The sequence below is a fragment of the Somniosus microcephalus genome, chromosome 31 (assembly GCF_052327205.1).
Source record: "Somniosus microcephalus isolate GS21.2 chromosome 31, FLI_Smic_1.0, whole genome shotgun sequence".
NCBI classification, from domain to species: domain Eukaryota; kingdom Metazoa; phylum Chordata; class Chondrichthyes; order Squaliformes; family Somniosidae; genus Somniosus; species Somniosus microcephalus.
In genome coordinates, this window is record NC_141017.1 from 41,462,306 (window position 1) to 41,606,484 (window position 144,179).

At 47.3% G+C, this 144,179-nt stretch overlaps 3 protein-coding genes and 1 long non-coding RNA gene across 11 annotated transcripts in view; 3 read left to right on the forward strand and 1 right to left on the reverse strand.

Moving 5' to 3' along the window:
* The first annotated feature begins 33,306 nt into the window (after positions 1 to 33,306).
* On the forward strand, positions 33,307 to 53,957 carry LOC147097807 (heme-binding protein 2-like). Of its 2 annotated transcripts, none has more exons than XM_085971934.1 (7): positions 33,307 to 33,491; positions 41,243 to 41,299; positions 42,751 to 42,829; positions 43,529 to 43,649; positions 50,635 to 50,774; positions 51,781 to 51,944; positions 52,624 to 53,957. In XM_085971934.1, coding segments are annotated over exons 1-7 (645 nt in total). In that variant the 5' UTR covers positions 33,307 to 33,489; the 3' UTR covers positions 52,706 to 53,957. The 2 variants fall into 2 exon arrangements, with proteins under 2 accessions (XP_085828060.1, XP_085828061.1); XM_085971935.1 differs by lacking the exon at positions 33,307 to 33,491 and adding an exon at positions 37,985 to 38,101.
* On the reverse strand, positions 53,915 to 55,784 carry LOC147097808 (uncharacterized). Its single transcript, XR_015074337.1, has 2 exons — positions 55,423 to 55,784; positions 53,915 to 54,104 (listed from the first exon to the last, which is right to left on the reverse strand). It is a non-coding gene; the product is annotated as an uncharacterized LOC147097808 (long non-coding RNA).
* Positions 55,785 to 55,820: 36 nt separating this feature from the next.
* Positions 55,821 to 103,986, forward strand: LOC147097809 (uncharacterized). 7 transcript variants are annotated; one of them, XM_085971926.1, is made up of 10 exons: positions 55,821 to 55,966; positions 58,988 to 59,116; positions 61,388 to 61,483; positions 62,356 to 62,463; positions 72,261 to 72,359; positions 83,045 to 83,152; positions 94,217 to 94,378; positions 97,807 to 97,888; positions 99,568 to 99,597; positions 103,854 to 103,986. In XM_085971926.1, the coding sequence occupies exons 1-9, from the start codon at positions 55,909 to 55,911 to the stop codon at positions 99,581 to 99,583; spliced, it is 858 nt and encodes a 285-aa protein (XP_085828052.1). In that variant the 5' UTR covers positions 55,821 to 55,908; the 3' UTR covers positions 99,584 to 99,597; positions 103,854 to 103,986. The 7 variants fall into 7 exon arrangements, with proteins under 7 accessions (XP_085828052.1, XP_085828053.1, XP_085828056.1 ...); XM_085971927.1 differs by having other exon boundaries at positions 59,003 to 59,116; XM_085971930.1 differs by lacking the exon at positions 83,045 to 83,152.
* Positions 103,987 to 130,158: 26,172 nt separating this feature from the next.
* The window catches only part of slc44a2 (solute carrier family 44 member 2 (CTL2 blood group)), a 116,206-nt gene continuing 102,185 nt past the window's right edge, over positions 130,159 to 144,179 (forward strand). Inside the window, 1 exon segment of the mRNA XM_085971950.1 lies at positions 130,159 to 130,309. Within this exon segment, the coding sequence (XP_085828076.1) occupies positions 130,282 to 130,309 (28 nt within the window). The 5' untranslated portion in view covers positions 130,159 to 130,281.

The following is a 144,179-nucleotide window of genomic DNA, read 5'->3' on the forward strand; positions in this document are numbered from 1 at the left end:
TGAAATCAAGACTTGCATGGCTATAGGATGCCTGATCTTGTCTCTCAGAAATGTCTCAAAGCACTTCACGTTCAATGAATTACTTTGAAGTGCAGTGACTATTACTATATACAGAAAACGCAGCGGCCATTTTTTGCACAGCTAGGTTCCACAAGCAGCTGTTTTTGGTGGTGTTGGTTTAGGGAGGATGTTGGTCAGGCTATTATTACTCCTTGCTCTTCACACTGCAATTTTAGCCGATACTGTGCCCTACCTTTCAACATCGCTGTCATCACACCCTCCTCAAAAACACACCATCATCCTTTCTGTCCTCGCTAACTAACATTCCATCTCCAACCTCCCATTCCACTCTAAAGGTCCTTGAACATTTATCAACTCCCACTTCTGTTCCCGCCTCTCCTGCAATTCCTTGTTTGAATCTCTCCAATCAGATTTCTACTCCTCCCACAGCACTGAAACAGCCCTAACCAAGGTCACAAACAACATTCTCAATAACCATGACCGTGGTGAATTATCCCGACTTGACCTCTCCCACGCTTTCGACACCGTCAATCACACAATTCTTCTTCACCACCTCTTTTCCAAGGTCCACCTCTATGGCACTGGACTCGCTTCTGGTTCAATTCTTACCTCTCTGTTCTTAGCAATGGCATGTCTTCCCACCCCCACATCCATCTTTGGCCCCTTCCTCTTGGGCATCTACATGCTACCCCTTGGTGACATCATTCAAAGACACGGGGTCAGTTTCCACATGAATGTCGTTGACACACAGTTCTACCCGTTCACCACCTCCCTCAGCCTCTCCACTGCCTCGGTGTTGTCAGATTGCTTGTCCAACATCCAGTCTTGGATGAGCCGCACCTTCCTCCAGATGAACCGTGGGAAAACAATTATTGACCTGGTCCATAAACACAGTACCCATGTCACTATTTTCTCCAGTTTACCTTCCTTAGCTCTATCCTCATTCCCACAGAGCTGTCTTTTTACCAATCTATTACTATCCATATCTCCCACAATCATCATCCTAAGCCTTATTATTGAGATTGTTCCCTTTCCTTGCTTAGGTACACTGAGGCCAGTTGTAGCCTCCTATTGCTGTTCCAGATGAGATCAGCTAGCTCAGCACCAATGAAAGACTGCACCTTGAGCCTTCTGGCTTGTATGGCTCAGTCAGTCACACTCTGCATTTATTATCTGAGCCACGAAGATCAGCATCTTTTATGCTGTGTACTCTGCACTCAGGAGTTGAAAGACTTTGTGAGAGCATAACGGTTCAGGTGCTGAGATAAAATGGACAGATCAGCTCAGATGCTGCTGTAGTACAATTCGTTTTTCACTGGAGGCTACTACAGAGCTAAATAAATTCTCTATTTCCCCCATGTGGCAGGAATCAGACACTGTAACCTCCACATATCACTTGCTTTCCAATGGTTCTTTAGATAATAACCACATTTTTTCAGCAACTTCTGGCATAAATGGATATTTCAACTACTTTAACAGCACAACAGGAATTAAATTTCAATTGCATCCTTATGCCCCGCCTGATTTTTTTAATTTACTTTAATGTGGTGCAACAAGTTTTTATTCTATGGGTGTTCTGTGTGGAGTCTCTGTTAGCTGAACACAGCCAGGGTGTCACTATGGGTGTTGTGTGGAGTCTCGGTTAGCTGAACTCAGCCAGGGTGTCACTATGGGTGTTCTGTGTGGAGTCTCGGTTAGCTGAACTCAGCCAGGGTGTCACTATGGGTGTTGTGTGGAGTCTCGGTTAGCTGAACTCAGCCAGGGTGTCACTATGAGTGTGCTGTGTGGAGTCTCTGTTAGCTGAACTCAGCCAGGGTGTCACTATGGGTGTGCTGTGTGGACTCTCGGTTAGCTGAACTCAGCCAGGGTGTCACTATGGGTGTGCTGTGTGGAGTCTCTGTTAGCTGAACTCAGCCAGGGTGTCACTATGGGTGTGCTGTGTGGAGTCTCTGTTAGCTGAACTCAGCCAGGGTGTCACTATGGGTGTGCTGTGTGGTGTCTCGGTTAGCTGAACTCAGCCAGGGTGTCACTATGGGTGTTCTGTGTGGAGTCTCTGTTAGCTGAACTCAGCCAGGGTGTCACTATGAGTGTGCTGTGTGGAGTCTGTTAGCTGAACTCAGCCAGGGTGTCACTATGGGTGTTCTGTGTGGAGTCTCTGTTAGCTGAACTCAGCCAGGGTGTCACTATGGGTGTGCTGTGTGGAGTCTCTGTTAGCTGAACACAGCCAGGGTGTCACTATGGGTGCGCTGTGTGGAGTCTCGGTTAGCTGAACTCAGCCAGGGTGTCACTATGGGTGTGCTGTGTGGAGTCTCGGTTAGCTGAACTCAGCCAGGGTGTCACTATGGGTGTGCTGTGTGGAGTCTCGGTTAGCTGAACTCAGCCAGGGTGTCACTATGGGTGCGCTGTGTGGAGTCTCTGTTAGCTGAACTCAGCCAGGGTGTCACTATGGGTGTGCTGTGTGGAGTCTCTGTTAGCTGAACTCAGCCAGGGTGTCACTATGGGTGTTCTGTGTGGAGTCTCTGTTAGCTGAACTCAGCCAGGGTGTCACTATGGGTGTGCTGTGTGGAGTCTCGGTTAGCTGAACTCAGCCAGGGTGTCACTATGGGTGCGCTGTGTGGAGTCTCTGTTAGCTGAACACAGCCAGGGTGTCACTATGGGTGTGCTGTGTGGAGTCTCTGTTAGCTGAACTCAGCCAGGGTGTCACTATGGGTGTGCTGTGTGGAGTCTCTGTTAGCTGAACTCAGCCAGGGTGTCACTATGGGTGTTCTGTGTGGAGTCTCGGTTAGCTGAACTCAGCCAGGGTGTCACTATGGGTGCGCTGTGTGGAGTCTCGGTTAGCTGAACTCAGCCAGGGTGTCACTATGGGTGTGCTGTGTGGAGTCTCTGTTAGCTGAACTCAGCCAGGGTGTCACTATGGGTGTGCTGTGTGGAGTCTCTGTTAGCTGAACTCAGCCAGGGTGTCACTATGGGTGCGCTGTGTGGAGTCTCGGTTAGCTGAACTCAGCCAGGGTGTCACTATGGGTGTGCTGTGTGGAGTCTCTGTTAGCTGAACTCAGCCAGGGTGTCACTATGGGTGTTCTGTGTGGAGTCTCTGTTAGCTGAACTCAGCCAGGGTGTCACTATGGGTGTTCTGTGTGGAGTCTCTGTTAGCTGAACTCAGCCAGGGTGTCACTATGGGTGCGCTGTGTGGAGTCTGTTAGCTGAACTCAGCCAGGGTGTCACTATGGGTGCTACAACCGACCTCAGAAGCCCTGAGCTATGGGGTGCAAATTAGCCAGAGTTCCTGCTCCTGATCAGTACCCAATGACTCGCTGGAAAAAGTTTACAATTATATAGCATCTTCAACATAGTAATATGCGCCAAGCTGCTTCACAGTTGGAGTTCAGACTTGAGCAGGAGTAGAAGGGAAGTCAGTGAAAAGGGAGGCTTTTGAAATGAGAAAGAATGTAGGAAAGTGGAAAGGTTTAGGAAAAGAGTTGCAGAGTGTGGGGAGAGAAGGCTGAATAATCTGTCACTGATGGCAAGGCAGGGAAATGGGGGAAACACAGTACAGCAGCAGTGGAAAAGTGGAGCTTTTCAGCTAGAGGAGGTTGCAGAGGTAGGGACACCATGGAGGGGTCTGAAAATGAAAACACAGATTTTGAAGTTGATGCCCTAAACAATGGGGAGCCAATGGATGTGAGGAGATAGGTGAGCGGTACTTCGTGCGAAAAGGATACAACCAGCAGCGTTCTGGGTGAGTTGGAGTTTGCGTTGGCTGGTGCTCAGAAGGCCACCAAGGTGGGGTTTGGAAAAGTCTGACAAAGGCTTGCAAGCAGCAGTGGGGGTGAAGTAGGGACAGAGGCAGGTGATGCTTTGGAGGTGAAAAGATCAAATTGTGATCCTTATCCCCCCTCCCCGTGGTAAAAAGCCATGCCAACACTCACTGCCTCGGGTGACGTACCAATGGGCACACAGCATGCACGGTACATACTTCGGTACGAAGAGGCGAATAATGGCAAAACTATTTTTTTTATTTTTTTTAAAAAGGTCTTTCTAACAAGAAATGTTTGGGATTAAAAATTCAGAAATACATACGTCAAGCTGTGTAGTACCAACAGGCTAGGTGCTCCTTTTAAGCACTGGTTCAAAATGTGGTCCATGCGCATTCAAAGTCCTTCTCTTACTGAAAGCAATATAACACTTTCATACACACGTTCATGCTCCCAGAGATTCAAATATCTACCACCCAGGATGGCAAGTCACTTGTCCATGGCACACAATTTAAAAGTTAGGGAAGATAGGAATAAAAAGAGCAGTCCGCTGAAGCAGGCAGTGTTAATGGGTTCGAGACTAGATGAGAGAAGGGATTGAAGGATATGGTAAGAAGTTGGGCCGGTGACCTTCGTCTGTGAAAAAAGGGGCAGATTTGTTGGTCCCAATACCGCCTGTCCTAAACAAACATTCTCACTTTTCCTGCTTTGTGAGGTTTAGCACTGCCTCCCAGAGTATCAAACATCTGTGTGGATTTGCAGATTTACAAACTGGACAACAAATATTGGGTTATTTGTAGTGTTCACCTGCGTATGACCATCATCCTTCTGGTGTGGAGATGCCGGTGTTGGGCTGGGGTGGACAAATGTAAGAAGTCACACAACACCAGGTTATAGTCCAACAGTTTTATTTGAAATCACAAGCTTTTGGAGGAGCTGATGAAGGAGCAGCGCTCCGAAAGCTTGTGATTTCAAATAAAACTGTTGGACTATAACCTGGTGTTGTGTGACTTCTTACATCATCCTTCCATCATGGCTTCCTCCAGAGCTAGAAATGAGCAGCTCCTTTAGCTGGGGAATATTCCTTCTATCAAGTTCAGCATAGATAAACAAATTGAAAGTGAAGATATATTCAATATTTCTGCATAATTTAACTGAATTAGTCAGAAATATTAAAAAGTGCTGGAAAAGCACATCAAATCAACTTGGAAGATTTCGATGTGCGGTGCCATTGAAATGGAACGAGATGACAATTAGCAGCTTTGCAGTGAATAGGCTCTATTTCCGAAGTTCGCTTTCTTTATTTCTCCCTAGTGCCGAGACTGGTGATAATATAATTACAGTTCAGAGGCTTTGGCTCGGTTATCCTGTGAGAAACCTCTCTGACTCTTTCTTTCCATGTGATGACACACTGACTGAATCTGCATAACCTTTCAAGTAGCTAATTACCTCACCTCCACTCCCCCAGTCAAAAACAGCAAGGAGGATTTTTATGGGAAACAAAAACAAAGCTAATCGGCAAATATAGGAAAAGCTATAGGAACAATCTGCATCAGTGACCTTTGGTGTGGTGCCCACTCACAATGAATGTGAGCCTATACTCGACTTAACTCTCCAGCACGCCCTTACTCAAGAAAAGTCAATCTCTGGGCTCTCAGGATATGGCAGAAGTGTTAAATGGCTACTTTGCACCAGTCTTTACTACTAAAAATGATGCTGCCTTACCAATAATACAACATAGGGTTGATGATAAAAAAGAAAGTATCAAAGTGGATGCGGATACATTCCTGGCTACAATAAGAGATCTCAAAACCACTCAGGCTGCTGGCCCTTACAGCTTCTTCTTCTTAGGCAGTCCCTCGGAACCGAGGATGACTTGCTTCCACATTAAAAATGAGCTCGCAGGTGACTGATGAGTCCAATGCGGGACCTACAGTCTCTGTCACAGGTGGGGCAGACGGTGGTTGAAGGGACGGGTGGGTGGGGTGCTTGTGTTGCATTCTCCCGAGGGTGTGCTAAGGAATGGGGGTTGTGCTGTGCAAGCCCCTTGCTCATAAATTTAAGAGCTTACTGGGGTTCCTGATTGTTCCCCTGAACTGGAGAGAGGCTCATGTAGTAAAATGAGCAATACAGGCTCATTCGATTATAGGCAAGTTGGTAAAGGGATTATTAGAGATACACTGTACCATCAGCTTGACTGAGATGGAGTTATTCAAAAGTCTCAACATGGCTTCTGGAAAAAAGATCCTGTCTCACTAACCTGACTGCATTTACTGAAGAAGTTACTAAGTTGGTGGATGTCGGAAATCCTGTCAACACTGTCCATCTTGATTTTCAAAATGCCTTTGAAAAGTGTTGCATGAAAGACTGCTAAATAAGGCAGAGTCCTGTGGGATTGGCAGGCAGGTATTGCGTTGAATAAGGAATTGGCTCCATGCCTATAAACAGAAGATAGTTATTAATGGTAATGGTTCTGTGAGGGGACATGCACTGGTGGAATCCTGCAAGAAACACTGTTGTGGTCATTGCTCTTCAACATCTTTATCAATGAACTGGGTGAAGGTGTTGGTGGAAATGTCCGTAAGTTTGCAGAAGATACAAAGATATGTGCGAGTGTAAGGTCCCTAGATTAGAAAGTAGATTGCAGCAGCTCTAGATGGGATGGGCAAATGGGCCCGTGTCAGGCATAGAAACAGCAGGAGGCCATTCAGCCCCTTGAGCCTATTCCACCATTCAATTAGATCACAGCTGCTCTGTATCTTAACTCCAATTACTGTGCTGTACTGTGATTCTATTCTACTACCCCCTGGTTTTATATCCCTTAATAGCCTTGCATAACAAAATCTATAGGAGAGAAATTCAGTTGTTAGCGCCTTAAGAGGGGATAAGTGGGGCGCGATGCGGCTAGCGCCCGGGCGCGGCGAGACCTGCGCCTCTCGCGAAATTGAGCGGACATTTAGCGGCGGCGCAAAACCGCAACGCCCGCTCAGCTGCGCGCACAGATCCTGACATCATTTCATGGTGCAACGCCCTTGGGGCGCCCCGAACCGGAACTTCAGTGGCGCCCCCCTCCTTTCCACCTGGCGCTCCCAGCGACTGGTTGACTGGAACGGTTCCCAGTCGCTGTGGGGCTGGGGGGGCGCTATTTAAAGGGGGCTCTTCCTGGCTTCTTTGTGGTAGCCATTTTTGGACCACTCCTTCTGTGTGAGAGAGAGAGAGAGAGATTTGCAGAGAGACAAAGGGAGAGAGCTTTCTGCATTGAGTCAGCGCTCGCACAGGTACTTCTGGTTTCGGCCCAGAACTTTGTAGTTGGTTTGCTTTTTCACTGGCATAACCTTGAGTGGCCACATACTATGGGGGCTGCAATGGGTGGAAACATTGGGTTTCTCCATTGCATTGAGAGGGCTCAGAGACGCCGAGAGAGAGTGCCAATCATGGCCAGACGGAGGAGGGCCAACAGGCGTCGGCACAGGAGACCTTACCCTCCCAGTGTATTCCGCCAACAGTTCTCATACCTCAACATGTCTGAGGAGCAGTGTTTTCGGAGGCTTCGATTCAGAAGGGAGGTGGTCACTGAGCTCTGCCACCTTATTCAGCCAGATCTGCAGCCTCAACTGAGGAGCAGGACGTCTCTGTCGGTGGCAGTGAAGGTGACAGTGGCTCTCAACTTCTATGCCACCAGCTCCTTACAATCCGCTACTGGGGACATTGCCAATGTCTCCCAGTTCGCGGTGCATTGCTGCATCCGCAAAGTCACGAATGCCCTCTTTAAAAGGAGACGTCAGTACATTTCCTTCCCCATGACCCTGGACAAGCAGCAAGAGCATGCAATGGGAGTTGCAAGAATAGCGGGCTACCCCATGGTCCAGGGCACCATTGAGTGCACGCATGTGGCTTTGCAGGCGCCGCAAGAGAATGCCGAGGATTACTGCAACCGGAAGGAGTTCCATTCGTTGAATGTCCAGTTGGTGGGTGACCACAGGCAGCTGATACTAGCTGTCAATGCCCGCTTTCCAGGCAACAGCCACGACGCCTTCATCCTGCACCAGACTTCTGTGGCAGACATTTTCGAAGCCCCGGCTCACCCAGGAGGCTGGCTTCTCGGGGACAAGGGCTATCCTCTATGCACCTGGCTGATGACCCCGCTCCATGCACCCAGCACCCCTGCTGAAGAGCGATACAATGAGAGCCATCAAGCGACCAGGAACATCATTGAGCACACAATTGGCGTGCTAAAGCAACGGTTCCGCTGTCTGGACCATTCCGGGGGAGCCCTTCAGTACTCACCTGAGCGAGTCTCCCATTTCGTTGTAGTGTGCTGCATGCTGCATAACCTGGCAATCCTCAGGACTCAGCCACTGCCACCAGACATTGGAGCACCAGCAGGGGAGGAGGAGGAGGAGGAGGAGGCGCACCAGGATGGGAGGGAGGCACAAGGTGCAAAGGCCGTCCGTCAGCAGCTTATTGCAAGTCAGTTCTAGGCCCCCTCTCAGGGAATGGCTTGTGCCACTGAAAGAACATGAATGGAACCGTTCCGCAACCCCTGAGCCGGTCAAGGCAACAAATAGTTCAAAGAGCAAACATGCACAATCTGAATAAAGACACTTCTTTATTTAACAAACTGTGTGCCCTTCCCGCATGACAAAGTAATAGAGAGAAACCCCAAAAAAAGCAGTCAGACACATAACTGGCTCTCACAACCTGGAGACAATGAACAAAAGAGTAAACAAAAAATGACCACGATCCTCGGCCTTCACTAAAAAAATTAACAGCATTTTGCCACACCTCCTACTTTTTGCCCTTCGAGGGTGATCTGCTTCGCTTGCGAGATTGGCCCCTTCCCACCCTGCAGCTCCTCCGCAATGGGACCCCAGTGGCTGCAGCAAGGCTGGGGGGAAGGCTGCTGGAGGGCCCGGCTGCTGACTGCTCCAACGCTGCTTGGGCGGCAGCAGTCTGTCCTACAGGTGGTGGCAGCTGCAGTGGAGAAGTGACAGTGTTGGCAGCAGGAATGCTGCCATCCTGACAGAGGACAGCCACTCCCTGGTCGGACGACACACTGGCACTCCCACAGGGCAGCACTGCAGCATGCGGAGCAATCTGCTGAAGCACAGACTGCTGGCCTGCTGCGGCGCGGCGAGGGCCCCGGCGATTCATGCCCGATCCAGCGAGGGTGGCAGCAGTCAGTGCTCGTGTGGCCTCAATCTGCGTCTGCATCAGACCAGCCACTGACTGCATTGCACCACTAAGCACTTGCGTGGAAGCCACCTGTGCTGCACCGAAGTGCTGCAGACTCCTTGCCTGTGCTGCACCGAAGCCCTGCAGACTCCTTGCCTGTGCTGCACCAAAGTCCTGCAGACTCCTTGCCAGTGCTGCGCCGATGTCCTGGACACTCCTTGCCAGTGACTCAATGGATTCGGGCATCCTTGCCACTGCAGCCATGAGCTCAGTGTGCCTGTGCTCTGCCTGGGCGCCCATTTCAGCGAGGAGCCGCACCTCTTCTGCGCTCACTGTAGCAGGACTGGAGGCCAGACTCTCCCTCCGGGGAGAAGGCCGCCGAGCTTCCCTACCAACCCCGCCCCCACCCCCCGCGTTGCTGCAGCCCGCTGGGCCCCGTAGCTTCACCCTCCTCAGACCTTTCCCTCCCTGCTCCCCTCCAGGGAAGACGTGTCCCCATTATGGCCACGGGCTGCCTCGGCTGAGGGTGGCACTGATGGTCCGGCTTCCGCTTCCTCCTCGCCTTCAGAATCACTCACAGTGGCAGCTTGAGGGCCCGCCTCCTCACCTGGCGAATCAGCTTCTGAAAGCAGGGAGGTACAAGAGTTGCTTTAGCGTGAGGACAGGGCGGCAGCGAGGGAGGCATGAGTGCTGCAATGCACTTTATTGGTTCAATAGTGGCAAAGGATGCTGGTGTGAGGCACAAGTGGAAGGAGAGAGGTCAACAAGGTGATGACCTTACCATTGCTGTCCAGAATGGGGTCGGCATCTCCAGTGGCGACTGGGCCAATCATCCGGCCTGCCATAATCCGCTGGACTCGCTGCTCCAGATCACTGAGGTCTTGAAGGTGAGGCCGGCCTCCCCCGGTCCGTTGCTGCTGCCTCCTGTTATGGGCCAGCTTGCCCTGTGTGGTAAACCACTGTTTGTATTCCACTGTGTACATGCCTGGACATGCCTCGGCTGACTCCTCCCACAAGTCCTAGTATAAAGGTGACTGCTCCCCAGCCCTTTGTATTCTGGACCGGTCGACCACTCGAGGCAGACCTTCATTCTTTTGTTAATAAAAGCCTTTAGTTACTCTCTTAACTCTCAGTCTTTTATGAGTAATTGATAGCGCATCAATTTTATTAACAAAATTTTTATAATGGAGAAGATCCTCACACCAGCATGCCTGGACTTAGATCATCGGGAGGCGGACTCATCCACCAAGTTTACTCACTGGCTTAAGTGTTTCGAAAAATTCCTGACCGCCTCCGCAGCAATCAAATCGGACGAGGACAAACTGGATGTCCTGACCTCCAAAGTGAACCACCGAGTGTACTCGGTCATCCAAGACGCGACCTCGTACGCGGACGCTATCAAGCTCCTCAAGGACCAGTACACGCGCCCAGTGAACGAAGTGTACGCCAGGCACCTTCTGGGGAGTCGTAAACAACAACCTGGGGAATCGACCGTGGAATACCTTCAGGCACTGTCTGTGCTTGGCCGGGCCTGTGGTTGTAAGGATGTAAAGGCCGCCGTGTACACAGAGGAACTTATCCGGGACGCTTTTGTAGCGGGCCACAGATCCAATTACACCCGACAGCGACTGTTGGAGCAGAGTGACCTCGACCTCAACAAGGCCTCTGAACTCGCACTATCATTGGATGCAGCCTACCGGGGCATGGATGCCTACTCCTCTGCACCGTGGACGCCGCGGGGAATGACAGCCTGGGACACGGTAGGACCGCCTCATAGCGCCGTGCCACCCCAGCCACACCCCAGCAACGGCCCAACTACCGCAGCAGTGTCCCAAGGCCAGACAGCAGTGCCCCAAGGCCAGAAATGCTACTTCTGTGGCCAGGCAAAACACCCCAGAGCGCGCTGCCCGGCGAAAAACGCGATCTGCTCGGGCGGCGGGAAGAAGGGACACTACGCTAACGTCTGCAGGGCCAAAGCCACCCCGAACCCCAGCAGCGCCGCGTGTGGGCCATGCGGGCCGCCATCTTGGGCCTCCCCGGCCATGTGCGAACCACCGGTACAGCAGCCATTTTGGACGCCTCCAGCCACATGGGGATCATGGACGCCGCCATCTTGGACGACAGCCGGAACGCAGCAGGCCCCCGACACCACCTCATCTGATACCCGCAGCGACACACCGACCCCTACGCTGGCATCCGTTACACTGGACCAAGCGAGACCGCACCAGCTGGCCAGTTCCACAATGGACAGTAAGGTAAATGGCCACGATACAATCTGCCTTTTTGACTCTGGGAGCATGGAGAGCTTCATCCACCCCGACACGGTGCGGCGTTGCTCTCTCCCAGTCCTGCCTGCGCACCAGCGGATTTCTATGGCCTCCGAGTCCCAGTCGGCGGACATCGGCGGCTACTGCGTAGTGACACTCGTAGTAGACGGGACCGTGTACGATCATTTTAAACTTCTGGTCCTGCCCGACCTCTGCGCTGCCGTCCTGCTGGGGTTAGATTTTCAGTGCCACCTTAAAAGTGTTACGATGGCGTACGGTGGACCCCTACCCCCACTCACAGTCCGCAGCCAGCAGCTCCCAAATTGCCCGCCGCGCACCAGGTGCAACCTCTCCACACTCAGAGTCACCCCCCCCCCCCACTGTTTGCTAACCTCACCCCCGACTGTAAGCCCATCGCCACAAAGAGCAGGCGATACAGTGCCGGGGACAGGGTTTTCATTAAAACCGAAGTGGAGCGGCTCCTGAAGGAAGGGATTATTGAGGGCAGCACCAGCCCCTGGCGAGCCCAGGTTGTGGTCGTTAAGACCGGCGAGAAGCAGCGCCTGGTCATCGACTACAGCCAGACAATAAATCGCTACACCCTGCTGGACGCCTACCCACTCCCCCGCATAGCTGATATGGTCAACCAGATCGCGCAGTACCACGTCTTCTCGACCATTGACCTGAAATCAGCGTACCACCAGCTCCCTATCCGTCCTGAGGACCGCCAGTATGCTGCCTTTGAGGCAAACGGCCACCTCTATCACTTCCTTAGGGTTCCCTTTGGCGTCACCAACGGGGTCTCCGTCTTCCAAAGGGAGATGGACCGGATGGTAGATCAAAATGCGTTGCAGGCCACTTTCCCATAGCTGGACAATGTGACCATCTGCGGCCGTGACTTGCAGGACCATGACGCAAACCTCGAAAAATTCCTCCGCACCGCCCAACTCCTGAACCTGACATATAACAAGGAGAAGTGCATATTCCGCACAAACCGCCTCGCCATCCTTGGCTGTGTTGTGGAACACGGAGTCATCGGCCCCGACCCCGACCGGATGCGTCCCCTTATGGAACTCCCACTGCCCCACTGCCTCAAGGCCCTGAAGAGGTGCCTAGGGTTTTTCTCCTATTATGCCCAGTGGGTCCCCTACTATGCGGACAAGGCCCATCCGCTGATCAAGTCCACCTCTTTTCCCTTGACGGCAGAGGCCCGCTTAGCCTTCCACCGTATCAAGGAAGACATTGCCAAAGCCACCATGCACGCAGTGGACGAATCCATCCCCTTCCAGGTGGAAAGCGACGCGTCCGACTTTGCCCTGGCCGCTACCCTCAATCAGGCGGGGAGACCCGTGGCCTTCTTTTCACGAACCCTCCAAGGCCCGGAGACCAGACACTCCGCTGTTGAGAAGGAGGCCCAGGCGATTGTGGAGGCTGTGCGTCATTGGAGGCACTACCTGGCCGGAAAACGATTTACCCTGCTCACTGACCAACGTTCAGTTGCTTTCATATTTAACAACAAGCAGAGGGGCAAAATCAAAAATGACAAGATCTTGAGGTGGAGAATCGAACTTTCCACCTACAATTACGAGATCTTGTACCGGCCCGGGAAGCTCAATGAACCCCCGGATGCGCTATCGCGTGGCACCTGCGCCAGCGCGCAGATCGATAGACTGCGGGCCCTCCACAATGACCTCTGCCACCCGGGGGTCACCAGGTTCTTCCACTTCATCAAGGCCCGCAACCTGCCTTACTCTATTGAGGAGGTCAGGACCATGACCAGGAACTGCCAAGTCTGCGCTGAGTGCAAACCGCACTTTTATAGACCAGACAGGGCCCACCTGATAAAAGCCACTCGCCCCTTCGAGCGCCTGAGCGTTGATTTTAAAGGGCCTCTCCCCTCCTCCGACCGCAATGTGTACTTCCTCAATATTATTGATGAGTACTCCCGTTTCCCGTTCACCATCCCCTGCCCGGACATGACCAGTGCCACGGTCATTAAATGTCTGAACGACCTCTTCACCCTGTTCGGTTTCCCCAGCTATATCCATAGCGACCGGGGCTCATCGTTTATGAGTGACGAACTCCGTCAGTACCTGCTAACTAGGGGTATTGCCACAAGCAGGACCACCAGTTACAACCCCCGGGGGAACGGACAGGTGGAAAGAGAAAATGCGACAGTTTGGAAGGCCGCCCTGCTAGCCTTAAAGTCTAGGGGCCTTCCAACCTCCCGCTGGCAGGATGTGCTCCCCGATGCGCTCCACTCTATTCGGTCACTGCTCTGCACTGCCACTAACGCCACCCCTCATGAGAAAATGTTTGTCTTCCCAAGGAAGTCCACATCGGGGACATCGCTACCGCCATGGCTGACGTCCCCAGGGCCAGTCCTACTGAGAAGGCACGTGAGGACCCATAAAACGGACCCCCTGGTCGAGAGGGTCGACCTCCTCCACGCCAACCCCCAGTATGCTTACATTGCATACCCGGACGGGCGGGAGGACACAGTCTCCATAAGAGACCTTGCACCCTCGGGGGCCGCAATAACCCACTACTCACTACCACCCCCCCCCACGATCCGATATCCAGCCCCGGCAGACGGCAGGCCTGGGCCCAGCGACCCGCTCGACATCTACGAGGACGACACGCCTGTGCCACAGCCTACGCGGGACTCGACGCCGGAAGCTCCACTACCCCTGCCGTCGCCACGCCGATCACAGCGGCAGACAAGACCTCCGGAGAGACTCCAATACACGAACTTTTAATACACTTCACCCCGCCGGACTCAATTTTAAACAAGGGGTGAATGTGGTAAACCACTGTTTGTATTCCACTGTGTACATGCCTGGACATGCCTCGGCTGACTCCTCCCACAAGTCCTAGTATAAAGGTGACTGCTCCCCAGCCCCTTTGTATTCTGGACCGGTCGACCACTCGAGGCAGACCTTCATTCTTTTGTTAATAAAAGCATTTAGTTACTCTCTTAACTCTCAGTCTTTTATGAGTAATTGATAGCGCATCACCCTGCAAGAGAAAGGACGGGCTCAGAGTATAGTGTGAAGCCCTGATCTTGGCTGCACTGCCTCCCATGATCAATTAGCCCTTACAGTGTGAAGCCCTGATCTTGGCTGCACTGCCTCCCATGGTCGATTAGCCCTTAGTGTGTAAAGTGCTGAATGTGCGTGTGAGTTTCATGAAAGGCCCATAGGTGTTGGATGAGGGCTGGGCATTGGGGCTTTCAGGACCCTTTGGCCATAAAATGAGGTGGACATGCAGGGATGAAGAGGATACTGAAAAGGGTACTCACCCTGACGACCCGAGTGAGGTCGCTGAACTTCTTCCTGCATTGCACAGGGGTCCTAGGCACCATGCTGCTGGAGGTCACTCTGTGAGCCACCTCCCTCCAAGCTTTGCGATAGTCGTTGGGTAGCAGCCTCCTGCCACTGTCCGGGAACAGGATAGATCGCCTGCGCTCCACTGCACCAACCAGAACCTGCAGGGCCCCCTCACTGAACCGCTGCGCTCGCTCCCTGGCCCTCTCCATGGTCCTAGGCGTTAGAATGTGGCAGCAGGTCTGTCCAGGCCGAGAATCAGGGCTCCGATGCGCAGGGTTTGGCTGCAATCCAAGATCGAACCTCCCCTTTAAGAGCTGACCGGCGCCAGCGTGTCTGCGTGCAATCGCTAACTGGCCGCACCTGCGCTGCGCCCGCCCTCAGTGGTAGCGCCTCGCTTCTCCGGCTTAGTGCCTTAAGACAGTCGTGCAGCGCCTGTTTTAGCGCTCCAAGCACCTCCTGGGGCGAAGCAGGTCAATTTAGCAGTAGGTGGCGATAATTTGCACCGGGTGCTAATTTTCGCGCCCGCTCGAGTATAACGCCCCAAACGTGGCGATACTGAATTTCTCCCCCTATGTCTTTTAATATAGATAAATATAGCATTATGCACTTGTTATGGGGCAATACCACCAGTGGAGCCCACATGCACCCTTGAGGAGGCTGGTATGCCATTTCTGCTGTTTTTCCGGGATTTCTGTGGCTCCTCCGCCAGCGGGTGTAATTTGGTCAAGCTGCGGTGTATCTGGTGCAATTTGATCATAACCGTGGAAGACACAGCATTCAGATTTCAGCAGGATGCTGTGAATTGGATTGTAACAAATTCCAATGCGCCACATATTGCATCAACTCCCAAAAACTCAAATTAAGTTAATTGTTTTGTTTTATAATAATTAGTATGACCTCATAGATTCCCAATAATTGTCTGGTAGCTATCTATTACCCTGTCTGGAAGCTCAGGTCCCAGTTTGCCCACTCACTTAAGCAAATCGCTCGCTGAGAAATTGCGAAAGCTCAAGGTGAATTTGCTGCTACCACTGTAATTTATAAATGAGAAAGAGCCCCCCATTAGAGCATTTAGACACACATTTCACTGCCTGGATGTACTCTCAGTCTGATCAGCCTACCCCATACCTCACAGCTCTTCCCATAAAGATGTACAAAACTGATGTTAGGAGCAATATCAGTCTTGCGTTGTTTACACTTACATTTGTCAAATATGGGCACCTTAAGTTCTTTCAGCAATATGCAGATTCTCCTGAAAAGCAGCCAATCACTGCCACAAGCCTGCGGTCACTGGTTGGAATAAGGATTGATTCAGGAACAGAAATGTAGGAAAGCCTGAGGGCTTAACTCTACACATACACGAGTCCCCAGGCCCATCTGTTAATTCCAAAGCACACAGCTGAAAAACAGAAGGACCCTGTCAGCAGCCGCTCTGTATTCTTCTTATGTACTTCACCTCATTCTGGTTTTAAGTCCAGTATTAAAGCAAATCATTACCAAAGAAAAATGACGGCTTCAAAATTGATTGTGTAACTGGGTTTTAGAATCATCACATTTTGCAGTGGAGATCGAATCTTGTGAACTACACATCTAAAGATAAGGGGTAAGCCATTTAGGACTGAGATGAGGAGGAATTTCTTCACCCAGAGAGTGGTGAACCTGTGGAATTCTCTACCACAGAAGGCAGTTGAGGCCAATTCATTAAATATATTCAAGAAGGAGTTGGATATATTTCTTAAGGCTAAAGGGATCAAGGGATATGGGGAGAAAGCAGGGACAGGGTACTGAGTTTGGATGATCAGCCATGATCGCATTGAATGGCGGAGCAGGCTCGAGGGGCCGAATGGCCTCCTCCTGCGCCTATCTTCGATGTTTCTATTTAGTTGCCTAATATCGGCCTGTGCTCCCCTCCCCTATCCCATGACTTTGTCACTATTCGTTAACAGTGATTATACACGTGCAGGGAGGGGCGTGAATCAGCCAGAGTTCACATTCCCAATCAGTAACCAGTGACCGCTGCTGATACTGTCTTGGCTGGGTTACATAAGAAGATTGGCCACTTAGGTGTGGTACGAGAGTGCAGTCAGCTCCTGTGGAACCATAACACATGAGTCACCACTTTCAGGACAGAAAAGGTGAACGTTTTAATTTATCTGTGTATATTTTCTATATTATTTCTTCTTTTCTCCATTGTGCCACACAATGCTCCTCACCTGCGGGCCAGTTAGAGTCAGCTCCTGTGTTGTTTTATAACCACCATTATATGGGCAACATTTTAAATATATACACTTGTGTTGTCATGTCTGATTAAATAGGCCTGAACCCAAATTATATTTAAAGACAGGGTATATGATTAACCTACATGTAACCCATGACACCTCTTATGCCCTGCTAGCAAATTTTTCGGCAGGTATTCTTGAATTTGCTGATGCAATCAACCCCCAAAGTCTCCATTGGCTGCCCATTGCCTACTTTCACCACACTCTGCATAAAGTAGTTAAATCTAAACTATGTTGTAGAACCTGTGACTATGTTAAATGTGTGATGAAATATTCCATTCATCACTGCCTGTGATTGTGGTTGGTTTCAGGTTCCCCCTTACCATTGTATTGCCTGTGACTGTGGTTGGTTTCAGGTTTCTCCTCACCATTGTATTGTGTATTGGAATGTATGGAATGTGTTGTGTGTAGGGCTCCGCCCATACCTGGCCTCTATGTAAGCCAGCTCAGTCTGGCCTCACAGCCAGTACTGCAGACCTCCAGGGAAGATACCTCTCTCCACTGCGTGTTATCTTCTAAGTTAATAAAAGCCTTGTTTTGTTTCGCTAACATCGAGTCTCGGGATTATTGAGGCACATCAATTTTATTAACTTATTTTTCATCACAATGGATCAACTCCTGAAACCCGAACGTTTGGATTTGGATCAGCACGCTTCGGACACTGGTTTATGTGTATGGAATTCTTCCTGGACATTTCCGCAGCCGTCAAAGACGCTACGGACGCTGCGAGTATGAAACTCGGAATTCTGCGGAATTGGGTAAGCCACCGGGTTTACCCCCTCATCCAAGACGCCGACACGTGCCTGGCCGCCGGCGACATCTTAAAGGCACATTACCAGCAGCCTACGAATGAGGTGTATGCTAGGCATCTGCTCGCCACTCGTGCACAGCGACCTGGGGAATCGGTGGAGGAGTTCCTAGGCACCCTGAAAATGCTTGGCAAAGACTGCAAGTGCCGAGATGTAAAAGCCGCAGTGTACACCGACGAGCTTGTTCGCGATGCCTTTATCACAGGCCTCAGCTCCACTTACATCCGGCAAAGACTGCTGGAAAAAACGGGATTGGACCTGAAACAGGCTGCGGACACCGCGCGATCCCTGGATGTGGCCCAGAGAAACTCGGACGCCTACTCTTCAGCCCGCGCCGTCCACGCCGCCACGTGTGCACCAAGGGCGCCGCCATCTTGGAAGGCATCCTCCCCGCCCGGCAGCCCGACACCGTCGGGGCCCCGCTCTCCCCCCAGAAGCCCTACGACAGCCGCGACGCGTCGGGGACCCAACTGCTACTTCTGCGGGCAGCCAAAGCACACCAGAAACCTGTGCCCGGCGAAAGGCACCACCTGCTTTAAGTGCGGTAAGAAGGGGCACTTTGGGAAGGTGTGCAGAGGGAACCCCGCTGGAAAACCAAAACCCGCCACCGCCGCGTGTGCGCCGTGGGAGCGGCCATCTTGGACGCCATCTTGCCCGACCTCGTGGGGTCCGCCATCTTGTGAGCAGACAGCGCGGACGCCATCTTGTCTCGATCAGGGCCCTACAGTGGCATCGGTCACAGTGGACCAGACCAGGCCCCACCCGCTATCCAAATCAATGGTGGACATCGAGGTAAACGGGTGCGGGGTTAAATGTTTAATTGACAGTGGAAGCACGGAGAGTTTTATCCACCCGGAACTGGCACGACAACTCTCCCGAAAGGTGGTCCCTACTCGGGGTACCATCTCTATGGCTGATAAAACCCAGACATCGACCATTCTGGGTTACTGCACGGTACAATTGTCCGTTAGCGGGACTGTATACGATAATTCTAAAGTATTAATCATGAAGAATCTATGCGCGAGCGTGATCTTGGGCCTGGATTTCCAGTGCAACCACCAAAGCATCACGCTCAAGTACGGTGGGTCCCAGCCGCCCCTCACAGTGTGCGGTCTGGCTACCCTGAAAGTAAAGCCGCCTTCGCTATTCGCGAACCTTACCCCTAACTGCCGGCCAATAGCGACCAAAAGCAGGAGGTACAGCTGGGAGGACAGGCGGTTTATCGCAACCGAGGTAGACAGGCTCCTGAAAGAGCGCATTATTGAATGCAGCAATAGCCCGTGGCGCGCCCAAGTGGTGGTGGTAAGGGGTAGCGAGAAGAAACGGATGGTGATCGACTATAGCCAAACGATCAACAGGTACACCCAACTAGACGCCTACCCGCTACCCCGCATATCAGAAATGGTGAACCAAATCGCCCAATACCGGGTGTTCTCCACCATCGACCTCAAGTCAGCGTACCACCAGCTCCCTATCAGACCAGAGGACCGCCCGTACACCGCCTTCGAGGCGAACGGACGCCTCTACCAATTCCTCAGAGTCCCCTTTGGGGTGACGAATGGGGTCTCGGTCTTCCAGAGGGAGATGGATCGCATGGTCGATGACCACCACTTGCAGGCAACCTTCCCCTACCTCGACAACGTCACCATCTGCGGTCACAACCAGCAGGATCACGACTCGAACCTCGAGAGGTTCCTGAAAACCGCACAAAAACTCAACCTCACCTACAACGAGGACAAGTGCGTTTTCAACACCACGCGCCTCTGCATACTAGGCAGCGTGGTGGAGAATGGGGAAATCGGACCAGACCCCGACCGATTGCGCCCCCTACGGGAGCTGCCCCTGCCCAACACTCCCAAAGCCCTGAAAAGGTGCCTGGGGTTATTTTCTTATTATTCCCAATGGGTCCCCAACTACTCCGACAAAGCCCGCCCCCTCTTGAAAGCATCCTCTTTTCCGCTCTCTGCTGAGGCCCACGCCGCCTTCAAAAGCATTAAGCAGGATATTGAGCGGGCCACGCTACAGGCAGTGGACGAGAACACTCCATTTCAAGCGGAAAGTGATGCGTCCGACTTTGCCTTAGCGGCCACCCTCAACCAGGCGGGGCGGCCCGTAGCTTTCTTCTCGAGGATCCTCCAAGGGCCCGAGATCAGACACTCCTCCGTGGAAAAGGAGGCCCAAGCCATCGTGGAGGCAGTGCGCCACTGGCGCCACTACCTAGCCGGCAAACGCTTCACCCTACTTACCGACCAGCGGTCGGTAGCGTTTATGTTCAATAATAAACAGAGGGGGAAGATCAAAAATGATAAGATTCTTAGGTGGCGGATCGAGCTCTCCACCTTCGAGTATGACATCATTTACCGGCCAGGGGCCCTTAACGAATCCCCAGATGCCCTCTCACGAGGGATGTGTGCCAGCGCCACCGGGGATCGGCTACAGACCCTCCACAACGACCTCTGCCACCCAGGGGTCACGCGGCTGTTCCACTTCATAAAGTCCCGTAACTTACCCTACTCGATTGAGGAAGTTCGGTCCCTGACCAGGAACTGCCGCACTTGCGCTGAGTGCAAGCCTCGGTTCTACCACCCTGATAGAGCCCACTTAATCAAAGCTACACGGCCCTTTGAGCGGCTCAGCTTAGATTTCAAGGGCCCCCTCCCGTCCGTCGACCGCAATGTTTACTTCCTGAACATTGTGGACGAATACTCCCGGTTCCCATTCGCCTTCCCCTGCCCAGACATGACCAGCGCCACGGTCATTAAATGCCTCAACAGCCTGTTCTGCCTGTTCGGTATGCCGAGCTACATCCACACGGATAGGGGGGCGTCCTTCATGAGTGAAGAGCTACGCCAGTACATGCTGTCCAGGGGTATCGCCACGAGCCGTACCACCAGCTACAACCCCCGGGGTAACGGTCAAGTGGAGCGAGAGAACGGGACAGTATGGAAAGCAGTCACTCTAGCTCTAAGGACCAAGGGCCTCCCTATCTCCCGCTGGCAGGAAGTCCTCTCAGATGTGCTCCATTCGATACGGTCGCTGTTGTGTACTGCCACTAATGCCACGCCTCATGAACGAATGTTTAGCTTCCCCCGGAAATCCACCTCAGGCGTATCCATGCCGTCATGGCTCTCCACCCCGGGTCCGGTATTCGTGCGAAGGCATGTGAGGGGCCACAAGACGGACCCTCTCGTGAAGCCAGTGCACCTACTCCACGCCAACCCCCAATACGCGTATGTCCGGCACGCCGACGGAAGGGAGGACACCGTGTCAATAAAAGACGTCGCCCCAGCCGGTAACGACAACAACCACGGCAATAGCAGCAACAACGACCACAGCAACTCTTACCCACCCACTACTCTTTCATCACCCCCGGAAGAACATCGACCAACGGCACCCCCACCAACTACCCCTTCAACAACCCTGGCGGCACCCCCGGCAGAGACCCAGGAGGCCACCGGGGACACCCAGCCGACACCCGCGACACCACAACAGCCACGTCGGTCGCAGAGGACTACCAAACCCCCGAACAGACTAAATCTATAGAAGGGGTGAATGTGATGAAATATTCCATTCATCACTGCCTGTGACTGTGGTTGGTTTCAGGTTCCCCCTTACCATTGTATTGCCTGTGACTGTGGTTGGTTTCAGGTTTCTCCTCACCATTGTATTGTGTATTGGAATGTATGGAATGTGTTGTGTGTAGGGCTCCGCCCATACCTGGCCTCTATGTAAGCCAGCTCAGTCTGGCCTCACAGCCAGTACTGCAGACCTCCAGGGAAGATACCTCTCTCCACTGCGTGTTATCTTCTAAGTTAATAAAAGCCTTGTTTTGTTTCGCTAACATCGAGTCTCGGGATTATTGAGGCACATCAAAATGTATCTTGTCAATATCCTTTAACACCTTGAATACTTCAATAAGGCCATCCCTGTGCCTTCTCTTCTCCTCCTCCTCATAACTCAGGTGCTTAATCCCAGCTGTTAATTTAGTTGCCCTGTGCTGTGCCCTCTCCAACGCCTGGGTATCATTCTAATAATATAGTGACCAGAACTGGTGGGGCTGGACCTCTGTTCTGTACAAACTCAGAGTCACTTGCTGAAATTTGTGCTCTACTCCTCTGGTTACAGATCACAGAATACTACTTGTTCCCTTTACTGTTGTTGCACACTGATGGCTTCAATATTCTAACCACCAAACAGCCTCTCTGTGTTGTGACCTTGTGAATCCATATACCAAAGGTCATGGTTCACTCTAAAGTAACATTCACTCTGCCCTTCCCCAAAGATATGTCTATGATTGTGCCAGTTTTCCACATCACACCACTCATGCTGCAGCCTTTCTGAGTACGATTAGCACAGAAATAGGGGAAACCTAACTGCTCAAAATGGAAGATGGCCATCATACTATTCATCAGGGTTAGATTTGAATCCCAGGGGGCGGGGTCACAGACATTAAAGGACAATGTCTAATCCACTGCACCATCTAGACCCCTCACACAAAGAAGGAAGAGGCGGGTTACTAAGCCACTTCACTTCTTTAGGAAATGGTTTGCAGAACTAGAGGGCCCAAAGAAAGGGAAGATAATGATCAGCTGAATTAAGAAACCCAGAAATATGATCACCTGTCCCTCTGCCCAGAACTGTTAGCAACAATTTTGAACGACACAGACAACATTACCTGCCCCTGAAACCAATTCATAAGGTTTGCATGATTCAACTTTATTAACTTTTGAAAAGCACAATTGAGACTATTGTAGCAGTGACCATCTTGACTGTGACTTGAGTAGGACCCAATTCAGGTTTTGAAACTACTCTCTTTGTGCGAGTCTGATAATGGTTTCTTCTTTCTATTCTGAGAAAGGTAGAGTTTCTACTACATGACAAAGGAATAGGCAGGCTTTACAAAATGATTTCTGCCTGTGAAACCCAACCCACACAAAGAGCCCGACAAGGGCCAGCGGCCAATGACGATTGATCCAGGAGCAGGTGACAGGCCACAGTGCCCATGGATGAGTCAAGCATGAGTCAGTGCCTCTAGAGAGGAGGAAAGAAAAATGGGGGGAATAAATGAGCTGTTTCAATGCTATGCATTTTGCAATGCTTTATTTTGTCACTTGGATTGCAGTATATTTTCTCTGCTCATTGAGGCCACATGGTTTCACTGAACCTAGTACTTCCCGTGCCTGCTGTCTAGGACCTCTTTTCCTACTTGAACATTGGGCTGGTGAACAAACTGATATGATGATGCTACCAACGCAGTGTTGACATAAATCAGCTGAATGCGAAAGTTCAGGCGAGAAGTTAAAACTGCAATCATACTGGTGCCAGAAGTGACGTCAAAATGAAGGCACAGCTGATAGAAACTGAGCACAGGTCGCAGGTTCTTCCAGTCTCTGGGAAATGCCTGAAAGTCTGTTATGGCAATGAAATCAGGCAAGATAAAAAATTGTTTCCTTCAAGCTTTTTAATTACAATAGTATAATTTGTGGGCATTTTGGCAACTAGGGACCAAGACTGTCAGCGAGGGATAAAAGTAAAACCTACTGCCGAGCAGTCAGAACAACTGTAGAAGATCGTCAGACAATTCAGCTCAGCAACACATCCAAACAGCACAATGGACAATGCTTCCGGCTTGGTTCAGGCCAGTTAATTACATAAGAACATAAGAAATAGGACCAGGAGTTGGCCATTTGGCCCTCCAAGCCAGCTCCGCCATTCAACACGTTCATGGCTCATCTTCTACCTCAACTCCACCTTCCCGCACTATCCCCATATCCCTTAATACCCTTCGTTCCAAAAAATCTATCTACCTCTGTCTTGAATGTACTCAATAACTGAGCATCCACAGCTCTCTGGGGCAGAGAATTCCAAAGATTCACAACCCCGAGTGAAGAAATTTCTCATCGCAGTCCTAAATGGCCGACCCCTTATTCTGTGACTGTGACCGCGTGTTCTAGATTCCCCAGCCAGGAGAAACATTTTCCCAGCATTAGCCCCGTCAAGCACATTAAGAATTTTATAGTTTCAATGAGATCACCTCTCATTCTTCTAAACTCGAAGGAATATAGGCCTAGTCTACTCAATCTCTCCTCATAGGGCAATCCTCTCATCCCAGGAACCAGTCTAGTAAACCTTCGCTGCACTCCCTCTAAGGCAAGTATGTCTTTCCTTAGGTAAAGGGACCAGAACTGAACACAGTGCTCCAGGTGTGGCCTCACCAATGCCCTGTATAATTGTAGTAAGACTTCTTTACTCTTATACTCTAATCCCTTTGTAACAAAAGCTAACATACCATTTGCTTTCCTAATTGCTTGCTGTACCTGCATGTTAACTTTCTGTGATTCATGTACAGGGACACCCAGGTCCCTCTGAGTGCAAACATTTCCCAGTCTCTCACCATTCAAAAAATATTCTGCTTTTTTGTTTTTCCTACCAAAGTGGATAACTTCACACTTCCCCACATTGTATTCCATTTGCCATGTTCTTGCCCACTCGGTCAACCTGTCTATATCTCTCTGTAGCCTCTTTGCGTCTAACCTCACAACTTACTTTCCCACCTAACTTTGTATCATCAGCAAACTTGGATACGTTACACTCAGTCCCTTCATCTAAGTCATTAATATAGATTGTAAATAGCTGAGGCCCAAGCACTGATCCTTGCGGTACCCCGCTAGTTACAGTCTGCCAACCTGAAAAAGTCCCGTTTATTCCTACTCTTTGTCTTCTGTCCATTAACCAATCCTCAATCCATGCTAATATATTACCCCCAATACCATGAGTCCTAATTTGTTGTAATAACCTCTTGTGTGACACCTTATCGAATGCTTTTCAAAAATCCAAATACACTACATCCACTGGTTCCCCCTTATCCATCCTACTAGTTACATCTTCAAAACACCAAGGCCTAGAAATTGGGTATAGCCCCGCTTGGGGCGTTAGAATTGGCGCAGCGCAAAGTTTATAGCCAGACGCAACTTATCGCCACCTGGCGCGATATTGGGTTGCATCGCCCCTAAAGGCGCGAATTCAGGCGTTACACGGGACTCCTAAGGCGCTAAACTTCCGGCGCAACCCAATATCGGAGCGGACGGGCGCAGCGCAGGTGCTCTCAATTACTGATGACCATGAGAATTCCAGGCGCCGGCCAGCTCTTAAAGGGGTGGGTCAGTCAGCTTCAGCATCCACACTCTGCGCCTTGCAGGCCTCAGAATCGGCGCAGGCCCTGCTCTGGCGCTAAAAACTTGGACCAGATGGAGAAGGTGAGAGAGAGAGCAGAGCGCTTCACCAATGAGGCTCTGGAGCAATTGGTGGCCGCAGTGGAGCGCCGGCAAGATGTTCTCTACCCAGACAATGGCAGGAGACCGAATCATAAGGACTACCGACGAGCTTGGAGGGATGTATGCCAGAGGGTCAACTCCAGCAGCATGGTGACCAGGAGTCCTGTCCAATGCAGAAAGAAATTCAACGACCTCACTCGGGTCGTGAGGGTGAGTGTTGTTTCTGCTAACTTCTGCATCCCTTCATTTGCACCTGACTTTATGGCTACAGGGTGGGCTGTGCCCCATTGGCCATCTGCCAGCAAGCACCCATGGCCCTTTCTGGGCACACACATGCACATTTGACTCAAGGCGTCATGTAAGGGCTCTTGCACCATGGGGGGCATGAGATGATCACTCAGGGCATCATGTAACATAACTTCCCCTCCTTTCCCCTGCAGTCCAAGCTGGCGAGGATTGGCAAAGACCAGCTTCGCACCGGTGGAGGACCTCCACAAGTGGTCACTCTCACGGATCTCGAGGAGAGAGTCCACCAGATTCTCAGAGGACGTCTGAGTGGGCCTGTAACCACTACAGCTGCCGACCCCATTGTCGACAGCGATGGTAAGGTTCTCACCTTTTACAACTGTCTCCTTCCACTTGTTCCCCCCCTCCAGCATGCTTTCTCACTGTGGACCCATGTCATAGCCTTGCCGCAATCTGGCATCCCTTGCTGCCAAGCTGTCCTTTTGCTAAAGCCACTCTTCCACCTCCCTGCTTTCAGATGCTGCATCACCAGCTCGGGAGCCGGGCCCTCAAGCTGCCAGTGCCTCCGAAGGCTCAATGAGAAAATTACTGTCCAACAGGTCAGCAACTCTCTCCAGCAACGATCAGAATGGCCAGCCCAAATGGCTGCAGCTTTTATACTCGTGCTGTCCCCTTTAAATAGCGCCCCCCCGAGTCTGAGAAGGGCCTGGGAACGCTCCATCCAACTGTCACTAATAGCGCCAGGCGAAAAGGTTGCGGGCGCCACCGAATATCCGGTCTGGGGCACCAAAAAGGCGTTGCACACTGAAATGACATCATGATCTGCCTGCGCCCGCGGGCGCGCGCAAAGAGTTAGCGCCGGCGCTAAAAGGATACTCAATATGGGAGGTGGTGCTATATTCACTGCGCCCGCCCGAAAATTGGGTAACGCCCCAATTCTCAGGCTCTTTAGGCGCTAATCGCTGGTGCTACCAACCGAATTTCTAGGCCCAACAGATTTATCAAACACGATTTTCCGTTCATAAAACCATGTTGACTCTGCCTAATCATATTATGATTTTCTAAGTGCCCTGTTACCACGTCCCTAATAATAGATTCTAGCATTTTGCCTACTACTGATGTCAGGCTAACTGGCCGATAGTTCCCCGTTTTTTTCTCTTCCTCCTTTCTTAAATAGCGGGGATATGTTTGCTACCTTCCAATCCTTGGGGACTGTTCTAGAATCTAGGGAATTCTGGAAGATTAATACCAGTGCATCCACTATCTCTGCAGCTACCTCGTTTAAAATCCTAGGATGCAGGTCATCAGGTCCAGGTGATTTGTTGCCACTTAGTCCTATTAATTTCTCCAGTACTATGTCTTTGCTTATACTAATTTCTTTCAGTTCCTCATTCTCTCTAGACCCTTGGTTCCCTATTATTTCCGAAATGTTTTTTGTGTCTTCTACCGTGAAGACAGATACAAAGTACAGTATTTGTTTAATGTCTCTGCCATTTCCTTGTTGCCCATTATAATTTCTCCTGTCTCTGCCTCTAACGGGCCCACGTTTACTTTCACTAATCTCGTCCTATTTACATACCTGTAGAAATGTTTACAATCTGTTTTTATGTCGCTTGCTAATTTACTCCCATATTCTATTTTCTCTTTCCTCATCAATTTCTTGGTCCTCCTTTGCCAAATTCTAAAATCCTCCCAATCCTCAGGCTTACTCCTCTTTTTGGCAACATTGTAAGCCTCTTCCTTTGATTTAATACTATCTTGAACTTCTCGTTAACCACAGTTGGACTACTTTTCCTGTGGGGTTTTTGTGCCTTAAAGGAAGGTATATTTGTTGTAAATATGTATTAATTCTTTAAATGCTAGCCATTGCTTGTCCACCATCATATCTTTTAATGTAGTTTCCCAATCTACCGTAGCCAACTCGCCCCCCATACCCATGTAGTTTGCTTTGTTTAGATTTAAGACCCTAGTTTCGGATTTAACTAAATCACTTTCTGACTGTGCAAGCTCTAAATAAAAAACAGATGGGAGTCCAGGTTTGAATTCCTCTCCAAGGGCAGACAAGTGGGCTGAAGCAAGCTCCTATATATTTCAGCTCAGAAGCAGGAAGCTTTGGGGATTATTTTATTGAACAAGGAAACAAACACTTGAATGTCAGCTGAGCATCCACTTTGTCACTGAGCGACAGGAGGGAATTTGGATTTAAATGGTATAGATTTGGTCCCTCAATGGGATCTCCGTTCTAGCTCCAAAGCATCATGCTGTGCATTAATCTTCATCATTTAGGTCAATTAAAAGGGTTGTCTGGACAACCACATCTGTGGATGTGCCTGCCAAGAACGACATCACTTCAAATTGTTCCCAGTCTGCAGTGTCATTCTGTTGTGCAGTGCATTTCTACATCTAGTTCCATTCTTATCTATCCAGTCATAGCCAGAAAATCATATGTAATGGCTTCTCCTCCTGCTTCTGCATTGGTACCTCTGGAGGCCCCCAAGGATCTATCGTTGAACCCCCTGCTATATCTCATCTACATATTGTCCCTCGGCGATATCATCTGAAAACACAATGTCAGGTTCCACGTGTATGCTGACGACTCCCAGCTCTACCTCCCCACCACCTCTCTCAACCCCTCCACGGTCTTTGATTTGTCACACTGCTTGTTCGACATCCAGTACTGAATGAACAGAAATTTCCTCCAACTAAATACTGGGAAGACCAAAGCCATTGTCTTCAGGCCCTTCCACAAACTCTGTTCCCTAGCCACCAACTCCATCCCTCTCTCCCTGGCAACTGCTTGAGGCTGAACCAGCCCATTCGCAACCTTGGTATTGTATCTGAACCGGAGATGAGCTACCAACCACATATCCGCTCCATCACCAAGGCCGCCTACTTCCGTAACATCGCCCATCTTCGCCCCGCCTCAGCTCATCTGCTGCTGAAACCCTCATCCATGCCTTTGGTATGTCCAGACTTGACCATTCTAATGTTCTCCTGGTCGGACTCCCACCTTCCACCCTCCAAAAACTTGAGCTCATCAAAAACTCTGTTGTCCGTAACCTAACTCGCACCAAGTCCCGTTCACCCATCACCCCTTGTGCTCACTGCCCCGTGTCCTAACTCACACCCAGTCCCGTTCACCCATCACCCCCTGTGCTCACTGCCCCATGTCCTAACTCGCTCCGAGTCCCGTTCACCCATCACCCCGTGCTCACTGCCCCGTGTCCTAACTCACACCGAGTCCCGTTCACCCATCACCCCGTGCTCACTGCCCCGTGTCCTAACTCACACCCAGTCCCGTTCACCCATCACCCCCTGTGCTCACTGCCCCGTGTCCTAACTCGCTCCGAGTCCCGTTCACCCATCACCCCGTGCTCACTGCCCCGTGTCCTAACTCACACCGAGTCCCGTTCACCCATCACCCCGTGCTCACTGCCCCGTGTCCTAACTCACACCAAGTCCCGTTCACCCATCACCCACTGTGCTCACTGCCCCGTGTCCTAACTCACACCAAGTCCCGTTCACCCATCACCCCCTGTGCTCACTGCCCCGTGTCCTAACTCACACCCAGTCCCGTTCACCCATCGCCCCCTGTGCTCGCTGCCCCGTGTCCTAACTCGCACCAAGTCCCGTTCACCCATCACCCCGTGCTCGCTGCCCCGTGTCCTAACTCGCACCAAGTCCCGTTCACCCATCACCCGTGCTCGCTGCCCCGTGTCCTAACTCGCACCAAGTCCCGTTCACCCATCACCCCTGTACTCACTGCCCCGTGTCCTAACTCGCACCAAGTCCCGTTCACCCATCACCCCTGTGCTCACTGCCCCGTGTCCTAACTCGCACCAAGTCCCGTTCACCCATCACCCCTGTGCTCACTGCCCCGTGTCCTAACTCACACCCAGTCCCGTTCACCCATCACCCCCTGTGCTCACTGCCCCGTGTCCTAACTCACACCAAGTCCCGTTCACCCATCACCCCTGTGCTCACTGCCCCGTGTCCTAACTCACACCAAGTCCCGTTCACCCATCACCCCTGTGCTCGCTGCCCCGTGTCCTAACTCGCACCAAGTCCCGTTCACCCATCACCCCTGTACTCGCTGCCCCGTGTCCTAACTCACACCCAGTCCCGTTCACCCATCACCCGTGCTCGCTGCCCCGTGTCCTAACTCGCACCAAGTCCCGTTCACCCATCACCCCTGTACTCACTGCCCCGTGTCCTAACTCGCACCAAGTCCCGTTCACCCATCACCCCTGTGCTCACTGCCCCGTGTCCTAACTCGCACCAAGTCCCGTTCACCCATCACCCCTGTGCTCACTGCCCCGTGTCCTAACTCACACCCAGTCCCGTTCACCCATCACCCCCTGTGCTCACTGCCCCGTGTCCTAACTCACACCAAGTCCCGTTCACCCATCACCCCTGTGCTCACTGCCCCGTGTCCTAACTCACACCAAGTCCCGTTCACCCATCACCCCTGTGCTCGCTGCCCCGTGTCCTAACTCGCACCAAGTCCCGTTCACCCATCACCCCTGTACTCGCTGACATACATTGGCTCCCGGTCCTGCTACACCTCGATTTTGAAATTCTCATCCTCATTTTCAAATCCCTCCATGGCCTCACCCCTCCCTATCTCTGTAAACTCCTCCAGCTGTACAATCCTCCGAGCTCGCTGCGCTCCTCCAATTCTGGCCTTTTGCCCATCCCCGCTTTTAATCGCTCCACCATTGGTGGCCGTGCCTTCAGCTGCCTAGGCACTAAGCTCTGTAATTCCCTCCCTAAACCTCTCCGCCTCTCTACCCTCTTTTAAGACACTCCTTAAAACCTACCTCTTTGACCAAGCTTTTGGTCATCTGCCCTAATATCTCCTTATGTGGCTCGGTGTCAAATTTTGTTTGAAGACGCTATATAAATGCAAGTTGCTGTTGTCTGCATTGCTTGAATCCATGAATCTACACTGTTTAAAAACATACCATCTTTTTTGCACACCCAGCAGAATTATATTTAATCCATTATTTTTAATTTTCTCTATATTATCAATTTTGGATTGTTCCTCTGAACTTTCTTCTCTTGCTCCTTATACTAGTATTTGCACTAAGTAGCTGACAATGCGCCAGAAACAATCACAAGTACTTAAATTGACATCAAACTTTACAACACAAAGCCTTTCCACCATCTACAAGGCACAAGTCAGGAGTGTGATGGAATACTCTCCACTTGCCTGGATGAGTGCAGCTCCAACAACACTCAAGAAGCTCGACACCATCCAGGACAAAGCAGCCCTCTTGATTGGCACCACATCCACCACCTTAAACATCCACTCCCTCCACCACCGGCGCACCGTGGCTGCAGTGTGTACCATCTACAAGATGCACTGCAGCAACTCATCAAGGCTTCTTCGGCAGCACCTCCCAAACCCGCGACCTCTACCACCTAGAAGGACAAGGGCAGCAGGCGCATGGGAACACCACCACCTCCAAGTTCCCCTCCAAGTCACACACCATCCTGACTTGGAAGTATATCGCCATTCCTTCATCGTCGCTGGGTCAAAATCCTGGAACTCCCTCCCTAACAGCACTGTGGGAGCACCTTCACCACACGGACTGCAGCGTTTCAAGGCGGTGGCTCACCACCACCTTCTCGAGGGCAATTAGGGATGGGCAATAAATGCTGGCCTTGCCTGCGACGCCCAGATCCCATGAACGAATAAAAAAAAAGTCTTCTGGACTATGTTAAATGATACGACAGAAGGCAGAAAATCTCATTGATATTGAAGATCCAACAAACAACAAGGGAGTACGCAATGCACATTCTACACAATCCAAAGGACAGTTCAATTAGCGTGGATGAGGTCAGGCATATGGGTTTCGCAGGGATTAGGGCATGCAGAGCAGGAAACACATCTTTGTGGAATTCTTCAGCATATCAACCAAAGATTTTCTCTAATATTCTTCTTCGGCTCCTTCAGACAGCCAGGAGTGACGAATCCTTGCAGAGCCAGGCTTGCATGTTACTGAGCTGCTTTTTGTGTTCTGCCACAAGTTCAGTGAGGTCAATCCTCCAAACCATAAGCATATTTACAAAGCTGGTGCTTTAAATGGGAGCTTCCTTTGCCAAGTCTAGTATCTAAATTCCAGCCACATCTACATTCAAATATTTACCTTGACAAACTAAAGCTTGTGTAAAAGTGCAATTTTGAACACATAGCGTGAATTATAAACTACAATAACAACTAGCATTTGTACAACACCTTGAACATAGAAAAATATCCCAAGGCATTTTATAGAGGCACATTCAGAAAACAAACTGGCAATGAGTCAAAGGCGGCGATATTAGGAGGGGTGGCCAAAAGCTTGGTCAAAGAGTTGGAGAGGCAGTAGGTATTAGGGGCAGAAATCCAGAGCGTGAAGTCGAGGTGGCTAAAGGCACGGCCATCAATGGGGGAGCACTGGGAGGGTGGAAGCACAAGAGGCCGGAGCTGGTAGAAAAGACAGCTCGAGAAGTTGTAGCGCTAGAGAAGGCTACAGAGATAAGGAGGGGCAAGGCCATGAAGAGATTTAAGCACAAGGATAAAACAAATTTTTTTTTGAGGCACTGGGGAGGGAAAACGGGAAGCAATGTATGTCAGCAAGGACGGAGTGATGGGTGAGTGGGATTGGATACAGGCAGCAAAGTTTTGGATGAGCTGAAGGTTAGAGGGTGGAGGATGGCAGGCCAGCCAGGAGAGCAATGGAAGAGTCGGGTCTGAGGGTGACAAAAGCATGGATGAGGGTTGTGTGGAAGATAAGCTTGTGCGGATGGAAGTAGGCGGTCTTTGGATATTGGGCCAGAAGCTCAGCTCAAGATGGAACAGATGAGGTTTAAAACAATCTAGTTCAGTGACCGGGGAAGAGGATGGAATCAGTAGCAAGGGTACAGAATCTGTGGCAGAAGCTGAAGACAATGGCTTTGGTCTTCCCAATGTTTAACTGGAAGAAATTGTAGCTCAGGCAGTTTAAGAACACAGAAGTGGTGGAGGAGTCGAGAGAGGTTGTGGAGAGGTAGAGCTGGGTGTGGTCAGTGTACATGTGCTAGCTGATCCCATGTCTGGCGATGATGTTGCCATGGGGCAATGGATGGATGAATGGTTCAAGGACTGCTTAGTGTAAAGCGGGGGGCGGGGTGGTCCTGGTGGTAGGAGCAGGCTGCAGTATTTCATTTATGTTTCACACTAGGTGAACCTTTGTGATATTAGGGCATCCTTGGCAGCAATGTAAACGGCTGGTCTGTCGATGGGTGCTCCACCTTCATCCTACTCCTCCTCTATGTTCTCCTCATCCAAAGGTGAGTGATGAGCTCCTTCGTCCTCCTCCACCTGCAATCTTCTCTGCTGCACAATGTTGTGCAGGACGCAGCACACTATTATTCATGAAACCCTGACTGACGAGGACTAAAAGGCACATCCAGATCTATCTAGGCACCTGAAGGACAACTTCAACATTCTGATGGCTTGCTCTATGACACACCTGGTGGTCATGGGGCTCTCGTAGCGCTTGTGTGCCTCATTAGTGGGATTCCTCATAGGTGTCTAGAGCCAAGTTTGAAGTGGGTCTCCCTCATCTCCAACGAGCCAGCTATTAAGTCTGCTTCCTTGAACGAAAAAGTTCTTGTTTTGACCAAATGATGTAACATGACCGGCCCCCAGTTGCAGCACCGGCCCATGGAAAACCTGGGGCTAGTACACAGGTGATAGCACACTGACCCCGCTTTCTGTCCCCACTGTGCCCTGCGCCCTAGCACACAAGAGTGTAGTTTCAGCCCCTTAATGCCAAATTAGGGGCGGTTTTGTTTTCTTTAAAAGTCAGAAAACGTCAAGATTTCTGCCTTCATACATTTTGTAATCATCACTGTGGTGTGAGCTCATTTGGTTGTGGTTGATAAAATTAAGAGCAGCTCCTGCCTGCCATAGTTATTAGTCAAGAGATGCACTGTCACATCAGAATCTGACTATAAACAACAGCCCAGTTCTGGTGCCAAGAAGGTTTCATAAGCATTGGGAAATCTTGGCAAAAATTCATGAACACGACATGGTTACAAAACAGGTGCAGGCTATTCTTGCAGTTTCATCGTTGAATAGCCTGTAACGTGACCTACAGTTACTTTACATGCAGTGCATGTGATCTTCTGTAGCTAATCGTTACAGAGCCCTCTCTATCGCTCACTGTTGAATAACCATCATCTTATAATTAAACTTCCCCTCAATATAAAAGTTACATAAAAGGAGAGCTGTTCTTGATTTGCTCAGCACAAAATAAATAGTCATCGACAGACAACAGAAGAGCAGAGAGGAAAACCTAGGCAGCAACAATGTGAGTTTTCTAAAATAGTATTCTCTCGATTTACATAACAGACACTGTACTTTAAAAAAAAGAGTAACTCATTGTATGTGAAGTACTTTGAAATGTTTCTGAAAGATGTAATAAGGAGCTGTATAAATGCAAGTCTTTCTTTTATATAGAAGTGAATAATCTAACACTAAATGTGGTTCAATCACCACAAGTTCTACACAAACTGTTCCAATGCAAAGTTATTTCCAGCTACGTTTTGTGCACTGATCTACGATACACTTAATAAGAATGCATCAAAACTTTACTGCGATACACAAACTAAGTTATTTCAAAACAAGTGATTTTATATTTAAAACTGATAACTCAATGGTGTTATTGTGCCTGCTGAGTGTTTCCAGCATTTTCTGGTGTCATTGTGCCAATGTTCAAACCCATCACAGTGACCTGGTTGCTGCATCATTGAGTGCAGGTTCCTTTTAAAAGTCACATTTACCCCAAGCCTTTTCTGTGGAATTCTGTTGAGCTTGGAGTATATTTAATAAAACTTAATTTCCACATAAGCGTGTAATTTCCAGCCTTATATGAACAATGTGGGTGTTTCAGCAGTGATAATTTGTTAGGAGTCTATCAGAAATGGGTCAGTGTAGTCAGTGCCTTCTTGTTTACTCAGTTCCAGTGTCTCCGCAGTAGAAACTTCACTCTGAACTACCCTAAACTTCATTATTTAAGATTAGTAACTTTAAAAAAAGACATTTTATCCATGTGTTTTTAATGGTCATTATCTCGATGTTGGGAGACTGGGAGTGCAGCGCTCGAAGTGGAAACCTCGCCATCTCCTTTTTTTTGATTTACCAACATGACACCATTTTCTGTTGGGAACACTTGAGGGCAGCACCGCGTTTTGCGCTCTCGGGGGCACTCCCGAGACCCAGGAAAAGCCAGGTCGTGGGCTGCCGGAGCTGCAGAACTTATTGTCACTGATACTGTATCAGTGGCGGACGTAGCACAGCTGTGCTAATGGTACACTAGTGATATAAAAACTGCTTAAAATAAGTACCGAATTACTTCCATTTTTTAAAAGCATTTTTACCGTATCTGTGGTTTTAAGCACTTGAAAGGAGTTAGTCCCAATTTCTTGGCCCAGTATTGGGAAAGTAGCAGGAAACAGGACCGATCAGATGAGAAGTCCAATGGTTTGGGGAGGTTGTAGCACAATGAGCAATAGGCCTGTTATAAATCTCATCATTCATCAAGAAACTACTCGTGAAATAACGCTGGACAGCCAGCTGGTGGCGCCGTCCAGGGAGTATAAATGCTCAGGCGTGGGCCCAGCTTGCCAGGGACATTTTGAAAGACAAGGAGCTAGTGAAGTACAACTAGACCTCCATGTTCTGAAACAAGTTGATTAAAGCCTTGCTTTATACTCAAACCAAGTGCGGAGTGAGCTTTATTACATCAAGGCTCTCTTCCTATTCTCTACATCCTCACTGGTAGCCCCATGCCCTATAAATCCCCTCACGTTGTACCATCTTCACACTCCCCCTGCTCCCTCACAGCCCCTACTGAGCTCCCTCCTTTACTGCTGTTCTTATTTTGACCAAAATAATGTAATCATTTGCCACTGCAAACAATGCTTTAGTTACCTGCTGGGTGCACTGTGTACTGTATACTGGCTTAAATTACAGTTGTTCCCTGGTGACACTTTGAAAGGAAAGCGTAGCATAAAAGTTTAACGCAGTAGTCACATGTACTGCTACAGCAGTGCTCGTCCTGGAGGTGGTTTGGAGAAGTTCTTGCAGGAGCCGACACAGGTCAGCTACTGTTTCCCTGAAGAACCATAACCTTCTGAGACACAGCTCCTCACACATTCCTAGGAATAAGTCTCTTGGAATAAAACACAGTGCACTGCACCCTCCTGTGATGCAGGCATACCTGTCTCTGCTCCTGCTCCTCCACATCCTCCATCCCCTGAAGAGCCAGCAGAATAGCCAATGATATGACCATGATTTGGGTGAATTGGTCTAGTATGAAGTGCAGAAGTTCAAAGAAAAACCCAAATTGATTCTCCATTCAAAATGAAACAGAAGACGACCAATTTCACAGCATATTGCAAGGCAAATTCAACAAACTTAAAACTAAGATTAAGGTGTGGCCATTTAAAGGTGCTTCTGGTGGCTGTACACGGAGGGGACAAATCTTGGCTAAACGTGACCTGCTGCCAGATGCAACACAAGCGGTTGCAACAAAAGGAAAATCCCAAGGTGTTTTATAAGTATATTAACGGCAAGAGGATAACCAATGAAAGAGTAGGGCCCATTAGGGACCAAAGTGGCAATCTGTGTGTAGAGCCGGAAGATGTAGGTGAGGTTTTAATGAATATTTTGCATCTGTGTTCACTATGGAGAAGGACGATGTAGCCATAGAAATCAGGCAGGGGGATTGTGATATACTTGAACGAATTAGCATTGAGAGGGAGGAGGTACCAGCGGATTTAGCGGGCTTAAAAGTGGATAAATCCCCAGGCCCTGACGGGATGTATCCCAGGCTGCTGTGTGAGGCAAGGGAGAGGATTGCAGGGGCTCTGACACAAATTTTCAGAACCTCTCTGGCCACAGGGGAGGTGCCAGAGGACTGGAGGACAGCTAACGTAGTACCATTATTCAAGAAGGGTAGTAAGGATAAACCAGGGAATTACAGGCCAGTAAGTCTAACATCAGTGGTAGGGAAATTATTGGAAAAAATTCTGAGAGACAGAATTAGTATCCACTTGGAGAGGCAGGGATTAATCAAAGATAGTCAGCATGGCTTTGTCTGGGGGAAATCATGTCTAACCAATTTGATTGAATTTTTCGAGGGGGTGACTAGGTGGATGAGGGTAGTGCAGTTGATGTAGTCTACATGGACTTCAGTAAGGCTTTTGACAAAGTCTCGCATGGGAGACTGGTCAAGAAGGTAAGAGTCCATGGGACCCAGGGCAATTTGGCACATTGGATCCAAAATTGGCTTAGTGGCAGGAGGCAGAGGGTGATGGTGGAAGGTTGTTTTTGTGACTGGAAGCCTGTGTCCAGTGGTATACCGCAGGGATTGGTGCTGGGTCCCTTGTGTACATTAATGATTTAGATATGAATGTAGGAGGTATTATCATAAGTTCACAGATGACACGAAAATTGGTGGAGTGGTAAATAGCAAGGAGGGAAGCCTCAGGCTACAGGACGATATAAATGGGTTGGTCAGATGAGCAGAACAGTGGCAAATGGAATTTAACCCTGAAAAGTGTGAGGTGATGCATTTTGGGAGGACTAAGAAGGCAAGGGAATACACAATGAATCGTATGACCCTAGAAAGGACAGAGGATCAGAGGGACCTTGCTGTGCATGTACATAGATCCATGAAGGCAGCAGGACAGGTAGATAAGGTGATTAAGAAGGCATATGGGATACTTATATTCTATGCCTCGGCTAATGAAGGCAAGAGCAGGGAGGTTATGATGGAGCTACACAGAACGCTAGTTAGGCCACTGCTGGAATACTGTGTGCAGTTCTGGTCACCACACTATAGGAAGGATGTAATTGCATTGGAGAGGGTGCAGAGGAGATTCACCAGGATGTTACCTGGGCTGGAGCGTTTCAGCTATGAAGAGAGACTGGACAGGCTGGGGTTGTTTTCCTTAGAGCAGAGAAGGCTGAGGGGGGACCTGATTGAGGTGTACAAAATTATGTGGGCATAGATAGGGTAGATAGAAAGGAACTTTTCCCCTTAGTAGAGGGGTCAATAACCAGGGGGCATAGTTTCAAGATAAGGGGCAGGAGGTTTAGAGGGGATTTGAGGAAAAACTTTTTCACCCAGAGGGTGGTTGGAATCTGGAACTCACTGCCTGAAAGGCTGGTAGAGGCAGGAACCCTCACAACATTCAAGAAGCATTTAGATGAGCACTTGAAACGCCATAGTGTACAAGGCTACGGACCAAGTGCTGGAAAATGGGATTAGAATAGGCAGGGCTTGATGGCCGGCGCAGACACGATGGGCCGAAGGGCCTCTTTCTGTGCTGTATAACTCCATGACTCTATGACAAGCCCATGGAAAACCTGGGGCTAGTACACAGGTGATAGCACACTGACCCCTGCTTTCTGTCCCCACTGTGCCCTGCGCCCTAGCACAAAAGAGTGTAGTTTCAGCCCCTTTGTCAAATTAGGGGTGGTTTTGTTTTCTTTAAAAATCAGAAAACTTCAAGATTTCTGCCTTCATACATTTTGTAATTATCACGGTGGTGTGAGCTCATTTGGTTGTGGTTGATACAATTAAAAGCAGCTCCTGCCTGCCATAGTTATTAGTCAAGAGATGCACTGTCACAGCAGAATCTGACTATAAACAACAGCCCAGTTCTGGTACCAAGACGTTTCATAAGGATTGGGAAATCTTGGCAAAAAATCACGCACACGACATGGTTGCAAAACAGTTGGAGGCTATTCTTGCAGTTTCATCACTGAATAGCCTGAAATGTGACTTATATAGCCCACCCTCAATATAAAAATTACATAAAAGGAGAGCTGTTCTTGATTTGCTCAGCACAAAATAAATATTCATTGACAGACAACAGAAGAGCAGAGAGGAAAACCTAGGACATCAACAATGTGAGTTTTCTAAAATATAGTGTTCTCTCGATTTACATAACAACAGACACTGTACTTTAAAAAAAAGAGTAACTCATTGTATGTGAAGTACTTTGAAATGTTTGAGAGATGTGATAAGCTGTATAAATGCAACTTTTTCTTTCTTTTATATAAAAGTAAATGATCTGTCTTACACTAAATGTGGTTCAATCGCCACAAGTTCTACACAAACTGTTCAAATGCAAAGTTGATTTCCAGCAACATTTTGTGCACTGATCCCCACATCCCCATCTGCCTCACGATCCCTTCCATCCTTTCCACTTACCTTTCCCGCCATCCCACCTCGTCGTCTGACTACGCCCTCGGGTCGCCCTTTATGGGCTCCTAAATCTGTGGATTGCACTGGACCCCGATCCCTCTTCCACACCTTGCTTTTAGAAAGTAAAAATCTGTTTCCGAGCACTGATTCGGGAAAAGGTTTTTAGTTTTTTTAAAACACTTGAAGAGTGAATACTGTATGCAGTGGCTTACCTCGTATGTTCCATCGAGGCATACTGTCCTCCTGATCCCCCGTCGCCTGTGATCTGCACCATCATCTGCGTCTTGAGCGGAGCAGCAATGCCACCTAGGGTTGGGAGGGCTGAAAAGTAAGTATACTAACTTTATAGTCTATTTTTACTTTATAAATTAAAAGTAACACCAAGGAAACAATTAAGTGTGACTCAAAATGGTAACACCAGTGATATGTGAAAAAACTAGTTGGCCCTGAATTTACTCAAGTGTTTACCTGATTCCTGCAGAATCACTGGTCCTAGTTATAAGGGGTGCCCACCGACTCCAGTAACCTCCGCCTGCACTTACAAGGCGAATGATACCAACAGGCCAGGGTCTCCTACCCTGGCTCAGAAGAGGGGAGTAGTCTGGAACCCTGAAGAAAGGAGTACATTTATTTTTAAATTGCGACAGTCCCCTTACTGGTGGGGGGCAAAGTGAAGATGGCTGGGGTTTCGATGGTGCCTTGGGCAAAGCCCCCACCCCCTCCTGTTGCAGCTCACAGACGTTTGGGGCTTTAATAAATTATAGATAGATAATAACAATCACAGGAGGCTTTGTGGTTTACATTTTCTCACCGAAACACTTTCAGTGGCTATGAAAAGCTATTAGTCATAGATAGATTTATACAGCACAGAAAGAGGCCTTTCGGCCCATCGTGTCTGCGCCGGCCATCAAGCCCTGTCTATTCTAATCCCATTTTCCAGCACTTGGTCCGTAGCCTTGTATGCTGTGGCGTTTCAAGTGCTCATCTAAATGCTGTGATGGTTCCTGCCTCTACCACCCTTTCAGGTAGTGAGTTCCAGATTCCAACCTATTCTCAGCAACTTCTCAAATCAAAAAGTATGAACAAAAAGTTAAGCTACTTGTTCTATTTTCTCAAAGAACTGCATTATGAAGAGAAATAAAAGACCTTGTATAGCAGCTACTGTGTAATAATATAACTAGAAAGCACATTAGAGAGTGTGGTGCTTTAGCAACAAAGTGTGTAATCTGAATCAATGTAAAATTAAAGCTCCAGCTGAAAGCATCGAGTGCAAAGGCATGTGGAGTTAAAAGGGTTTGGGGTTCTTCAGTTTTTATTTATAGTGCCGAAGCAGTAACAAAGCTAATTAAAACTGAAAAGGCTGCCAAAAAAAAATCAGGTTATCCCCAGGAGGACTGGGTAAAATGCCTGGAACAAAATATTGATTCATCATAGCTGTGTTTTGGATGACGGTGTCACATCTGCTGACCACACACTGATGATTCTGGCAAAAGGATGCCCAAAGATATCCCAAAATAGGGATTGAAATAAGTGAATAATCAAGGAATTAATAATAGCAATAAAAAATAAGAAGGGTGTAACATGAGAATAAAACCATGCAGAATAAATAAATGCACAGGGTCACAGTCTCAGAATAAGGACTGAGATGAGGAGAAATTTCTTCACTCAAAGGGTTGTGAATCTTTGGAATTCTCTACCCCAGAGAGCTGTAGATGTTCAGTCATTGAGTATATTCAAGACAGAGGTCGATAAATTTTTGGGAACTAAGGGAATTAAGGGATATGGGGATAGTGCGGGAAGGTGGAGCTGAGGTAGAAGATCAGCCATGATCTTGTTGAATGGCGGAGCAGGCTTGAAGGGCTGAATAGCCTACTCCAGCTTCTATTTCTTATGCACTGGCTCTGTTGAGTTATGCAATGTCAAGTGGGTCAGCAGCAGGCGAGCTATAATTGGCCTCAGTGCTATTGCTTAGGGAGGAGAGAATGAGCCAGGATTCCTGCTTCTGATCCCAAATCAGTGACTCCTGCTGCAAATGTCCATGCACGAGGACAGGATCAAACTCAGCTACGATGACCCTCATGATCGAACAGTCTGACAACACCAATTCTCTTGGCTCACACATGTAAAATGGCCACTTGTGCGAGGTACCAGAGGCTGCATGCAGTCATAGAACCAAACACCAGCACGTGCCAGTGCCTTAAGGAAAGTAAAGGGAGAAAATGGGAATTACTTCTCAAAGCAGAAACAATGATAACAACAATTAAACGTTCTTTGCGCCCCAGTTTGCATTTACTGATTTCTTCTAATGCCATCTAGTGACGGGCAATTTGTATTTTCACTTTCACTAAAAAAAAATGATTTAAATCTATGTGGATTTTATACAGTATATATGGCGCTAAGGGAGTGATGTACTCAGAGGGCAGCTTCTAATGTGAATGAGTAGAAAAGATTTTTAAAAACTATAAAATAGCATTTTTATCAAGGTTTTTTGTTTTATTTTGTTTGAATAATAAAACTAAGAAGTAATTTAAGGAGTGATAATATACTTTACATTGGTGAGTTGGAGGAGGCAAGAGTCCATGATCGAATAATCATAGCTGGATTCTGGATGGAGTGGGACTGATGGGTACAATGGCCTTTTAGTCTTCCCCATCGACTTGATTTTTTTTCCAACCAAACATTAGACTTTTAGATTTTTTATTTGATTTCTACTTTTCTCATTTCTGAAGACGGAAACGACTACTGAAAAATTCCAGGAAATGTTTTGGAGAAATGGAAACTGGAATGCAGGACTCTATCTACACTGTTTTAATTAGTTCCATTTGCTTTTTTTCCCCCCTCAGGTACTGGGCTGGACTGATTATCTCTCTGTTCCTGGGTCTGACAGAAGCTGGGATCAGGTCAGAAAGCTGATAATGTACCTACAATGGGAGAGTGAAATTTAGAAAATCTGATGGCATAGTCTGGAACACCAACATACTGCGCGCCAGAGTAGCAGGATGTGTGTTTACATCTGTATTTCTCCTTGTGTTAAATTATTAATAAGCACCTGATCACCATCAACTGACCTCTGCTGCAACATGTTGATGTTGGGTGAGGACAGGATTGGGTTCGGGTATGATGTCCCTACAGTCGAATAGCCTGCCAACACCCCCATTACTCACACTTAAAGAATGGCCACTTGGCAAGGTGCCAGAGGGTGCTAATTACCTCAGAGCCGTACCTCAAGAAAAGTCAGTGCCTTCAGGAGAGGAGGATAGGGAAGAAAATTAACAAAAAAAAGCACAATGCAGTCAAGCTTTTGTCCAGGTACAAGATGGCTCGCTCCACAAAATGAGGCACTCTTGTCTTGTGGATGGTGGAAAACTTGCTGTTACACGAGTAGGCTGTTTTACTACCTCTCCCCAGGACTAATCACAGAGTGGCATTGGTGATAGCCGGGGAATAACCTTCACCCTATGAAACAGAAATAGCCATGAACTAGCAAATAGAGAGGAAGATTTAGGCTGTATTTTCTGCAGTGCAATAGTGTTAACAAATCTATAACACACAAAGGAAAATACTGCGTTTATACAAGTATAACAGCAGTTTTTGGACTTAAAGATCACTTAAAAATGTGCTCAATGGTTCAGTAAGTAGCTCAGCCATACAAGTCAGGAAGGTCCCCGGCCTCGGAGTCAGCTGATCTCAGCCAGGCCAGTGCTACAATTGGCCTCAGTGTCCGAATTAGGGAAGAATAAAAAGCGTCTAGGGCTCCCACTGCTGATCCTTACCCAACAACTCTTGCTGGGTAATGCCCTTGTAGATACTGAATGAGAATAGCAATTGTGTTCTGCTGTGATGTCCCTCACTAAAATTGCCTATTGAAACAAGAAAGACCATTGTGCCCATCAATGCTCATCCTGTCTGTTAGACGGTGCAACCTGGTGAACGACCCTCCCCAACAGCTAATAATGTCAATTCCTGGAGGAGGCAAAACACAGAAAAATACTGTAGCCACACACAGAAAATTCCCCCTAGATCCCGAGAAGCATTCAAGCAGGCTCCAGGGGATCATGGCCACCCATGACGCATCACTAGACATACTTATCTCCCCCCCCCCCCCCCCATCACATCCTTATATGTCCCAATGTCCTTAGGAACATAGGACTGTACAGGACTGAAAAGGGCCATTGCCATGCTGGTTACATCTCAACGGTCAGACTTCCCACCATACTATATCTTTAATAGCGTATCTGCCAAACATGTAACCATCACGTAACGCAGTATATAATATAGACATGGAAACAGTGGTCAATAACGGTTTGGCTAATCTTCACTCCTAATTGTTCTTTTATTTTTCTTTGAGCAGTTATTCTAAACCAGCTCACTGCGGAGAAGGAAAGGAATGTTTCAATTATGATCTTGTTTGTGAAAACCCAGATTATGAGGTGAGAAGCGGAGTGCAGGCCTAATTTTCAATTTTGGAATAAACAGATAAAGTGCCTATCATGTAAGAAGCTGGGATGTTTATACACCCAATCTGGAATAGGGTTTTTTTGCTTGCTGCTCATCTTGGACAAGTAGAAATTGAAAAAGAGTTCTTGGATTCTATCAGTAGTTCTTTCATTAGATCTTCAAGACAAAACAGCACTGTATAATACATCCAACTGCTGGAGAATTTATTTAAACTCTACTAAATAATTAATGACAATTAAAAGATTAAATCATGGTATTAAAATAGCAATTGATTGATACAATGGGTGAGGACACTGTCCTTTCACCACTGGATGGGATTTGGATTTGATCCAGACCAGACAGACAAAACAAATGTTTCCTTCCTCTGCCAGCTGTAAACAACCTACACGGAATGAGATTGGGCAGTCTCAATCTCGCTTCTAGTGGGTATGGATCCAGACAACAACAACAACACTTCCAATTTGGTCCAAACCGACACTCACACTAAGAGAACCAGATAGTTGATGTGGGAAATGGGGGGGGAAATCACAATGGTGTAGTGGAGGTTCTCTTTTGAAGTTGGAGTTAAGAGATGTTTTGCTCGGGTCAAGGAGTTGGAGCTTTAGCTAGTTTGGAGGAGAACTGACTGCTTCGTGTTTAACCACTGCTTTTCTTTGCTGCTTCACATGCAGGTTCGTCATTATAATGCTTCAAAGTGGGTTGCGACCAAGGTGACATCCCTTTTTATGGAATATGCTAGCTATCAAGGATTCACAAGGCTCTTTCAGTACATCCAGGGCAAAAATGAAGAAGGTACAAATAAAAAAACAAAAATTAAATATAACAGTGACAATCAGATTAACTGTAATAATGACTTCCAAAATAAAGTTCTATTTCAAAGCATAAAACATTTCCTCTCAAAATAAATTGCTTAACATTTGAAAAATGCATTCCAACATACGTCTATGTAGTCAGGTGTGCTGCTTTGGGGGGTGATATACCTATCAATTCATTCCATGAAAAGCGACGAGTTAAGATAGTAACTATAGGTTTTTATTGGCTAAATAACAGAGCCCACCCTCGTGGGTGATCGGTTCCAGCAAGGAAGAATACTAGCCAAGCAATCACCTTTATACCTGGGCAAGCAGGCGGAGCCATGAGCGGAGTCAGCTGAGGTATGCCTAGGTATAACAGCGTGCGAGGCAAGAGGTAACCTTGTGTAGTGATAACAACAGTGTAAACAATAACAGCGGTTTACCACATTCACCCCTTGTTTAAAATTGAGTCCGGCGGGGTGAAGTGTACTACTAGTTCGTGTATGTCAGTCTATCAGGAGGCCTCGTAAGCCTTTCTGACCGGCGCAGCAGCGGCGGCGGTGGTGCAGTATCCGATGTTAATGCTGGTGTCTGCGTGGTCGACGAAGGCCCCTGGGGTTCCGGCATGCCGCCTACAGGAGCTGGATTTGGAAGAGTGGTGGGGGATAACGGTGGTGTCTCAGGGGTGCCCGAGGGTGCGAGGTCTCGTAAGGAGACTGTGTCCTTCCGCCCGTCTGGGTATTCCACATAGGCATACTGGGGGTTGGCGTGCAGGAGGTTCACCCTCTCGACCAGGGGGTCCGTTTTATGGGTCCTCACGTGCTTCCGCAGCAGGACGGGCCCCGGAGAAGTCAGCCATGTTGGTAGCGAGGTTCCCATAGTCGACTTCCTGCGGAAAACGAACATTTGCTCATGGGGGGTGGCGTTAATGGCAGTACAAAGCAGTGACCGGATGGAATGGAGTGCTGCCGGGAGGACTTCCTGCCAGCGAGAGGTTGGGAGGCCCTTAGACTTTAGGGCTAAGAGGACGGCCTTCCAAACTGTCGCGTTCTCTCTTTCCACCTGGCCATTCCCCCGGGGCTTGTAGCTGGTGGTCCTGCTCGCAGCAATACCTCTCGCGAGCAGGAACTGGCGAAGTTCCTCGCTCATGAAGGATGAGCCCCGGTTGCTATGTATATAGTTCGGGAACCCGAACAAGGCGAAGAGGTCGTTCAGGCATTTGATGACCGTGGTACTGGTCATGTCTGGGCAGGGGATGGCGAAGGGGAAACGGGAGTACTCGTCAATAATGTTGAGGAAGTACACATTACGGTCAGAGGACGGGAGGGGCCCCTTAAAATCAATGCTCAAGCGCTCGAAGGGGCGGGTGGCCTTGATCAGGCTTGCTCTGTCCGGCCGATAGAAATGCGGTTTGCATTCGGCACAGACTTGGCAGTTCCTGGTCAAGGTCCTGACCTCCTCGATGGAGTAGGGCATGTTGCGGGCCTTAATGAAGTGGTAAAGTCGAGTGACCCCGGGGTGGCAGAGGTCGTTGTGGAGGGTTCGCAGTCTATCAACTTGCGCGTTGGCGCATGTACCTCGTGATAGAGCATCTGGGGGCTCGTTGAGTTTACCAGGCCGGTACAAGATATCGTACTCGTAGGTGGAGAGCTCAATTCTCCACCTCAAGATCTTGTCGTTCTTGATTTTGCCCGTCAGCTTGTTATTAAACATAAAAGCAACCGAACGCTGGTCGGTGAGGAGGGTAAATCGTTTGCCTGCCAGGTAATGCCTCCAGCGTCGTACCGCTTCCACAATCGCCTGGGCCTCCTTCTCGACAGAAGAGTGTCGGATCTCAGGGCCCTGGAGGGTCCTTGAGAAGAAGGCCACAGGTCTCCCCGCCTGGTTAAGGGTTGCAGCTAGGGCGAAGTCGGATGCATCGCTCTCCACTTGGAAAGGGATGGACTCATCCACTGCGTGCATTGTGGCCTTCGCAATGTCTCCTTTTATGAGGGAGAAGGCTGCGCATGCTTCTGCTGTCAGGGGGAAGGAGGTGGACTTCATGAGGGGTCTGGCTTTGTCCGCATAATTGGGCACCCATTGGGCATAGTAAGCGAAGAGCCCCAGGGTTCTCTTCAGTGCCTTTTGACAGTGGGGAAGGGGAAGCTCCATGAGGGGGCGCATTCTTTCGGGGTCGGGGCCGATGACTCCGTTCTCTACTACGCAGCCGAGGATGGCAAGGCGCGAGGTGTTAAACATACATTTCTCCTTATTGTAAGTGAGATTCAGCCGTTGGGCCGTACGGAGGAATTTCTCCAGATTAACATCGTGGTCCTGCTGGTCGTGGCCGCAGATGGTGACGTTATCTAGATAAGGAAACGTGGCCTGCAGCGCGTTCTGGTCAACCATCCGGTCCATCTCCCTTTGGAAGACCGAAACCGCGTTGGTGACGCCGAAGGGAACCCTAAGGAAGTGGTAGAGGCGGCCATTCGCCTCGAAGGCGGTATACTGGCGGTCCTCAGGGCGGATAGGGAGTTGGTGATAGGCCGACTTAAGGTCGATGGTGGAGAATACCCGGTACTGTGCAATCTGGTTGACCATGTCAGATATGCGGGGAAGGGGGTATGCGTCCAGCTGGGTGTACCGGTTTATGGTTTGGCTGTAGTCGATGACCAGGCGGTTTTTATTGCCGGTCTTAACGATTACGACCTGGGCACGCCAGGGGCTGGTGCTCCCCTCGATGATGCCCTCCTTCAGGAGACGCTGCACCTCAGAGCTAATAAAAGCTCTGTCCCCGGCGCTGTACCGCCTGCTCTTGGTAGCGACGGGTTTACAGTCGCAGGTGAGGTTAGCGAACAAGGAAGGGGGCGGGACTTTGAGAGTGGAGAGGCCGCAGGTGGTATGCGGCGGGCGGTTTAAAAACTGCTGGTTGTAGACTGTGAGTGGGGGGAGGTGTCCACCGTATGCCAAAGTGACACTTTGGAGGTGGCATTGGAAATCCAGCCCTAGTAGGACGGCAGCGCAGAGCTGGGGCAGGACGAGAAGTTTAAAGTTTTTATATTCCGTGCCCCTAACCGACAGGGTCACCACACAGTATCCGCTGACGTCTGTTGAATGGGACTTCGACGCCATCGAGATCCAATGGCGCGTTGGCCGGACAGTGAGGGAGTAGCGGCGCACCGTGTCTGGGTGAATAAAACTCTCCGTGCTCCCGCTGTCGAACAGGCAGGTCGTGGCGTGGCCGTTTACCTCGATGTCCATCATGGACCTGGACAGATGATGCGGGAGAGCTTGGTCAAGCGTGACGGAGGCCAGTGTATGGCTGAGTGAGCTGCTGTCGTCGGCAGGTGAGGCGGTGGTCGGGTCTGGAGACAACATGGTGGCCGAGTGCGGCGAACAAAATGGCGGAGAAGATGGCCGCCCCCACGACTCACATGAGGTACTGCTGGCGTCTGTGGCCTTGATCAAAGATGGCCGCCCCCACGATTCACATGAGGCACTGCTGGCGTCTGTGGCCTTGATCAAAGATGGCCGCCCCCACAACTCACATGAGGCACTGCTGGCGTCTATGGCTTTCCCTCTGCAGGCGTTCGCGAAGTGGCCTTTTTTTCTGCAGCCGGAGCAGGTCGCGTTCCTTGCAGGGCAGCGCGCCCTTTGATGTCTCGCCTGGCCACAGAAATAGCAGCTGGCGGCCCGATCGCGGGGCTCCGCTGCCGCAGCAGGTCCCGGGGGTGGCGGTCCCGATCGATTCCGGGACACCGACGCCGTAGTAGGTCCCAGGGGCGGCGGTGCGAGGGGTATTGCGGCCGGAGTCGGGCCCGAGTCCCACGGTCGCGCAGCACTGTACCCGGAGTACGCCTTGCCGAGTGTTAGTAGCGCCCGTAAAAATTCATCTACAGACTCTCCTGGCTGTTGCGAGCGGGATCTTAGGAGATGTCTGGCATACATTGAATTTACTGGGCTCCGGTACTGCTCTTTTAGCAGGTCGAGGGCCTCTTCATATGTAGTAAGGTCCCGGATGAGTGCAAATACTTTAGGGCTCACCTGGGCGGTCAGAACTCTTAGTTTGTCAGCTTCCGATGGCACGCCGGAGGCTACCAGGTAGGATTCAAAGCAGCTCAGCCAGTGATCGAAGTTGAGGGCTGAATTCGCTGCCTGTGGATTTAGATCCAGGTACGGCGGTCGGAGGGCTCGCAGCCAAGTCGGCTGCTGGGGCTGGTCAGTCATTTCAAAATTTAGCCAATAAAATTGATATACCTATCAATTCATTCCATGAAAAGCGACGAGTTAAGATAGTAACTATAGGTTTTTATTGGCTAAATAACAGAGCCCACCCTCGTGGGTGATCGGTTCCAGCAAGGAAGAATACTAGCCAAGCAATCACCTTTATACCTGGGCAAGCAGGCGGAGCCATGGGCGGAGTCAGCTGAGGTATGCCTAGGTATAACAGCGTGCGAGGCAAGAGGTAACCTTGTGTAGTGATAACAACAGTGTAAACAATAACAGTGGTTTACCACAGGGGGAAGAGACTTCCCCACAGAGAGGGAGGAAAAATTAAAGGACACTCATCCAAAGTCATTCTTGCACATTTCCAAGCAACTGCTTACATAGCAGATAAAGCCTGAGAGAAGGCCGTCCATCTACTCATCCTCTCAACCAGGGGCCATGTGTGGCACAAGAGCGCCCAAGCAAGTTGGAGGGGCAATACCATCCTAAAAATAATCAAAACCATTTTTATGGAAAGTAGTTTTTTTTTTGATAGCCCATTAAAAGCACTTTGCACAATTACCTAATACGGCTGTGCCAGGATTCTGCCAATAGCAAAGAGGTGAGTTTTAAGGAGGATCTTAAAGAAGCAGAAAAAGACGAAGAGGCAGATGGGTTTAGGGGAGGGAATTCCAGAGATTGGGACCTAGGAGACTGAAGCCATGACTGCAATAGTTGGGCAACAGGAGAAAGCAATTCACAACTGGCTGGAGTCATAGTAAAAGCTATCTTGGGAGGGGCTGGAGGATCTTCTGGAGGCAAGGCCACAGAGGAATTTAAAGACAATGATTGGAATTTTACATTTGAGATGTAGATGTCAATGGGGAATGGGGTGATCGAGGAGCAGGTAAGGATACAAACAGCGAAGTTTTGAAAGACTTGCAGTTTGTGAGGGAAGGAAGGCTGTTTGGAGCAGTTGAGACAACATATGGTAGGTGGGCTGAGGTAGGGGTGGAGGCAGGAGTTATTACAGAAGTGAAAGTAGGCAGCCTTTGTGGCTGCGAGGATACTGAGCTCAGGATCGAACAGGTCTCCAACGATGCAAATAGTCTGGTTAAGGCTGAAACAGTGGCCAAGGAAGGGAATGGAGCCAGTGGCAAGTGGAAGGAGTCTGCCGTGGGAGCTGAATACAGTGGCTTCAGTCTTCCCAATATTTACCTGGAAGAAGTTACGGTTTATTGAAGACTGCACGTCAGATAAACACTAACAGCACAGAGGCAATGGAGGGATCAAGGAAGGTGGAGAGGTAGAGCTGATTGTTATCGGCATATATGTGAAATCTGATCCCTTCAATGCAGATAATGTAACCAAGGGACAACAGATAGATGAGGAAGAGGTGACCAAGGATGGAACCTTGGGGAATTCTGAAATACATAAATGCTACAACACACAAACAGGAAGCCCTCCACGTGAGCCAAATACTGTAGTTCTATTCACATTTACCCACCCTGTTTCTATGTTGTAACTTCAAAATATTTCTACGTATTTCTATACATAATGTACCATGACTACAGTACCAGAGAATGTACCAGAGATATCGATCCTGGAGGTTGTGAAGATGGGTGAGGGTTTCAGCTGCAGTAAGGTGTAATAGAGAAGACAGACATTGCAGGTGAAAGAAGACAGTCTTGGTAAAGAATCAGACGCGGGGTTGAAAGTTCAGCTCAAGATCAAATAGTTTTGAGAAGGTTTTTTAAAGAGACAGAGGTAGAAAAGTGGAGAGGTTTAAGAAAGAAATTCCAACGAGTAGGAGCGAGGCCGTTGAATGCTCTGTCACCAATGGTGGGCCAAGGGGGAATACACAAAAGTCGGAATCAGAGGAGCAGGGTGGTCGGGGGTAGGAATGTAGAGCTGGAGCAGGTTGCAGAGATAAGGTGGGGCAAGGATGTGGTGAGAGTTAAAGATGAGGACCAAGATTTTAAATGTAAGGCATTAGGGGACACGGAGCCAATATAGGTCAGTGAGCACAAAACTGCCCAACGCATTACCGGCACCCGGCTACCGACCATAGAACATATATATCAGAAACGCTGCCTACGGAGGGCACGGTCCATCATCAAAGACCCTACCCACCCCAGCCACAGTCTGTTCGCCCTCCTACCATCTGGAAGACGCTACAGATGCATTCGCACCCGTACGACCAGATTTAGGAACAGCTTCTTTCCCAGGGCTGTCATCCTACTGAACTCCACAAATAAACACTAAAGCCTGCACATCTGCCGATGCACTTTATTATGGTCATATTTATTTATGCTAATATATATGTACAAATGTATGTTGAAATGTTTAAGTGTCCTAATCCAAATTGTACACTCTCGGGAGCCGCAAGCCTACATTTCGTTGTACTGCACTTGTGCACTAACAATGACAATAAAAGTTGATTTGATTTGATTTGATTTGATTTGATTTGATTTGATGAGCGAGCAATACTTAATGCAGGACACAGTCACCCACCATTACCTGATTAATCTTATCTGGTCTTCTATTCTATTAAACTTCGTAGTGCCTTTCACTACGGGCTTTGCCCATCTAGTTTTGTATATCAACAAGGTATAAAGATTTTTGTCTGGAATATAGGTGGGGTTTCTCCCGGTCTTTCACGGTAACTTCAGCGGTTATGCCGTTTTTCCAGGATTTCTGCCAACCCTCCACCATAGTTACAATGGCAGATTGGGAAGAGTCCCTATGGATATTCCACCCCATTGTGAACAAACACTAACAGTGTTATTTCAACACAGGCAAGCATATCGACATGACGACTCCTGTTCTGCTTAAGGTACCTCAAAATGAAAGAATACTGGAATTCAAGAACTACATCATCCACTTTTTGCTGCCAGCTGATTATCAGCAGAGCCCTCCAGCACCCATTGACACTGATGTAAGTAGCTAGATAGTTCACAACTTCGATAAAGTGTACTTTGGACCAGAGTTTTGCTTACCTCATTTCTTTCATTTCCGACCCCTTTAGTTTCCCCTGTAATATATATCATTCACTGGTTAAAGGGTGGGGCAGCCAACCTGCTCCAAGACTTTGATGATTGCCACTCTTCATACAGCCATGGTGCACAAGTCGACAGGGTGAATCACTCTCCAATTTCCCTCCCTCCATGTGGGAAAAACGCCTGGCCACTCAGAATAACCGCTGATGGTGTGCTGCAAATCAGAGCTCTGCATGTGGGAAATCAAATGAAGGGGAGAGTGATTTCCTACACATTCAACCTTGTCGTCCTAAAGCTGGACTTAATGACCAATGTGCTTTTGAAGCAGAAAAAGAGTGTGTCATTAGATCTGGTTTATTAACTCAGACTGATAACAATCACTTGATTCTTTTCTATTACTTCATGACTCAACACATTGGAACATAAATGCACTGCACCACAATGTCTGTGAACTATTTTCTTATGTAAGTGTCGCTGGGGAGTCACAACCTCAACTATATCAGTCTAGGCAGCCACGCTGTTTGTTATCTCAAACAAGGAAGTTTTGTGTACATTTGTTCCCTATTTAAATGTTTTTCATCTTAACATCTCCCTTCACCATGCACTAGAGGTTAATGATTTCATTTACTCCCAAACATCTAGCAGCATTGCTTGGTAATGTACAGGTTTGGCATAGAGCAACACATTTGTTCTCTGACGTTTCTGCCCTGAGGGGTAACGTCATATCTCTGCTTAGTGCCTGTCAAACTAGACCAGGTGCTTACTACATGCTGAATTAGAGACACAAACCTACAATCTACCAATTTATGGCACCAGACTACTACTAAACAATGACGTTTTAATGCAGGGATTCCTCTTATCACATTAAGCAACCGATTCCTGTTCACTGTCTATTTTTCCAATTTCTACCTACCGACATAATTTTTTTTCTTTTATACTAAACAGGTTTATTTCATTGACTTCCCAGAGAGGTATGCTTATGTGAAATCCTTTGGTGGTTGGTTATTGACATGGAATTCAAAACTCTATTCCTTAAAATTGAAACAACAGCTGAATAATGCTTCCGAGGTCTTTGACTCCAGTTATTACTATGGTGCTGGCTACAACAGGTAAAGATTGTTGCTTTAATTCAATGGTTAGCTGGGTAATGGAGTGAATGGAATACTCAATATGTTGCACTGCAGGGTTGCAATCCTCTATATAGAGTTCACAAATTTAACCATGCTGAAATGGGATACACCAAGTACTCTTTCAACTCCAGGTGGCCAACGTCATCGCAGCAGATATATCTGGGAGCAGGGTGACTGCCTATGCTCTCAGGTGCAGATGATGCGAGTGAGATCCAAGAAAGGTGAAGGGAAGAGAATACCTTTACAATGCTATACTAAACATAGTGACCTCAAGAGCAATGCAGTGGGAGTATGAATTAGTGCTCCAACATAAGGCAATAGCAAGTAGATGTGCATCTGTGATTCCTCATATGAGATTGGAACCTTGGCTATTCCATTGGCAAGAGAAGCCAAGCAAAGACAAGATGTTTCCCATCTGGAAGAAAGGAAAATCAGTCTGTGCATACTCTTAATAGTGGCTAGCTATGGAGGCAGATTGCATCCATCTTGATATTTTTTGTCTCCCCCACAGTCGCTCAGGAGAGGCTGAAGTTGAAGAAAAAGAGCAGGGGCAATGTCCCATTCTGCAATGTGCATTATGTATATTAATAATTTGCAAGTATTCACTTCAATAAAAATGGATTCTATTAAAATCAACCTTTATTTCTTTTCCATGTAGCCCAATGACATTAGTTGATCGACACAATGAAGTATGGTATATCGCAGAAGGAACTCCAGTATGTCTAACCACAGCCCCCTGAACTCACCAAAAAGACCAACTGAAGAACTTTCCACGAGACTTTTTATCCTGGTCCATGGTACAACTCATAATATCTATAACCATAGCTTTTAGATTTTAGCTTCATAGAAAGAAACATGCGATTAATATCTGTCTGGATTGAGGGATCATATCTAAAGACATACTCTTTGTCTGCTTTTAAAATACATTCATCATTAATTCCAGTTTTCGGATGGCATGGTTGGACTGGTAAGGGACCATGATATGGAGCCTCCTCTCCTGAGCTTCAGCATAAGTGTTTTGTTCATTCAGCCAACTACGACCCTACTTCAGGCAATTATTACTCAACTACTAGAGATTTAAAAATTGTCTTCCCTTCTGCAGTTCTGTCCCTTCCTTGCCTATTCAATGCCATAACTCGCAGCTGATAATTGGCTACATGAACAACCCTCAGGCATTGGAAAAACTGATCGATAATCAGCTGCTAGAATGCATGCAAGAACGCCCAACTCATCCTCTCTAAACCTTGGATGATCTGTTCAATGTGTGACAAACTTGTATCCAAACACGTCATTAGTTACTTCACCAATGCACACTCCAACTGCAAGTGAAGGTTAGAATTTTTTCTTTTGGGGTCATTTGGTCCAGAGGCACAGACTGACCATCTAACAGAGGAGCTAAATAAATTATGCTGATTTGGCTTCTGAAGAGTAATATTGACATTAAATAAATTACTTGTTCAAATGTTTCAGTCTAGTACTTTTCCAATACTAAATCTCTGCCACTCATTGATAATGGACCACAAAACTACCCTTGGGGTATCCTGAAACAATAATTGAGTACTGTGGCATTTCAATATAGTACATGTTCATACTTTAATTCCTGGCTTGTCAGGCTTTAATGGATAATTTCTTATGCCTCAAAACCTCAGACCATGGAAATGTTCTACAAATTTCAACCTTGACTGTAGTCTATTCAAGATGCTGTTATGTTGTCCTTTCAGATGTACATCTGAAATGTTGGTAAAGAAAATAGGAGCACCTCACTGACAAATTAATTTCAGTTTTTCCCCATAACCCCATTACTAAGTTTAAAGTTTCATTTCTTTAGTAGGCTCTAGGCAGAATTGTGGGGAAAATGCAAGTTTGCTTTTTATTATATTTTGCATCATTATTGAATCTGGATTTCTATATATCCTAATATATTGAATAGAATATAGAAATGCAAGCAATCATAAAATACTTCAGTTTATTTCAATAAATGAGTTACACGTGTACATTGTTTGTGTGTATTCTGTGACAGGCTTTCCGTTATTGCTTCCTGTTGATATGAAGTACTAGAATGGAAATGCATCTCCAAATCAGACTCTCTAGTCCACAAACTATGTCACATAGAATTCTTCCATGAAGAATGTTTCTTTACTGTGTCAAAATAAACAGAGAGGGGGAAGAAATGAAAGGGTAAATGTTCTGCTTTTTTTTTGCTGCCGGCAGGAAGCCTTATCTGCTGCAAGTAGAAATCGGGACATCACACACTCACATTCATAACATAAGAAATAGGTGCAGGAGTCGGCCATTCGAGCCTGCTCCGCCATTCAATGAGATCATGGCTGATCTTCTGCCTCAACTCCATTCACCAGCCCCATCGCCATATCCCTTGATTCCCTTACTAGTTAAAAACCTATCGACTTCTGTTTTGAATATACCCAATGACTGAGCCTCCACAGCCCTCTGAGGTAGAGAATTCCAAAGATTCACCACCCTCTGTGTGAAGAAATTTCTTCTCATCTCATTCCTGAATGGCCTAGCCTTTATCCTGAGGCTGTGGCCCCTGGTTCTAGACTCCCCAGCCAAGGGAAACATTCTCCCAGCACCCATCCTATCAAACCCTGTAATAATTTTGTATGCTTCAATGAGATCCCCTCATTCTTCTGAATTCAAGAGAATACAGGCCTAGTTTACTCAATCTCTTCTCATACGACAGTCCCGCCCATCCCAGGAATCAATCTCGTGAACCTTCGTTGCACTCCCTCTATGGCAAGTATATCCTTCCTTAGGTAAGGAGACCAAAACTGTACACAGTACTCCAGGTGTGGTCTCACCAAGGCCCTATATAATTGGAGTAAGACTTCTTTACTCCTGTACTCAAATCCTCTTGTAATGAAGGCCAGCATACCATTTGCCTTCCTAATGGCTTGCTGCACTTGCACATTCACTTTCAGTGACTCATGTACAAGGACACCCAGGTCCCTTTGAGCATCTGCATTCCCCAATCTTTCACCATTTAGGAAATACTCTGCCTTTCTGTTTTTTCAAGTGGATAACTTCACATTTATCCACATTATATTCCATCCGCCATATTCTCGCCCACTCACTGAGCCTGTCGAGATCCCCTTGAAGCCTCTTCACATCCTCTTCACAATTGACACTGCCACCTAGCTTTGTATTATCAGCAAATTTGGAAATGTCACATTTAGTCCCCTCATCCAAATCATTGATATTCATTTTAGATGGAAAATCAGGGGTTGCTGGCATGGAATTTCCCAATATCCACTCCCAACTCGTGAGGCAAATTTACCCCAATCTCTCTTCCTGTGGAAAAAATATATAAATTTCTCTACCCCACTGACCACCTGGGTAATCTGGTCCCACACTTCTGCTGGTACTGTTTAGCAAGTAGTTACAGGAAAGATTACAAGAACAATATTTCCTTCTGCTCTTCAGCTACCTTGCTGCTCACCTGGCTTCAGTTTTCAGTGATGTCCAAACTACCTGAATGCTCTCTTCCAGTGGAGCTCAGTGTTGCCCAGAGCTATAACATTGAGATGATAACATGTATGATTAGCATCAGTTATTCATTAGTTAATGGTTTGAACACATTTCCATCAGCAGCAAAGTAAACATCACGAATTCAAGCTGCTGCCCTTGAGAAGATGGTACCGGGTGGGGGGAAGGACAAAGATGTCCTCTTTCGTCCCGAAGGCGCTCAACAGCCCTCGAGCCGCGGGCGGGCTGAGGATCTCCCGCTGGCTGCGCTGTGATTGGCTGGCGCGGGCGGGCTGAGGATCTCCCGCTGGCTGCGCTGTGATTGGCTGGCGCGGGCGGGCTGAGGATCTCCCGCTGGCTGCGCTGTGATGTGATGTGATCGGCTGGCGCGGTGACGCCACAATGCGGCCTGTGTTGGGCGGGAAGCGCGTGGCGGCGCCTCACACCCGGCCGGCACAAGATGGCGGCGTGTGGCTATCTGCTGCTCCTCAGCTGCATCCTGGCCAACTTACCGCTGGGTGAGTAACTCGACACACAATCCGCGGCTTACCTGCTCGAGTCAAAGAGAGAAACTACTGCATTTAAATAAAGAATCCACCGCCAAATGGGCGCAATCATCAGGTCATCAGATATATGGCCATTTACCAATAAATGAAGACCTGTTGCAGTCATACCACTAAAAAGAAAAAGCGCCGTTCACGACCACCGGACGTCCCAAAGCGGTTTACAGCCAATGAAGTACTTTTTGGAGTGTAGTCACTGTTGTGAAGTAGTAAACGCGGCAGCCAATTTGTGCACAGTAAGCTCCCACAAACACCAATATGATAATGACCAGATAATCTGTTTTAGTGATGTTGGTTGAGGGAAAAATATTGGCCCAGGAAACTGGGGGGAACTCAGCTGGACTTCTTTGAAATAGTGCCTTGGGATCTTTTATGTCCACCCGAGCGGGTGGATGTGGCCTCGGTTTAACATCTCATCTGAAAGGTGGCCCCGCCGATAGTGCAGCACTCCCTCAGTACTGCCCCTCCGACAGTGCGGCGCTCCCTCAGTACTGCCCCTCCGACAGTGCGGCGCTCTCTCAGTACTGCCCCGCCGACAGTGCGGCGCTCCCTCAGTACTGCCCCTCCGACAGTGCGGCGCTCCCTCCGTACTGCCCCTCCGACAGTGCGGCGCTCCCTCCGTACTGCCCCTCCGACAGTGCAGTGCTCCCTCAGTACTGCCCCTCCGACAGTGCGGCGCTCCCTCCGTACTACCCCTCCGACAGTGCGGCGCTCCCTCAGTACTGCCCCTCCGACAGTGCGGCACTCTCAGCACTGCCCCTCCAACAGTGCAGCGCTCCCTCAGCACTGCCCCTCCAACAGTGCAGCGCTCCCTCAGTACTGCCCCCTCCGACAGTGCGGCGCTCCCTCAGTACTGCCCCTCCGACAGTGCGGCGCTCCCTCAGTACTGCCCCTCCGACAGTGCGGCGCTCCCTCAGTACTGCCCCTCTGACAGTGCAGCGCTCCCTCAGTACTGCCCCTCCGACAGTGCGGCGTTCCCTCAGTATTGCACTGGAAGTGTCAGTCTAGATTTTTGTGCTCAAGTCTCTGGAATGGGACTTGAACCCACAACCTTCTGACTCGAGGCAAGAATACTACCAACTGAGCCACAGCTGACACTAGGTGAGGTTGTAGGATTTGCCTACTCTGACCGTTAACGTACTGATTTAGATATAGAAAGAAAAAACTTGCATTTTCACCATCTCTGGTCCCAAAGCGCTTCACAGCCAATGAATTACTTTTGATGTATAGTCATTGCTGTTATGTAAGGCAGAGCCAGCCTTAGGGAAAATGCCGCCCTGAGTGAACTTGTACTTTGGCGCCCTTTCTAAGAGTTTAAGCATGTCGTTAGTATTGGCGAAAGTTTCAGAAATAAAGCTGTAATCTCAATAGTTTTTTTATAATTTAAATAATAAACGATATGTCAAAAATAACATGATAGCTAAGTGACAAATAAACTAAACATTAAATTAAACACTAAACTAATAAATGACAATAACAAATAAAAAACTTTGTTCACCAAGATATTTTGAGCCACATCATTCTCGATAGCATGGCCAGCGAACATAGCTTGTCACCTCCCATGGTCAATCGCAAATATGTTTTTAATGAGCTTCAACTTCGCAAAGCTCTGTTCACTGTTTGCCACTGATATGGGAGTGGTTAACAGGATCCTGAGTGCTATCCATTCCCACCAATACGGGCGCCGTTAACAGGATCCTGAGTGCTCTCCATTCCCACCAATACAGGCGCCGTTAACAGGATCCTGAGTGCTCTCCATGTGTTTGGGAACTTGCTCTTGAAACTTGAAGTTTGCTCTTCTTGAGGAGCACCACAGTCCGTTGGAAGCAGACTTTGAAGATAGCCAAGTTCTTTGCAGAGGTCAACGCCGTTAATGTCAGACCCTCTTGACCACGGCACCCTGGGCGATCACCTGCCCATAACGCCGGCCCTGTTTATAGGAAAACTTCTCAACCAATATGCACACAGCAAGATCCCACAACAGCAGTGAGGTAAATGAGCACATTATCTGTGTTGGTTGAGCGATAAATCCTAGCCAGAACTGCCCTGCTCTTCAAATGCTGTCATGGGATCTTTCACATCCATCTGAACAGGCAGCTGGGGCCTCGGTTTAATATCTCATCCAATACACCGCTCCTTCTGCAATGTGAGCTTCCCTCAACACTCAACTGAAGTGTCATCTTAGATTACATGCTCATCCTGGAGTGGGGCTTGAACCTACATTCTTCTGACTCAGAAGCAACAGTGCTACCAGTAAAGAACTTTTCAATGGGGGTGTTATGCACAGCGGCTAACAGTAACCTTTTTCCAAATCCTTGCTCATTCAGTGGGTAAAGACACTAGCGGGTGTTGGCACAAAGTCATATAGACCAGAAGGTCTCTGGTTTGATTCCTGTCCGTGCTGTGTTAGCTGAGCTCAGCTAGGGCAAAAGTGGGATGCTACATTTGGCCACATCACTCCCAGGCAAGGAAAAGGACTATCAGGCAGGGTTCCCACTCCGGACAACTGTCAGTGACTCGGACTGGCCTGTTCATTCGTTGGTGCTGGGTGATTACTAGCTTGGTGTTGGTTGCAATGTCCCTTCAATAATTAAACAGCCTGCCGATACTCATTGCATGGGCTCACACATAAAGATATGAAGAATAGCTACTTTGGCACTCAGAATTGTACCTTAGCATGAGTCAGCAGCTTCAGGATGTACCACACAATTGGCGTTATAACATTAAAGAAACTCCCCATATTTTTTTTTGCCAGTTCTCCCCTGCATTTCTGCAAGTGTTGATTCTTGCAAGGAGGAACAAGAAAATTACAGGCTGGACTTAATTGTTTGATGATGGCTATGTCTTGTTTTGTTGGAGATCATTGTTCAGCTTGATTTATTGAGAAAACAGCAAAGTGATGATAATGGTAGCTGTAAAGTGAGAGAACAAAAGTTTCCCGTCCCACACTTCCATGTTTATAATAATTCCCAATAGTGTGCTTCATTTCAGAGCTTGCTCGTCTACCTGAAGGGAGAGTTATGCATGAAGCGGACTATCAAAGACAACCGAGTCAGGTCTCCATGGTGGAACGTAGAAATGAACACCCTCCCAGATTGCATGGAGGTGAGGAAAACCACTACAGTCAAACAATAGTGAGTGAAACTTTAAATGTGTCACAGATTGGGTACATTGTAAGTTAGCACACTCCTTTCACCTTGGGTGTCAGCTTCAAGGCAGTATAAAGTCCGCATGCACGATATGAGACTCCCAAAACAAGCGCTCTACTCGGAGCTCCGACACAGCAAGAGAAGGTGGGCAGAGGAAACGCTTCAAGGACACCCTCAAAGCTTCCTTGAAAAAGTGCAACATCCCCACCGACACCAAGACTGCACAAAGTGGAGGAGAAGCATCCGGGAAGGCGCCGAACACCTCGAGTATCTTCGCCGGGAGCAAGCGGAAACCAAGCGCAAGCAGTGCAAGGAGCGCACGTCAACCAAGCACCCCACCCACCCGCCCCGTCAACCACCGTCTGCCCCACCTGTGACAGACTGTAGGTCCCGCATTGGACTCATCAGTCACCTGAGAACTCATTTTTAATGTGGAAGCAAGTCATCCTCGGTTCCGAGGGACTGCCTAAGAAAGAGTATAAAGTACTCTGAATTTAACCCATGTTATGCTGAACCCCAGAGAGAAAGAAAGAACTTGCATTTATATAGCGCCTTTCACGACCTCATCCCAATTAAATACTTTTGTTGACGTGTAATCACGGTTGTAATATAGGACATACAGGAGCCAATTTGCGCCCAGCAAGGTCCCACAAACAGCAATGAGATAATGACTGGATAATCTGTTTTAGTGATGTTAGTTGAGGGATAAATATTAGCCAGGACACCAGGGAGAACTCCAATGCTCTTTTTTGATTCATGCCCTGGGAATCTTTTACGTCAACCTGAGAGGGCAGGTGGGGCCTCAGTTTAACGTCATCCGAAAGACGGCACCTCCAACACTGCAGCACTCCCTCAGCACTGTATTAATGTGTCAGCCTAGATTATGTGCTAAAGTCTCTGCAGTGGGACTTGAACCCGCAACCTTCTGACTCGGGAGGCGAGAGAGTGCTACCACTGAACCATGACTGACACCTTGAGAGTGCTTAATGGGGCAGTGTTCCCTCCCACTTTTCCTCCTCGGTCATGAAAGAGCTGATTCTTGCTGGGATTTTGGTTCCTTTAGCCTTCTGGTACTTCATCGAAATTGCAATTCTTCATTCATGAGTCTTGTCTTTCTTATTTATATTTCCTCAAACCAGGCAGAATCCAAGTGAAATAACAACAGAAGACGCTGGGAAAACTCAGTAGGATGTTGTCTGGCCTGCTGAGTTTTTCCAGCGTTTTCTGTTATTTCGGATTTCCAGCATCCGCAATATTTTGCTATCGTAGAATCCAATTGAATCTGCACTCTATCCTTCACGATTTTTATATTCTATACCTCTTGCCATAAAAAACATTATTCCATTAGCTTTTTGATACCTTTATCCACTTGAGGTGCTGCTTTTCATGGCTTCTGAACCCCAAATACCTCTGCTCTTCCACATTACCCAACTTTCCCCCATTCAAAGCATAAATATAACTTTTTTTTAATGAAAATCTATTACCCAGCATTTACTGACATTAACTTTCATCTGCCACTTTCTTGTTCATGCTTATTAATATCCCCTTGCAGATTTCTTTGGTCCTCAGAATGATTTACTTTGTCTCCTCTTTTAGATCATCTGTAAAGTTGAACACCACCCCCCCGAGTCCTATATCTTAATTATTTCTGTACACAGTGAACAGAAGCAGTCACAGAACAGTCCCCTTTCGGACACCGCTACACAATTCCAACCACTCGGAGAAACTTACCTCAACTCCTACTCTCTGTGTCCTCCCTTCTAACCAATGTTTAATCCAATTTGCTATCCTGCCCTTGATGCCTTACTCTTCTCCAATAGTTTCCTCTGTAGTGCCTTGTCAAAGACTCTCTGAAAGTCTATGTACACCACCATATCTGTCACCTCCTCAAAAAACTCTCTTGGGTTTGTCAATCATAATCTGCCTTTCTGAAATCCATGTTGACTGCTAATTATTTTTTCTTTGGCTAGATATTTAGTAATTTCATTCTGATAGAAGAAATGGCTGAAATCTGTGTGCCGTGTTTCCTTTTTCTTTTGTGTTATTGTTAGCTATAAAATGCCATTGGCAAGGCCAAAAGAAACAAAATGTATCTCGTAACTGTCGGCATGGGAAAGTAATGCAAAGAGAAAGGCGGAGTTACCCGCGGTTAGCCGAGTGTCACATCATCTGGTTGTTTCTGCAGGCTTAGTGTTTTTTTTTAAAGCTAACATTTCTCTTATTTCAGGCCACCCAAAGAAAGTACACTCCTTTCCCGAAGCAGTGCAGCAGAAATACAACCCAATGCAGCTCAGGCGTAGACGACGAGGTTCCCGCATTTTACGTGAGTAGCACAGTATCCCAAATGGAGCATTTATCATGTAAAACATAAATTAAACAGAGCGTGCTACCAGTGCATCTTTGAAGAGATCATCCTTTGGTGAGCAATATTGAGGTGGGGTTGTCATGATTTACAAGCGAAGCAGTAGGACTGGGATGCTGAATGATGGTAGAGACAGCATTGGGATTATAAAGACAGTTAACATGGATTATATTAACTGTCACAGATTATAGGTAGAGCGCAGGAGGGACTATGGAGACAGGACAGTGACTGTGGCAAAGAGCAAGACAAACAGATCATAAAGACATAAGGGGGGAATTGGTTATCAGAGGTAGCACAAAATGGGTGTTGGAGAATCAGCAGCCTATTTTACACCCCACTCGATTTTCCTTTCTACTGAAGTCAATGGAGAAGAAAAACAAAACGACCTGCTGAGTCACTATTGCCCATTTTGCACTACTGCCGCAGACCAATTTCACCCCTAACATTGATAACAGGGATTGTAGGGACGGCACGGGGATTGTAGGGACGGCACGGGGATTGTAGGGACGGCACGGGGATTGTAGGGACGGCACGGGGATTGTAGGGACGGCACGGGGATTGTAGCACCATGCCAGCACCTATCTGCTCCTTCTTGATTCACCTCATCTTTTTTAGTATGTTCAACCTTGGTATTTTTCTGCAGTATGGCCACTCACCTTGTATTCTGTACTGTGAATTTGTAGCCCCCTGTTGAATATTTGATTGTTCTGAAATATCAAAATAGATAATAAAATGGATGCAATGAAAAGAGAGAGGAAAAATAACAGTGTAAAACTTCAACTTGCTAAGTTTAGCGCACTCTGATGTTACTGTTTTAAAATATCTCTTTGCAGACCCTGTAGGTGATGAAGAAGTTATAGTAGATGAAGACGCAATGGCTGGACACAAAGAATATTATTTGCCCAGACCTCCATCTAGAATACATCCACATGTTTATCAAGGTGTGAAAAAAGTTACAGGATTTCAGTAATGAAACTTTAAACAAACCGCTGGGTTAAAATGTACAATACAGAGACTTTTATGGTTGTGTATGTGGAGTAATATCTCATTCTCAACCTGTAAGGTGCAGAGGTGGCCTGTTTGTCTAATATAACTAGAAAAGAGAATTGAGGGAGTGACCTGATAGAGGTCTTTAAGATTATGTAAGGGTTTGATAGGGTAGATGTAGAGAAGATGTTTCCACTTGTGGGGGACACCAAAACTGGGGGCCATAAATATAACATCACAGAATAATACAGCACAGAAGGAGGCCATTTGGCCCATCATACTTGTGCTGGCTCTTTGAAAGAGCTGTCCAATTACAGGAAACTTTGTGATATCCGGGACCGGCGTGTTGCCGATCTATCAAAACTGCCGGACATACAAAGTTAATGTTGGAGCATACGGAGGTTTTCATCTCCGTATCTGACAACAAACACTGTTGCTTAGCAACAGCTTCTAAAGAGTCGGCTGCAGCTGCAAGCGTCTCTAGCTGAAGCTGTTGCTATAGCTACAGACCTTGCAGTGGCTGACTGGGGAATAAAAAGAACGAGATCTAAAAAAACTTACAGAAAACGGCTCCTGATTTTTGCCGTTAGATCGAGTATTCCGGACATACAACCTCCCGGATAAACCAAAGTTTCCTGTAGTCCCATTCCTCTACCCTTTTCCCATAGCCCTGCAAAAATTTTCCCCTTCCAGTATTTATCCAATTCCCTTTTGGAAGTTGTTATCGAATCTGCTTCCACCACCCTTTTAGGCAGTGCATTCCAGATCATAACAACTCGCTGCATACAAAAAATTCTTCTCATTTTGCCTCTGGTTCTTTTGCCAATTACCTTAAATCCGTGTCCTCTTGTTACCGACCCTACTGCCACTGGAAACTGTTTCTCCTTATTTACTCTTATCGAAACACTTCATGATTTTTAACACCTCTATTAAATCTCCCCATAACCTTCTCAACTCTAAGGAGAACAACCCCAGCTTCTCTAGTCTCTCCATGTAACTGACGTCCCACATCCCCGGTACCATTCTAGTAAACATCCGCTGCACCCTGATGGTTCCACTTGTGGGGGAGACCAAAACTCGGGGCCATTAATATAAGAGAGTCACTAATAAATCCAATAGGGAATTCAGGAGAAACTTCTTTACCCAGAGAGCGGTGAGAATGTGGAACTCGCTACCACAAAGTGAAGTTGAGACGAATAGCATAGATTCAATTCAAGGGAAGATAGATAAACACATGAAGAAGAAAGGAATAAAAGGTTATGCTGGTGGGGTTAGATGAAGAGGGGTGGAGGAGGCTCGTGTGGAGCATAAACAGCATAGAGCAGTCGGGCCGAATGGCCTTTTTTCTGTGCTGTACATTCTATGTAACTTTTATGTCACTCATGGTTACTTACTTTATTTCAAAATTGTTTTCTGAAGACTGTTACGTGCAATGAGACTATGAAGCACCACTGGGCAATTCTATCATATGGGAGGAAATCAACAGGAAACTGTCACAAAAACAAGTACTGGCCAAACATACTCTCCCTCCCACCTCAACCAGCAGACATATCACCACTTACTTCTAGACCCACAGATATACTTCCTTTTCTTCCCACACCCACAAACTTGTGCTCTGCCTACTCGATCCACGGGCATGCTCCTTCCTTCCCAAACCCACAGGAATTCTCTTTCAACTCTTTCTTTTTCCCCATAACAATGGCCAACCTGACTGTCCCTCTTAGACCCAGTTTTAAACAAAATAAATATATATATAAATAAAATGCTTGGTGCCACTGATTTCAGAGTGAGAGAATCATCTATTGTCCCTTACATTGACAAGTATATCAGATCCTGCTAATAGGATCATGGACCAAAAGGATGAGTTCCAGTCTATTCCTCATACCTTGAGGCACTTTTCCACTTGCTGTTAATGTTGTCAATAAACCACTGCCATGCAGAAACTGCAGTTCTTCTTCTTAATGTAAGGTCTCACCCAAGTTATGATGCTGATTTCCATTTTCTAAGTTGGTTTAAAATGGCATGTATGGATTTTGGGCCAGAAAAGTGGTAACAGTAATTAAGGTCATTGTTAAAAAGACTAATCCAATTAATTGTACTCGCACTACCTTTTCCAAGTAGTTAGTGTGTTTACATGAAGAGGACAACTAAACAGGATGAATAATGCATCAAGCCCAGCAATAGGATAGCAATATGGCACCTCCTCTAAATGTGATGGCGATTATCCCTCTAGAAGAGGACTGGGATTAATGGAGGGTTTGGGAAATCTGATCTTCACCTATTTCAGTTAAAGGAATCTTCCATGCCAAGTTCAGAAACTTCATACCCCAGTCTGATTGATACGTGTAATCTGGTACCATGTCAAAAAGAAGACTTACTTCCATTCACATCAGCTAAACCTACTTTTATCAATTCCAGGTCAGGTACATGCAAAGAGAAAGATGATTTAAACCATTTAGTTCCTGGGTCAGAGGTTTCTGTGCACTCTCTATGTTGGAGTCACCATGGGAGACTGCAGTCTAGCCATTCATTTGTCTAGCACAATATTTTAAGAGAAGGGAGCACTATCCGTGGCTAACTAAGGAAGTAAAGGATGGTATCAAATTGAAAACGAAGGCATACAATGTTGCCAAGATTGGTGGGAGGCCAGAGGATTGGGACATTTTTTTTAAACCAGCAAAGGATGACTAAAAAAATAATAGAGAGAAAATGGCAAGAAATATTAAAACAGAAAGTAAGAGCTTCTGCGGATATATAAAAAGGAAGAGAGTAGCTAACGTAAATGTTGGTCCCTTAGAGGATGAGACTGGGGAATTAATAATGGGGAACGGGGAAATGGCAGAGACTCTGAACAAATACTTTGTATCTGTCTTCACGGTAGAAGACACTAACAACAACATCCCAATAATGGACAATCAAGGGGCCACAGGGAGTGGGGGAACTAATGACAATCACTATCACTAAGGAAAAAGTACTTGGTAAAATAATAATGGGACTAAAAGATGACAAATCCCCTGGACCAGATGGCCTGCATCCCAGGGTCTTAAAAGAAGTGGCTGCAGAGATAGTGGATGCATTGGTTGCAATATACCAAAATTCCCTGGACTCTGGAGAGGTCCCAGTGGATTGGAAAACCGCAAATATAACACCCCTATTTAAGAAAGGACGGAGACAGAAAGCAGGAAGCTATAGACCAGTTAGCCTAACATCTGTCGTTGGGAAAATGCTGGAGTCCTTCATTAAGGAAGCAGTAGCAGGGCATTTGGAAAATCATAATGCAGTCAAGCAGATTCAGCATGGTTTTATGAAAGGGAAATCATGTTTAACAAATTTGCTGGAGTTCTTTGAGGATGTAACGAGAAGGGTGGATAAGGGTGAGCCAGTGGATGTGGTGTATTTGGATTTCCAGAAGGCATTCGATAAGGTGCCACATAAAAGGTTACTGCATAAGATAAGAGCTTACGGAGTTGGGGGTAATATATTAGCATGGATAGAGAATTGGCTAACTAACAGAAAGCAGAGAGTCGGGATAAATGGGTCATTTTCCGGTTGGCAAACGGTAACTAGTGGGGTGCCACAGGGATCGGTGCTGGGGCCTCAACTATTTACAATCTACATTAATGACTTGGATGAAGGGACCAACTGTAATGTAGCCAAGTTTGCAGATGATACAAAGATGGGTGGGAAAGCAAGTTGTGCAGAGGACTCAAAGAATCTGCAAAGGGATATAGACAGGCTAAGTGAGTGGGCAGACATTTGGCAGATGGAGAATATTGTGGGAAAGTGCGAGGTTATCCACTTTAGCAGGAAAAATAAAAAAGCAAATTATTATTTAAATGGAGAGCGATTACAAAATGCTACAGTTCAGAGGGACCTGGGGGTCCTTGTGCATGAAACACAAAAATTTAGCATGCAGGTGCAGCAAGTAATCAAAAAGGCAAATGGAATATTGGCCTTTATTGCAAGGGGGTTGGAGTATAAAAGTAGGGAAGTCCTGCTACAACTGTACAGGGTATTGGTGAGACCACACCTGGAGTACTGCGTACAGTTTTGGTCTCCTTATTTAAGGAAGGATATACTTGCATTGGAGGCAGTTCAGAGACAATTCACACAGTTGATTCCTGAGATGAGGGGGATGTCTTATGAAGAAAGGTTGAGCAGGTTGGGCCTATACTCATTGGAATTTAGAAGAATGAGAGGTGATCTTATTGAAACACATAAGATACTGAGGGGGCTCAACAAGGTAGATGCAGAGAGGATGTTTCCCCTCGTGGGGAAATCGAGAACTCGGGGGCATAGTTTCAGAATAAAGGGTCGCCCTTTTAGAACTGAGATGAGGAGGAATTTCTTCTCTGAGGGTCATAAATCTGTGGAATTCTCTGCCCCAGAGAGCCGTGGAGGCTGGGTCATTAAATACATTTAAGGCGGAAATAGGCAGATTTTTACAAGATACGGGAGTGAAGGGTTATGGGGAGCGGGCAGGGAAGTGGCTTTGAGCCCTAGATCAGCCATGATCTTACTGAATGGCGGAGCAGGCTCGAGGGGCCAAGTGGCCTATTCCTGCTCCTATTTCTTATGTTCTTAATAGGTAGCTTAGATCCATGCTCTCGTCCATCAGAGTTTGCATGATGGTCATAACATTGTGAATATCTGTTTGGTGCTCCAATATCCTCAGTGACCTTGTTACCTACCTACCTGTCTTTATATTTGACCTCTCCTTGACTTCAATATTTTGCAACCTGTGCAAATGCGACATTCTTCGTATTTTGAGGGTGCCCGTTGTACTGTTGACTCACTAACTTGTAGGGGTAGAAGTGAAAGAAAGAAAGCAAGATCTTGCATTTATATAGCGCCATTCATGTCGTAGGGACATTGTTTGATCAACCGAGTAGATTAATCCAAATTATATAGATTTGAACGCCATGATAAATCAACTTGTTGGTTTTATTAATAGCAACAGAAAGTGCAAGCAAGTCTATATACTTACAAGTAGGCTATCCATCAAGGCCTATGAACTACTAACCAATCCAGGCGAGTTCTCAATGTGGAATAGCAAAGAACTACTAAAAGTGTACCAATTTATATATCTCGAGGAACAATTTCCAAGCAACATCTGAAGCTATCGATTCTGAGATTATTGTCAAGTGATCCTTATGTGTCAGATGCTACTACACAGTAGATGGCAGTGTTGCACCACATTTACTTCATTCTGGATACGTTGTAGGTGGCATTTCAGCTGGAATACAGAGTATAGGTTCAGACAGCAGGTATAAATAAACTTGTTGGTTTTATTAAGTACAAGCAAGTTATACATCTATACTTACTACAGGAAACTTTGTGATATCCGGCACCGACGGGACCGAGCTGTTGCCATCCCATCAAAACTGCCGGACAAACCAGCGCTAATGTTAAAACATACGGAGCTTTTGAGCTCCGTATCTAGCAACAAACCCTGTTGCTTACAGCTTCTAAACAGTCGGCCGTAGCTTGCAAGCGTCTCTGTAGCTAAGCAACAGCTTTAGCTAGACCTCACAAAGCCTGACTGGTGAGGAAAAAAAGCAACGAAAAGAAAAAAAACTTACTGAACCGACTCCTGAATTTTGCCGGTGGATCGAGCATTCCGGACAGTTAACCTCCGGATAAACCAAAGTTTCCTGTAGTAGGATATCCCTCAGATCATCCTTTAACTCTAACCAATCCAGGTGAGCTCTCAGCATGGAATATCAAAGAATTAAATACAGTGAGCTTATTTATACACCTGGATGGACAATGTCAGATGACTTGCTATAAACCTATCAATTCTGAGATAATTGTCGTGATCTTTATGTTATATGCTACGAGTAGATGGCAATGTCGCACCACACATGCTCCATTATCACTGGAATGTGACTGGCATTCACTTCTTATCAGTAGGTGTTTTTTATGGTTATAAACATCACATCTTAACATAATGATAACAGCTGAAACGTAGACATGTTGGCTTCAAACTAGATATAATTCTTACACAAACTCTTAAATTGCATTATCCTAAAACCTCCTGCTTACATAGAATTCCTTTGCGGAATCCTAACGACCTAATCTAAACCATGCGTTGGCCTCTATCACACAGAATACATTCACATAATGCAAAACTATTAATACTGACTTCTGGATTGCTAAGCTATTTTTCAATATTTCTCACCAGATGTCCTAAGCTTCCTATCGAATCATGCCCAATGTACGTCTGCACTTTCTACACTTCCTCCTTTACTATACCCCTCTATGCTAACCATCCTATGATACCCGTTGTCTATGCCAAGCTGTTACCCTATTATTATAGTACTAGCTGGGGAGCCCCGCGTTGCGAGGGCAATTTTGGGGCGCGAGGGCAATTCTGGGGCGCGAGGGCAATTTTGGGGCGCTTGGTCTCCCTGCCCCTGTGTGTCCCCCCTCTCCCTGTCATGTCCTCTCCCTGCCCTATCCCTCCCTCCCCTGTCTCCCTCCCCTCGCCCACCCGCTCCCCTCCCCACCCCCGCTCCCCCCCTCCCGTCGCCCACCCCCACCCCTTCCCCTGTCTGTGTCCCTCCCTCCCCCGCTCCCCTCGACACTCAACTGTAGGAAGACCTCGACGTCACACGGTCGCTAATGAGATGCTAATGAGCGGAACGCTGAACGTTTTTGGGATACCGCGGGCGCGACTTTTGTCCGGCCGAAACGTAAATACGCCGATGACCGGTCCGGAATCGCAAGCTTTCTTTTGAGGCGACGCGCGCGTCGGTACGCTCTAACTTCCAAACGTATAGAGACCAGGCGGACAGACAGACAGACAGAAGAGCCGCTTTATATATATAGATACACTATCAGTGTCAGCTGTGGCTCAGTTGGTAGCACACTCGCCTTTGAGTCAGAAGGTTGTGGGTTCAAGTCCCACTCCAGGGATTTGAGCACATAAAGGTAGGCTGACACTCCAGTGCAGTGCTGAGGGAGTGCTGCACTGTCAGAGGTGCCGTCTTTCGGATGAGACATTAAATCGAGGCCCTGTCTGCTCTCGGGTGGACAGAAAAGATCCCATGGCACTATTGCAAAGAAGAGCAGGGGAGTTATCCCCGGTGTCCTGGCCAATATTTCTCCCTCAACCAACATAACAAAAATAGATTATCTGGTCATTTTCACATTGCTGGGAGCTTGCTGTGCGCATATTGGCTGCCGTGTTTCCTACATTACAACAGTGACTACACTTCAAAAGTACTTCGTTGGCTGTAAAGCACTTTGAGACGTCCGGTTGTCGTGAAAGGCGCTATATCAATGCAAGTCTTTCTTTATCCTACATTCCCCACATTGGAAGTTTGAGAAATACCTTTTCCAGGGTTCCACATTCAACTATTTTGCTCATGGTTCCCGAGGAAGCGTCGCCCTGACGGTTCCAATCCATGTGCCTTACTTAGCCTTCATTAGAGCGATCATCTTATATAACACCTTTCACAACCTCCGGACACCCCAAAGTGCTTCACAGCCAATGAAGTACTTTTGAAGTGCAGTCACTGTTGTAAACTAAGAACCGTGACAGCCAATTTGCTCATAGCATGGCCCCACAAACAGCAATGAGATAATGACCAGATATTGGTTTCTCTTCACCCTCTTCTATGGAAGGAAAAAGGATGTACAGTCTACTACTTTTAGTTTGAAGTCACTTAACTTGAATTATCTGTTAATTTGAATTTTTTAAGCACTGAATTCTGACTTTACTGTGATACTTATATTGCTTAATTCAAATTATTTGATAATTTGATTTTTTTTAAGTGCAAGAAACAACTTTGAATTATCAGGAATAGATTGTATTTTTCATAGTTAAAAGTATTGGTTATGTGTAGGTAATAAGTAAGAATGCAAATAATATACATAAAGCAAGCACTCATAAGGAACAGCGTGTTTTCCAGCTGCTATTGTAGGTCTAGCTCCTTTCCAGGTACAATCTATATCGGTATCAATGATAATCCGATTTCATTCTCCAGACAATCAAGGCCTAATAGTTAGATTAGATCTTTGTCTGACTGTTAGCAATTGTAGTTGTGTGGTCCTTCTCCCATGCCCCCCCCGGGTGCCTAGTAGTTCAATTATGCTTTTTCTTGCTAGTCATATTATCTTTAAAAAAAAATTCAGGATTCTACTAAGTCCTTCTGTTAGTTGAGGTGACATGCAACCACCTTGTTGTTCTCTCCCAGGCCTGTTTGTTGGTATGTGAAATGTGGGGGGTAGGCACTCTTTGCCAATGCTGACTGCCCTTTTCAATGATGAACATTACCACCAATACCTATTCGATGATGAGCATTACCACTTACTTTCCATGTGTTCTGAGCCATTGTGTTGGAATTCCATTCTTCAGATGAAACATTAAGCTAAGAACTCGCCTGCCTCTTCCAGCGGTTCAGATGGATGCTAAAAGTTCCATGAAGTGCAGGGAGTTTTCCCAGTGTCTTGGCCAACAGTCTTAGAGTCATACAGCACAGAAAGAAACCCTTCGGCCCATCGTGTCCGCGCCGGCCATCAAGCCCTGTCTATTCTAATCCCATTTTCCAGCACTTGGTCCTAGCCTTGTATGCTATGGTGTTTCAAGTGCTCATCTAAATGCTTCTTGAATGTTGTGAGGGTTCCTGCCTCTACCACCCTTTCAGGCAGTGAGTTCCAGATTCCAACCACCCTCTGGGTGAAAAAGTTTTTCCTCAAATCCCCTCTAAACCTCCTACCCCTTACCTTGAAACTATGCCCCTGGTTATTAACCCCTCCACTACGGGGAAACGTTCCTTTCTATCTACCCTATCTATGCCCCTCATAATTTTCCCTCAACCAACACTACCAAAAGCAGATTAACTGGCTTTCATGTTTGCATACGTAACCATAGTCACTGCACTTCAAAAAATAATTCATTTTGTAAAGTGCTTTGAGGCATTGTGACATAATTAGGATCTATATAAATAACTAATTCTATATAATAAACTAGCTGGGGAGCCCCGCGTTGCGAGGGCAATTTTGGGGCGCTTGGTCTCCCTGCCCCTGTGTGTCCCCCCTCTCCCTGTCATGTCCTATCCCTCCCTCCCTCCCCCTCCCCTCCCCTCCCCTCCCCTCCTCTCCCCTCCTCTCCCTCCCCTCCTCTCCCTCCCCTCCTCTCCCTCCCCTCCTCTCCCTCCCCTCCTCTCTTCTCCTCTCCCTCCCCTCCTCTCTTCTCCTCTCCCTCCCCTCCTCTCCTCTCCCCTCCTCTCCCTCCCCTCCCCTCCTCTCCCTCCCCTCCTCTCCCCTCCTCTCCCTCCCCTCCTCTCCCTCCCCTCCCCTCCTCTCCCTCCCCTCCCCTCCTCTCCCTCCCCTCCTCTCCCTCCCCTCCTCTCCCTCCCCTCCCCTCCCTCCCCTCCCCTCCTCCTCTCCCCCCACCCGCTCCCCCATTGCCTGACCTATACATCTGGATTATTGAACATGTGCCTTACAGGGATCAAGAGACTCATTTCTTACTACTGAACACATTAAACTGTGGTTATCATGGCTGAGTTCTGATTGGGTAGCTGAAAGCTGGCTGGGAGTCATGCTGTTATTCACTGCAAAAGGCTTGTAGGTAGCAGTTGAGCAGATATTGCCTAACAAATACCTGCGTTAAAGACCTTAATACCCAACACCTGGAAACCTTCTCCCTCCTTGAGTTCCTAGATAAAAGAGCAAAATAGGGGAGAAAAATAAGTAAATTGCACAAAAGTTCTGATGAGAGTTTTAAAATATTTAATTTTAGATCCCGCCCGTCACGGTGAAGAGGAAATTATCAGGGAAGGATCCAGAGAAGTTATAATTCCTGAATCTTCATTTGGAGTCACGCCACATATATATAAAGGTTTGAAAAGCAACATGCTCTAAATAATGAAACTTTTAAAATAACATGATGTTTAAAAATTGATAGCAAGCTCTGGATTGGGAATGCTGGCCTGAGCAGCGCCAAGCATGTGATGCATGGGGAATCTGAGCAAGGAAGCAGAAATGAGGTGATGTGCCATCGATAACTCAAAGACAAGGAGTTTAAAGGATTCAACTAAAGGCTTTTAATCACTAAGAACATTGCAGGTCTTTACACGTCGGGTTCGTCTGATAGAATGACTCATACAGCTCTTGAGACCTTTATATGACAAAAGACAGGGGCGTAGCCAATACACACAACAGGAAAAAGGGAGCGGTACACACAATACAAAGCAGGTAAAACACAGGGGCTGATGAAGGCATATATTTCATCACATTCACCCCTTCTACAGATTTAGTCTGTCCGGGGGTGTGATACTCCTTCCTGAACGTCGCAACAGTACCTCGGGTTCCGACCGGGCGTCTGTGGTGCCCTCCTGGGCATACCCATGTGTTGGGGGTGTTGCAGGTACTTCTGGGGGTGGTGAGCCTGGGGATGGTGGAGGTTCTTCTGGGGGTGGTGGTGATGGGTCGTCGTCGCTTCCTGCCGAGGCGAGGTCCTTTATGGACACGGTGTCCTCACGCCCGTCGGCGTGCTTGACGTACGTGTACTGTGGGTTTGCGTGGAGTAGGTGTACTGTCTCCACGAGTGGATCCGTTTTGTGGCCCCTCACATGCTTTCGTAATAGGACTGTCCCTGGGGTGGAGAGCCACGAGGGTAGGGACACCCCTGAGGTTGATTTGCGGGGAAAAACAAACATCTTCTCGTGAGGAGTGGCGTTAGTAGCAGTACACAGTAGCGACCTTATCGAGTGGAGTACGTCTGGGAGGACCTCTTGCCAGCGGGAGGTGGGGAGGCCTTTAGACCTTAGTGCTAAGGTGACCGCCTTCCACACTGTCGCGTTCTCCCTCTCCACTTGCCCATTACCCCGGGGGTTATAACTAGTGGTCTGACTCGTGGCTATCCCCTTCGACAGCAGGTATTGGCGCAGTTCGTCGCTCATGAACGACGCCCCCCTGTCAGTGTGGATGTAGTTAGGCATGCCGAACGTGCAAAACAGGTTGCCGAGGCACTTGATGACCATGGCACTGGTCATGTCTGGGCAGGCGTAGGCGAATGGGAAGCGGGAGTACTCGTCCACAATGTTGAGAAAGTACACATTGCGGTTGGTGGAGGGGAGTGGTCCCTTGAAATCTAAGCTCAGGCGCTCGAATGGCCGTGTAGCTTTGATCAGGTGGGCTCGGTCGGGCCTGAAAAAACGGGGCTTGCATTCCGCACAGGTGTGGCAGCCCCTGGTCATAGACCGGACCTCCTCGATGGAATAGGGCAGGTTACGGGATTTTATAAAGTGGAATAGCCGGGTGGCAGAGGCCATTGTGGAGGCCCTGTAGCCTGTCCCCCTGGATGGTGGCACACATCCCTCGTGATAGGGCGTCAGGGGATTCGTTGAGGGCCCCTGGCCTATATATTATGCCGTACTCAAACGTGGAGAGTTCGATCCGCCACCTGAGAATTTTGTCGTTCTTGATCTTCCCCCCTCTGTTGTTAAACATGAAGGCTACCGACCGCTGGTCGGTAAGCAGGGTGAAGCGTTTGCCGGCTAGGTAGTGCCTCCAGTGCCGCACTGCCTCCACTATGGCCTGGGCCTCCTTCTCTACCGAGGAGTGCCTGATCTCGGGCCCTTGGAGGGTTCTTGAGAAAAAGGCTACGGGCCGCCCATCCTAGTTGAGGGTGGCTGCTAAAGTGAAGTCGGACGCATCGCTTTCGACCTGGAAAGGGATGTTTTCGTCCACTGCCCGCAGCGCGGCCTTCTCAATGTCGTGTTTAATGCTGTTGAAGGCGGCGTGGGCCTCGGCCGTGAGCGGGAAGGACGTTGATTTCAGGAGGGGACGGGCCTTGTCGGAATAATTGGGGACCCATTGGGCGTAATAGGAGAAGAACCCCAGGCACCTTTTCAGGGCCTTGGGAGTGTTTGGTAGGGGTAGCTCCCGTAGGGGGCGCAATCGGTCGGGGTCCGGACCGATTTCCCCGTTTTCCACCACGCAGCCCAGGATACAGAGGCGCGTGGTGCTAAAGACACACTTATCCTCGTTGTAGGTGAGATTGAGTCTGAGGGCGGTTTTCAGAAATCTCGCGAGGTTCGAGTCGTGGTCTTGCTGGTCGTGGCCGCAGATGGTGACGTTGTCTAGGTATGGGTAGGTGGCTGTTAACTGGTTCTCATCGACCATGCGGTCCATCTCCCGCTGGAAGACCGAGACCCCGTTCGTTACCCCAAAGGGGACTCTGAGGAAGTGGTAGAGGCGTCCGTTCGCCTCGAAGGCGGTGTATGGACGGTCCTCCGGCCTAATGGGGAGCTGGTGGTATGCCGATTTTAGGTCGATGGTGGAAAACACCCGGTATTGCGCGATTTGGTTAACCATATCCGCTATGCGAAGCAGAGGGTAGGCGTCTAGCTGGGTGTATAGATTAACCGTCTGGCTATAATCTATCACCATCCGCTTCTTTTCGCTACCCTTAACTACTACTACCTGGGCGCGCCACGGGCTGGTACTGCATTCGATGATACCCTCCCGCTTGAGTCTTTCTACTTCCGACGCAATGAACCGTCTATCCTCCCAGCTGTACCGCCTACTCTTGGTCGCTATGGGTCGACACTTGGGTGTGAGGTTGGCGAACAGAGAGGGGGGGGCTTGACCTTCAGGGTAGCCAGACCGCACACTGTGAGGGGCGGCTGGGACCCACCGTAGGTAAGCGTGATACTTTGGTGGTGGCACTGGAAGTCCAGACCCAAGATCACGCTCACACAGAGATCTGGCATTATCAATAGTTTAAAATCTCTGTAATCAGTGCCTTTTACCGACAACATAACCGCGCAGAAACCTGTGATTTTTGAGGTATGAGTCTTATCAGCCATGGCGATTTTGCCCTGTGTGGGGACTATCGTTAGTGAAAGTCGTTTTACCAGACTTAGGATGAATAAAGCTTTCGGTGCTCCCGCAGTCAATCAAGCATTTAACCTTGTTCCCGTTTACCTCTATGCCCATCATCGATTTAGACAACGGATGCGGCCTGGATTGATCCACTGTGATCGAGGCCACCAGTGGGTCCTGGAGGTCCGTGTAGTCGGGGCAAGATGGTGGATTCCATGAGGGTGGACAAGATGGCCGCCCCCACGGCACGCACGCGGCGGTGGTGGAGTTGGAGGCGGGGTTCCCTCTGCAGACTTTGCTGAAATGTCTTTTCTTCCTGCATTTAAAACAGGTGGTGCCCTTCGCTGGGCACAGATGCCTGGAGTGTTTGTCCTGGCCGCAGAAGTAGCATTTCGGGCCCTGATGCATCGCGGCAGTAGTGGGGCTCCTGGGTGGGGGCTGGGCTCTGATGGTGCTGGGCTGGCCTGAGACCTGGGAGGTGAAGATGACGGCGCGCACGAGGCGGAGTGGGCCGCGTGGCCTGAGGAACAGGATTCAGAGTTCCTCTGGGCCATATCCAGCGATCGCGCTATACCCATAGCCTGTTTTAAGTCCAGTCCCTCCTTTTCAAACAGTTTCTGCCGAATGTAATCTGAACTGAGGCCCGCAATAAAGGAGTCTCGGATCAGCTCCTCCGTGTACACGATGGCAGACACGGCCTTACAGTTACAGTCTCTGCCCAGTACTTTTAGGCTTAGCATAAAGTCCTCTAGTGACTCACCATGCCGCTGCGTGCGAGTAGTCAGAAGATGCCTGGCGTACACCTCGTTTATTGGCCGCACGTAGTGGGCCTTCAGAATGGTGCAGGCATCCCCGTAGCTGGTGGCGTCTTGGATGAGAGGGGAGACCCGATGGCTCACCCAGTTTCGCAGGATTCCCAGTTTCACATCTCCGGTGGCGGTTGCGGCTGCTATGGCGGTGGATGAGTTTGCAATGAAAAATTCGAAGCATTGGAACCAGTGTCCGAACTGTGTGGCTGCGTCTGAGGCATAGGGGTCCAGATCCAAGCGTTCTGGTTTCAGGAGTTGATCCATCTTGGTGTTTTAGTGATTAAAATTGATGTGCCATCGATAACTCAAAGACAAGGAGTTTAAAGGATTCAACTAAAGGCTTTTAATCACTAAGAACATTGCAGGTCTTTACACGTCGGGTTCGTCTGATAGAATGACTCATACAGCTCTTGAGACCTTTATATGACAAAAGACGGGGGCGTAGCCAATACACACAATAGGAAAAAGGGAGCGGTACACACAATACAAAGCAGGTAAAACACAGGGGCTGATGAAGGCATATATTTCATCACATGAGGAATGAGTAAATTGCCTCTCTCCAAAACATAAATCCTGATTGTAGCTTTTTCTAGAAATCAATGTGTGGCTCTTGGGAAAGTGCGGTCCTAAGACAGGGTAGAAAATAACTTTAAATATACACATGTATTTTTGAATAAAATGGAAAAAAAAATGACTGACTTTATCACTGAAAGGAAAGGCGGTCCTAAAGACATATATCATTACTCATAGCAAGATTTCAGTGTATTTTTTCTCTCTGCCTCACCTGAAGGTGCTGACTCTTTGCTGGGGTACTGTTCCATAGATACTAACCGCCTTAAAATACCTTTTAATGACCATCATCATGTGTGAGCCCAAGCAGTGACTATGGAGGATATCACAGCTAAACCTGATTCAGTTCTCGTTTGTTAGCCCCAACACACGCACTTTTCAGAAAAATTCACTGGATAGTGATCAGTTGCAGGATCCCCAACTGTTTTTCATCTCCTGAGCCCAGGGACACAGGTAGATTTTCAGCTTGCTGCTTAGGCATAAAACTCGTGTTGCAGATCAGCCACCCAACATTGAAACTATCTGATTTTCATTCCCACTAGGTCCAATTGTAACGTACTTCCTGTTGCCCCAACTATGCTGTGATTACTTAGCGCAGCATGTTAATTGAACCGGAGACATGTGGTCTGTATGGCTCAGTACCACACCAGGTGGTGCATTTACTCACTGAGCTATTGGTGAGCATCATTGTGGAATTTCTGAATGAAGCCACAAGTTAAAGACAGTTTATTCTGCAGACCTGTGTCCACTGTGAACCAGATTAAGTACTGTCCAAGGGCTCATAAGGTAAATGCACCTTTCGGTTTAACACAAGCCATATAGACGATACCAAGTTCAAGCCATGTTTTTATCTAATCCCCAACAGGGCAAGAGATGGGGAGCACTTCAGTTGATCTCAACATCATTTGACGAGGGAGGGAAAAATGAGCTTGGTCCCCTCTCTGAATTAGCTCTCCATCTTCAGCCCCTCTCTGTACACAGTTGTGTTTTCTCTGTAGAATTGCAGTGAAGTAGCTATGTTTTATTTCTTTTCCAGTTGATCAGTACGAGGTGAGTTACACTCCTCAATGGTTCATTGAGTTTATTCAGTAAGTAGTTGTGGTGATGGATGTTCTAGAAAATCTAGCAGAAATGTTTTCGTTCTGAAGGCTTAAATCAAATGAGACTGAAAGAAAAGGGAAGAGAGATGTGAGCTGGAATATGAAAAAGAGCATGAGTCGTTGCAGGTGTGGGAGGAAGGATAACATGCAATAGCATGCTGATGTGTACTTAGGCAAACAATGAGAAATTAAGGGGAGTCATAGATGACAATAGGATAAATTAGAAAGAGATGGTAATAAAGAGCAAAGAAGTACAGAGCATTTGAAAAGTTGTTAATTGAAGAAGGCACAAAGGGAAGATAGAGGACTTTGCAAAAGATAACGTCTGTAACCGTAGTGTGTGTGGTAATGTTTGCAGACATTTACTGCTTATGGTATGGTTCCTTTGCCATTTCTGTAGCATAACTCCCACCCAGTGATGAGTAAAAGACAAAAAAGCTAATTATTAAGGGGTAGTACTGACAGCAATTAGTTAAGCTGCCATAAGAATAGAACATAAGAACACATTTGCAGCATTTTTGTGTGTGCTAAACATGCATGCTATGAAGTACGGTCTAAACCTCCGAGACTGTTTAACATGAGTCACAGGGAGTCACTAACCTTCAAAATGACACAATCTTAGAGGAATGTTAGGATCTACAAATGTATTTTTAAGCTACAGTTATATCCATTTATTTGCAAATCCCTTAATTGCAATTCCCACTTCAACATAACCATTTCTAAAGTCCCATTTTGTCCCCTATATTTCCAATTGTGAAAAGTTTGTTTTATTGCAATTCCCACTTATCTGCAAGTGTGGCACACAGGAATCCCGCTTTTACAAGACTTGTCACCTTTGACTTGGAGACTTTCGCCTCTCAATCTGATTGGGTTTGGTGGTCAATGTGCCCAGGAACTGGACTGACCTGGTTTTCACTGTTTGTGTTGTTGTGACTTGTGACTGTTTGAGGATTCAAAGGGTAGTCACACAGAAGCATGACATTTCAGAATCTCAGGTTTCTAGAATTCGGAAAAGAAAAACGGCGTCTTGAAGGATTGGAAAAGAAATGAGATCCATGATAGGAAACTAAAACATGCAAGTAAGATGGCCAATATTGATGAGGTGTTGCTTGGGTGGTTTAATCACAAAGGAGCTCAGAAAATCCACCAGAGGGCTGCCTGTTGAAAGCTAACACTAATGAACTTGCCAAAGAACTCAGCGTGGAAAGCATGGAGAGATGACTGATGCAGAAATCATTTCTTCTCTGAAACACTCAGAAACGGAGGCTGCAGAGGATGTAAATCAAGACAAGACGTGCCAGAGCTGGAAATTCCCAAAGTTAGAGAGGTAGATTCTGCACTTAGTGTGTGTTTTGCTTCAATTCATTGAGTCAAGATAGTGAAACGTTTGATGAATTTTATGCACTGGAAGGGTAAATGCAAAGGCTGATGACTTCTGATCGTCGCCAAAAAAGAATCACCACATTCTCTGCAGCATAAATAAAACTCAGGAGATGCGAGCATTTCGCTTTAATTTTTAAGATGTGATACTGTTTTTACCTTTCATTCAAGATGTTGTAATTTTGAAGATGTTACACTATATTTACCTTTGTTGTAAGATGTTGTACAAAATTTAGGGAAATAATGGTTGTTACGTTAAGCTTTGATTTTTGTTGCTTTATAGAAATTCCCATTTTATCACACTTTGCGAGGTTGCCCCAAGCGTTTTCAATTAAGCAGGTTCCACTGTGCTTCTGATGATTACGTTATATTTCAGGGTTGACTTAAAGGTCAAAAAGTGTGGCATTAGTGGAAATTGCACTCTGCACAGTTGATTATTTTTTTTAATTGAATCACCTGGCAAAGAGGCAAGCTATCTTTTACATATATCTGTAAAGGCAGTGAGGACCCAGAGAATAAAAGAGGGCTGCACAATCGCAACATGAAGGATATACAGGGCCACCTCACAGTACATCCTATTTGAGCTGGTAACCAGTTTTCCATCATTGAAGAATTAGAAGCAGAAGTGACAAAAATAAATGGCTTATTTAAAAAATCTAGAATTTCCAAAGGTTGAAAAACGAGTTTAACTTCACGACTGATTATCACTCAGGTCAAACTACTCAAAGTACAATTCTGAGAGTATGATTTGCTCGAAGGATCCTCCACTGCTCAGCTTCCAACTAAGCTAGCATGGGAGGATGTTCCAACAACACTGGTTGTGGGCGAGTGTAGTTAGCAGGTTGACAATGGAACCAATCTAATTAGCTAACTGTTCAACTTGTGTGCTGGTATGGAAGGAGGAAATATCCCGACATAGCCTGTGTAAACCATCCATGCAAGCATCCATAATATTTTCAGTGCTTGAGGCATTTCCTGTTTCCCCCTCTCAATTTCTGAGTAGAGGGACTAACTCCTCAGCCATGTGGCTCTTGTGTTTCTTTACAGTTTTTAGATGTTCTCAATCTTTTGCAAGGGGGTGGTGCTGTCCCTGCAGTTTCTTCTCAATTTATTTTTTTCCTTTTGATTATTGAATCTCTAAAACTGCAAGATTCCATCCTCTTCGCTTCCTCCACATCTTCCAAGTTGTTTTGTTCCTCTTCAGACATGATGATATACTCTTTGAAGATTCAACTTCGGTTTAGGCTGTAGATGAATGACCTGTATAAATATGAACATAAGACTGTTGAATATACAACTTTGAACTGCACGTTATCTGAAGAGGATTATTGTTAAAGGCTTTTGCTGAAGACATTGCAGGAGGCTGCAGAGGTCTGAAATGGCCTGTCTGGAGAAGGGCGGCCTCCTGATGCACTGCTCCTCCGATAGATCCTGTACCCCATGTGTGCTGGGTATGGCCTCTTGCGAGCAGCTTCCCTCACCTACTGTCTTATAACAGGCACTGCTGGTTGCTGAGGCTACTTGTTGCTCCTCTTCTTCCAACTGCTCCTCCATCCAAATGAAACTGGCACTAAATAGCACCCATGATGAGCAGATAAAACTTCCTTGAGGGTACGATAAGGTGATTAAATATGGGAAATAAGCGATCTGGAAGCTCCCCATGCAATCCGAATAGCACAAAGATCCTCTGATCTAATTTCCTGTAAGTCTGTACCCTGTTAAAAACTGCTTCAGTGCCTCAGAGACCAATTCCGCAAGATTTTACTGATGGGTTGGGCACTGGACGGGACTTCTGCAATTTTGCATTCAAATGGTGACCGAGAGCCAATTGCATCATAGGACCCCGGTTTACATGTATTTATGAGGTCCCCGCCTGCCTCTGGTGGCGGCCGCACATTCAGGAATGCAGCGGTCAGTACTCTACCGTTATTTTAGCCACCTGCCCGTCCTGTTCACGTCAGCTGGGCAGGGTTACAATCGGGCCTTTGACTTTGATATAGATAGATCCAAAGTTTATGTTAATCTAAGCAATTTTGTTTCCTAAGGAGCGAAAACTCTCTGGGTAAACTAATCATAGACCAGGTTAGCAAATTGGGTAGTAGAGTGCACCTCCTTGTGTTACTGTCTGGCAGGGCAGATCCCATTGAGGAAAGTCAGAGATCATTCCACTATGCAGTTACCAATTCTTGCACTGACATGCAGAAAGCTGATATCAAAGCTCATAAAGCAGCTATCAGGAGGTGATTGTATGCATTATTGTCTGATAACTCAGAACATGAAGTATTTAGACATTATGCTAAAAACAGCCTGAATATGTAGGTGTTAAGAGTCCCAGAGTCAGTTCCTTCAGTACTTTAGTATACTGTTGTTTATACGTGGAGGTTAAAAGAACAAGAAGAAATGTTAGATTGCCGTACAGTAAGTGTGATCTTCCTCATTGTTTGAAAGGAGTTCACTCTGAACATACAAAGCTCCCTGCTGACCAAAGCCTTTCTCATCGTATTGTGGTCTGCTATTTCTTTGTTTGGGATTTGATTTGTGCCCCCTCATCAATGGGCCAAAGTCATTAACAAAGGTCAAGTGATTCGGTTCTGATTATTAAGCTAGTTAGTTTGTCTGATTTTTATCAGTCTGCTTCATTGGCTAGTTTCACTTACGGTCTGTAGCACTATATCATACGTAATCACAAAAAGCAGCATTGTTTTCGCTCAGTGGTAACTGCATAATTCATGCTCATGCAAAGACAGTTAGCCCCAGTGCACTGCTAATGTTAACCTTATAATAGCAATTGAAACCATTGGGTAAGTATTGCCAGAGTCAACTTCGGGATGGTAGAACTTCCCAATAGCTCAATTGGTAAACACAGCGTGTAACTGAACCAGACAAACCAGAAGATCCCCCATTCGATTCCTGGTCCTGTCCTGAGCTGGATTACCTCAGGCGGAGTGGAAGTAGGGACACTACGATTAGGCTCAACACCCTATGACCAAGGAGGGGAAAGGGTCGCTGTCCCTGGTTGCTATCCCGTGACCACTGCAGGAAAGTGCACCTGTAACAGGTGAACGCAGGATTGGACTTGGCTCTGATGCCCATCACAGCTGATGCTCACTGTCTAATGGCCACTTCAGTGAGGTACTGGGTGGCTGCTAGCGTGTATGCCAATGTGAATTGCTTCTCAGGAGACATGGGGAAAACTGGATGGGAGAAAACCTCATGATGTTGATCTAAACCATTCCATAAAGATGTTGAACTATGAGATTTAGTTTCTGGTTACTCTGTTGCAAGGTACAGTAGTCGACTATAGTGAGACCTATTGTTCAGCTGCTGTTGTCTTAATAGGCCATTATCTTTCACTGATTCTACAACATCATCTGAGACTTTTCTCTACGTTTTATTTCTGCCTGTTTTCTACCTCTTGCTCCATAGCACACTCTGATTTTCTTTTCTGTTTCCATCTTTCTCTTTCTTTGTCTGTTCTACCTTTCCCTGATGCCCGTCTGTCCTGGTGACCAAAGTGGAACTATCCAGCCCATGGACATCTCCACAAACAGCATTCATGCCATTCCTTGAGTCAACTTAAAATAGAAATCAAAGGATTGTTCCCGGACAGTTTTCCTTGCCCCAGATGACATGCCAAAGATAAAGCAGCTCATTGTAAGCACAAACATCAGTTGAGACTGTAACTTGGTCTTCTATTCAGCTTGTCTCAATGTACTGAGAAATACAGTAATCCTGTGGGTAGTGTCATTGGATGCAATATGTGAGAGGAAACTGATCTCTCACCTTGATAAGTATAACAAATCTTGATGGTACAGTTATCAAATATTTCATTTCAGGTCCTACTCACCTAAGGGAAGACCTAGTATTGGACATGGATGGTGAAAGCAGCAGCCAAACTAGGAACAGAATGCCACATTATGAGTCATTTGAAGAGATGTTTACAGGTGTGAAAAACAATTATAGTCAAAAGTAAATCTCAGCAAGATAAAAAAAATTCAAACTTTGATATTTGTGTGGAGGATGGAGGTCTGGTGTACGAAGCGGAAACCCAGAAATACTTCCTTCCTGCAGTTGTCCTATAGCAGAGGTGGCATCAATTTATTAGTACTAGCTGAAGTACCCGGCGGTGCCGAGGCTTTTTCGAGGGCATGTTGTTGTTGGAAGAGAGAGAGAGCGACTGGGGGAGGGGAGGGGGGTGGAGAGGAGGGAGGGGGGTGGAGAGGAGGGGGGGGAAGAAGAGGGGGGAGGGGGGGGAAGAAGGGGGGAGGGGGGGAAGAAGAGGGAGGGGGGAAGAAGAGGGGGGGGAGGGGGGGTGAAGGGGAGGGGGGGAAGAAGAGGGGGGGAGGGGGGGTGAAGAAGAGGGGGGGTGAAGAAGAGGGGGGGAGGGGGGAAGAAGAGGGGGGGAGGGGGGGAAGAAGAGGGGGGGAGGGGGGGAAGAAGAGGGGGGGAGGGGGAAGGGGAGGGAGGGAGGAGGGGGGAAGAAGGGGAGGGGGGAGGAGGAGGAGGGGGGGAAAGGGGAGGAGGGGGAAAGGAAGGGGGGGAAAGAGGGAGGAGGGGGGGAGGAGGAGGATGGGGGGAGGAGGAAGAGGGGGGGAGGAGGAGGGGGGAAAGAGGAGGAGGGGGGAAGAAGAGGAGAGGGGGGGAAGGGAGGAGGGGGGGAAGAAGAGGAGAGGGGGGAAGGGAGGAGGAGGGGGGAAGAAGAGGAGGGGGGGAAGGGAGGAGGGGGAAGAAGAGGAGAGGGGGAGGGGGGGGAAGAAGAGGAGAGGGGGGGAAGGGAGGAGGGGGAAGAAGAGGAGAGGGGGGGAAGGGAGGAGGGGGAAGAAGAGGAGAGGGGGGGAAGGGAAGAGGGGAGGAGAGGGGGGGGAAGGGAAGAGGGGGGGAGGGGGAGGAGAGGGGGGAAGGAGAGGGGGGAAGGGAAGAGGGGGAGGGGAGGGGGGGAAGAAGAGGGGGGGAGGGGGGAAGAAGAGGGGGGAGGGAGGGAGGAGGGGGAGGAGGAGGAGGGGGGGAAAGGGGAGGAGGGGGAAAGGGAGGGGGGGAAAGAGGGAGGAGGGGGGGAGGAGGAGGGGGGGAGGAGGAGGATGGGGGGAGGAGGAGGGGGGAAAGAGGGGGGGAAAGAGGAGGAGGGGGGAAGAAGAGGAGAGGGGGGGAAGGGAGGAGGGGGGGAAGAAGAGGAGGGGGGGGGAAGGGAGGAGGGGGGGAAGGGAGGAGGGGAAGAAGAGGAGAGGGGGAGGGGGAAGAAGAGAGGGGGGGAAGGGAGGAGGGGGGAAGAAGAGGAGAGGGGGGGAAGGGAGGAGGGGGAAGAAGAGGAGAGGGGGGGAAGGGAAGAGGGGGAGGAGAGGGGGGGAAGGGAAGAGGGGGGAGGGGGAGGAGGGGGGGAAGGGAAGAGGGGAGGAGAGGGGGGGGAGGAGAGGGGGGGGAGGAGAGGGGGGGAAGGGAAGAGGGGGGAGGAGAGGGGGGGAAGGGAAGAGGGGGGAGGAGAGGGGGGGAAGGGAAGAGGGGGGAGGAGAGGGGGGGAAGGGAAGAGGGGGGAGGAGAGGGGGGGAAGGGAAGAGGGGGGAGGGGGAGGAGAGGGGGAAGGGAAGAGGGGGGAGGAGAGGGGGAAGGGAAGGAGAGGGGGGAAGGGAAGAGGGGGGAGGGGAGGGGGAGGGGGAGGAGAGGGGGGAGGGGGAGGAGAGGGGGGGAAGGGAAGAGGGGAGGAGGGGGGAAGAAGAGGGGGGAGGAGGGGGGGAAGAAGAGGGGTGGGAGGGGGAGGAGGGGGGGAAGGGAAGGGGGGGGGAGGGGAGGGGACGCTCTCCACCCACCCCTTCCCCCCCTAACCCTACTTCTGTGTCCGCCCTGGGGGGAAAGCTCTCCCATCTCTCTTACAACTGCACTTATGAAATCCCAACTGCCCAGCCTTTGGCCCTCCATTCACCATGACATTTCTGCAGCTACCGATCTGCTCAACCACATCCTCACCACCACCTCTGATGCCCCAGTCCCTATTAAAACAATTACTCTCTCTCTCACCCTGGCCGCTCCCCCTGGTACGACCCTCATCTCCACTCCCTTAAGCCCAAGGGACGTAGACTTGAACGGATATGGCGGACAACTGGTTTAGCCATTCACCGCCAGATCTGGCTGGACCGCATAAAGCATTATTGGTCCTGCTCTCATCTGCCAAAATTGCTCACTATTCCAGAATCATTCTGGAATGTAAAGATAACCCCCGGCTCCTATTCTCTACTGCTAACCGTCTTAAACCCCTCTCCCCTGTCTCCTCCACCCTCACCTCCAACAACAAATGTGAGGAGCTCATGGACTTCTAAGAATGGGACCATTCATTCAGCTGCCTCTGCCACTTCCCTCCCTTCCCCTAGCCCACTGTGTGAAACTTCCTCCAAGGTTCCCCCCTACCCTAGCGCTGAACTCACATCTTTCTCCAGTTTCTCTCCAACCTCCCCTCATGACCTCTCCGCGCTCAGCTTGTCTATGAGACCCACTTCCTGCTCCCTTGACCTTATTCCCACCAAACTGCTGACCACCCAAATTCCTTTCCTGGCTCCCATGTTAGCTGACATTGTTAATGGTTCTCTCTCCTCCGGTACTGTCCACCTCTCCCTCAAATCTGCCATCATCACCCCTCTCCTCAAAAAACAACCCTTGACCCCCTCCGTCCTTGCAAACTACCGCCCTATCTTCAACCTCCCTTTCCTCTCCAAAGTCCTTGAACGTGTTGTCGCCTCCCAAATCCATGCCCGTCTTTCTCGCAATTCCATGTTTGAATCCCTCCAATCAGGTTTCCGCCCTTGCCAGCGTACCGAAACGACTCTCATCAAAGTCACAAATGACACTCTTTGTGACTGTGACAAAGGTAAACTATCCCTCCTTGTCTGCAGCCTTTGCCGCAGTTGACCACTCCATCATAGAAACATAGAAGATAGGAGCAGGAGTAGGCCATTCGGCCCTTCGAGCCTGCTCCGCCATTCAATGAGATCATGGCTGATCATCCAAATTCAGTACCCGGTCCCTGCCTTCTCCCCATATCCCTTGATCCCTTTAGCCTTAAGAAATATATCCAACTCTTTCTTGAATATATTTAATGAACTGGCCTCCACCGCCCTCTGTGGCCGAGAATTCCACAGGTTCACCACTCTGGGTGAAGAAATTCCTCCTCATTTCAGTCCTAAATGTCTTACCCCTTATCCTTAGACTATGACCCCTGGCTCTGGACTCCCCGGCCATCAAAAACATCCTTCCTGCATCTAGTCTGTCCAGGCCTGACAGAATTTTATAGGTTTCGATGAGATCCCCTCTCAATCTTCTAAACTCCAGTGAGTATAAGCCCAATCGACACAATCTCTCCTCATACGTCATTCCTGCCATCCCAGGTATCAGCCTGGTGAATCTTCGCTGCACTCCTTCCATGGCAAGAACGTCCTTCCTCAGGTAAGGTGACCAAAACTGCACACAATACTCAAGGTGTGGTCTCACCAAGGCCCTGTACAACTGCAGCAGGACATCCTTGTTCTTGTACTCGAACCCTCTTGCTACGAAGGCCAACATACCATTTGCCTTCTTAACCGCCTGCTGCACCTGCATGCTTACCTTCAGCGACTGGTGTACAAGAACACCCAGGTCTCTTTGCACTTCCCCTTCTCCCAATCTATTGCCATTCAAATAATAATCTGCCTTCCTGTTTTTGCCACAAAAGTGGATAACCTCACATTTATCCACATTATAGTGCATTTGCCATGTTTCTGCCCAATCACCCAACCTGTCCAAATCGTGCTGGAGTTTCACAACATCCTCCTCACAGCATACCCTCCCACCCAGCTTTGTGTTGTCTGCAAATTTGGAGATATTACATCCAATTCCCTCGTCCAGATCATCATTAATATATATTGTGAACAGCTGGGGTCCTAGGACCGATCCTTGCGGTACCCCACTAGTCACTGCCTGCCACTCAGAAAACGACCCGTTTATTCCAACTCTCTGCTTTCTGTCCGCCAACCAGTTCTCTATCCAAGTCAATACCTTGGCCCCAATCCCATGTGCCTCAACCTTGCACGCTAATCTCCTATGCGGGACCTTATCGAAAGCCTTCTGAAAGCCCAAATACACCACATCCACTGGTTCTCCCTTATCTATTTTACCAGTTACATTCTCAAAAAATTCCAGTAGATTAGTCAAGCATGATTTACCTTTTGTAAATCTATGTTGACTTTGTCCGATCCAGTCACTGCTTTCCAAGTGCTCTGCTGTTACATCTTTTATAATGGACTCTAGCATTTTCCCCACTACCGATGTCAAGTTTACCGGTCTATAATTCCCCGCCTTTTCTCTACCACCTTTTTTGAATAGTGGGGTAACATTAGCTACCTGCCAATCCATGGGTACCGTTCATAGAAACATAGAAGATAGGAGCAGGAGTAGGCCATTCGGCCCCTCGAGCCTGCTCCGCCATTCAATGCGATCATGGCTGATCATCCAAATTCAGTATCCTGTCCCTGCTTTCTCCCCATACCCCTTGATCCCTTTAGCCTTAAGAAATATATCCAACTCCTTCTTGAATATATTTAATGAATTGGCCTCTACTGCCTTCTGTGGTAGAGAATTCCACAGGTTCACCACTCTCTGGGTGAAGAAATTCCTCCTCATTTCTATCCTAAATGGCTTACCCCTTATCCTTAGACTGTGACCCCTGGTTCTGGACGCCCCGACCATCGGGAACATCCTTCCTGCATCTAGTCTGTCCAGTCCTGTCAGAATGTTATAAGTTTCAATGAGATCCCCTCTCATTCTTCTAAACTCCAGCGAGTATAAGCCCAATCGACCCAATCTCTCCTCATGTCAGTCCTGCCATCCCAGGTATCAGTCTGGTGAATCTTCGCTGAACTCCTTCCGTGGCAAGAACATCCTTCCTCAGATAAGACGACCAAAACTGCACACAATACTCAAGATATGGTCTCACCATCCTTCTCCAACGCCTCTCCACTGTCGTCAAGCTGGGTGGGACTGCACTTGCCTGGTTCCATTCTTAGCTATCTAATCATAACCAGAGAATCACCTGCAACGGCTTCTCTTCCCGCTCCCGCATCATTATCTCTGGTGTCCCCCAAGTATCTATCCTTGGCCCCCTCCTATTTCTCATCTACATGCTGCCCCTTGGCGACATCATCCGAAAACAGCGTCAGCTTCCACATGTACGCTGACGACACCCAGCTCTACCTCACCACCACTTCTCTCAACCCCGCCACGGTCTCTAAATTGTCAGACTGCTTGTCCGACATACAGTTCTGGATGAGCAGAAATTTTCTCCAGTTAAATATTGGGAAGACCAAAGCCGTCGCTTTCGGTCCCCGCCACAAACTCCGTTCCCCAGCCACTGACTCCATCCCTCTCCCTAACATCTGTCTGAGGCTGAACCACACTGTTCACAACCTTGGTGTCATATTTGACCCTGAAATGAGCTTCCGACCACATATCCGCAGCATAACTAAGACCGCCTATTTCCACCTCGGTAACATCACCCATCTCCACCGTCGCCTCAGCTCATCCGCTGCTGAAACCCTCATCCATACCTTTGTTACCTCTAGACTTGACTATTCCAACGCACTCCTGGCTGACCTCCCACTTTCCACCCTACGGAAACTTGAGGTCATCCAAAACTCGGCTGCCCGTGTCCTAACTCGCACCAAGTCCCGTTCGCCCATCACCCCTGTGCTCGCTGACCTGCATTGGCTCCCAGTTAAGCAACACCAATTTCAAAATTCTCATCCTTGTTTTCAAATCCCTCCATGGCCTCGCCCCTCCCTATCTCTGTAATTTCCTTCAGCCCTACAACCGTGCCCCCCCCCCCCCCCCCCCCGAGATATCTGCGCTCCTGTAATTCTGCCCTTTTGAGGATCCCTGATTATAATCGCTCTACCATTGGTGGCCGTGCCTTCTGTTGCCGAGGCCCTAAGCTCTGGAATTCCCTGCCTAAACCTCTCCGCCTCGCTACCTCTCTTTCCTCCTTTAAGACGCTCCTTAAAACCTACCTCTTTGACCAAGCTTTTGGTCACCTGCCCTAATTTATCCTTATGTGGCTCGGTGTCAAATTTTTTGTCTTTTAATACTCCTGTGAAGCGCTTTGGGACGTTTTACTACGTTAAAGGTGCTATATAAATACAAGTTGTTGTTGTTAGTGTTACTCAACTCATCCTAACGAGTTTACATTTATAAAGTGCTTTACAAGAAAAGACGCAAACACAAAGCAGGAAATGAAGGAACTTCGGGGGGAGGAGGAGGAAGAATAAAGACATGGTCAAAGAGTTAGGTTTTTAAGATGCTTTTGAAGGCAGAGAGAAAGGTACACGGTGAAGAGGTTTTGGGAGTGAGTTCCAGAGGACAGATGTATTTTGTCTGAAAGATTTACTGCTGATGGTGGAGCAGAAGGAGTGCGGCACGAACCGTAATCTAGAGTCAGAAAACCATAGGATGTGGACTGGGAGAATATTTCCCACGGTAGAGCAAGGCTGTGGAGGGAATTGAACATGAGAAGGCTTTTGAAATTAATTTGTTTAAGCACAGGGATCCAGTGGAGATTTGTAAAAACAGGAGTGATGACGTGTTGGAGAGAATTTGGCTTAAAATACTGAAACTGCACAAATCTCGGCCTGAGCAGGCAGCGTGGAGGTTGGTGGATTTGGACCCAGAGGCACATTGATCCTGATGAGAGCCTGACATGGATTCAGTCTTGTTGATAAATTATAGGAAATTTTGGCTCATCTAGAACTTTAAGGAACTTGACGTCAGATAGATGGAGAATACAGCAACAGCCCTGGAGTCAGTGGTTCTTGTGGAGAAGGACCTTCGTACATGTGGAAGCTAACCATATGTTTGTAGATATTGTAAATGAGGAATAGCTAGTGAATGATGAATAGAAGGGGACTAAGTATGGTGGCCTAGGTGACTATGTGGGCATGAAAGGAGAAACCACCTGAGGAAATGTCGAACCACAAAAAAACAGTCCTTGCTCAGTTGCAGATCCAGCCAAGTGATTCAATATATTTATTTTGGTGTCACTAAAGGGACTTTTCAGTAATGTAAGGGCTGTAGTACTGTACATGTTGAAAAAATATAACCCGAAACATTATGAGCAGAACCAAACTAGACTGGACGGTGCAGCCTACATGCACTTTCCCTGACACTGCCAAAATCTGTCCCCCCCGGTTCAATTACTTCAAAAGACAACGCAGTGGGAATGGAAGACCTCCCTCTCCTTACAGCTTCCTCATCCTCCTCCAAATGTCCCGCCTAGGACAGACAAACACCTCCAAGGGGAAGACGGCATGAAAATGTCAGTCAACATTTGGTTCTTAATTTGTGTCTCTTGACTGAGAGTTCAACATTCCAGAGGTGTCATTGCTAGACCAACTTCCAACATCTATTTCCCCCCTTCTTTCTTTACAGAGTAGCCTGTTCAGTGTCTAATGTGAATAACAACTGTTCCAGTGTACATCTCCAATTTCAATCATACCCTATCCCAATCTCATCTTTAGATGGTGTCTGACACTAGGACCCCCAGTGCTATTGTTCCTGTTCATTTCATTACCACAATTCTTTAGGAAAGACAATAAAATGGAAAGTGTCGCTGGGTGCAAAGTGAGAGAAAAACGATTTGTCAACCCTCACCTAATGAGTGTAACAACTCTTGACAGCACAGTGTTAACATATTTTAATACACAGCCCACTGACCTACCTGAAGCGGAAGTTAGAATAGATGGGGGAGAGCGGTTTTGCAGTGATGATGTGGGTGCGTGAGGAGAAAATAGGGGAATGTTTCATTGTCTAAGAGCGAACTGGAAAGGTGGGTATGGAATTTCTTCAGTATAAATTTAGAACGTCACTTGTAGATATTACCTGCCCACACCAACCAATTTGAAAATGTTTTTTTCTCTGCAAACTACAGCTGCAAGGGATTGGGGACTCTTGAGAAAAGTTATCAAAAGTAAATGGTTGCCAGAGCGAGTTTAACGTGTAATGCAAGAGCAAAGCTCAGGCCTATTATAATTCATTTCTGATTGCCTGAGATTATACAGGATTGGATTCACACCTATATTATTTTTATGAAAGATACTGCATAATTCCTGGACAAAGTTTGTTCTGTTTTTCCCCTCAAGTGTCGTAGCTAACTGGCAGACAATATACTCCATGCAACCCTCACCCAATGAGTGTAACAACCCTTGACAGCACAGTGTTAACGTATTTTATTACACTCATTAGATAAGGCACTTGGGAAGAGGGAAGGAAGTTTAGTGGACAAGCTCACTGCAGACTGCTGTAGCGCTCCTCCTAATAGCCAGTTATATAGAGCAGCATTGGCAGTGGTCTATAATCTTAAGCCTTTTCTCCTGGCTGGGCAATTGCACATGGTACTTTGTGGCACAAACCCAACCCTGGAGTTCTCCCATGTCTTGTAACGTTACCACACATTTACCCCTTGCAGTAGGATTATTCCTTTGGCAGTAAAGCTACCTTTCTTCAGATTTTCTCCCCTTTTCTTGGCTCTTCCCTTGTTAGAATGTGGTTCCACAGGCCCCTCTGGTACTATCCTTCATATATGAGCCTGAACAGCAAGTGTCAGTAGATTGATTACTCAAACAGCCAGGGAATTGTTATTCAATCAAGCCCAGTTCTGTCCTCGTGTAACAGCCATGCACACATATAGGATAGCAGTCTTATTCCGTAAGAGAAAAAAAGTCACATAACCTATGAGTAAATAAATACCATTGTCAGCAGTCTCCTTCACACTGCAATAAATATATTCTATGAACGAAGAAAGAAAGACTGCCATTTATAGAGCGCCTTTCATGATCTCAGGACGTCCCAACATGCTTTTACAGCCAATTAAGTACTTTTGAAATGTAGTCACTGTTGTAATGTAGGAGACATGGCAGCCAATTTGCACACAGCAAAGACCCACAAACAGCAATGTGATGATGACCAGATAGTCTGTAGTAGTAATGTTGGTTGAGGGATAAATATTGGCCAGCACACCGGGAGGAACTCCCCTGCTTTTCTTCGAAATAGTACCGTGGGATCTTTTAAGTCCACCTGAGAGAGCAGATGGGGCCTCGGTTTAACAGCACCTCCGACAGTGCAGCACGCCCTCAGTACTGCACTGGAGTGTCCACCTAGTTAATGTGCTCAAGTTTCTGGAGTTGGACTTGAACCCACGACCTTCGAATTCAGTGGCGAGAGTGCTACCAATTGAGCCACAACTGACACATTCTACAACTGCATGTGTTTGAATTTCATGTTATTTTATGCAAAATGTAAACAACTTTTGCACTTTTAGTGGGGAAGCTTTAGTCTTGTTATGGTGGGTTTTCTTGTACAGCGTGGAGTACTATGAACTATGAGGTAGGTCATTTTTTGGTATGAGTTCTGATTGTTACAGTTGGCTATTGCTGAGTAATTAGCTGTTCAGTGCCTTATTTGGAAGAGATCCTGTACACCATGAACAGAACGGAGTATTTACCACATGGGGGAGGGGAAGAATGGCTATGTGCAGCGATATTGTAAATGTGTTGAGAAAAAATTACAAACCAGAGTAAATCTCCATGAGCATATTTACAATATCACTCTATACACAGCAGTTCTTCTCCCCAATGCGTCTCATATTATCTCAGTAATTAATATTATACTTCAGCATGGTATTAATGAAAGAGAAAACAGGCAAGTTGTAGAAAAACTAAGTGGACGTTGCTGTCAGATTCCTGGCATCTTCAGCCAGTTGAAACAAATTAGCCGAACTGCAAGTTGTTCATTGGAAATCACAGGTACATATCATTTGGACCCGAATCATTATGTGTTGACGGAAGTGGATGGAGGTTGCTAGACAGACATAAGGGTGGTTTTGAGTCGCCCAATGACACAGTGGCTAGATGCAGTGCCCACTGGTAGCTAGTGATACAGACCAGATGTTCTCAGGGTCAATTCCTTGTCTATGCTGAGTTAGTGAATCTCAGCTCCGCAGCAGTAGGGATGCTACTAGTGGCCTTAGTGCCACTTCTGATCAATATCCAGGGGCACCTGCTGGAAAATATGTATGGAGCAGGAGCTGGTTTGACTGTGATGCCCAATGATCAAATGTCCTGCCAACACTTACTGTCGAGCCTCACATATAAAGAAAGGTCATTTGTACGAGGTACTGGAAAGCTGCAAGTGCCCATGGAACTGTATTTCATCACTAGTCAGTGCCTTCAGGAGGGTGAAAAAGAAAGAAAATTGCTTTGAGATCCAGGATCAAAGAATTTAAGAGACAGAAATATTGTTCTGAGGTGACAACAAGCACAATCTTCCACCTATCGGTTCATTGGGTGTCAGCGTCCTGCTTCTTATTGGACAACGCTGTGGCCCACAGGCACACCAGCTGAATACATTAAAGTGATGCAGCCCAGAGGACATAAAATTACACATTATCTGTGTGTTGGCGGGGGGAAGCTACTGTTATTTGTTCTAATTCCGTTAGCAAAATTATATGCAGATTGCTTGCAAAAATGGCCAGCTGTGGTGTGGGATAGGATAATTCCTTATTTAAAAAAAAAAGGTTTGTTTCGTATTTAAAACATTTAGATTTTATCAAAGTGTCCCCAAAATTCAAAATGACTTATATTTCTTTTCTTCCAATCATAGACTTTCCTTAATGTAAGTCAGAGCTCAAACACCGACAGACAGACACACACGTATTCACAGACCTAACACAGAAACATAAAATGCTGGAAACACAGAGCCGGTCAGACAGCATCTGTGGAGAGAACAGAGACGTTAATGTCGATATCTCTCTATGCTCAGATGCTGCCTGACCTGCTGAGTGATTCCAGCACTTTCTTTTTGTTTCAGATTTCCACCATCTGCAGTTTTTTTTGCTTTTTGTCCATATTGATTAATAATATCAATACCTGCTTGATATTATTACAGTCCATTATTCAAGTTTTAGTTATTGTCCAAACTAATCTTTCTCTTTTTTTCCCCCCCAGACTTACAAGATGAAAAGATGAAGCAGGCTAATAAGCACCACAACACTGATCATGAACACCGACACCGACATGAACATCAACATGAGCATGAACATGAGCCTACTGTTGAGCATAATAATTATTGGGTAATTGGCCAAAGACACTTCAGAATGATCATAATCAGTGAGTATGAACACTCCGTACAGCTCCGCCAATGCTTATGTTTATTTAGCAAGTAGCTTACCATTACAGAGCAGGAAGGTCCTAGGTTTGATTTCCAACTGAACATTGTTAGGCCCCAGCATCCAGTATTGTAAGGTCATTTAACGGGGCCTCCGGTTCCAATGAAATGGGGCCAGTGCAAGCGCTCTGAGCATCAGCAAGCAAATGTAAACCTGTTTGCAGGCAATTCAGTGGCTGCCTCTTCCTCCCACTACAGCCAGCTCCCGGGGCCTGCTGCTGCAAATGTCAACCCCCATTCTGGCACAACTCCCCAGCAGAGACTGGGCTGCCCACCTTCCACGTGCAAATGACTCCAGGGGCGGGGCCCTCGCCATGGCGGGTGGCGGTACCACCCTCCAGGCAATGCACCCCACCGGAAAATCCAGGCCAACATCCTTGACTGATTGAAGGAATTGAGGGAGCAAGTCAAAAAGGCAAATGGGATTCTGAGCTCTATATACAGGAGCAAGGAGGTGATGTCGAATTTGTACAAAGCATTGGTTGGGCTACAGTTGGCCTATTGCAGGCGATTCTGGGCACCCCATTATAGGAAGGATATTAGAGCCATGGAAAGGGTAAGCAAAGACTCAATAGAATGATACCAGGAAGGAGAGTTTAGAGTTATAAATAAAACTCAAATAGAGACACAAACGCAAGATTATCTTTAGCAGGACAAAGGTAAAAGAAGATTTTTTTTCACACAGTGTTATTAGAACATGAAATCCCTTATCAGAAACCCAGGCATAGACTGTAATATTGTACAGGAAACTTTGTGATATCCGGCACCGACGGGACCGAGCTGTTGCCATCCCATCAAAACTGCCGGACAAACCAGTGCTAATGTTAAAACATACGGAAGCTTCTGAGCTCCGTATCTAGCAACAAACCCTGTTGCTCAGCTTCTAAACAGTCGGCCGTAGCTTGCAAGCGTCTCTGTAGCTAAGCAACAGCTTTAGCTAGACCTTGCAGAGCCTGACTGGTGGAAAAAAAAGCAACAAAAAGAAGAAAAACTTACTGAACCGACTCCTGAATTTTGCCGGTGGCTCGAGCATTCCGGACAGTTAACCTCCGGATAAACCAAAGTTTCCTGTATAAGTATTTGAAAAGGAGGAATATGAAAGGATACAGGAAACGGACAGAGAAATAGAAACATAGAAGATAGGAGCAGGAGTAGGCCATTCGGCCCCTCGAGCCTGCTCCGCCATTCAATGCGATCATGGCTGATCATCCAAGTTCAGTACCCTGTCCCTGCTTTCTCCCCATATCCCTTGATCCCTTTAGCCTTAAGAAATATATCTAACTCCTTCTTGAATATATTTAATGTATTGGCCTCTACTGCCTTCTGTGGTAGAGAATTCCACAGGTTCACCACTCTCTGGGTGAAGAAATTCCTCCTCATCTCTGTCCTAAATGGCTTACCCCTTATCCTTAGACTGTGACCCCTGGTTCTGGACGCCCCGACCATCAGGAACATCTTCCCTGCATCTAGTCTGTCCAGTCCTGTCTGGGACTAGAGTTGACTGCTCCAGTTGAAGAACTAGCACCAGCACAGGTACAATGGGCCAAAAGGCTGCCTCCTGCACCGCAACTTCAATGATCCTAAGAACAAAAGTTTCAGTGGCTATAAATAGAAAGAAAAAAATGACAACAGAAAATGCTGAAGATAGAAAGCGAGTCAGGCAGCAGACTGGCTCTTATTTCCTTATTGTCCTCCCCCAAAGCTATTGACTCTCTCTGTAGTGTGATGTTGAGGCCAGTCGCAGTTCCCCAATTGCTGCCGCAGCTGAGATCAGCTCCCTCAGCACCAACCAAGGATTGCAGCTTCCTGGTCTGCATGGCTCAGTGCCACACCACGCATTTCCCCCTGCCATTTAAAACTGCATTCCCTCAATGTTGATCCCAGTTGAAAATATACCCCTGAGGTGTGGGTTTATTTTATGGCAAGACCAATTCAGAGTACAGGAAGAGTTCAGGTTGGCACTCAGAGGCTAACTTCAGCCTACATTTGCCATTAAATTAGATATTAGACGCATCTTCTCACATGCTACACAAAATGGGTGAGATTCTTGGAAAAGTTAGCGCAGTCATAGCTCCTATAATCAATGAATATTAGAGGAAACAATAGCATCAGGAAAGCGACATCATTCGCTGATTGCAGTGGCAGCAGTGTCAGCATTGAATTTAATAATCCTTCCTCATTTAAACTTATTTCTTTTCTCCCCTCCTCTCTTGAGGATGCTGGGTCTTTCTGGGCACCCGTCACCACCAGACCTCACTTTCTTCATGTGTAGGCCTTGATGGTGAGTGTCAGTGTCAATAAACCATCAGATTATGGACGAGATCACAGCTGAGTCTCATCTTGAACTCGCCCAGGTTCCACACACACACTCTCAGTAGAATGAACCATTGCTGACTTTCAGCTCCCTAACCCCAGGGGTTCTAGACAGTTGTGGCTCCCCTACCACTGTGCAAACTCAGCACAAACTTGAGATCGCATCTTGGACCTTCTAGTCTGTATAGCTCCGAGATATCTACCCCTTCCTGATTCATTCAATCTCCACATACAGTTAGGAATTGCTGTCATCCCACAGGGGAAATCACCAAACACACTGTCTCATAAATTCACACCATGGGTGGTGAGGAGATCTTACCCTTGCTTTCCAATGTTGCAGCTTTAATCTGAAACAGCTCTGAGGAGCTGATGAGTGGCACTGAAGTGGAGATCTGCAATTTCCCAGTGCCATCTTTCCTGTTTTCTTCAACAACGTGATGGGACTGGGATACTGTTGGAAGCTTAGAGATCGCCTCCTTTATATCGAGAGCATGGTGTTGCCAACAGGAGTCCTGCTCGCCTACTGCTGATGGGAAGTGAGCTACCGTGGGCAAGTTCCGTATGAATATTCTTTTCACATAACTGTGTTAAGTATTAGGGATACAGTTGAACATTACGAGACAGGTTTGGAATGACATGCCCAGTCTGTCAACATAAGGTGCATTTATATCTGCACGTTTACGTCACCTAGTTTTAGACAGTGTGTCCGTGCACTCTTTCACTTTTACACTAAGAGTGGGGAGCTGGTCTCCATACAGACCACCTTCCCATGACTACATAAACCAGCTCCCTTATCCCAATGCCTAAACTTGTGGGTCTATCACACCATCAGGATAAGGGGGTCTGTCTAGTTACACAATGAAGTGTAGCATTCGTACAGTATATAAAGCACTGTTATTGAATCGAACCTCCCCTCATTAGGAGTATTTTTAGTTTGCTGTTGTTTATTAACAAGTTTGCTCTGTGCATCCACCAGGTGCTGTATAGATCACAGGACTGACACAACTCCAGTTATAATTCCTGCTGTGGTAACTCCTTTTTCTTCCTTTCTTTCCAGTTATTTTAGCTGTCATCGTGGGTTTTATTATATTACTGGTACTGGCCTGGTTCTTTTGCCCGAGAAAGTTTGTACAGAAAATGTAAGTTTTATGCAGACACATTGTACACACCACGTTAGGTGGGATACTTTCTGGAAATGTCTGATTTATAAGTTACAAGAGTTGCCATGACCCCTAAGGAAATGGGAATTTTTTTCAAACTTAACTGATTATGTACATTCTTAGAGGAAATGACAGATGTGAAGCTACAGTTTCAGAGCTCTGCTGCAATACTCAGATCAAACCATTTGTATATTAGAAAAAGACTTGCATTGATATAGCATCTTATCACATCTCTCACAGTGCCTCAAAGTGCTTCACATACAATGAATTACTTTGAGGTGCAGTGACTGCTGGTATGTGTGGTAATCATTGTGCACACAGTCAGATCCCACAGATAATAGTGAGATGAATGACCAGTTAATCTGTTTTTGGTGGTGTTGGTTGAGGGAGGAATGTTGGCCCGGACACCGGGAGAACTCTCTGGCTTATCTTTGAATAGTACCATGGAATCTTTAAACCTCCCTGAACCATCAGAACAGGCAGACGGGATCTCAGTTTATTTATTCCAAAAGACAGAACCTCCAACACTGCAGAACTCTCTCCATACGGCGCTGGAGTGTCTGCCACGATTATGAGCTCAAACTCCTGGAGTCGGCTCAAACCCACAGCTTTCTGAACACGGCAAGTGTGCTACCAAATGAGGCTAGATTTATTTATTTAATTACTGATTTATTTGGGTTATTTTTCCATTGTTCCTTCCCCCAGGCAAAAGCTATCCTTTGATTACGAGGCCAGAGACTCTACAGAGAGGCATCTGCAACATAGGCTATTCCTTTCTCCCCTCCTGCTCTGAAGGCGTTCACTCCCTTACTGAGGTGAGGCACCATGGGCAGTGGCTGCTCTTGGATACCTTACCAGAATGGCCATTTTTCATCTTCAAATCTAGGTAGCGAGAGGCTGGGTGGGAGCACTCACTCTGAGTCAGAAAGCTGCAGGTTCAAGTCCCACTCCGGAGACTTGAGCGCAAAATCTTGGATGACACTCCCAGTGCAGTACTGAGGGAGTGCTCGTTGTCACATTGCTGTTTGTGGGACCTTGCTGTGCGCAAACTGGGGGCCACATTCCTACATTACTTCAAAAGTACTTACTTGGCTGTAAAGCGCTTTGGGACGTCTCGAGATTATGAAAGGAGTTATATAAATGCAAGTTTTCCTTTTTAACTGTGGAAGAGATTCCAGCCAAACCTCATGCTCTCCTCACCCAATAATCACACGCGCAGATGATCGCTGCTGAAGCTAATTGTTGCACCCAATGCCTCAGCTGAGAACAGTTTCACTCAATACTGATCAAACTTGAGACCTTCCTAATCTGTATAGCTCGGAGAAGGAATCTTAACTTCTCAGCAGCTGAGGAGAGCACATCATCTGTTGGTGCCACTTCCAGCTTCAGCAGCAGTCGAGCTTTCCTGGTTACTTTTAATTCAGACTCTAGTGAATTCATTTGGAATAATTTTTAATCAAAAACATTAATTCGGGAGGAAAGTAAACTGCATCCAGTGTTTTCAAGACCAGTCTTGTCTGTTCTGTTCCTGCTGGCTCATGCATTAAATCAGTATCTAAACGTTAATTCTGTTTTCTAAGTTTTTGAAGTTTAGTTTAACAAATTCCAACAGTAACATTGCCCTGTTCACTCTAATTCATATTTCTGTTTCATTTTAGACGTAGCAAAAAGTGACTGCGTGAAATGAGGCGAGTGATCCACGTCACAGAGATATTTGTAAACAATGACTCTAAGCGCTGGTTCTACCCTGGGCCTTCTCCTAAATCTCATCCATATGTTGCCCCTAAGCTTGAGGTTTTCATATATGGGCCAATGATGCACGGTTTTAGCTCTTCCCAGCACCCCTGATTCAATAACTGTCACTGTGCTATCTGATTGCCTATGCCTACTAAAGTAGTGGATAAACAAGATCTTTTTGCAATTAACATTGGCAAGACCAGTTCTATCCTGTTCTGCCCCTGCCAGAAACTCCACACATTCCCATTCCTGTCAAGCCAATGGTGCACAACCTCAGTGTTCTGCTAGACCATAGATCCTAGCTTCAAACTCTAGATCCCATCCATCACCAAGACCAACCACTTTCACCTTCTACATATTGTCTATCTGCATACTTAACTACTCTCACTGCCACTGAAATGCTCATTCTTGCCTTTCACCTTTCCAGACTAGACTCTTCCAACATGATCCTCACAGGCCTCCTGAGTTCCACTCCACATAAACTTAAATTCATCCAAAATTCTACTGCCCTCCTCCTATCCTCTGTCAAATCCGGCCCACCTATCAGCTCAATGCTGACCTCCATTAACTCCCTACCCCCAGGCATCGACTTCAAATTCCTCATCCTTGTTTACAGATCCCAACATACAACTCCATGTCCCACTCACCCGCTCGTCTAACTGTGATTCGCTGTGCTTCCCCCCGACTCTTCACCATCTGTAACAGAGCCTTCGGCTATCTCTCCCCCACACTTTGTAACTCTTTCCCCCCCCCCCCACCTTGTTTCTTCTGTGCCCATCTTCAAAAGTCTCCTTAAAACCTAATTTATCGACTGAGCATTCAGTCACCTCCCTGACCTCCCTTCTAGTCCTGCTCGAATCTGAGTCCCAACTGTGCACCCTGGGACTCTTTGCAATGTTAATGGTGCGACTTGAATTACTGCATCATTCATAGCCACTTCCACTACAGATTTGTCAGTGAGGGTTCAGATCTGCTCAGCTGGTTAAAGCAGCAGGCAACTGAGCCATAGCGAGGAGTAGGTTCCATAAGTACATAAGAAATAGGAGCAGGAGTAGGCCATTTGGCCCTTCGAGCTTGCTCCGCCATTCAATGAGATCATGGCTGAAGATCTGCCTCAACTCCATACACCGGTCCTATCACCATAATCCCTTGATGCCCTTGCTAGCCAGAAATCTATTGACTTCTGTTTTGAATATACCCAATGACTGAGCCTCCACAGCCCTCTGGGGTAGAGAATTCCACAGGTTCACCACTCTCTGGGTGAAGAAATTCCTCCTCATTTCAGTCCTAAATGGCTTACCCCTTATCCTTAGACTATGACCCCTGGTTCTGGACTCCCCGGCCATCAGAAACATCCTTTCTGCATCCAGTCTGTCCAGGCCTGACAGAATTTTATAGGTTTCGATGAGATCCCCTCTCAATCTTCTAAACTCCAGTGAGTATAAGCCCAATCGACACAATCTCTCCTCATACGTCATTCCTGCCATCCCAGTATCAGCCTGGTGAATCTTCGCTGCACTCCTTCCATGGCAAGAACGTCCTTCCTCAGATAAGGTGACCAAAACTGCACACAATACTCAAGGTGCGGTCTCACCAAGGCCCTGTACAACTGCAGCAAGACATCCTTGTTCCTGTACTCGAACCCTCTTGCTACGAAGGCCAACATACCATTTGCCTTCTTAACCGCCTGCTGCACCTGCATGCTTACCTTCAGCGACTGGTGCACAAGAACACCCAGGTCTCTTTGCACTTCCCCTTCTCCCAATCTATTACCATTCAAAAAATAATCTGCCTTCCTGTTTTTGCCACCAAAGTGGATAACCTCACATTTATCCCCATTATAGTGCATTTGCCATGTTTCTGCCCAATCACCCAACCTGTCCAAATCGTGCTGGAGTTTCACGACATCCTCCTCACAGCATACCCTCCCACCCAGCTTTGTGTCGTCTGCAAATTTGGAGATATTACATCCAATTCCCTCGTCCAGATCATTAATATATATTGTGAACAGCTGGGGTCCTAGGACTGATCCTTGCGGTACCCCACTAGTCACTGCCTGCCACTCGGAAAACGACCCGTTTATCCCAACTCTGCTTTCTGTCCGCCAACCAGTTCTCTATCCAAGTCAATACCTTGCCCCAATCCCATGTGCCTTAATTTTGCACGCTAATCTCTTATGCGGGACCTTATCGAAAGCCTTCTGAAAGTCCAAATACACCACATCCACTGGTTCTCCCTTATCTATTTTACCAGTTACATCCTCAAAAAAATTCCAGTAGATTAGTCAAGCATGATTTACCTTTTGTAAATCCATGTTGACTTTGTCCGATTCTGTCACTGCTTTCTAAGTGCTCTGTTATTACATCTTTTATAATGGACTCTAGCATTTTCCCCACTACCGATGTCAGGCTTACCGGTCTATAATTCCCCGCTTTTTCTCTACCACCTTTTTTGAATAGTGGGGTAACATTAGCTACCCTCTAATCCATGGGTACTGTTCCAGAGTCTATCGAGTTCTGGAAGATGACCAGCAATGCATCTACTATTTCTAGGGCCACTTCCTTAAGTACCCTAGGATGTAGATTATCAGGCCCTGGGGATTTATCGGCCTTCATTCTCCCAGTATCCACCCTATCAAGCCCTGTAATAATTTTGTATGCTTCAATGAGATCCCCTCTCATTCTTTTGAATTCAAGAGCATACAGGCCTAGTTTACTCATACGACAGTCCCGTCATCCTAGGAATCAATCTCATGAACCTTCGTTGCACTCCCTCTATGGCAAGTATATCCTTCCTTAGGTAAGGAGACCAAAACTGTACACAGTACTCCAGGTGTGGTCTCACCAGGGCCCTATATAATTGGAGTAAGACTTCTTTACTCCTGTACTCAAATCCTCTTGTAATAAAGGCCAGCATACCATTTGCCTTCCTAATGGCTTGCTGTACCTACACGTTCACTTTCAGTGACTCATGGAGAAGGACACCCAGGTCCCTTTGAGCATCTGCATTCCCCAATCTTTCACCATTTAGGAAATACTCTGCTTTTCTGTTTTTTCTACCAAAGTGGATAACTTCACATTTATCCACATTATATTCCATCTGCCATGTTCTTGCCCACTCACTGAGCCTGTCGAGATCCCCTTGAAGCCTCTTCACATCCTCTTCACAACTGACACTGCCACCTAGCTTTGTATCATCAGCAAATTTGGAAATGTTACATTTAGTGCCCTCATCCAAATCATAGATTGTGAATAGCTGGGGCCCAAGCACCGATCCTTGCGGTACCCCACTAGTCACAGCCTGCCATCCTGAAAAAGACCCGTTTATCTCTACCCTTTGTTTTCTGTCTGTTAACCAATTCTCAATCCATGCTAGTATGTTACCCCCAATTCCATGTGCCCTAATTTTGTTCACCAACCTCTTGTGTGGGACCTTATCGAAGGCCTTCTGAAAATCCAAATACACCACATCTACCGGTTCCCCTTTGTCTACTCCACTAGTTACATCCTGAAAGAACTCCAATAGGTTTGTTAAACAGGATTTCCCTTTCATAAATCCATGTTGACTCTGCCCAATCTTACTATTAGTTTCTAAGTGCCCAGTTATTGCATCCTTTATAATAGATTCCAGCATTTTCCCAACTACTGATGTGAGGCTAACAGGCCTGTAGTTCCCCGTTTTCTCTCTCCCTCCTTTCTTAAATAGCGGGGTTACATTTGCTATCCTCCAATCTGCAGGAACCGTTCCAGTATCTATAGAATTTTGGAAGATGACAACCAATGCGTCCACTATTCCAATGGCCATCTCTTTCAAAACACTAGCACGTAGGTCATCCGGTCCTTGGGATTTATCGACTTTTAGTCCCATTAATTTTGCTTGTACTGTTTTTTAACTAATAATAATTGCATTAAGTTCCATCCCTGGTTTGTGCATAGTTAGCTGATCTCAGGGCAGTAGTTGGAGTTCTACAATTGGTTTCATTAACCCTAGGTTAGGAAGGGGGTAATCAGCCAGGGTCCCTCTCCTGATGACTTTCCATTGAACCCTGCTGGAAAGTACGTGTTGGGTGAGTACAGGATTGGGGAATGAGATACCAGAAGGTTCTTGGCCTCCATTAACCTGTACCTTTGTCAGGAGAGGAAAGGGAGAAAATTGGCTAAAAAAAGATTCTGATGCTGATGATCCATTTTACCCTTTTCATTTACAGGAATTTGGACCTTGTCAGGATGGAAACTCAACGCCATCCAGTAAGGACTGGCAACACGAAACTAATCATTTAATCAATTCACTAAGTATATTTTGTTTGTGTGTAACTATAAACAGGAAGCTCTTCATACTGATTATTGTATTCAGTTATTCTTGGACAAAGTGCATGGACCTGAGAATGTGGTCTTCCTGAAACCAGAGAACAGATCTTGATTCTTGGAAATAGGCACTCAAGTATTGTAGGAACTAGAAGGAAATATAGTCGAGTAACACCACCTTCACACACAGCTAATGAAACAGACAGATCAGGCAAAGTCTGAGCCAACCCCTCACACACAATGAGTGAAGCACAGATCAGGCAGAGACCAACCCCTCACATAGAGTCACTGAGTAACTGGCTGGAAATTCTAGTGAATGTTTGGACCAGTGCTGTGCTGTTTCTTTCAGTCCAGCTGCAGAACTGCCCCTGCGACTCTAACCATCTCACCTGTGTCAGTACGAATAAGGTCAAATCTCAAAGTGGTCTCTCACCAACATTTCCTTATGTCAGTCACAATATAACTGAAGCGGGCACAGCACCCGTGCAGCTACCTGATTTACAAAGTAAGGCACTTTTATGTTGCTGCGCCAGTTTCAGGAAAGTAATGCTGTACTGGGTTCCTGACATCTGTGGCCCCGTTTACTTTTCCATACACTGGCCAGAAGGAGAGCTGGCAGCAGTTCAAAAAAAGGTCTGAATTGGCACTGCAAGAAGGTTAACCCACCCCTTTGTAAAGTACAGGGAGAACCTTGTTTTCCTTATTTGCTCCTGGAATGTATGCAACACTGACAAGGCAGCATTTATTGCCCATCCCGCGTTACCCTGACGGTATTAAGAGCCAACCACGCCATATGGGACTGAAGTCAAGATTGCCATCAGCTGTAAGAGAAACGCAGCCTTGTGCTGCCTGCTGTACTGTTATTCCGTCCAGCAGTCATTCATTCTCTTTCTGATTGAAAAGAGCCCGGTGTCACTCAGACTGTCCCAAAGGCAATCGAATGTTGAACTGCAGAGCAAAAACAGTCAAATACATTGCAGACCAAGTGGTGCTCTGGCCAGACCACACCTTGAGCACTTCAGTTCTGGTCACCGAAAAACAAGGGAGACATTCAAGCACTGGACGCAGTGCAGAGAAGAGCCATGGGGGTGATCCCCAAGTGTCAGGGGTCTAAGTTATTTGGAATGATTTGGGTTTTTCAGCCTAGAAAAAAAGGCATCTGAAAGGTGATCTGATAGAGGTATGTAAGATAGTAAATGGTATGGAATAGGTTAACGCCGAACGCTGCTTTAAAATAAATAGTGAGAGTAGGACAGGTGGGCACAGATTCAAACTAGTAAAGAGTAACTAGGACTGAAATTCATCTTCATTGTGCAAGTGATCAACACTTGGAACAGACTTCTGGGCAGAGGCAAAAACCTTGGAATCACTTTAAAAAAACTGTTAGTAATTGTTAGTGTTGTTCTGGATGTGTGTGCTAAGAAGGACCGATTAGCTTTACTCACTAAAGATCTTGTGAACAGACCTTTTCAATCAGAAGAAAGAATTATAATCCCTTGCCATTTTTCTTTGCTGGAGAGCAAGAAAAGGAGAGAGAACAGCACTTAACCTCTAGCTCAACGAACAGCACAGGCCAGTCAGGCCAGAAATGGAAGACCGGAGCTACATGGAGCAGCCAAGGGCCAGAGATGAATGAGAGGCAAGCTACTAATGGCCCCAGGCTGTACCTCTGCACTAACTGTCAGCTCGAAATTTATTTTGATTTTCTTCCATTTTAAGTTTCAATTTACATTTGGTGAATCCAGACTTGGAAGGGTGTGGATGAACAGAGGGACCTGGGGTTCAAATGTATAATTCTTTGAAAGTACGAGTGTGAAAAGAAAGGATTTTGTACTTTTATCGTGCATTTCACATCCCAAAGTGCTTCACAACCAGTCACTGTTCCAATGTAGCAACCAATTTGTGCACACCAAGGTTCCACAAACAGCAATGAGATAAATTACCACATAATCTGGTTTTGGTGATGTTGGTTGAGATAAATGTTGGTCCAGCCACTGGGAGAACACCCCTTTTCTTCGAATAGTGCCATGGGATCTTTCACGTCCACCTGAGGGACAGATGGGACTTCAGTTTAAAGTCTCATCCGAAAGACAGCGCTGCTGACAGTGCAACACTGAAGTATCAGCTGAGATTCTGTGATCAAATCTCTAGAGAGGGACATAAAAACTCAACCTTCTGACTTTGAGGCAGGGCTACTACCATTGAGCCAAATTTGAGTATGGGTGAATAAAACAATAATAAAGGCCAGTAGCATTTTAGGTTTTATAAATAAGGGCATAGAGTACAAGAGACATGAGGTATTATTGCTTGATGCCCTTTTTTCCGCTGTGAAGTGTTTTGGGCATTTGCTACGTTAAAGGCACCATATAAATGCAAGTTGTTATAGTTGAATTCTTAGCTGACAACCAGGCCGCTGTAGGGTTGTCACAATTAGCCTCAGCACCCTTGGGTTAGGGAGTGATTCCCACTTCTAATCACTATCTTGTGACCCCTGTTGGAAAGTACAGGGATGGACATCAATGAGGACAGGATCAGGCATGACCCGATGGTTGCATAGCCTTCTGACAGTGTCCAGGATATACATATGAATAATTATCCCCGGTGTGAAGTAGTGGAGACTGGCTGTTGCTTGTGGAACCATAGCCCAGCAAAAGCCAGCACCTTCAAGAGAGGAGGGCAGAAAAGGGGGGGGGGTGCACAATAAGTTCTCAAAGATGACATCTGGATACCCAAAAGCCACATCATAAACTGACTTTATCACCTGATGTGTGATCAAGACATTTAGACTTGACTCAAGCTCACTATGCATGAGATAATAGGATGAAAGGTGTTCAATCACATTGTAATACCAATTGCTGGGCTAGTGAGAGAAAATCATCCTGGTCATCCAGTGACCCCTGCTGGATCATGCATGTGTGGGCATTTTGCATAAGGACAGGCTTACACATGAAGAATGGCCACTTGGGTGAAGTACCAGAGGGTGGCCGGTGATTGTGGAGCCCGTAGTCCGGCAAGGGTCAGCACCAAGAGGAGAGGAGAAAAGGGAAAAAAGAAACTCGGAATTGTTTGTGAACATGACAAGATGGTACAGTTTTGGACTAAGATGTAAATCCTCAATCAATTTCAGACTGCGAGTGAAGGGTTGTTTAAACTCAGATACGGTACTGGAATCCAGGCTCAACACCTGAGGGGAGCTGACACTGCTGTGAAGCTCCACGGCTATATTTTAAAACTATAGAGAAATACATAGAAGTTACAACATGGAAACGGGCCATGCGGCCCAACCAGTCCATGTTGGCATTAACCCTCCATGCAAGCAAATACTTAGAATCACATTGACTCAACATGTTTCCATATCCCTTCAGCCTTTTTTTTCTTCATCCACCTCTCCAATCTAATCTTGAATGTTGACATAGTTTCTGCCTCAACCCCTAACCCAGGAAGTTTCTCCTGCCCTCTATTCTAAATCTCTTGCATTTAATCTTGTATCAATGGCCCCCTCGTTCTTCACCCCTCAACTACTGGAAACAAACGGCTTCTAACTACCCTGTCCCATCCTTTCATAATTTTAAACACTTCTATTGTATAGCCCTATAATCTGCATTCTTGTATGAATGTACGAAAAATAGCAGACAGGAAAAGACCAGGTGCTCCACCCAGCCTGTCTTTCCATAAAGTCGTGTGCCCTATTCTTCACGATTAAGATATTCCCTATCCACCTAGGTCCACATTGTATTGATTTCTTTGTGGGTTCAATGACGAGACATTTATGAAAGAGAATGTCTTTTAATCTAAAGTCTGTTCAACTCTTTATACAGCATTACAGGAGACACCATACACCATGCTAGTAATCCATCTAAAGCGAAACTAAAACTAAACTGTCTCTCACATGCCCTCTGCTGGTCAGGCACAAGCAATCAATCAGGCAAACATGCTGGTAAGGCATCATAATCAAACAGGCAAATACCATCACTATTTGCTGATATCATTACATCTCCCTTTCTTAAAACAAAAATATTTTACTTTTAACTAACAACATGTTTTCTTTGTATTAATCTGCATTTTAACTAACACTTAATGAACTTACATTATCATTATCATGATCAAGGTTTTTTAACCTTGCTTTGTGTGTTCATATGAAATATGTAAATACACTAGAACTTGAAGAAAGAATAAGATAACATTACTTCCTTCTATAACAATAGTCCTTAAACTTGCTCAATGAGTCTCTCAGGAGGCTTCACGTGTCTTGAGGATTTTCTGATTGATTGTCCTTGAATCTGAGTTGTTGCCTCAGATGATTGTTTCTCAGCTGTGTGATCAGGTTGTTCAACAGTATCAGTCTTTTGACCTGCTGTGTGATCAGGTTGTTCAACAGTATCAGTCTTTTGACTTGCTGTGGCTGGTCTCATGAGAAGATCCCGACGATTTCTTCTCAGAACAGCACCCTCATCTGTCTGAATGGTGTATGATCTTGGTTGAACTTCACTCAGGACAGTCCCCTTCTGAGTCCATATGTTTGTTTTGTCTTTGAACCTTACTTGGTCACCAGTGTGGAGTTCAGGTAGGTTTTGTGTTCCTCTATCATAGTCGTACTTTTGCTTTTCTTTCTGTTCTTTGAACTTCCTCACTTTCTCCCCCTCTTTTGTTTTCAGGAGGTTCTCCGGGATGGGTAGGTTTGACCTTAGCCGACGTCCCATAAGGAGTTGGGCTGGTGACTTACCACACTCGAGCGGCGTTGTGCGGTATACAAGCATGCTCTGGTAGAAGTCAGTTCCACTGTCTTTTGCCTTGTACATCAGTCTTTTCACTGTCTGGACCGATTTTTCCACTAGTCCATTGGACTGTGGATAGTGAGGACTTGACGTTGTGTGGACAAAGTCCCACTCTGGCAAAGTGTCGGAAACTTGCATTGTAAAACTGGGGTCCGTTGTCTGTGAAGACCTCGCTTGCCACGCCATGTCTAGAGAATATGGATTTCATACATGTTATCACAGCATCTGCAGTGGTGGTGTACAGTCTACCAACCTCTGGATACAGGGAGTAATAGTCTGTGACTACAAGATAGTCGTTCCCTTGACATACGAATAGGTCAGCGCCTACCTTCTGGTAAGGTCTGTCTGGCGCTGGGTGTGGCTTTAGTGGTTCTACCGGATTGCTTCCTCGATATTTCAGGCATATTGTGCAGTTTGACACCTCATTTGTCACATCTTGGTTGACTCGTGGCCAGTACATCACCTCTCGTGCTCTTTTCTTACACTTTTCGATTCCCAGATGTCCTCCATGGATCCGTTTTAGCATCTCTTTTCTCAGACTGGGATAACTATTTTACTTCCTTTGTAGATGATGTCTTCGACCTCTGATAGTTCCGCCCTGCAGTTCCAGTACTCTGCCATGTCAGGTGAGCAGTCTTGCTTCATGTTGGGCCATCCATCCAAGATGCTTTTCCTCAGTCGTCTCATTGTTTCATCTTTGTTTGTCTCAGTCTTTATGAGCTCCATTTTTGCATCTGCTATGGGCAGTGCACTTGTGATCATGTCCACGTAGGCGTTCACTTTTTCATCCATTGTGGTGTTTGCGGGCTCACTTGGGTCAACAGCTCTGGACAACGTGTCTGCTGTATACATCAGCTTACCCGGTGTGTACGCAACATTCAGTGTATAGCGTTGCAGCCTGATCATCATTCTTTGTATTCTAAGCGGACAGCTATTTAGTGGCTTTTGGAACAATGCAATCAAGGGCTTATGGTCAGTCTCTACACTGATTGCTTGTCCTGACACAAACTGGTGAAATCTTTCACAGGCGTATGTGATGCTGAGCAGCTCCTTTTCTATTTGAGCATATCGCGTCTCCGCGTCTGTCATTGAGCGCGATGCATATGCAATAGGTTGCCAGTAGTCATATTTTTGCAGAAGAACGGCACCGAGCCCACTCTGTGATGCATCTGATGATATCTTGATGGGTCTCGCTGGGTCATAAAACCTCAGAACTGGTTCCTCTGTGAGCAGTTTCTTTAGATCGCTCCATGACTTCTCATGCTCATGATTCCATTCCCATTCTATGTTCTTTTCAGTTAGTCTTCTCAGTGGCGCCATCTTTTCTGAGAGGTTGGATATGAATTTACCCATGTAGTTGATCATTCCATTAAACCTCTGCACGTCCTTTTTGCATTGTGGCTTTGGCATATTCTCAATGGCGGACACCTTTCTGGGATCTGGTCTGATGCTCTCACTGCTAAGGATATCACCCACGAATGTCAGTTCTGTCACCCCCGAGCTGGCATTTCTCTCTATTCAGCTTCAGGTTTGTTTTCCTTGTTGCTTCCAGCACTTTTTTCAGTCTCTCGTCATGCTCAGTTCTCGTGGTTCCCCATACTATGATGTCATCCATTGATGTATCAACTCCCTCCAGATGCTCATAGATCATATGGATAGTTTTGTGATACACTTCAGGAGCTGAGGCAATGCCAAATGGTAACCTTAGGAATCTGTATCTGCCAAATGGACTGTTGAACGTGCACAGTCTTGAACTTGCCTCGTCCAATTTCATCTGCCAAAATCCTGATGATGCATCTAACTTGCTGAAATACTTTGCATTTGCAAACTGTGACATGATTTCCTCACGTGTAGGAAGCTTGAAGTGCTCTCTCTTTATTGCTCTGTTTAGATCTCTTGGATCCAAGCAAATTCTGAGCTTTCCATTCTTTTTGTCCACAACGACGAGGGAACTCACCCACTCAGTTGGCTCATCTACCTTCTGAATCACGTTCAGGCTTTCCATCCTGTCCAACTCTGCCTTCAGTTGCTTTTGAAGAGCAAATGGAACTTTTCTGCATGGATGTATGACCGTTGGCATACTTTTATCTACTCTGATCGTGTGTTCTCCTGGAAGGCAGCCTAGACCCTTAAATAGGTCGTTGTACTCTTTCATGAGTTCATCATAGACTGTCTCTCCTTCGCTTTCCACAACGAGGACTCTCTTTACCAGGTTCAGTCTTTCACAGGCTATTAAACCTAGTATGGCCTGCACATCCTTTGGCACCACGATGAGTGCTAGCGTGTGCTCTCTGTCCTTGTGTGTTACTTTGACAATGCATTTTCCTTTCACTGGTATATCAGTACCTGAGTATCCTGTCACTTTCACTTTGATTCCATGTATCTTTGGTCTGGGTCTAATTTTCTTAAAATCAGTCTCTGATATCACATTAACTTGTGCTCCAGTATCCAATTTAAATGGAATGTGTATGTCATTCACTTTTAGTGTCAACGTCCAGTCTCTTTTTTCTTTTTTGTTTTCAGACACAACATCTACATAGAACTCCTATCTCGCTTTCATCTACTGTATGAACCTTGCTTTGTTGCGCTTGGTTCTTGCAGCAACGGGCATAATGGTTGTTTTTGTTGCAACTATTGCATGTTTTACCATATGCTGGACACTTTCTTGGTGGATGCTGTGTACCGCATCGACTACATGACTTTCGATTGCCCCTTTCATTTTTGTTCGCTGGCCACGCCTCTTTTTTCACATTGGCGCTCTTTTTGTTAAACGGTTTGTGTCCGTTCATTCTCACTGCATCCACGTTGCAGCTACTGTCACTGAACAGCTCCTTTGCCTGCGACTTCACAGTCTCTGTAGCCCTACACAGTGCTATGGCTTTTCCCAGGTCTAGATCTTGCTCTCTTAGCAGTCTTTCCCTTAGACCATTATCTGGAATACCACACACCAGTATGTCTTTTATCAGCGAGTCTGTCAGTCCTCCAAATTCACATGTTTTGCCTCGGTTTCTCAGTTCAGTCACATACTGATCAATAGTCTCACCCGTTTTCTGTACACGTGAAAAATCTGTGCCTCTCAAACGTCACGTTACGTTTAGGTATGCAGTAGGCCTCAAACTGTTCCATTATTTTATCTAGCTTCATTTTGTCTCCATCAGCAGCGAATGTGAAGTTATTATACACCTCCAGCGCTTCATCACCCACGACATGTAAGAACACTGACGCTTTTATTTTATCACCTTTCTCGTCAGCTCCGATTGCTGATAAAAACAACTCCAAACGTTGTTTGAATCTCCTCCAATTTTCAGCCACATTACCTGTCAACTGAAGTTTCGCCGGTGGGTGTAAACCTTCCATTTTTTCACTTCGTTTGCTATTCTCCAATGGTAAGCAACGATGTTCTCTTTTGGCTTGCTAATTTGTGGAGAGCTGATTTAACTTCAGATTTTTTCTCTTCATCTCTTTCAGCCACTTCTGACACCATGTATTGATTTCTTTGTGGGTTCAATGACGAGACATTTATGAAAGAGAATGGCCTAGAAATTGAGTTTGCGCTGCGCCAGGGCTTTAGCGCCGGAAGTTAGCGCCGGCGCTAAGTCCCTTTGCGCGCGCCAAAAATTCAGTAGCGCCGCGCCCAAACGGCTGCCGGCGCTACTGAAGGGTTTTAGCGCCTGAAAACTGGCGCAACGCGCCGCATTGCGGCACTATTCCGGCGGTGCGGCAGGCTCGGGAAGTGCAGGCCTCCTCCTTCCGTTAAGGAGGAGCTGCCTGCACCCGGCCGCGGCCCGCGCAAATCTCTTCAAAAATGAGCCCGGCACCTCGGACAAGTGCCGGGCTTGCATCTGTTCCGGGGGGGGGGGGGGAGAAGTCCGGGGAGGGAGCTGCGGGCAGGCGGCCGGCGGGAAAGCGGCCGGCCGCCGCGGGGCCTTTAATGCGCCGGCGCAAACACATGTTGGACTCTGTTGCCAGAGTCTTAGTTTCGGCTGCCACGGGCGAGGCGGCCGCAACTGAATTTCGGCGCTGGGGCCCGTCGGCATGGCAACCGGGACGCTGCGCACACCGATGACGTCATCGGTGCCGGCGCAGCGCTACCGGTGCAACGCCGCTTTAGGGCCCATGGGAATTTTTGAACTGGCCATAACTCTGGCGCTAGTCCCTCTAGCGCCTCAAAAGCGGCGCTAAGGCTAGTGAATTTCTAGGCCAAAGTCTTTTAATCTAAAGTCTGTTCAACTCTTTATACAGCATTACAGGAGACACCATGCTAGTGATCCATCTAAAGCGAAACTAAAACTAAACTGCTTGTCTCTCACATGCCCTCTGCTGGTCAGGCACAAGCAATCAATCAGGCAAACATGCTGGTAAGGCATCATAATCAAACAGGCAAATACCATCACTATTTGCTGATATCATTACACACATAATCTCCTGGGAGAAGCGATAAACCAGATAAAAACCCATGGCCAATCAGGGAAAAATACCTGGGAAATTCCTCTCCGACCCTTCCAAGGTGATTGAAATTAGTCCAGATGACAGTAACCTGAGTAATGTTACTTGGTACCTAACTCTTCTATGACATAACCGCCACCCCGTCCAGTTACCTTGAAGGTGTACAGCAAATCAGCACTCACTGCACGAGTGGTGGAGACAGAGATGCACTTCCTCACAGCTTGTAGAAAATATCAGGGCATAAGGGAGAATTTCTACCCAAAATTCACAAAAATATGTCCAGAATTCAGAAATTTGACGACCAAAAACTCCCGTACCTACTAGGGGAAGAGAGAAGTTGTGTAACCTTAGCGGCACACTATGTTACAGCTTGCCATAAACAGAGGGACAACCAGTAAATCTAAGAAAAGAGTATATACAAATTATATGAATGTATATTTATACACTCAGGGATATATCTGTTTATACACTGTATGGATAGATCTGTGTTTATGTGTTCAACCATAAATGTTTTTCGATGCTTTGGCAACATAAGGTGTACCTTGTCATGCCAATAAAGCGATTTGAATTGAATTGAATTGAAAATGGTTTCTTACTCCATAGGTCTACAATTCTCTGAGAACAGAACTGGCTAACATCTAACCTAGTTCTACGCTTGCGTAGCTTATAAGCATGGCACCTGATCCTCCCCAACCTATCTAAATGCAATAATTTGTCAGTGTGAACACTATCTAGTCTCTTCATTATTTTATAGACCTCAATCAAATCACCCCTAAGTCTGTGTTTCTCTAAACTATATAGATCCAGCTTTTTAAGCCTATCTGGGAAGCTAAGATGTTTTAAGCTGGGAATCCATCTCGTGGCCCGCTGAACCTTTTCCAAAGCCTCAATGTGAGGAGACCAAAACTGAATACAGTATTTGAAATGAGGCCTTAGCAAGGTCTTGTAACTGACAAAATGGTGTGTTCTGTTCTTTACTGAATGGCCCTGTGATTGCAGCCCAGTACCCTACTTGCTTTAGGTATAGCTTCACTGCATTGGTCATGAACCTTTAAAGAGTTATGAACTAGGACACCCAGGTCTGTTTCTTTCACTTTAGTTTTTCATTTTCTGTAGGCCGTATGTATATTTAGCGTTACTCCTGCCTACATGTATAACACTCCACGTGTCTAAATTGAATAGCATTTGCCATTCGCATGGTCATTCCCCCAACATATCTAGATCTGCTTGCAGTAGTTTGGTCTCCTCTGCAGTCCTAACATTGAACATATCTTGGTATTGTGCACAAACTCGCAGATAATTCCCCTAACACCCACATCTAGGCCATTAAGATAATAAATAGCAAAGGCCTTAACACTGATTCCTGTGAGGCTCCACTAGCAACTGGATACAAAGTAGAGTGGCAGGAGGAATTTATTGGTAATTGTAGCTGATCTTATCAGGAATTTTCCCAATTAACAAATGCAAACAAATGACTACAGTACTTATAAACAGACTTTGTTACACACGTGCATGTTGTGCACCTTTTGCCAGTACAACTCACCTAGATCCCTGAATTATTAATGTGCTTAAACTGCACTATATCAGTAACATGACCTTCCTCAGGTTTGATGACCTGTCACTGACAACAGCCCCCACTCCCTGGGTTTTTATTTTAAAAGGGTAATGTTTCCATTGGCAAAACCTAAAATACAAGGCAGATGATAAATACCAAACAGAAAAAAGGAATTGTGATTATTGTCCTCTTTTTGTTGTTTCTGTTACTTTTTTTTAAATAATTTGGCTGAAGGGTAGCATTCTCCAGGTCAGAAGGTTGTGGGTTCATGGCCCACTCCAATACTTCAGCACATAATCTAGACTGACACTACAGTGCAGTACAGAGGGAGGGCTGCACTGTTGGAGGTGCTGTGAGCTTTAAACTGAGCCCATGCTGCCTGTATCACTGGTTCCCTGTGGATGTTAAAGATCTCATGGTACTGTCTACTATTCTGGCCAACATTCTTCCTGCAGCTAACACCTCCTGTAATGTATATACCTTTAAGGGGGGGAACTATCTTTTACAGCTCATGTATACTGCAGTACCGGCAGTGACCACACCTGTATATAGCACTGAGTAGAAATCTGTACAGATCAGTTCCAGTGTGAGCCACGTTTAGTAAACACCTGTTGTACCGTTCTCCTGCAGTCTGTGACTTATTATACACGGACACAACGTTGGCGACAAGGCAAGTTCAAACCTACCTGCAACTCTGCATCACCTCCCGGGGATTCGTTCCTGGAGATCAGTGGATTGGAGGTCAAGGCCAGAGACTCGGGCGTCGACCACAGGCAACCGCCCAGTCATCCAGCAGAGACTCGAGAATTGCGGGGGAGGCTGTCGAGAGCCAGGCTTGGCTTTCCAGTCGAGGTGGTCCAACGAAACGGGCTGGCAACAGGTAGTGCGCAGGCCCTTCCCGGACAGCAGCGGGCTAGAGCCCGACCGAGCGGCACAGCAAAGGGCCAAGCAGCGTCGACGGGGGAGAGAGAGGGCAGAGCGCACAGGGCGCAGCCGGTGTTCAGGGGCTGAGCAGCGTCGAAGAGAGGGAGAGAGAGATGCACAGAAACCCGCGAGGTGCCGCCATTGCCACGAGGACCGCCGAGAGCGGCGTTGGCAGCAGCGCAGGAGAAGCGCGCGAAACCTACAGGGCGCCACCATTGCCACGAGAACCGCCGGGAGCGGCGTTGGCAGCAGCGGGGGAGGAAGGAAAGCGCGGGAGATGCCATTTTAAGCCATTGGGAGACGCCATTTTAAACCACACCCAAAATGCCGAAGAGTGGCAGTATCACCGCATTTGACAATGAAGCCGAAGATTGGACTACATATGTCGAACGAATAGAGGTATACTGCAAGGCAAATGAGGTGTCAGATGACAAGAAAGCGTCGGTATTGTTAAATTTAATGGGTGCAAAGACGTCTGGTTTATTATGAAATCTAGTAACCCCAACGAAGCCAATGGAAAAGAGTTTTGAAGACATAGTAACGATACTACAGGAACATTTAAACCCCACACCGCTGCTGATAGCAGAAAGATTCAAGTTTCACAAACGGAACCAGCATAAGGATGAAAGCAATGCTGATTATTTAACAGAACTGCGCAAACTATCGAAACACTGCCAGTTTGGAGCGGGACTGGCAGATACCTTAAGGGACAAGTTTGTGTGTGGGCTTCAATGTGAAGGAACCCAGAAACGGCTTTTATCTGAAAAGGACCTTACGTTGGGGGCGCTGCAGAGATATAACAGAGACCGCAAGAATATGGCACAAACGAAATGTCATATGGAACAGAGAAGTGCTATCGCTGCGGCAGAACAACACACGACCACAATGATTGCTGGTTCAAAGACAAAGTGTGCAGACAGTGTGGAAAAGTAGGACACATAGCACGAGTCTGCAGGTCGGGAAAGAAAACCAGCAATAAGAAACCTACCAAAGGAAAGTACAAGAAGGTACATAAGATGACGGAGAATAGCTCAGATGAACAAAAGAGTGATAACGACTCCGAAAGCAGGGAACTGAGTTGTCTGAAACTGCATAATGTGATCACAACGGAGGATCACCGAACCATTTGGGTCACTCTCAAGATAGCAGGAGTCCAGGTAAAGATGGAATTGGACACAGGATCAACCTTAACAGTCATAAACCGACGGGTGGCACAGTGGTTAGCACTGTTGCCTCACAGCGCCAGGGACCCGGGTGACTGTCTGTGTGGAGTTTGCACATTCTCCCCGTGTTTGCGTGGGTTTTCTCCGGGTGCTCCGGTTTCCTCCCACAGTCCAAAGATGTGCGGGTTAGGTTGATTGGCTATGATAAATTGACCCTTAGTGTTAGGGGGATTAAATACGTGGGGTTACGGGGATCGGGTGGGATATGTGTCGGTGCAGGCTCGATGGGCCGAAATGGCCTCTATCTGCACTGTGGGGTTTCTGTGATTTCTGTGACTACGAGTGGCTATTCTCACACATACCCTTGAGAGACACAAAAATTATTTTGAAGACGTACACGGGGCAAAAAGTCTACCCCAAAGGAAAAATAAGGGTGACCGTTCTATATAACGGTAAGGAAACACCAAAACTAGACCTGTATGTATTGCAAGATGGAGGACCACCATTACTGGGACGTGAATGGATCCGGAAAATACAATTGGATTGGCATTCCATACAGGCACTGACTGTGGCTGACAAAAAGGATGACGACGTCACACCTGGGCGACTGTCAAAGATCCTAACTGACGCGAAAGAAGTGTTCCAGCAAGGACTCGGAACACTAAAAGGCCTGACAGCGACGATTAAAATTGAAGAAAACGCAAGCCCAAAATTTTTTAAGGCCAGACCGGTACCTTATGCGATCCGCCCAGCCGTCGAAGCAGAGCTGGAGAGTCTGGAACGTTCAGGTGTACTGTCCAAGGTAGACTGGAGCGAGTGGGCTACACCCATCGTCCCTGTGATGAAAAAGTCGTTGAGCAGCACGCCTGGGGAACCAAGGAAGGTTCGCATCTGTGGGGACTTTAAGGTAACAGTGAACCCGGTCCTTCACACCGTACAATATCCACTTCCGCGGATTGAAGATATTTTCGCCTCGCTATCTGGAGGGAAATGCTTCACTAAGATTGATCTGGCCCAGGCGTATCTGCAAATGGAGGTAGAAGAAGCATCAAAAAAATACCTCACAATCAACACCCATAAAGGTCTCTACCAATACAACCGGCTGGTATTCGGGGTAGCATCAGCTCCGGCTATTTGGCAGAGGGCAATGGAACGAGTCCTGCAAGGGATCCCAGGGACCCAGTGTTATTTGGACGACATCCTGGTCACGGGCGAAAATGACAGTGATCACCTTGCCAACCTGGAGCAGATGCTCACTAGATTGCAGGAATATGGGCTCCGAGCTAACCGCCCCAAATGCGAGTTTTTTAGAAAACAGATCTTGTATTGTGGCCACGTTATCGATAAAGAGGGGTTACATAAGTCCCCAGAGAAGATTGAGGCAGTAGTCAAGGCTCCAGCACCGGAAAATGTGTCACAACTGAGGTCGTTCCTTGGGCTGGTAAACTACTACCATAAGTTCTTGCCAAATTTGTCTACAATACTACACCCACTGAACACCATACTGCAAACTGGGGTGCCATGGAAGTGGAGTGACGAATGTAGACGAGCTTTCCAGAAGAGCAAAACACTAATCACATCGAAAGAGGTATTGGCCCATTACAACCCGGCATTACCAATTCGGTTGGCATGTGATGCGTCACCCTACGGCATTGGAGCGGTGCTGTCGCACAAATTCTCGGACGGCTCAGAGAGGCCAATAGCCTTTGCGTCACGATCACTAACCTCAGCCAAGCGTAACTACGCCCAGATTGACAGGGAGGCCCTCAGCCTAGTGTGGGGAGTGAAAAAGTTCAATCACTATCTGCATGGGCAGAAATTCACCTTGCTAACTGATCACCAGCCTCTTGTCTCCATTTTTAATCCGAAGAAGGGCGTTCCGGTGATGACTGCGCAACGACTACAAAGATGGTCACTTTTTCTAGGGGCGCACCACTATGAGATTGAATATAAGGGCATGAAACAGCATGGAAATGCTGATGGGCTATCACGCCTGCCACTGCCTACTGCAGAGGAAGCACCAGCAGTGGATCCTGTTGAAATATTCCATTCGACTATAGTTGAATACCTACCGGTAACTAACGCTTGTATCGAAAAGGAAACCCGAAATGACCCGACACTGTCTCGGGTATATGATTTGACGGTGAAGGGATGGCCAGCACATGGCAACTCACTGTTGCCAGCATTCTCGACAAGGAGAGAACAGCTGTCAGTGTGCCGGGGGACCTTGATGTGTGGATCCCGAGTGGTAATTCCACCCAAGTTAAGGGATAGAGTGCTCAATGAGCTTCATGAGGGTCATCTGGGAGGGGTAAAAATGAATAGCCTAGCCAGGGCTTATGGTGGCCGGGAATCGATAAACAAATCGAGGACCTGACCAAGAGCTGCTCAGGATGCCAGAAAGTCCAAAATGCACCACCACAGGCCCCTCTACACCCATGGGAGTGGCCCTCATCTCCATGGCAACAGGTGCATATTGATTTTGCTGGTCCATTCATGGACTCAATGTTTTTAATAGCCGTGGATGCGCACTCGAAATGGCCTGAGGTCATCAAAATGTCCTCCACCACCACAGAGAAAACTATTGCAGTCCTACGGACCATTTTTGCCAGGAATGGCTTGCCAGAACAGAATTGCTCCGACAACGGACCACAGTTTGTGTCCGAAGAGTTCCAGAGGTTCTTGAAAAAGAATGGGGTAAGGCATTACACATCCGCCCCGTATCATCCAGCCACAAATGGATTGGCTGAGAGGTTCGTACAAACCTCTAAGAAGGCAATAAAGGCTATGTACAATGACAACATTCCGCTGCAGCACAAGGTGGACAATTTCCTGTTCGCCTACCGGAATGCGACACATGCAGCCACCAACCAGGCCCCAGCCATGATGTTCTTTAACCGAAGGTTAAGATCTCGCCTGGATTTGCTCAGACCAAACGTACGAAGAGATGTTGAGAGTAAGCAATTCCAGCACATCCATGAGAAGCCAACAAGGAGCTTCAATGTAGGGCAACCAGTCTTGGCCCGCGACTACTGAACAGAAAAATGGCAGCCAGGAACGATATGCACACGGCAGGGCCCACTAATGTACACAGTGGACGTTGGGGAGAGCATCGAGAGACGCCATGCTGACCAGATCCTAGAGTCACAGGAACAAGTCAACCCCATGCCTCGCCCATACGTACCTGGTGATGAACCCGACGTACAGGTCGCATCTACCCCAGAAACAGTAGCATCGGAAGCTGATGAACCAACCGACGACAGGGGGCCAGAATCGCCTCCGCACCAAGAGCAAGACACTCGGGAAAGGCGCTATCCAGAAAGGATCAGGAAGCCTCCCCAAAGACTGAATATATAAATAGACTATTTTCAGCTAATGTTGCATGTTAAAAGTGTTAATTGTAATTAGTTTGATATTTAATTGTTAAATGAGTGTTATGGTACTATTAATCTAAAAGGGGAGGAATTGTAATGTATATACCTTTAAGGGGGGAACTATCTTTTACAGCTCATGTATACTGCAGTACCGGCAGTGACCACACCTTTATATAGCACTGAGTAGTAATCTGTACAGATCAGTTCCAGTGTGAGCCACGTTTAGTAAACACCTGTTATACCGTTCTCCTGCAGCCTGTGTCTTATTATACACGGACACAACACCTCCCAAAACAGATTAACTAGTCATTCATCTCATTGTTTGTGGGACTTGCTGTTTTACTACACTAAAGGTGGTATAAAAATGTAAGTTGTTTGCAAAATGGCTGCCACGTTCCCCTACATAATAACAGGGAATGTACTTCAGAAATTATGTGAAGAATTTTGTAATGTTTCTGATTGATGTAAGTAGAATATATTTGTTTATATATTGACGGCTAATAATATGAGAGATGTTGGCGAGAGGACTTGGTGGTCCAGTGGGATAGACACTGGCCTTTCACCCCTGGGACTTAAAAATTTTTTTTATTCGTTTATGGGATGTGGGTGTCGCTGGCAAGGCCACCATTTATTGCCTATCCCTAATTGCCCCTGAGAAGGTGGTGGTGAGCCGCCGCCTTGAACCGCTGCAGTCTGTGTGGTGAAGGTGCTCCCACAGAGCTGTTAGGTAGGGAGTTCCAGGATTTTGACCCAGTGACGATGAAGGATTGGCGATTTATTTCCAAATCAGGATGGTGTGTGACTTGGAGGTGGTGGTGTTCCCATGCGCCTGCTGCCCTCATAGGTGGAAGAGGTCGCGGGTTTGGGAGGTGCTGCCGAAGAAGCCTTGGCGAGTTGCTGCAGTGCATCTTGTAGATGGTACACACTGCAGCCACGGTGCGCCGGTGGTGGAGGGAGTGCCAATCAAGCGGGTTGCTTTGTCCTGGATGGTGTCGAGCTTCTTGAGTGTTGTTGGAGCTGCACTGATTGAATCAAAGTATTCCCTGTCTCCTGGCTGTACTGTTCCCAAGTGAAATGAGTTTGAATCAACAACAGAAAACGCTGGAAAAACTCAGCAGGCCAGGCAGCATCCGTGGAGAGAGAAACAGAGTTAACATTTCAGGTCTGGGACCCTTCATCAGAACTGGAAAAAGCTGGAGATGTAACATATTAAGCAGTTGCAGAGACAGGAAGGCATTGAAGGAATTTACTGTGCTTTTGAAAGAGGCAGGAAAGATAAAATGTTGCAAATAGAAATGGCAAAATCATACAGCATGAAAAATGGGGGCAGGGGTTATAGTTTGAAGCTGTTGAACTCAATGTTGAGGCCAGAAGGCTTTAAAGTGCCTATTCGAAAGATGCAGTGCTGTTCCTCGAGTTTACGTTTAGCTACATTGGAACAATGTAATAGGCCGAGTATAGTGTATGTGCTTTAAGTCAGAACTACTTTTTACAGCTCCTGTATACTGTAGTACCGGCAGTAACCACACCGGTATATAAGCTGTGCGCATGCCTCTGTACCCCAGTCTAGAGATGACCCTCCTCCAGTAAAGACCTGTTGTTTGTTTATGTACAGCATCCGTGTAATTATTTATCCACTGAACCACGGATCCAACAGTGGCGACGAGTGTTGATGCGAATCTACCTGCAACATAAAAAAAAAGAAAAAATAGTCGAGTCCAGGAACACTGGCGTCGACCGCGAGCAACCGCCCAGCAGTCAGGCAGAGATCCAACTTCGCTGGGGAGGCTGTGGAGAGCCGGGCTTGGTTCCCCAGCCGCAACGAGCAGTAAGAGACCGACGACAGGTCCAGAGCAGACCCTTCCCGAGCAGCGGCGGCTGGAGCCGACCGACGGCAGAGAGAGAGAGCCAGGCAGCGTCGACGGGGTAAGAAAGAGGGTGAAGAGAGCAGGGCGCAGCCGGGGATTGATCACCGAGCGGCGTCGAGAAAAAAAAAATACTGCAAACCGGAGAGAGAGAGGGTAAGAAACAGCCGGGTTATAGACTGAGCGGCGTCGACAAATATCAAGAGAAGAACGCGCAGAGCACAGCCAGGGATCACGGGCTGATCAGGGTCCGCGGGGCGAAGCAAGGGGAGACGCCATTGAGCCGCGGAGAAGTAGGGAGAGCGCGGGAGGCACCATTGAGCCACAGAGAAGCAGGGAGAGCGTGGGAGGCGCCATTGAGCCGCGGAGAAGCAGGGAGAGCGCGGGAGGCGCCACTGAGCCGCGGAGAAGAAGGAAGAGCGCGGGAGATGCCATTTTGCGAAGCCGCAGCGGAGAAGACGGGCGAGCGCGGGAAGGAAGGAAAGCGCGGGAGACGCCATTTTGTGCCAGCGGAGAAGAAGGGGAAGCGCGGGAGGCGCCATTGGTGATAGTTAACGCACAACCAAGGATGCCGAAGAGTGGCAGTATCTCTACGTTCGACAATGAAGTCGAAGATTGGGCGACATATGTGGAACGTATTGAGGTGTACTGCAGGGCAAATGAAGTGCCAGATGCTAATAAAGCACTGGTTCTGTTAAATTCCATGGGTGCAAAAACTTATGGGTTACTGCGAAATCTAATAACCCCAGAGAAGCCGGTAAACAAGGATTTTGGAAGCATAGTAGAAATCCTACAGGACCACTTAAGCCCCACACCGCTGCTGATAGCAGAACGATTTAAGTTCCATAAAAGGAACCAACACAAAGACGAAAGCAATGCTGAGTACCTAACGGAACTGCGCAAGCTATCGAAATACTGCCAGTTTGGAGCGGGACTAGCAGACACGTTAAGGGACAAGTTTGTGTGTGGGCTACAAAGTGAAGGAACCCAGAAACGGCTTCTATCAGAAAAGGACCTTACCCTGGACAAAGCTTTCAATATGGCAGTATCACACGAGGCAGCCGCAAGGGGCGCTGCAGAGATACAACGGAGACCGCAAGAATACGGCACCAACGAAATGACCTATGGAACAGGGAAGTGCTATCGCTGCGGCAGAACAACACATGACCAGAAAGATTGTTGGTTCAAGGACCAAGTGTGCAGACAGTGTGGGAAAGCAGGACACATAGCAAAAGTCTGCAGGTCTGGGAAGAAAACCAACAGTAAGAAATCGCCACAGGAGAAGTACAGAAAGGTACACCAGGTGATGGACAGTGGTTCAGACGAACAGAAAAGTGACACAGACTCCGGAAGCAAGGAGCTGGGTTGTCTGAAACTACATAATGTAACCGAAATAAAGGATCACCAGACTATCTGGGTTACACGCAAGATAGACGGAGTCCAAGTGGAAATGGAATTGGACACAGGGTCAGCTCTAACAGTCATAAATCAAAGAGACTACAAGCGGCTATTTTCACACATACCCTTGAAAGCTACAGAGATTGTCTTGAAGACGTATACGGGGCAAAAAGTCTACCCCAAAGGAAAAATAAGGGTGAAAGTGACATATAAAGGTCAGGAAATACCTAAAATGGATATATATGTATTGCCAAATGGAGGACCACCACTGCTAGGACGTGAGTGGATCCGGAAGATACATTTAGATTGGCATTCCATACAGGCACTGAAGGTGGAGGCCTAAAAGGATGACGACGTCACACCTGGACGACTGTCAAAAATGCTAACTGATGCAAAAGAAGTGTTCCAGGAGGGACTAGGAACACTAAAAGGAATAACAGCAACAATTAAAATAGAGGATAATGCAAGCCCAAAGTTTCTGAAGGCCAGACCAGTGCCTTATGCGATCAGACCAGCGGTTGAAGCAGAGCTGGAAGGGTTGGAACGTTCAGGAGTACTGTCCAAAGTGGACTGGAGCGAGTGGGCTACACCCATCGTCCCTGTAATGAAGAGGTCGTTGAGTAATACGCCTGGGGAACCAAAGAAGGTCCGCATCTGTGGGGATTTTAAGGTGACAGTGAACCCAGTCCTTCACACGGTGCAATATCCGCTTCCACGAATTGAGGATATTTTCGCCTCGCTATCTGGTGGTAAATGCTTCACCAAAATTGATCTTGCCCAGGCGTACTTGCAAATGGAGGTAGAAGAAGCTTCGAAACATTACTTTACGATCAACACCCATAAAGGTCTCTATCAATACAACCGGCTGGTGTTTGGAGTAGCCTCAGCTCCGGCTATCTGGCAAAGGGCGATGGATCAGGTCCTGCAAGGGATTCCAGGGACCCAGTGTTATTTGGACGACATCTTGGTCACGGGCGAAAATGACGGTGATCACCTCGCTAACTTGGAGAAGGTGCTCGCCAGATTAAAGGAATATGGGCTACAAGCTAATTGCCACAAGTGCGAGTTTTTCCAGAAACAGATCTCGTATTGCGGCCATGTCATCGATGAAGAGGGGTTACATAAGACCCCTGACAAGATTGAGGCAGGAGTCAAGGCTCCAGCACCGGAAAATGTGTCACAACTGAGGTCGTTCCTCGGGCTGGTAAACTATTACCACAAGTTCTTACCAAATTTGTCTACGGTACTACACCCGCTGAACACCCTACTGCAAACAGGGGTACCATGGAAGTGGGATGACGAACGTAGACGAGCTTTCCAGAAGTGTAAAGAATTGATCACATCAAAAGAGGTGTTGGCCCATTTCAACCCAGCACTACCAATTCGTTTGGCATGTGATGCATCACCCTACGGCATTGGAGCGGTGCTGTCGCACAAATTCCCAGACGGGTTGGAGAGGCCAGTGGCCTTTGTGTCTCGGTCACTAACCTCAGCCGAGCGCAACTACGCCCAGATTGACAGGGAGGCCCTCAGCCTAGTATGGGGAGTAAAAAAATGCAACCATTATCTGCATGGGCAGAAGTTCACCTTGCTGACTGACCACCAACCACTTGTCTCCATCTTTAATCCTAAGAAGGGCGTGCCAGTAATGACTGCACAGCGGTTACAAAGATGGTCCCTGTCTCTAGGGGCGAATCAATATGAAATAGAATATAAAGGCACGAAACAGCATGGGAACGCTGATGGACTATCGCGCCTGCCACTGCCTACGGTGGAGGAAGCACCAGCAGTGGACCCTATCGAGATATTTTATTCATCGATAATTGAACGATTGCCAGTAACAAACGCGGATATAGAGAAGGAGACCCGCAATGATCCGACGCTGTCACGGGTATATGAATTGACGGTGAGGGGATGGCCAACACATGGCGACTCACTGTTGCTAGCATTCTCATCCAGAAGAGAACAGCTGTCAGTATGCCAGGGGACAGTGATGTGTGGATCCAGAGTGGTGATTCCACCCAAGTTAAGGGAGAGAGTGCTAAAGGAGCTACATGAAGGTCATCTGGGGGGAGCGGAAATGAAAAGCCTTGCTAGGGCTTATGTGTGGTGGCCGGGAATCGATCAACAAATCGAAGACCTAACTAAGAGCTGCTTAGGATGCCAGAAGGTCCAAAATGCACCACCACATGCCCCTCTACACCCATGGGAGTGGCCCTCCTCTCCATGGCAACGGGTGCACATTGATTTTGCTGGTCCATTCATGGACTCAATGTTCTTAATAGCAGTGGATGCTCATTCAAAGTGGCCTGAGGTGATAAAGATGTCTTCAACCACTACAGAGAAAACGATTGCAGTCCTACGGACCATATTTGCCAGAAACGGTTTGCCAGAGCAGATCTGCTCTGATAATGGACCACAGTTTGTGTCCGACGAGTTCCAAAAATTCATGAAAAGGAATGGGGTAAGGCATTACACATCCGCCCTGTATCATCCAGCCACCAATGGATTGGCTGAGAGGTTCGTACAAACCTTTAAGAAGGCGATAAAGGCCATGTGCGACGAGGAAATTCCACTACAGCATAAGATGGACAATTTCTTATTAGCCTACCGAAACGCGACACATGCAGTTACCAACCAGACCCCGGCCATGATGTTCTTTAACTGAAGGTTGAGATCTCGTCTGGACTTGCTCAGACCAAATGTGCAAAGAAATGTTGAGGACAAACAATTCCAGCACATCAACGAGAAGCCGACAAGGAGCTTCAATGTAGGGCAACCAGTCTTGGCCCGTGACTATCGAACAGAGAGGTGGCAACCCGGAACGATATGTACAAGACAGGGGCCATTAATGTACACAGTGGATGTCGGGGAGAACATTGTGAGATGCCACATCGATCAGATCTTAGCGTCACAGGAAGGCGTCAACCCCATGTCTCAAGTACCTGGGGATGAACCCGACATACCGGTAGCATCTACTTCAGACCCAGTAGCAGTGGAACCCGATGAACTACCCGATGAAAAGGGGTCAGAATCGCCTCTGCACCAAGAACAAGAACCTCCGGAAAGGCGCTATCCCGAAAGGGTCAGGAAGCCGCCCCAAAGACTGAATCTATAAATGGACTTTTGTTATTAAATGTACATGTAAAAATGTAATTGTTATTTGAATATTAAGGGGGTATTATTAATCTAAAAAGGGAGGAATTGTAGTGTATGTGCTTTAAGTCAGAACTACTTTTTACAGCTCCTGTATACTGTAGTACCGGCAGTAACCACACCGGTATATAAGCTGTGCGCATGCCTCTGTACCCCAGTCTAGAGATGACCCTCCTCCAGTAAAGACCTGTTGTTTGTTTATGTACAGCATCCGTGTAATTATTTATCCACTGAACCGCGGATCCAACACCGAGGACAGAGAGATCAGAGTGGGAATGAAGCGGTGAATTAAAGTGAGTTTGAATCAAGTTCCACCGATAAATCTGCACTGTTAACTGATCTGAGTCAGTACCACACCACATGATACACTTCCCCATGCAACCATCTGAATGGACAAAGAAGTGAACATTTGAACTAAACAAAACTCCAGATATTAAGAGTGGAGAAAGTTGCTTATATACAATAAGCGGTCAGTGCAACTGGTCATTGGCCATCCTCACTATTACTAATGTAATTTTAAACGCTGCCTCTTTCTTGGGTTAGAGTTTTTAGTAGCAACATCAATAGTTGGAGCCTGCACAGGGTAATTCTGCATGAAATAGCTCCTAACAGTGGTGGTCAATGGAAATTATTTATGATGGGGACAATAGGTGAATAAGGAGCTGAGCGACAGTTGGTTCATTTCTGGTTGTTAATCTGATATATTTGCATGATTTCAGCAATCGATTGCTTTAATCACCACGGGTAAAAAACAAAATATGGTTTTGGTATTCTGCAGTAAATAACCGGTATTCCCCAGAATCATTGCTTGCCCCTCGCTCCAGCCACTGTCATTAACTTGGGATGCTTCAGTGTTTAGGAAAGATAGAAATTGAACTTTCTGATGCTGTTTAGCCCAGTACGTTTACCCAATAGTATCACCAGAACTTACTATGTAAACAAAATCTTTACAGGAAACAGTAAAAATGTTGAAGTAATCCTGATTCTGTTCAATTGATTAATTTTTAAGAGGAGCCAAGGAAGTGAGATTCCAACTTTGAATGTTTCAAATAGCTGCACAGGAAACCAAACTGGGAGTTAATTGTGCTGCAGACATCACGGTACATGAAAGGTTTTGATAGAGTGGATACAGAGAAAATGTTTCCACTTGTGGGGAAGAACAAAACTAGAGGCCATCAATATAAGATAGTCACCAAGAAATCCAATAGGGAATTCAGAAGAAACTTCTTTACCCAAAGAGTGGTGAGAATGTAGAACTTGCTACCACAGGGAGTGGTTGAAATGAATAGTATCGATGCATTTAAAGGGAGGCTGGACAAGCATATGAAGGAGAAGGGAATACAGGGGTAATGCTGGTAGATTTAAATGAGGAAAGACGGGAGGAGGCTCGAGTGGAGCATAAATGCCAGTATGGACTGGTTGGGCCGAAAGGCCTGTTTCTGTGCCGTATATCCTGTGTAATCCTGTGTAATCTATCATCAACATACAATATCTGTTAATCTCTTTGATTGGGAAAGTGAAGTGGTTTGGAACATTTTATTATAATCAAGGTGTGATATAAGTTTTTTTTTCGGTTGTGGGATGTGGGCGTCGCTGGCAAGGCCAGCATTTATTGCCCATCCCTAATTGCCCTTGAGAAGGTGGTGGTGAGCCACCTTCTTGAATCGCTGCAGTCCGTATGGTGAAGGTACTCCCACAGTGCTGTTAGGGAGGGAGTTCCAGGATTTTGACCCAGCAACGATGAAGGATTGGCGATTACTTCGAAGTCAGGATGGTGTGTGACTTGGAGTGGAATCAAATCAAATCAAATCAACTTTTATTGTCATTGTTAGTGCACAAGTGCAGTACAATGTAGGCTTGCAGCTCCCGAGAGTGTACATTTAGATTAAGACATTTAAATGTATTTGGAGGTGGTGGTGTTCCCATGCGCCTGCTGCCCTTGTCCTTCTAGGTGGAAGAGGTCGTGAGTTTGGGAGGTGCTGCCGAAGAAGCCTTGCCAAATTTCTGCAGTGCATCTTGTAGATGGTACACACTGCAGCCACAGTACACCGGTGATGGAGGGAGTGAATGTTTACGGTGGTGGATGGGGTGCCAATCGAGCGGGCTGCTTTGTCCTGGATGGTGTCGAGCTTCTTGAGTGTTGTTGGAGCTGCACTCATCCAGGCAAGTGCAGAGTATTCCATCACACTCCTGACTTGTGCCTTGTAGATGGTGGAAAGGCTTTGGGGAGTCGGGAGGTGAGGCACTCGCCACAGAATACCCAGCCTCTGATCTGTTCTTATTGCCACAGCATTTATGTGGCTGGTCCAGTTAAGTTTCTGGTCAATGGTGACCCCCCAGGATGTTGATGGTTGGGGATTCAGCGATGGTAATGCCATTGAATGTCAAGGGGCGGTGGTTAGACTCTCGCTTGTTGGAGAGTCATTGCCTGGCAGTTCTGTGGCGCACATTGTTGCTGATGTATCACAGGATGGATGCTTACATCAAAGGGAATTACTTAACAATCCATCAAGCTAAAGTATAATGACGAGCACAATTGGAATGCACTGCCTGATAGGGCGGTGGATACAGATTCGATAGTGACTTTCCAAAGGGAATTGGATAAATACTTTGAGAAAAAATTGCCGGGATATGGGGAAAGAGCAGGGGAGTGGGACTAATTGGATTGTTTTTCAAAAGAGCCGGCGCAGAATTTATGGGCTTCGCTTCAACAATGGCAAAAAATTAGCGTGGAGGGGGCGAGGCCTGAGCCTGTATATAATGGAGAACTTCTAATTTCCCTCTAATAGGTAAGAGTAAATAGGGAGAAACTCTTTCCAGTGGCAGGGGACAGGTAAACAGAGGACAGAGATTTAAGATAATTGGCAAAAGAGAACCAAGGACAAGATGAGATTTTTTTTAAAACTCAGCCAAGTTATGATCTGGAATGCACTAACTGAATGGGTGGAGGAAGTAGATTCAATAATAACTATCAAAAGGGAAATTAAAACAAAAATCTTGTAGGGCTGTGGGGAAAGAGGGGCTGAACTGGGCCGCTCTCCCAGAGAGCCAGCACAGGCAGAACAGGCGGAATGGCATCCTGCGCTGCAGACTCGATATTATTCTCCCTGTGGTGACTCGATGATTTATTGTAGATGTTTATGGCTGGCTGACTGTCGACCAGCCACCTTTTTTTTCAAAAATATATACTTTATTCATAAAATTTTTTGTTCAAGTACATGAAAATACAGTCCACATCTGGTACAATACCAAGTAACTTCAGTACATGGCACTCAATTTACAATACATTTATCATTACATATATCAATGCTTATTGAAATACATTATAATACACATCATTACAAGCGCGGCACTGCTCCGACTGGCCGCACATTCCAGGTGAATAACGGGACGGCCGCTCTCCGTTATATACAGGCTCAGGCCCGCCCCTGCATGCTGATTGGGTCAGCAGCACGTCAGTCAACGCCCCCGCACAATCCGCACATTTCTATTGGTTATCTCGGCGAACAGACCCCGCCCCCCGGTGCCGATTGGTCGGGCGGCCTGTCACTCTGGCAGCGGGAGCCCTGCCGCCCGCTGTCCGGGCGGGTCCTGAGGCGAAGGCGGCGGCTGGCGGGCGGTGTGAGGTGTGAGGAGCGGGGACAGGAGACCGGAGCTGGGGACTGGGCCGCCGCCATGGGCACGGCCGAGCAGCAGCCGCACGGTGAGTGACTCTTCACCGGGAGAGCGCGCTTAAAGCGGCAACGCCCGGGGAGTGGGGCCCACAGGCTGGGGGTACCCCAGACCCTGGCTCCAGCCCCCTGGCCCCCCGGCCTCAGACCCCAGCCAATGCTGCAGTGCCAGACTGAGGATCAAAGTGAGTGAGGCAGATATCATACAGGGCATCTTAAACTTGAAATCAGAGAATAATACAGCACAGGAGGAGGCCATTCAGCCCATCCTACCTGTGCTGGCTCTCTGGAGAGCTGTCCAGTTAGTCCCACTCTTTCCCCCACAGCCCTGCAAAATTCCCCCCTGAAGAATTTATCCAATTCCCTTTGAAAGTTCTGCTCCCACTGCCCTTTCAGGCAGCACATTCCAGATCACAACCACTCGCTGCGTAAAAGAATGTTTTCCTCCTCTCCCCCTCTGGTTCTTTTGCCAATCACCGTAAATCTGCGTCCTCTGGTTACCGACCCTCCTGTCACTGGAAACAGTTTCTCCTTATTTATTCTAGCGAAACCCTTCATGATTTATTTTTAAGGAGTGACACATAAGGAAATGACTCTCCCAGTGAGTGTAAATTGGGAACTTGTCACGGTGTTAAATTTTCGCAAGTGTGTCTGCCCATTTTGTAATAGGAAAAACATGACGGAAACATTCATGATGGTTTAATTTTTATGACAAATTTTTGTAAAATCAGCAAAAAGAAAAGTTAATGTGAACATTCCCTGATTTGCAGCAATATCTGTATGATGTTCTAAATCAAACAGTGAGTTGTTCCACAGCACAGCAATGATTATATTCCATTGGGATGTAAACAGATGTTAAATTGCCTTTATTTTTTTATCACTGATGTTTTCTTTTTTGAAAGAAATCCCCATTTGCTCTTACTTTAACAGTTGGCAGATCGTAGGCGTAATTTCCCTGTTTTGCTGGTTAGTGACTCCCACCACTCTTAGATTAAACTTTTGTTTTTCTTTCCACTGAGCACTGGAAACGTAGAGCAGATTAGTCTGCATGTGAAAGGGAAACGATGGTTACTGTTCCAGGATCTGACTAGCCTGTTGGCCCGTAGCTCTAATCTGCCTTTCTCTATTTCCATTTAATTAAAAAAAAATCTTTCTAATGATTGGTGCCTGTCAGAGAATAAAGGATCTTTGAGCCTTTAAACATCAAGTGAGACGAACTGCGTAATGATTGACCAGCAGCGTTGTAACTGGACTTGTCCAGCTTTTAAACACTGAACGCACTGTAACCCATGTGCTGTTCTACTCATTTAGTCAGTAACTGACGTTAATGTTTGAAAAACATTGCTTTACATAAAGGAAAATGAAATGAGCAGAGAGCCGAAATGTATTTGCGGTGATGTGGTTGTAATCCCTGGAGATGGGGTTAGTCCTCACAGTACGTGGAGGTTTCAGAGCCTGCAGTTCTGTTATTTGAGATACGCAGATAGGACTTTTCCAAGTTTGACTTTATTGAAGTGTTTCTGAGTTAGGACTGCTGCATTTTGTAGTTGGTTTCCTTCCTTCCCCTGACTGAACATTAACTTGAGGTGACAGCACCAGTATAAATCAGCTGAAACTATTCCTGTGAAAAAGTGCTTGGCTCCACTCTGGAGTCATGGCCATTGTGCAGAGACTGTATTCATGTTCAGACTCGCTCCTCGGTTTTTATCAATGTGTCGGAATACCTGGTAAAGGTACACCATGTGATCTCCTGGTTACATCATTTATTCAGAAGGAAGTTGAGGCCAATTCATTAAATATATTCAAGAAGGAGTTAGATATATTTCTTAAGGCTAAAGGAATCAAGGGATATGGGGAGAAAGCAGGGACAGGGTACTGAGTTTGGATGATCAGCCATGATCTCATTAAATGGCGGAACAGGCTCGAGGGGCCGAATGGCCTACTCCTGCTCCTATCTTCTATGTTTCTATGTTTAAGCAAGTCTGCGCTTGGGATTGAAATCAATTTGTTTGGCCAGTTTTCTTCCTCCTGCCCTGAAGGCACAAATTCTTGCTGGTCTTCTGTTCCACTGGTGCCAACCACTCTGCCATACCTCACCCAAGTGATCAATCTTCAGGTGTCAGCCCAGGCCGAGTCCTGATGTTCACGCATGTACACTTCCAGCAGGGCTAGGTAGTGACTGGGCGCAGATATCCTGGCTGATTCTTCCCTTTCGTAGACCCATACCATTGAGATGTTTGTCGTGCCCCTATCCTGCCCTGGCTAAGATCAACTGACTGCAAATTACAGGCCATTATTTACTTTGGAAATTCAGCAGAAGTATATAGGCAGAATGCTTAAACAAAGACTTGCATTGATATAACAACAGAAAATGCTGGAAATACTCAGCAGGCCAGGCAGCATCCGTGGAGAGAGAAACAGAGTTAACGTTTCAGGTCTGGGACCCTTCATCAGAACTGGAAAAAGCTGGAGATGTAACAGATATTAAGCAAGTGCAGAGACAGAGAGGGGGGGGTGGGGTGGGGTTAGGAGGGGAGGAAGGAGTATGTAAGAGGCAGGAAAGATAAAATGTTGCAAATGGGAATTGCAAAAATCATAATGCATGAAAAATGGGGGCAGGGATAATTATCTGAAATTGTTAAACTCAATGTAGAGTCCGGCAGGCTGCAAAGTGCCCAATTGAAAGATGAGGTGCTGTTCCTCGAACTTGCATTGATATAGTGCCTTATCAGGCCTTTCAAAATCTGTCTGCTTCGAGTACACTGGGTTATTTCTGAAGTGCTGTGGCTGCAGGCAGTCATTTTTAAACCTGGAAAAACAGCATTTCCTGCAATGGTTGACTCCCTTGGTTCTGTTTTAGACTGTTAGCCTACATTGTGATCAACTCCTAGAGAGCCAGAGGTAAGAGTACTACCACCTGAGCCACTTTAAACAGCATATTTAACACAACTCTTGTTTACAGCTAGCCTGGTTTATAAGCTAGCAATGGGATTTTTACTTTGGTCACAATTAATAAAGAAAGTTGTGTCTAACTTGAGTGAAGTGACAGCTGAGCTGTGCTGTAAACCATTCCAGCATGATGCCCAGTCTCATTGTCTCAGTATACAGTAGCTTGTTTTCTTCCCAAGTACTGGGGAGTGTTCCTGACCGACATCTGCACAGCAACAATTGTCATTCCAGATAAAGTACTGAGAGCTGTTGCAGATTGTCTGTACCTGGCCTTTAGGAGCTACCTACGGATCCAGGTATGAATGAGTAATAAACAAGACAAGTTTCCACACGCCTGGTTTGTTGCAGTTAAATCAGAAACAGAAACATGTCTGGCTGCCAGTTGATTGAGTAAAACCCATCCACATTTTTCCATCTGAGTCACACTGTTAATCATTGTGATCAGCCCTTCCCGGACTGAATCACCCAAGCTGCATTCACAATCTCTACCCCCATCAAATATGCAGCCTCGGGCGCTTAAGTCAAACTAAAGAAAGGAATTGCATTCACGGAGCACCTCACACATCCTTGGTGCATCCCAAAGGACTTCCATTAATTCCTTTGGGAGTGTAGTCACTGTTGTTATGTAGGACAACAAAAGAAAACAGGAAATACAAAAGGAAGTTTTTTTACTAAAACAGTTTGTGGAATAGATTACTGGCGGGGTGGGTGGGGGAACAAGAAACCTGAATGAGTTTCAAGAAGGAACTCGGCAGGTTCTTGTCAGCAAATGGGATTCAGGGTTATTAGAAATGCACCAGGAATACTGTGGATAGGAGGGCTAGATGGGCTGAAGGGAATACTGCAGACAGGAGGGCTAGATGGGCCGAAGGGCATACGGTGGATAGGAGGGCTAGATGGGCCGAAGGGCATACTGTGGATAGGAGGGCTAGATGGGCCGAAGGGCACACTGTGGATAGGAGGGCTAGATGGGCTGAAGGGAATACTGTGGATAGGAGGGCTAGATGGGCTGAAGGGAATACTGCAGACAGGAGGGCTAGATGGGCCGAAGGGCATACTGTGGATAGGAGGGCTAGATGGGCTGAAGGGAATATTGTGGATAGGAGGGCTAGATGGGCCGAAGGGAATACTGTGGATAGGAGGGCTAGATGGGCCGAAGGGCATACTGTGGATAGGAGGGCTAGATGGGCCGAAGGGCACACTGTGGATAGGAGGGCTAGATGGGCTGAAGGGAATACTGTGGATAGGAGGGCTAGATGGGCTGAAGGGAATACTGCAGACAGGAGGGCTAGATGGGCCGAAGGGCATACTGTGGATAGGAGGGCTAGATGGGCTGAAGGGAATACTGTGGATAGGAGGGCTAGATGGGCCGAAGGGAATACTGTGATAGGAGGGCTAGATGGGCCGAAGGGCATACTGTGGACAGGAGGGCTAGATGGGCCGAAGGGCATACTGTGGACAGGAGGACTAGATGGGCCGAAGGGCATACTGTGGATAGGAGGGCGAGATGGGCCGAAGGGCATACTGTGGATAGGAGGACTAGATGGGCCGAAGGGCATACTGTGGACAGGAGGACTAGATCGGCCGAAGGGCATACTGTGGACTGGAGGACTAGATGGGCCGAAGGGAATACTGTGGATAGGAGGGCTAGATGGGCCGAAGGGCATACTGTGGACAGGAGGACTAGATGGGCCGAAGGGCATACTGTGGATAGGAGGGCTAGATGGGCCGAAGGGCATACTGTGGATAGGAGGACTAGATGGGCCGAAGGGCATACTGTGGACAGGAACACTAGATGGGCCGAAGGGCATACTGTGGACAGGAGGACTAGATGGGCCGAAGCTCTTCTGCTTGAAAAAGTTACAATGTTACTAAATATGCATCAAATTTGCACACAGCAAGGCCCCACAAACAGCAATGAGTTAATTGATCAGTTAAACTGGTGTTGGCCAGGACATCTGGAAACCTCACTGCTCTTCTTCAAGTATTGCCACTTAACATCACCCGAGTAATCAGCAGGACCTCACCTTAATGTCTTATCCGAAAGACAGTGCGGCGCTCCCTCAGTACTGCCCCTCCGACAGTGCGGTGCTCCCTCAGTACTGCCCCTCCGACAATGCAGCGCTCCCTCAGTACTGCCCCTCCGACAGTGCAGCACTCCCTCAGTACTGCCCCTCTGACAGTGCGGCGCTCCCTCAGTACTGCTCCTCCGACAATGCGGCGCTCCCTCAGTACTGCCCATCCGACAATGCAGCACTCCCTCAGTACTGCCCCTCCGACAATGCGGCGCTCCCTCAGTTCTGTCCCCCGACAGTGCGGTGCTCCCTCAGCACTGCCCCTCTGACAGTGCAGCTCTCCCTCAGTACTGCCCCTACGACAATGCAGCGCTCCCTCAGTACTGCCCCTGTGACAATGCAGCGCTCCCTCAGTACTGCCCCTCCGACAGTGCAGCACTCCCTCAGTACTGCCCCTCCAACAGTGCAGCGCTCCCTCAGTACTGCCCCTCCGACAGTGCAGCACTCCCTCAGTACTGCCCCTCTGACAGTGCGGCGCTCCCTCAGTACTGCCCCTCCGACAGTGCGCCGCCCCCTCAGTACTGCCCCTCCGACAATGCAGCACTCCCTCAGTACTGCCCCTCCGACAGTGCGGCGCCCCCTCAGTACTGACCCTGCGACAAGTGCGGCGCTCCCTCAGTACTGCCCCTCCGACAGTGCGGCGCTCCCTCAGTACTGACCCTCCGACAGTGCGGCGCTCCCTCAGTACTGCCCCTCCGACAGTGCGGCGCTCCCTCAGTACTGCCCCTCCGACAGTGCGGCGCTCCCTCAGTACTGCCCCTCCGACATTGCGGCGCTCCCTCAGTACTGCCCCTCCGACAGTGCGGCGCTCCCTCAGTACTGACCCTCCGACAATGCAGCGCTCCCTCAGCATTGCTCCTCCAACAGTGCGGCGCTCCCTCAGTACTGACCCTCCGACAGTGCGGCACTACCTCAGTACTGCCCCTCCGACAGTGCGGCGCCCTCTCAGTACTGCCCCTCCGACAATGCAGCACTCCCTCAGTACTGCCCCTCCGACAGTGCAGCGCTCCCTCAGTACTGCCCCTCCGACAGTGCGGTGCTCCCTCAGTACTGCCCCTCCGACAATGCAGCACTCCCTCAGTACTGCCCCTCCGACAGTGCGGCGCTCCCTCAGTACTGACCCTGCGACAGTGCAGTGCTCCCTCAGTACTGCCCCTCCGACAGTGCGGCGCTCCCTCAGTACTGACCCTGCGACAGTGCGGCGCTCCCTCAGTACTGCCCCTCCGACGGTGCGGCGCTCCCTCAGTACTGACCCTCCGACGGTGCGGCAGTCCCTCAGTACTGACCCTGCGACAGTACAATTGGCCCCAATGCCTTTGGCTTAGGAAAGGAGGGAGGGAAATCAGCTGGAGTTCATGCTCCACATTGCTGTCTAATGACCTGTGTGGGCATTGCGTGAGTCCTGACTGGAATGTCCGAAATAGTCAAACACTCTGCTGACACTCGTTGTCGAGGCTCACGTGAGGAATAGCCACTTGGGTGAGGAATGGAGGGCCGCAAGTCCCTGTGGAACAGAGTCTGGGCCAGGCGGGTCCCGGTCTGGGCCAGGCGGGTCCCCTGAGCCCTCCTGCAGTGAGGCTGCCGGAGTCACTTGAGATACCCTTGTAAACAGGACATTAAAGCTCGGCTTTGTGTGTGTGTTCTTGGGTTCTTGTTGAACAGTCTATATTGTAAAGGGGATTTTTGAAAATGCTTCTGACTGTGTGGAATTGGAAAATTGGCTAATGAGAGGCTAAAATTGCACATTAGTATAAACATTAAATATTAATCTTTGCGAGGATTATGTCATCTCGTCTCTAAAAGCCCCAGCTAACGCTGCAGTGTACATCAGTATTTCAGCAACGGCTGTATGGTGTAGTTTGGTGTGAAAGAAATTGCAAAACTGGGCCAGAAAGGGGCCATCCATGAGGTTTATACATTGGGGAAGGTTGAAATGTGTACCACACAATACAAGAGGGAGTGTTTCTTTGCCAAATGCACATGTCCGATTTTTAATGCTTTCACTTTTAATGTTGTCTCTGTTGATAATGTTGTCCACTTTCTGTTTTACCTGGCTGTGTGTGCCTTGGGGATCGGTAATAGTTGAAAACCGTCCGAAAGTAACAGGGTAGGGTTGAAGAACCATGATTTTGAGTGCGTGCATTTTATAGATGGCCCCTATAGTCGAGTTACTGACGATTTTGTTTTCCGTCAAGCACAAGTTGTGCAGAAGGATCAGGAGGAAATCACATGCACTGATGAAACCAAGCTGTGGGTTTAAAGAATTAAATGATATTCATTTCTCGTCTTGTGTGGTATTTGGGTGGTTGCTTTTGTTTCTGTGGCAGGGACTAAGTTTCAGTACCGCCTTGAGAACACTGGTGACTAGGGTTTTAAAAATTTGTTCTCAGGATTTGGTTGCTGCTGACGAGGCTGAAATTTATTACTTGCCTCTAGTTGCGCTGAGAAGGTGGGCCTTCTCCCTGAACCGCTGCAGTGTGTGTGGTGAAGGTGCGCCCACAGTGCTGATGGGGGGGGGCGGAGGGGATTTCCAGGATTCTGACCCAGTGACGATGATGGAACTGTCATGATGGGGTGTGACTTGAAGGTGATGCTGTTTCCAAGACATTGCTGCTCTTGTCCTTGGTGGTGGAGGTTGCTGGGGAGAGAGGTGCTGTCGGTAACCTTGGTTACCGCCTTCGGGAAAAGAGGAGTAAAGGGAAGAAGTGTGGGAAAGGGAAAATGCCCTTTAATGTTAATTCTCAACGCCGATTGGCTGCTCAGATTACCCACGGTCTAGATGTAATATCTCCAAGTTTGCAGACGACACAAAGCTGGGTGGGCGTGTGTGCTGTGAGGAGGATGCAGAGAAACTCCAGTATGATTTGGACAGGTTGGGTGATTGGGCAAATGCAGTATAATGTGGATAAATGCGAGGTTATCCACTTTGGTGGCAAAAACAGGAAGGCAGATTATTATCTGAATGGCAATAGATTGGGGAAAAGGGGAAGTGCAACGAGACCTGGGTGTCCTTGTGCACCAGTCGCTGAAGGTAAGCACGCAGGTGCAGTAGGCGGTTAAGAAGGCAAATGGTATGTTGGCCTTCATAGCGAGAGGATTCGAGTACAGGAGCAAGGATGTCTTGCTGCAGTTGTACAGGGTGAGACCACACCTTGAGTATTGTGTGCAGTTTTGGTCGCTTTATCTGAGGAAGGATGTTCTTGCTATGGAGGGAGCGCAGTGAAGATTCACCAGACTGATACCTGAGATGGCAGGAATGACGTATGAAGAGAGATTGGGTCGATTGGGCTTGCATTTGCTGGAGTTTAGAAGAATGAAAGGGGATCTCATTGAAACTTGTAAAATTCTAACAGGACTAGACAGACTAGATGCAGGAAGGATGTTCCCGATGGCGGGGGAGTCCAGAACCAGGGGTCACAGTCTAAAGATAAGGGGTAAGCCATTTAGGACTGAGATGAGGAGGAATTTCTTCACCCAGAGAGTGGTGAACCTGTGGAATTCTCTACCACAGAAGGCAGTTGAGGCCAATTCATTAAATATTCAAGAAGGAGTTAGATTTATTTCTTAAGGCTAAAGGGATCAAGGGATATGGGGAGAAAGCAGGGACCTGGTACTGAATTTGGATGATCAGCCATGATCTCATTAAATGGCGGAACAGGCTCGAGGGGCCGAATGGCCTACTCCTGCTCCTATCTTCTATGTTTAAGGCACATTCCCACTCCCAGGGCTATCCTGCTCATTCGATGCCCTATGGCAGAGTGGGCCTGGTTGAGATGGGTGCTGATTTACTTGATTAGTTTGGTCTGCTCACATTGGGTTGGGTATGACTGGACCCAGCCTACCTGTCTGATCAATTCGAACAATCGAATGTGCCTTATAATTAGGCTCATGTGTTCTCTGAACAAGCTTGGTGAGTATGCCGGGCCTGTCCGCTGATGCGTGCGTTACCTCATGCCTTCATTTAGCTCCTGACGTCAGTCCTGGGTTCCGAATTGATTAGCTTAAATCATTACATTTATTGATTAAATTGAAATAGGCAAGTCTTTTTACACAGTCTAATCAATCTCTTGTGAGCATCTGACAGCAGTGCTTAAAACTCCACTACTTATCACAGTGAGATCATATCCATTTGTGAAGTGCTCACTGATGGCAAGCATTGAGCTGCTGACCCAGTGTTGCTGAGCTAGGCACCCTCGCTGTCTGCTTCCGGTCCTGCTGCCTGTTGTTCTCATTTTACCAGAGGCTGCTGTGGCCACTGGTATTGGGATGTGATTCCATAGGTGACAGCGACTCTATCACCTTGCCCTAATGGCCGTTGTTTGCCTGCGAGTCCGGACAGTGAGTGTCGTCAGCATATTTCACCAGGGCAAGCATGGTCAACCAGATCTCAGCCCTGTCCTCACTTGAATCCACGCTCCCGCACTTGGCAGCCACTGTCGCTGTGATCAGTAATGGGAATGTTGGCCAATTGTTCCTTTGATGGGAAGATGTAGGTGGGCTGGGGGCGGCGGTTAGAGTGGAGCAGTAAGAAGGTAGATTAATGACAAATTGCAGTTGCTTTAGACAAGCCAAGTTTCTGGCGTAGACGGGTTCCATGTTGTCCAGGAAGAATTGAAAACATTTAGATCGTGAGGTACACCCACAGCAGCTTTGGAATGTGTTGCGTTAGTCAGTTTGTCAGAGTCAAATAACCTCAAATAAATAACCTTATATGCTGATAGAATCCCTTCAAACCACCAACCTGCCCCTTATACCCTGATAGAATCCCTTCAAATCACCAACCCGCCCCTTATACTCCGATAGAATCCCTTCAAATCAGCAACCTGCCCCTTATACCCTGATGGAATCCCTTCAAACCACCAACCCGCCCCTTATACCCTGATAGAATCCCTTCAAACCACCAACCTGCCCCTTATACCCTGATAGAATCCCTTCAAATCACCAACCCGCCCCTTATACCCCGATAGAATCCCTTCAAATCACCAACCTGCCCCTTATACCCTGATAGAATCCCTTCAAACCACCAACCCGCCCCTTATACCCTGATAGAATCCCTTCAAACCACCAACCTGCCCCTTATACCCTGATAGAATCCCTTCAAATCACCAACCTGCCCCTTATACCCCGATAGAGTCCCTTCAAACCACCCTGCTTCAGATTGAGCTGCAAATTCAGGCATTTTCTGTTTTAATTTAAACCGTGTGCTTAGCGGTTTGCAGTAAGAGACTGAAGGAGACTGCGCACCGCATTCTGAGGGAAGTGAGTTAATGAAGTAATTTGGTGGAATTGAGGAATGTGATCTAAAAATAGCTGAATGTGGGAAGTCACACAAGACCAGGTTATAGTCCAACAGCTTTATTTGAAATCACAAGCTTTCGGAGCACTGCTCCTTCGTCAGGTGAAGTGAAGAGATGCATATAGGCACAGCATATATAGTCAGAGAACACTGCCAGATGATTACAGGTAATCTTTCTAACTGCCCTTTATCACACCTCGGCAGAGAGATAATCATAGCAATCACACGACAACGCAAAATCGTTGAGCAGAAACTGATAGCCAAGTTCCGCACTCATGAGGACGGCCTCAACCGGGATCTTGGGTTCATGTCACGCTACATGTAACCCCACCTGACGTAGAGTAATCATCTGGCAGTGTTCTCTGACTATATAAGCTGTGTCTTTACGCATCTCTTCACTTCACCTGACGAAGGAGCAGCGCTCCGAAAGCTTGTGATTTCAAATAAAGCTGTTGGACTATAACCTGGTGTTGTGTGACTTCCCACATTTGTCCACTCCAGTCGAACACCGGCATCTCCACATCATAAAAATAGCTGAGCACAGCTGGCTACTAAAACAAGGCCACAGCAAGAAACAAAAGCAGAAAATGCTGGAAATATTCATCAGGTCAGGCCGCATCTGTGGAGAGAGAAACAGAGTTAACGTTTCAGGTCAATGACCTTTCGTCAGAACTGGAAAAAGTTAGAGGTATAATGGGTTTTAAGCAAGTACGGGGCAAGGAAAGGGCTGGGGAAGAAGAAAAGGGACGGTCTGTGATAGGGTGGAAGACAGGAGAGATTAAATGACAAAAGGGATGATTTACAGCACCCGCAGTATTTTGTTTTTGCCACAGCAAGAAAGCTTGGATTGAAGAAGTCCCTCATTCCTGGAACCATTCTTGTAAATCTTTCTGCACCCTCTCTAAGGCCTTCATATCCTTCCTAAAGTGTGGTGCCCAGAATTGGACACAATACTCCAGTTGAGGCCGAACCAGTGTTGTATAAAGGTTCATCATAACTGTCTTGCTTTTGTACTCTACGCCTCTATTTATGAAGCCCAGGATCCTGTATGGTTTTTTAACAGCCTTCTCAACCTGCCCTGCCACCTTCAACGATTTGTGCACATATACCCCGAGGTTTCTCTGTTCATGCACCCCCTTTAGAATTGTACCCTTTAGTTTATATTGCCTCTCCTCGTTCTTCCTACCAAAATGTATCACTCCTCACTTTGCTGCGTTACATTTAATCTGCCACGTGTCTGCCCGTTTCATCAACCTGTCTATGTCTTCCTGAAGTCTATCATTCTCCTCCTCACTGTTCACTATACTTCCAGGTTTTGTGTCATCTGCACATTTTGAAATTGTGCCCTGTACACCCACATCCAAGTCATTATTATATATTAAGAAAAGCATTGGTCCCAGTACCGACCCCTGGGGAACACCACTGTATACCTTCCTCCAGTCCAAAAAACAACCATTCACCACTACTCTCTGTTTCCTGTCACTTAGCCAATCAGAAGCAGCAATGTTATCTCTGCACTGTATTAATAGCCCAGGTTTTGCGTTGAGAGTAATGGTGAGGCTATCGGCGCGCATTGTTATTATCGAGTAATTTGGACAGCAACTTCCGGAGTCCGCACATGTGCAGTTAAACGCGGGAATCCGGAAGTTGCTATGTGAGTTACCCTGCTCCTCCACAAGCTTCACTCCACCGGTACCTCACCGATAGACTCAGCACTGAAATCCATGAGAAGTTGCTGTACTTGCAACTATACTATTGCAAGGAGAAATCATGCTTAAGTAGAACTCTCTACCACAGGGAGTAATTGAGGCGAATCGTACAGATGCATTTAAGGGGAAGCTAGATAAGCACATGAGGGAGAAAGGAATAGAGGTTATGCTGAAAAGGTGAGATGAAGAGGGGTGGGAGGAGGCTCATGTGTAGCATAAACACTAGTTACCCACTAAACACGCCAGAGAAAGCTAGGGCTGGTGCATTCAGGTGTAAGTGGATTTTTAACAGCGTGATAAATCTTAATTACTGCCAAACAACCTCTCTGGCCCATAAAATTTTATTTTACAAGTGTGGAGTCTCATTGCTTCAGAATTTAATTGTTGGAGATGCTTCTTTCTGTCTCTTATCTCTCTCTCTTAAACCATCTTTCCTCCCTTCACTTTATTTAGCTTTCTGTACGTGATTTTTAAATGAATTAAATGTTCAAATTTATACTTTCTGGCACCAGGGGTGGCTCTGCTGCACAGAATGGGAGGAAAAAGAGTGGTAGAGCTATAGTAATAGGGGATTCAATTGTAAGGGGAATAGATAGGCGTTTCTGCGGTCGCAAACGAGACTCCAGGATGGTGTGTTGCCTCCCTGGTGCAAGGGTCAAGGATGTCTCCGAGCGGCTGCAGAACATCTTGGAAGGGGAGGGTGAACAGCCAGTTGTCGTGGTGCATATAGGCACCAACGATATAGGTAAAAAGCGGGATGAGGTCCTAAAAGCGGAATATAGGGAGTTAGGAGGTAAATTAAAAAACAGGACCTCAAAGGTAGTAATCTCAGGATTACTACCAGTGCCACGTGCTAGTCAGAGTAGAAATAGAAGGATACTTCAGATGAATACGTGGCTAGAGGAATGGTGCCAGGGGGAGGGATTCCAGTTCCTGGGACATTGGAACTGGTTCTGGGGGAGGTGGGACCAGTTCAAACCGGACGGTCTGCACCTGGGCAGGGCTGGAACCGATGTCCTAGGGGGTTTGTTTGCTAGTGCTGTGGGGGAGGGTTTAAACTAAAATGGAAGGGGGTTGGGAACCTGAGCAGGGAGACAGGAAAGGGAAACAAGGATAAAAGCAAAAGATAGGAAGGAAAAAAACAAAAGTGGCAGTCAGAGAAATCAACGGTTTAACTCAAACATGGCCACAGTAAATAATAATTCTAATAGATCTAAGAGCGTTAAAAAAACAAGCCTGAAGGCTTTGTGTCTTAATGCGAGGAGCATTTGTAATAAGGTGGATGAATTGGCTGCGCAAATAGAGGTAAATGAATATGATTTGGTTGGGATTACGGAAACGTGGCTCAAGGATGGCCAAGACTGGGAACTCAACATCCAGGGGTATTCGATATTCAGGAAAGATAGGCAAAAAGGAAAGGGAGGTGGGGTAGCATTATTGGTTAAAGAAGGGATTAACACAATTGTAATGAAGGATATTAGCTCTGATGATGTGGAATCTGTTTGGGTAGAATTGAGAAATACTAAGGGGAAAAAAACATTAGTGGGAGTGGTATATAGACCTCCAAACAGTAAGGCGGAGGTTGGGGATGGCATTAAAAGGGAAATTAAAGAAGCATGCAACAAGGGCACAGCAGTCATCATGGGTGACTTTAATCTACATATAGATTGGGCTAACCAAATTGGTAACAATACTGTGGAGGAGGAATTCCTGGAGTGTTTACGGGATGGTTTCCTGGACCAATATGTCGAGGAACCAACCAGAGATCAGGCCATCTTAGACTGGGTATTATGTAACGAGAAAGGATTAATTAGCAATCTTGTTGTACGAGGCCCCTTGGGTCGGAGCGATCATAATATGATCGAATTCTTCA

Coding starts and splice junctions, on each gene's coding strand:
- LOC147097807 (XM_085971934.1), top strand. Junction 43,650..50,634: donor CCAGGGCAAAAATGAAGAAG/GTACAAATAAAA, acceptor ATTTCAACACAG/GCAAGCATATCGACATGACG. Junction 51,945..52,623: donor TATGGTGCTGGCTACAACAG/GTAAAGATTGTT, acceptor TTTTCCATGTAG/CCCAATGACATTAGTTGATC.
- LOC147097809 (XM_085971926.1), top strand. CDS start 55,909: ATGGCGGCGTGTGGCTATCTGCTGCTCCTCAGCTGCATCCTGGCCAAC. Junction 72,360..83,044: donor CACGCCACATATATATAAAG/GTTTGAAAAGCA, acceptor ATTTCATTTCAG/GTCCTACTCACCTAAGGGAA. Junction 94,379..97,806: donor CTTCAGAATGATCATAATCA/GTGAGTATGAAC, acceptor CTTTCTTTCCAG/TTATTTTAGCTGTCATCGTG.